A 144,179-nucleotide genomic window follows, 5' to 3' on the forward strand; every position below is an offset into this window, starting at 1 on the left:
TTGGTGTACAAGTGGCCGTCAACAAAGCACCTGGTGTCCATGTAACATCACCATTTGAAGATAATGAGACTTTGAAATGTTTATTGCTAATTGGTTGAAGAGAATCTGCTGGGTTACATAAAAACATTTCTGGTATCCATAATTTGCTCTGTGGAAACGTCAGTGATGTTGTATTCCCGAACGAGGTGGAATTCCACACCAAACTTTCATCATTCCAGGAAATATACAAGATGACAACCATCGATATCGTTCCTGCAACATCATCAAAGTCATTGATGGAGACAATATCGAGGTCGATGTTTACAGTTATGGGTTTTGACTGGTCTTCTACTGGTCGGATGTCTTTGGAATAATTTTGAAACAAATCTTGTAATAATAATTTACTCTTCTCTATTGTAGTCGCTTCGACAACTATGCTACTTAGAACTGTGATAAGCAAGGGGAATATATCCATTTTACCAAAACCACAGGAGTAGTCAAGAAATACAAAAAGTATATATTTTTCACAACTGGCACCTTGCGTGCTGGGTTGTAAATAGCGTCTTAATTCAACCATCATCAGAACCCATCCTTATATCACGTGTTTGGAGAGGGAGTATTGATCGGGTAATGAAATAATAATCTCCTTGGGTGAAAAATCCACCAATATTTACCGTAAAAGTTAGTTTATTGAACAAGTAATTAGATACCATGTAAAAGTGTCTGACCAATATTCTAATGACGTATGTACACTTAACGTCCCCAGAACAGTAATGATCGGCAATAATGGACAATATACATGATAAGTATATATCGGTATGAAATACATAGGGGACAACAATCAGACATCAAACACCATATGATAATAATAGAGAAACGTAATAGCCAATTACTGGTAAATCACCTAACGCTTTGCTATCACATTAAAGTGGCTATTTACATAGTGTCTTTTGTGTTTCTTTGGTAAATAATAACACATTAAAGCCTATGTCCAGCGTCCTTATTGTCTACTTTCATCATCTAATGACCATGTCAATTATCTCTAGTTTCTATGTACATTGTTCATTACAAATCCTTTGTATGCTAAGTACTTGGAAGTCAGTGCCAGAACATGTACTTAAACAAGGCAATATGAAAACGAAAGCAGTACTGTTTAGTTATTCTGTTGCCAAAATATGAAAGTTAACGAGATCATGTGGTAAACTAAAAGAGACGGTTTACAACTAAGCAGTATGATAAATGTGCTTACTTCAATTTCAAAAGAGGGTGTTGTTGATGAAGCAGAAGACCATTACCCAGTGCTTCTTATGTTGTCTCCATGCAAATATATTTCATGTTCATATTTTTTCATCGCTTTATTGAATTCGATGTAGAATTGCGGGTTTTTATTCATATTACTGGGCATAATATCGTCAGAAAAAAATTCAACGAAACGTCAATAGGAATGAAGATGGACATGAAATAAATAAAAGTAACCCGTATCACTACCAGATATCTCACATCACTACCAAATAACCCATATCACTACCAAATAACTCACATCACTACTAAATAACCCGTATCACTACCAAATAACTCACATCACTACCAAATAACTCGCATCACTAACAAATAAATCACATCACTACCAAATAACCCACATACCTATCAAATAACCCACATCCCTATCAACTAACCCACATCACTTACAAATAACCCACAGCACTACCAGAATTACGCACATCACTACCAAATAACCAACATCACTACCAAATAACTCACATCACTACCAAATAACCCATATCCCTATCAAATAACCCACATCCCTATCAAATAGCCAACATCAATACCAGAATTACGTACATCCCTACCATTTAACCCACATCACTACCAAATAAGTGGCTTCAGTGTCACAATTTCCGCGATAGATGTCGGCTGCTGGCAGACAAAAGTTTAGCATATGTTTCGTATTCTGCAGGATGAGAGATATGTGTTTTACTTAAAACTGTAGTATTGTTAAAACGATGATCAATACAGATCAGAACCTTTACCCTCTATTCATCCCATGTAAAATCATGCCTGGTATAAGACATTTTACCTTCTGACTGGGTTGGACGTGTCCCCTTGGTCTCTTTAGGAGCGATGTTATGCTTGATGCAGATTTCCCGGCCTTGTTGGCATGTCCTTGTAAGTAAGAAAGTCCAAATATATAGAGAATACATGGTTAATGTCTCAAGATATAAGCTTCATGTATTTTTGGCAAGAAGTAGAAAAGACAAAAGTGGTGAGCATTGGTGAGCCACTTTTTCCTTTCTATCCAGAGCCAAACGTTCACACTGAGTACACACTGAACCAGAAAGAGAACATTGGGTTTCCACATCTACTTATAAAAGATAATATGGTAAGGCGAAAACATGGTTCTTTTAACGATTATGACTTAGCAGTGTACCCTATAGCTTCAAATAGGTTATAACGTGATAATGCTTCAAGGGCAAATATATCTAACATGATCACATGACGAAATAACTAAGAGATATGAAGTATAATAGGAATTCCAACAGGTAGATATGATATCGAATATTTGTTTTCTATTTGGTTCTACTGTATCTAACTCTCAATCAAAATTCGATTAGAATATTTCTTGGTTGCATTGCATGAAAGAAAACACGAATTGAATGAAACTAAATGAATGCATGTGTGATATTTCTTTTCCAGAAATGTAGTAACAAGGAAATGGGCTTGAACATAGATTGTTAATCAGGCTACGGTAACGTACAATTGTTCGTTCGAATGTTTTTATTGTTTACATTCACAAATTACTAGAATTGGTATTGATGCCTGCAATTCTACTTGTTTCTGCATGCTTTTCGATAATTTCTAACTCTTTCATATTTGTGGAATGCCTGGAGAAATGTTGATTTATATCAATTGTACGAACAACCTGAAACAAAAGAAAATTGTACCATTCTTTCTAACATAATTTCAATAATTTTAACAGCTATCATTCCCTTTTCTTTAAATCATATTTCATCAACTACAAAGAAACTCAATTATGAGTCATTGAGGCGTTTAGGGTGGAAAACAAGAACGCTCGATGTCGTTATATAAGACTTAATGCATTATCATATAGCAAAAGTATAAAGTTAATGTCCAAATAGACCAAGGTTTTGAACCCCACTTTGTTTCTCCATTGTCATTATATCGACTATGAGTTCCAATTGTTGTCATCTGTGTACATTTCATACATTTATACTGAAACACTTATCATATATTGGGTAAATATTGGTGAAATTTCCACTTGTTTTATTTGCCAATAATTGATCTTATTACAAACATATGATAGAAAGGATAGATTCGGGTAGCAAGGATTATTCTTTTTATAACCACTCTTAAGGTGAAAGGGATATCCAACTACTTTAGTGTAGGAGTCGACCACACCTGTATTGGCAGAGGATGGATTTGTTCGTATTTATCGTGTTTACCATAGTTCTAATCAGTAACGTTGTAGAGGCGACTACAATGAAGAACAGTAAATTATTATTACAAGATTTGTTTCAAAATTATTCCAAAGACATCCGACCAGTAGAAGACCAGTCAAAACCCGTAACTGTAAACATCGACCTCGATATTGTCTCCATCAACGACTTTGACGAAGTAGCAGGATCGATATCGGTGGTTGCCATCTTGTATATTTCCTGGAATGATGAAAGTTTGGTTTGGAATTCCACCTCGTACGGGAAAACGAAGTCATTAACGTTGCCACAGAGCATAGTATGGGTCCCAGAAATGTTTTTGTGCAATCCAGCGGATGCTTTTCGGCCAATTACTGGCGAAAATTTCAATGTACTGTTAATGGCAAATGGTGATGTTACATGGACACCCGGTACTTTGTTGACGGCGACATGTACACCAGATGTATACAGATATCCATTCGATCAACAAACATGTACACTACAACTAAGCCCGTGGGGATACTCCAACCAGCAGGTGAAGCTCAAGATACCTTCTTCTACTATTCTGTTCACTTATTTTCATATGAATAGTGAATGGGATGTGAAAGCGTCACGAACATTTCTTTGGTCGAGATCATTTGACGTAGGGCAATATCATATTGTTATCAAGAGACGTCATATGAATTTTCTGGTGAGTGTTGTCATACCTGTCATCATGTTGGCTTTTGTGAACCTGTTCGTTTTTATCCTGCCATTTAACTCGGGAGAAAGGGCTTCGTATAGTATCACAGTGTTACTGGCCTTTACTGTGTATATGACGGTGGTGAGTGACAGGATGCCTGCTTCATCACAACCAATGTCTTACATTTCCTTTTATCTACTTTCATTGGTTGGCATTAGCGTCGTTATAGTAACGGTGAATATATTTCAAATAAGAACATACAGTAGACACGATGAGGATGAACCAGTTCCTGAATGGATAAAGAAAGTGTACTTCTACACTCAAAACGTGTTTAGACGCAAAAAAGTAAACAATAATGAACAACTACAAAGATTTGCTGGAACCGACAGTAGCAACTACGTAGACAACGTGGGAACGCAAGTAAAGGCTCTGGATTCTTCAAAAGGAGCAAATGAGTTATTTTACACTGGTAACTTACATGAGTCGCAAGTGAAAGAGGAACCTACTTCTATCACTTACAGCATACCAATGATCCCTCCCAGAGAACCTAGAAATAGTCACGTGGCACATGGCGGCGAAGATCGTTGATAAGTTTTACTTCTCTCTGTTTCTATTCCTCATCATCATTACCACCGTTTCATATTTTATCAATGTTAGTGTCAATTGAATCGGCCATCACGGTCAAAATGACTAATCTAACATTCAGGTGAGTTCGCGTTAGAGAGAACACGTATAGCCTCCTTGTGGATCATGAGTATCATCAGTTCATCCAGTAGAAAACGGACAGAAACTTTAGAATGCGAACACATTTACTAGAAATATTTGTAGCTAAACATTCTTTTTCACACCAAATGACTTGGTATTTCGTTTCCATCTTAGTATATGGTGACTTTTAAAGCGATAACCGATGTGACGGTGGTTATTCTGATTATTTGTGCATAATGTGTTGAATGTTTGTTCCAGTAGAATTCCATGAATATCAATGAAATTAATGAGTTTTACTTTTATATAATTTGATATACATTGTACTAATAAATGACGATTCCGTTAGAATCAGATACTCAAGTATTACATGTGTCTTTTATAACTGTTTTTGTCAAGGAAAAATGACATCTGAAAGTTATGATGTCGCAGAGGTTATTTTTTCACCAGTTAAAGGTACGACCGAAAGCATAGCTTCCTTAATATCAGGGTGTTGATGTATAATTATCATAAATTAATTAAAACAGTCTCCATATGACCCTGGCTGCTAATAGGACGTTAAATAAAATAAACCAAACCAAATCATGATATCAGTTAAGGAAACGTCATTGATTTAGACAAATGAGGAAAGTATCACGGAATTTTAAGGCTATACCGTATAGAGGGAAATTTTAGCGGTCATAAAATTTGGCGATTTGGTCATGAAAACTGAAAGTTAAATTTTGGCGAATTAAAATTTAGCGATTTCCCTTAAATCTAGGGTTTTAATTTGACGTTGAGCATATATATTACCTACTGATATATAGAGATACAATCTAATTATGTTATGTCCATACATTCAATTCATGTTGATTAAGTGTGTTGTGTATTATCGATCCTCTGTCTCGAAACCGGAAACTATTACCAAATAAATTCAGACGAAAACATACATATGAGTATATGTACAAGCAACAGACAAAGGGAATGTAATCAACCGTAAGATATTGCCATGGTCATCTATTGTATGATGTGTATATGTATACAGGTAAGTTAAACAATGAGACTACAGGTAAAGTGTTAACATCCGTTCATTGAATGGTATGGGTAGATGGCTTTGTTTTCACAAAAAAATTATTATGATGCGATATATGTCATACTTGTATTGCTATACATATATCGTGAGTAGTTGTTCACTAACTATTCGTATTACATGTACCTATCGGCATTTTGGCTGACAATTGCCAGGCAACAACCAACGTTACGCACAAGTCGTTACTCTCTTGAGTTATCAAAGGTAAATGGCGGTCGGAAAGGAAACTATTTGGGAAATTGAAATTTTCGCGTCTTTTTATTTGGCGGTGTTAAAATTTGACGGGTTAAATTTTGGCGATCTTTATACGGACCCGCCAAATTAAAGCCCCGCTAAAAGTTCCCGCTATACGGTATCACATCGTTCTGGGCAGGCAACACAGACTTGGTGAGTATTAACTGCATGGTACTTCCGGAAGTTCCGGGTGCCTCGTGTGACCTGCTTGTCAGACGCGTGATGGACATGTGAGAGCTGTCAGACAGGTCTGTATTAGATCCGGACAACATACGGCACTGCTGGCTACCTGCATGCCAGCTGCATGATACCTACGTCGAAGTTGCCAGCGGGTCGTACAATCCAAATCGTCTGCGTCTCTCCGGCTTCAACCACCCCGGGTATACCAAGACCTGGACCCCCTTCTCTCCGTCTTTTGATGCGATGCAGCTGCAAGCTCGCTTGTACCGGCATGATTTCAAATTGTGCATGCATGATGCCCAATTGATCCTTTATGTGTGCCCTGCTACCCACTCAGTATAGATGCCTTCTATATACTAGACCAAAATGACAATTGAAGGGATTCCTCTGATGGGGAGACTATTTATGTGAAAGAGCTCCTCGCAGAACGCCAGTAACTTGGTCGCATCCAGTCCTCAGATTACCAGCAGGAAGGAAGCTATTCGCCCTCGACATGTCCTCACTTTCCTTCGTATACCTCGCTCCATGCCCGCAAAGATATGCCACACTCAGTACCAACGCCGTTCCTCACCATCAAAACGCATGCTTCATACCACAGGCGCTTGCACAGAAAAAGTGATAATTTCAACTCCGTCACAAGCGAAACGGCACCCCTACTCCTTCCAATCGACTTAAAAACACACTATATACGACCGTCATCAAGAAACATTCATCTTAAACCCACCTTGTCGTTCAATACTAATTGTTACATCTAAAATACGATAATCCGTGAAAACATCGCCGAATTTGTCCTTCAGTACACCATGTTTCAAACTGCTCCCTCAGCCCACATACGTCTGCTTCTGATTAGTTTTGATAGAAAAAAATATTAGCCCCTACTCCTACTATATCAACAAGGTGTAACACTCGAGGATCTACGATACATCGACTGTGGAACGAAAGTAAACTTGATTGGTCGACAATTATAGTTAGTATTGTTTATAAAGCTTTCGACCAATCAGATTGCCTCCCTGCATACCGCATTAAAAAATACAGACTACTTCCATTCCACAGTCGATGCATCGTCGGCTTTCCCGATCGCTTTTGATCCATCTTCTCATCTTTAAATCATTGTCACAAGACACAAGAATAACGTGCATTGATATTAAGGATTCTAATCCAAGGTACATTACTGAAATTATGTGCATTTGATATTTTAGACGAATTGAAGCTCAACCTTTAATTGTTGATATAGTAGGAGTAGGGGCTATTTTATCTATTAATACTAACCAGAAGCAAAAACCTGTGTTCAGCCTCTGCAGATTCTTAATTTTACATTCAGGGTCGAAAGGTCATGCGGTTATTTGATCGGCTGCCGCCATGTGCACTTTTTGGGGTCATCTCGGCATACTTTATTCTAGGTGCTAGGACGTCATTTGTGAGATAACGAATCAATTAGAATGTTTTATGTCAGCAATAAGATCGTCCTTTCCTTTTCTTCAACTGCATAGTTTCGGTAGTTGTTAAAATTTCGTGTTGAAATCGACAGATTGCATGTAACGATGCAGGACCTGGACGTTATAGATAATTTCTTCGCCATGAACAAACAGTATCGGTTGCACTTTTTCAATTTAAAAACTTGAACGGGGTAATAACTGTGCATGGTTATGCCCGTCTTCAATAAAAAAAACATGTGCAACTGCTTGACTAGTTTAAAAGAATTTGAAGTTTATTTTTCGAAGGCTTCTTGAAAATAGCCTGAAGTTTGTTGGGGGGGGGGGGGGGGGGGGGGGGGGGGGGTGTTCTGGCGTTAGCTCTTAATGCTTCAAAATTCTTCAACAACCTGTATAATTATAATATACGATATACAGTAGCGTGGAATCACATAGATAATCAGTATAACGAAGAAATACTTTACAATGCGTTAAACGCCTTGCCATTGTTCACACAAAGATTTTACCAGTCGAAATCAAGTAAGCAAAGAATACCCTTTCAAACATTTGAATAAGAAATTGTTTACAATAAAATGATACTCATCCTCAATATTTCTATTATCACACAGTGACAAGTCTACATGCGAGTCCCGAGCCCTGTTTATACTCAAAAAATGTCTGGAAATATTAAATTTAACATTGTGGGACTCATTGTATTTAACAACACAGCTGAAAAGAATGAAAAGTTGATGGTTAAACATGAACAAAATGGAAATAATTTAAATGTCTGTCCTCCTCCGCTCTAATGACTGTTTAATAAATAAACAGGTCTGAAGTATGATCTTCCTATTTGACGACAACATTTGTAAAAATATGTTAAAATGAATAAACAGGTCTGAAGAAAGAAAGATATAGGTGGCATTATTCGTGATGAACTTTTCTTACTTGTTGACCTGATTGCAGCAACCTTATAAGAGTTTGTCATAAAAAGAAGCATTTTGTTCTACCTTAAAAAAGAGTATGCAAATTCATTTCCTTTTTTTCAAGCATGAAAGGCCTTTACCTACTAATGTATGTGATTGCAGACTGGACATTCTTGACATAGCTTGCATTTCTTGTGTGCTGTCATATTCGGTGCATGAGACTCTCGCGTTTAAACTAATATATGATTATTAGTTTTATATCACCGTTCAGTAAACGAAACTCTTCAAACATATCGTAAGTGAGACGAAGCTCTCCAAATAGCCTAAGCGCTTTCGGGATATTATGCGAATTGTCAACAGACGTGAAAATGCATGCGGAGATGACCCAAAAAACTGCACTTGGCGACAGTCGATTATATAAACGCACAACCTTTCAATTCCGTATGTAAATAAAGAATCTGGACAGGCTGAAGGGAGCTGTTTTCAAAATGGTGTCTTGAAGGACGAATTCGGCGATGTTATCAAGGATTATTGTGTTTTGGATGGTACAATTCGTATTGAGTGACAAGGTAGGTTAAAGATGAATGTTTCTTGATCACGGTCGTTTATAGTATGCGCATTGTCAGTTTGAATAGCAAATAGAAGGGATATGCAATCAAATAATGTTGAACAGTTGAAAAACAGCTTTAAATACAGAGGTGATAATGAATTTGAAATCTGAAATTAAGAAAACAACACCTACTAGAGAAGAAATGGTTTCTAAATTCAAAGAAATGAAAGAGAGAGGAAACTACATTCTTCTTTTTGGAGTTCCGGAACAAATCCATCATGATGGAAAGAAACGTATGGGAAAAGATACCAAATTAATTGAAAAGTTATTAGAAGTATGCGGTGTATGAAATGAAGAAGGACCAGGGGAAGCGATACGACCAGGAAAGAACAGAGTTCAGGGACACAGCCAATAGAAACAGGCCTATTCTTGTTCGCTTTGAAACGAAGACACCAACAAAGAAATATTTTAAAGTATTAGAAGAATTTGAAGTCATCGTTAATTTTCCTCAATACGAATCAGAAACGATTTAACAAGATGACAGAGGTAGAGAGAAGTCATTACAGGAGTAAGCGAGGCAGAAAAAACACGACGAAACGGAGGACTATATATATATCGCGTCAGTGGACCGCCTTGGAGTAGAAAAATTAAGTGTCTTCCGAAAACGAGAAACACAGTATAAAAAGAGAAGAAACGTTTTAATGTCATTTCTTACACTTAAATAGTTACATAGAAAGGTCCTCAGAGTAGAATCTAAACCGTGATATATTTAAAATATAATGCACATTATAATTTTAAACAATCTCCTGACAGTGTAATTCTAGGTATGGATACTAGTATAGAGGCATTGTGTTTCCCTGTATCCATCATTAACTAAAGTTGCGTCATATGCTTACGCGCATTAAAAACCCACAACTTCCCTTTTGCATTTTCACAAGTTCCTCGATCCAAGGTCTGATCTATCAGCACCGCTCCTTTACTCTGATTTGACCACGTGTATTCGCTGGAGCAACCGTAACGACATCGCAGAGTTCTTCAAGATCCATTTGTCGTGCGGCTAGCGTTCGCTGGTTGCAAGACAGTCGCAGGAGTACGGTTCCCACGGGCATAGTTCGTTGCATGTGAAATGTCGATTCCCAAAAAAACATCGCACGTACCCCCTGCAATTCGTACGTCAGATTTACGATACACCTGCAATCACTTCTCAACTATCCCCGAGTCTATGATCAGCCAAGGCACAGAATAAACGATCAGCCTCTACGACTGTCGTCTACAATGATATAAGGCGAAAAACGCAGAGACACGTGATTAAAGAACCGATCCTGTTGTGACGGAGATTGTCTCGCTTATTTAATCCTGTAATGTCCTTCTACAGAAAACTTTATGTTGATGACCATATCTGTTAGTGTGACATTGCACAATGTTTTCATTTTCAACAATGTTTAAAGATCATTAAGCGTTCATACAAGTTATAAATATGCCAACATCTTTTCTAGTCCACGTAGTATAAACGAAGTTGAAAAAAAGATCTACCGCTCGTATGCGATCGCTGTCTGTTCCGTCGCTCTTGCATTCAGACAAATAAGAACTCGTATTTTAACCCGTGTTATTCACTCATATATTGCCTTAAGATACACACAATGTACATGTTATTATAAATTTGAAAAAGGAAAACAGAATTTTGACGTGTTATTAAGCCGTCATTCCAACTCGATATAACGTAGGCAAAATATGATAGATTTAGACGAAGACCTTTGGAAATGGCAGAATGAATTATGCATTCCGGAAGGCATGCGTCTTCTGCCTCACCGATGACATTCACATTGTAAATATAGGTCAAATTCTGATGAATCTCAATATGAAAAGAGAATTGGTGATAAAGGAACCTTCAGGCATATAAAGTATCGAAAATGTCGCATTTCATTCATCGCACGGGGAAACATTTTTTTCCCAATAAATGATGTCTGTGCACTGAAAGTTTGTTTTCAGTCAGCAGTCGGCATACATCCTGAAAATCGTGTTTAAGAAAACCAGACCCATGATTTTCGAATCAAAGCAAACATTGTGTTTTGGGAAATCGGGAATTTACCATATATATATACGTAAAGTTACGTTTATTATACAGTTAGTTGTAGTTTAGTTGCCAGCAAAGATCGAGGAGTGTTGCTGCAGTGGAATATATATCTCATGTCTTCACGCATTTTCAAGTTTTAAGACAATTAAAATAAAACGTCAATAATTCGAAAATCATGTCAGTTACCTGATCAGATATATTCTTAGATGAATCAATTTACACTCCTCTGAAAACAAAAACCGAACTGGCAAACAAAGGGAGGGCAGAATTTGTCCCCACGGGTATGTCAATAGTCTGTTGAAAGATATCCACACCAAAGTCAACAGAGATATTGAACTTCAGTCGTTCAAACCATGTACAATGAAACCTGACTTTACCTATCACAGACTTTAACTTTGTCACTTCGGACCATATCCACCAGAACGGTTATATGTTCTACTATTATTGCCAACACACTCTCATTTCCGACACTTTGACTTGGTCCCATACAGTCTCGTAAAGTCAGGCTTTACAGTATCCCAATTCACCTTTCTTGAAAATCGAATATACAGTATGTATATCTTTTGTATTTATGTTCATGTGAAAAGAAACGAAAAATGAGCAAGTATCCAAAAACACCAAACCATTATAAGATCGGGTTCTGTCATTAACTGTCAAATTGGTCTATCGACATGGATTTCAGATATTCCAGTTTTTGCCTATCGTACCCATTAAATTGATTATCCTTCCAATTACGTGAAATTTTCATATCCAATATCATTACTAATAATACCTGAACACGATCTCTATTCTCTAAATATTTGCTAATAAGACAAAAAGGAGATAAATATTTGCTGAATCACCACTTAGAGGAACATTTGCTTTGATCGATCGTGTTTCTCGCAGTTTCGTATCAAGAGACGTAGCCCGTGACTAAGTCCATCAGATGTACAAGAGGGAGGCATTGCAGCAAACCGGGGTGGTAAGACAGGTGTGCGTTGGTTAACGATGTACCTTTCCCCGTTCTTACTTATAGTCCTTTGTGGCAATGCTGTCGACACGACTACAATGGGGAATACTACATTATTATTACAAGATTTGTTTCAAAATTATTCCATAGACCTCCGACCGGTAGAGGACCAATCAAAAGCCGTTACTGTGAACATCAACATGGATGTCATCTCCATTAACGATTTTGACGAAGTAGCAGGAACAATATCGATAAATGTCATCTTGTATATTTCCTGGAATGACGAAAGTTTGGTATGGAATTCTAGTTCGTATGGAAGTACAACGTCGGTAACGTTCCATCAGAACAAAATATGGCTACCGGAAATGTTTTTATGTAACCCGGCAGATTCATTTCTTCCAATTAGTAATAAACATTTCAAAGTCTTGGTAACTTCAAACGGTGATGTGACATGGATACCCGGTGCTCTGCTGATGGCAACGTGTTCGCCAGATGTTTACAAATACCCATTCGACCAACAAACGTGTTCATTCCAACTGAGCCCGTGGGGATACTCGAATCAACAGGTGAAGCTCAAGATACCTTCTTCTACTCTTCTGTTTACTTATTTTAATATGAATAGTGAATGGGATGTGAAAGCGTCACATACAGTACTTTGGTCGGGATCATTTGATATGGCGCATTTCTATATAACTCTCGAGAGGCGTCATATGAATTTCCTGGTGAGTGTTGTCATGCCTGTCATCATGTTGGCCCTTGTGAACCCATTCGTTTTTATTCTGCCATTTAACTCGGGAGAAAGGGCTTCGTATAGTATCACAGTGTTACTGGCCTTTACTGTGTATATGACGGTGGTGAGTGACAGGATGCCTGCTTCATCACAACCAATGTCTTACATTTCCTATTATCTACTCTCATTGGTTGGCATCAGTGTTACCATAGTAACGGTGAATATATTTCAAATAAGAATATACAGTAAAAACGATGACGATGAACCAGTTCCTGAATGGATAAAGAAAGTGTACTTCTACACTCAAAACGTGTTTAGAGGCAAAAAAGTAAACACAAGCGAACAACTAGACAGGCCTGCTGGAACCGACAGTAAACCATACAATTGGTTAGATAATAAGGGCACACAATTTTTGGATCAGGACTTTTCAAAGAGAATTAACATGCTACCTGTATCACAAGTGAAAGAAAACCCTACAATTGACAACGAGCCTATGATTCCCGACAAACCACAGGAATTCATCACTTGGCACATGGCGGCGAAAATCTTTGATAAAATGTACTTCGTCTTCTTTTTATTTGTCACTGTTGTTATCACTGGTTCATATTTCATCATTGCAAACTAAATGAGCGAAAATGTCAAAATGAGTTTTATCATTGAATGTTAGTCCGCAGATATGTAAAAAAATCACAGATAATTAGCCTTTGTGGTGTAAATAAGGATGTCTTATTATATGTTTTATGTTTGTAAATGTTATCATCCTGTTACATGTCACATCGCTAGATTTTCTTGTAGTTTTGATATATGACAAATAAATGTAATGTGAAATCATTTTACCGATATTAGTAGTTATCTATGATTAGGTGTGTCCTTTCCCATGTACCGTACATTTTCCTCGTCTCATCTAAGTCCACAGTAAGAGCAAATACTGAAGTATGACAATGATAATGATGTTTTATGTACCGCTATATCACAGCAACATAGCCGTCTCAAAGCGTTTCACAAATATAACAAGCCCGACATTCTATCTCCAAACCAATTAAAGTAAAAATCACCAAAATAAGATGAATAAGGACATCATTTGGAAATACAAAATTGAAAAGACAATTCAAAAGTTTGGTCGAGAAAATAGACATCTCAAATAGAAAGGCATAAATTGGTGTGCCAAATCTGTTGAAAAAAAAAAAGATCGTTACTTACAGCAATGGTATTGGTTACCTGGAATTCATTATTTTCATAATAATGCATAAAATACAGGCGTTAGCCTCGCTATTTTCAATGCGTGTTTGTATCACCGTTCACCTTTTCATGGAAATGGGAGCTGTTGTAACAAGAGGCCCATTGGCCCAAATATCTGTGGGCACGAGATTGAATTTGACTCCTTACAGATGTCGGCTCAATAAAAGTCGCAGAACTTAAGTTGAAATTTAGTTTTAAAAATGACAGCCCTGTTTTGTTTATGCATCTAGGAACGACTCATGTTAGTGTTCCTCCATACTTTTTATTATAAAATCCGTCGGGGTTCTCGTTACATAATCAAGGACACAAAGCGATAAGCCAAGGGAGATAACTGTTAAGACAATCAAATTATACAACAAACCCCACTTCTTAAAACATAACTGAAACGCTAACATGTAATCACATCGGAAACATATTGCAATATTTAATTTAGTTCGAACAACCCTTCAACATTTGATCAAACTCAGTTAGTTTCAAAACACTACAACGGAAGTATGATTACAGACCAGATTAGCAAAGTGAATTCATAATCAAATTCGCCATGGAGAGGATAGGCCAATCTTCCGATGTAGGATGTACAGGCAAATGTGAATCTGAACGGATCGCTGAAAATAAACGTCTATCGCACCAGCACTTAGCATTCGAGTTCTACGGCCATCTCCAGCACAAACTAGGCGTGGTAATAACCTTCACCAACAGTGCAAACGAAGTCATCAATGATCACGTAGACAAAGATAAGGAAACCCAACACCTTAGATCATTATTTGGCCAATGTGACTAATGCAACTCTAATTACTATCTTTCCGTAATAAAGTAGCGATAGAAAGATCAGGCACAAACAACGAGACGATCCACTGTGGGCATTCCTAACATCAGGGTCCGAGTAAGTCGGTTTTCATTTCAAACCTGGCAAGAGCTGATGTGAACTTTTGGTTTCCCCAAATGAGAAACCTAGGAAAGAGGACAAATATAAGATTCCATGTACCACCTGTTCCGTTTCCTACATGCATGTGACAGATCTCTGCTTACCTGGAACAAGGGAAAATGCAGGAGCACGCCCTACAGCCCGGTCACGAGACCGACTGACCTGGAGTCTCTGTTATAGACCAAGAACAGGATTTGATGCAGACGGGAAGCCATTTACAGCAGACTCCATCCCGAAAACATCAACAATGATGGCGGGAAGTAGCCTACAATCTGTCCCCGTCTACGGCAATCTCTCCCAGAGTGTATTGCGGTTCCGTGTTATGAAAGGATAGTCACTCCTTCAGTGACGTACCATGCCACCAAGCGTCAACCACCTCACCACTAGATCATGTCAAAACGAGATAAAATGTCGGCGATGTAGCATCTGTAACTGGTAGTATTCAGTCAAATGCATTAGGCGTATTAACAGTTTATTCAGTAAGCTTTCGCAAAATCGATTGTTCAAAACTTTTATGGAGATGGCTTCAAATAAGAGCACTCTTGTTGCCAGATCCCTGAACTTAAATTGTTGTATATATTGACCGATATGTTGTAAATATTTTGGTAATAAAATACTGTTTAAAGCCCCATTCCGGGAAGCAATGTTCATAAATAAACTTTTCTGTGTGCAATATAATGCTTATTTACATGTTGTTTCGTCGTATTTTTAGAGTTGAATACTAATTAATTAGTTAATTAATCGCGGGAAATTCCGAGCGTACAAATCTATTTATAAACTCCCAAAATAGTACGGTAATGAAGAGAAATCGAAAACGAGGCTGTATGATACCCAAAACAAACGTGTGCAGCATGGCGAGTTCTGACAGCAACGTCTCGGTAAGTAAAACGTACTTTTTTCTCACTGAATCATGCACTTCTTTTCTTGCAGACAATTAGATATTCGATGCTAGCTATTACATACAAATGTTTGACAACAATAAAGCGATCACTGCGGCTGAAATGGTCTTTTTTCCTTCTACGCTACCACTTTCACTTTCACTTACCAGTGATCGAGCACGATCGACGCCAATTTCTCGTCAGATTTCAGACTCGGTTCTTCCCTCAGAGCTCTCCAACGGGTATTCTCCTTTCCAAGTGTTATTTGCTTATGCTCCGTTGCATACCGCTGTTTCCTGCGTTATTTTTTCAGAGTCACTTAGGGTTTTTTTTTCGAACGAGCTTTGGCGTTTTTGTTTTGGACACCATATTGCTTCTCGATAATAGGTCTCCGATAGGTGGCGCTTTCTCTCATTAACATATGAAATTACCATATCTCATTCACCACTAGAAATTTTAGCGTTTCGATGGAATTCCGTTAATAACTCCATAAATACGACGAATTTCAATTTTTTATCATTTTTTTTCTTTGTTAGGAATGTTTTCTGTAGAAAATAATAAATATTAAATAAACTTTCCCGGAATGGGGCTTTAAACCAAAACTTTATATAAACTTCGAAATGTTTTAGTAGTCGAGTAAATTTGAAACCAATAATTTACAATTTGTAAAGGTCATGCCTTCTTGTTTAGGCACAATTTATCCTGTATATATTGCATTCATAACAGATTCAATATGGCATATATAAATGTCTGGTATCATGTTCTAAAATTCGATTTTGTAAAAGTCCGGGACTATGATCCTCTGGGGACGTGGCCTGTATCATACCTTCATCTAATGCATTATAAGGACACTTTGCTTTAATAAAATGTTGTTTGATTGTAAAAAAAAAAAAAAAAAAAAAAAAGATGGACAGAGTTGTGTTATGGTGGAATATTTTATTAGGCTTTCATCTTGATGGTTGTAATCAAAATAATGCCATTATTACATAACATGAATAATACACAATTCATTTACAACCAGTATGAGTGATTTAATTAAATGCACAGACACTTACCATGTTACTGACAACACAAGCAAGCATAGTAATGATACAAGATGGCTATTAGTTATACTGGCTTTGAAAAGACTCAACATCACTTGATCACATACTTATGGTTCAACTCTGAAAATGGTGTCCCTGTATAATCCTTATCTAAAATCCTTTTTTCCCCATTCACAGCAGTGTTTAATACTTTTTTATCAATGGATAATGAAGGCTTTGTTTTCCAAAAAAAGTCCCAGTTGTTTCTAGAATGATTACCAACCATACTCAGACGAAGAAAGTGTCATCATATTCACACTTATATATCAAAAAGCTTTACAAGCAATCTCTCTGGAAAACAATCATATGGAAAACATGATAAAAATCTTGGTAGTTTGGTCATTTGAAATATTTAACATGAATACACTAGTGAGAAAAATAAACCCTATTCCTTAAACCCTTAAAACACAGGGGTATCACAACGTTAACAAGCATATCGCCATCCTTAAATGGGTCACAAACAGCGAGGCACGAGCAAAAATGTATAAAATTGCATTTAACAATTGATAAGGCAAATAAATGGTATTTTACTGTAGAAACCGAATTTTTCATGTTAAGTTCAATAGTCATCTGTTAAAGTATAGGTTACATGGTAATGTAGATAAATACAGTAAGCTGACCATACGTTATTTTACCTAAGAAACCCTTCAATCAAATGTTACTGGTGAATGGGACACTTCCTTTAAAATCAAATTATACAATGATATCTATCTATGTGTACAATTTGGACTGTTACATGAAAAACTCTGAGTCTACAGTGTCAAAATCACTTAAGCTTTGGATTAAAAAAAATTCACAGTGGTAAGGGGAACACATCCAAGATCACACAAATACAACCTTTCTATACCAATATAGAGGACAGGGTTCACACTTAACGGACCCAATGAAACCTGCCAGTCACAAATTTTCACTTTAATATTGCCTAAGGACTATAAATGACTAACTACCATCACACCCTATTATGCCAACAATAATCAGGTCAGCTTGACATCAAAACATCACAACCATTTCAGCCCACCCATAACTATCTGAACACATAGAGAAATTGACCTTACCCAAGCCAGAAGTTACACAACGCTGTTAGTACTATTTACATCTTCACACTGCATGTAAATGAAGAAGTTTTAACTTATTTAAGTGTACTATCATCAAATGATCATCCATTTTTTTCAATCATAAATATCACTTTTTCTGAAATTTCTTAAATCAATTATTTATTTCATTCGTCAAATAATATTGGTATAGCAAACTTTGTTTTTTAAATAAATACTATAAATAGATTATTATTTTCGCCTCGGGAAATAGACCTGGTCTCCGTAATCCAGAAACTTTCTATATCCCTCAACCCCATACTTTAACTGTATATTGATGTACGCTGTTTAAATATGTTACAGATCTAGTTTAAAGTATAGTAAGATTCGAAATTCTAATATATAAAATATGGAACTTGGCAATGTAGTCACTTTAACAGCAAAACATTTTCATTTAAAACATGTACAACTACATTGTCGGTTTAAGTTTTTAACAAAGTTAGAATATTGCTATTAAGACATATTAGCACAGAATTTAACACACTAAATAAACTATCACATTTTATCTAAAACTGTACAAATCTATACACAAAACACATACAAATCTCTATTTTGTTACCATGTCTTCAAAAATGTTGAAAACATGCTTACAGTAATATTTCATTTGATGGAAATATTCTGCTTCTGTATTCTTTAAATTCGACCTAACCCAAGTTTCCTGAACGTTCTTCAACAAAGAATTTTCCATTTTTTCCCCCAATGCAAAAGTTGTGCTGGTGTGAAGGAAATATCTTTAAGAACACATCTAAAACTGGGGTCAGTTTTATATAATGCTAGAAATAATCCAACTATAAAATACTGATACAAGCATGCCTCCAGCTTTCATGTTCTGATTTAATCGTTTTTCTTTGCTTTTCTTATGCTGCCTTATCCAGGACTCAACATTTCTATGGACTCTTAAACTTAAATTGCACTAATCACATAAAAATGCATAAAATATAAAGAGCATTAACCAATGAAGCTTCGAAAAGAAATCGTATAAAATAAAAATTTGCATAATTTACAATCATCGTGATTAACTTTGCAACACTTACAAAAAGAACCTTACAAAACTACATTATGTTTCCAAATGGAAGCTGTCTATATCCCCAACCACATTATGACATAGACTATTAATATATATAGCATCAGTACTGCTTATATCACCATAGTAACTAAACAGAAAACATTTTAATGAAGTTAATAATTTAAGGTTGGTTAAATGAGTGTATGGAAGATGAAACATCTTGAATCTGACTGTATTCCATCCTTATTATACTGATAAATTCAATCAGATTCAGAAATCATTGACATGGATAATGCATTCCACACCATCCTACCTTAAAGCTGTTTTTTTTTTGTTCAAAAGATGAGCAATGTCCGTCACTGACGCAATTAGAATTCACACACGCTGTCATCATGAGTCTTAGATGAACTAAATGCCCACACTTCATAACAGAGCAATTATAAATGTCAAGACTAATTTTGGAATTACGTTGATGACACTGAAAGTCACAGGCTGTCCAGAAGTAAGGAAGTTTTGCCTGTCATCGAACAGGCCTGCTTCTATGTTAGCATGTCTTGTCTAAAGAATTTCACCTGATATCAGCATCATCACCAGAAATATCCATACTATCATCAGTGCTGCAAAATACTGTAAAAGCGCCTGCGTTCTTGGTCCCAGCTGCCCCGATACCACATTTCTGACTCCCTATAGGGGAGTATTACAAAGGGGGACATTTCTGGAATTAACTTGCAACAGCAGTGTCCACAATGGTATCGGCTTCTTGTGCGACTTTCTTGGCGATCACTGTTTCATCTACATCTTCGGTTATCTTCAGTTCCTTCAGTTTATCTGAAGTATCAATCTCCTGCAATAGTTTATACATCCATGTTAAGTTTTAACATATAAAATAAATATCAGCTACAGTTTGTATGACTGGGGGTGACCAGAGAAATGTCTGCAGTAGCATTCCCTTATGACACCCCTTCCATAAAACACCTAAGCTAGCACACTTGCACACAGCTCATTCAACACCAAGATGGTGAGCATCTTAGACAGAAAGACAATGAAAAAGTATGAAGAACAAATCATAAAACATTTGGAGGATATTCACTAACATGATGACTATTCTAAAGAACATTTGCATAAACATGAAAACTTTCTCAATCATACATAATTAACGTGAAAGAACAATTTTATGACTTTTATATATGTAAGGTGCTTTAATATATGAACACTTGATAATTATACTTTCTGAATATAAGAAAGTGTTTCAAACTATTGAAATTCATGCTTTTAGCAAGAAAGGCTTTTAACGATGAATTTCACTTTCTCAGAAAAAACTAGCGGCTAAAGGTTAAACACGTGTAATTTATAGCATTTGAATTAGTAACCTTATATATTTGTGTGGATAAGAAAAAATGTGTTACTTTAAGGACATTATGTGCTATTATACGGTAGAGGACATTGTAATATGAGAGGTGACACATATTCATGTATATATCGAATCACCTGGTACAATGAACTTGTGTATGTATTTATATATATATATATATTCACATATATACATATATACACAATATTCAGAGGTCATGCAATATATTGGTATATAAAATGTTATTTATAAATCTGTTAAAACACACAACTTTGTTTTAGATAAGCCTCATCTTCAAACCTACCTTCATCTATTAATTATATAACTTATTACATAATCTTTATCTTAACCATCCAGAAATGTTTATCTTAACCATCCAGAAATCTATCGCAAATATTTATGTAACTACTCATAATGCTGTAGATTTCAGAAGTTTTGTTTTGTTTTTGTTTTTAAATTAAGAAGCACCCTAGGTCAATTTCTTGGCCTTAAAACATTTAAGTACTATTTGTCTAGACATAAATCACAGCAAGTACAAGAGGAACAATATAGGTACCTGACCTCAAATTAATCAAAAGTTAATAAATGAAGCAAGACAAATTCTAATTAAATACAACAGAAACTCAAAATATGTAAGTGTAACGATGAAATTAGTCTACAACAAAAGACGACAGTGGGAGAGAACTAAAGACTGGATGGAATGTTAAAATGAAGAAGTGTTAATCACAGTATCACCACCACCACCACAAGAAATCGTTCGAGGCACCAAACAGCGCTGAGATTAGTGCTATGGTGGGATGTCATAAGAGAAAGTACAACGGACGCCTCTCACCTCCACAACAGGTTGTGTCGCCTTCGTGTCGTCATCTATGTTATTTACTGTAGGTGTAAAAACGTCACGACATGGAAATTTGTTTGGGCATGGAAATTTGTTTGGGGTACAAATTGCTTATCAATTAAATTTACAGGTTCTTTCATTTCCTGACATAAGTGATTTGATTACAAACATGTTTCACAATGTTTTACAGCTGATATTATTTTAAGTACAAATAGATCAGCAATGTGTTTTTTATCTACTTAAAAAATCATGAAATATATTTTTAACAAAACCATATATCTTAAATACATCATATCAATGAGTTAACACAGATCACATTTCAATTCTGAAGTGTAATAATTATGAAATATATAATTTTATTAATACATCTCTTAAGCTATTTTTCACCTTAATTAGCAACATGTTTACAGCAAGAAGTATTTTAATTCAAATACCTTGTGTGGTTGTTTCCTCTGTGGTTGAAGATGTAACTGAGGTGACTGTCTCCATGACGGAAGATGCCGTGTGTGATACCTCGGCCACTGTTGTGGTCGTCGTCTCGACAACAGTACTTGACTGAACTTCAGTGGTCACCTCAGTGGACAGTGTCTCCATACTGTAAATGAAGGTCAAGTTCAGGTTATGTATCAAATACCTAGAGAAACCTTAACATCCATTCGTAATATATATCATTCGCAATTTAATCTAAATTTCAAAATCTACCTTAAAAACGTTCTTCATGTACAGTATAAGAGATGCTAACAGAAACAAAGAAAAAATATTTTTTGGGGGGGTCGGAGAAACATGTGTAATTGACAATACATAGTTGCATATGATTTAAAGCTCAATTTACTGTTATCATTGCATGTAGTGCAGTCCTGGAATCTGGATGCATTTCTGAAATAGTCATATGATATAACAACGTATAATCTGATAGAAAGCATGCTAAAAATATGCATATTTTTACGTTTCAACATGAAGCATGAAGAATACTATCATGAGTGTAAGTGGATACAAGTGATTAAAATGTAACAGCAGCCATAGGTATCAGAGTATAAGTGGATACAAATTATTAAAATGTAACAGCAGCCATAGGTATCAGAGTATAAGTGGATACAAATTATTAAAATGTAACAGCAGCCATAGGTACAAAGACATTGTGCAATACCAGTAAGCAATAGAAAGCTTTACGAAAATGTCAGGTTATATAGGATACACCTAATGAGCTTTGTGGTAGAAGGTTGATATGCTAAAGGAAGAGTGTGTCAGGAAACTCAGCATTCCAGGGTTCTTTATCCATGTTTGTTCCATATAGTCCATCTATCTATTCTCTAAAGGGCAGATACGTGACAAAATACACAAAAAGCAGCCATAGGGTAAAAGTTTGTGTCAGTGGTATCAAATCTATCTTGATTATAGTGATGAATGCCACGAAAACCAAGTAGCTGAAAACTACACAAGAACTTTCATCAGGTTAACAGATTAATGCTTCAGTAACAAAGTAATTGGCAGACAAAAGCGACAGAGCCTATTCCTAGTGTTAGTTGTTAGTAGTAAGATACTAACACTTGTATACTGTCTTGAGTTATCTCCCCTTCTATTGTGGTATCTGCTCGCGAATCATTCATCAACTGTGAGTCGCTGAGAGCTTCAGCGATGTCCCCACTGTTGTACTGCTGCTGACTCGCTAGATTCTCGCCCTCCCTACAACACCACAAAACACAGGTCACCTCAACCCCTATTACTGTGTCTTATGGTGGCAAATCAGGCCAAACTCACAATTTTGTATCCAGACAACTTCAAACCTATTTTGTTTACAAGAATAATCCTTCCAGAAAAACTTTTTTTTTAAATAAATGTATAGATATTATGCTTGTTAAAAAATCAGTGATGTTGGCATCTTCCTGATATATATAATTCAAATGCAATGAATCCCATTGAATACAAAAAGCAATAGTGGATGTTTACGAGTATAATTTGCTGTCTTGGTTATCCATATATATACTTACCTTACATAATTTTGTCATAAAGTTGTCAAACTACTGTTTCATTAACTTTTTTATTCTGAATAATGAGAGTAACCTACCCTTGTTTTTCCTCTTCCTGTGCTGTCTGACCTTCCTCAGCACCCTCTGTTGTCCCTTCAGCCACCGGAGCTGCCTCTACGACTGGCTCAGGCTCTGGTTCAGGTCTCATGCCCTCCTTTAACTCAACTGCACAGTTGGAGTCAGCCACATACCGTGATGACAGTGTTACTCGGATATATTCTGATGGGGAGTTCAGGAAAAAGCCCTGGCCTTGTTTTGTAAAGGTAAATGATGAGATACCACTGCAAAAAAACAAATATTCATTCTATTTTACACAGGAATTTTATAGAACAGGTTTAATTCTCAACATCCATCCAAATTTCATGTTTCACAAAAAAGGGATCGAGGTATTCCAAATCTCTTTCTTGTCTTTATCCTGATATGTCCACTCTATGGTCTCGTACATAATAACTTTCAATGCTGAAGTTCTGCTTTATTCTCACCTCCACTCCATCTCAGACAGCAACACAAAAATCACACAAATGAGAAAAAGAAATACCAACACAGAACAGAAAATCTTCATTCTTACTTGATATCTTCTCTGCGTAGCGCTGAAGCCATTAATTGTTCTCGCAGTGTCATGATCGAGTATACACTAAGGTCACCCTGGTTACTAAGGCAGGCAATATCATTCTCGGTGTAATTTTCATCTGAAATGCAAACCACACAATTAAAACACATTATGTGATGTTTATGCACTTTGTTCCCAAAGATTGTAATGAATATGTGCAGCTTCAACATTAATGAATTAAATGGGAAAAATTGAGTTTTTTTCCCCAATTAATATGCATATAACTCACCACTTTTGCTTCTAAATGTGACGAAAGCGACTTTGCGGATTCGGGAACCATGAAGAGCTGTGAGTTTGAACTTCCACCTAGCCTTCAGCTGGGGTAGTGAGAAGATCTGTTGAGAGAACAAACATGTTAGCTAAGGTAACAGATTGTCAACAACAATGTCTATTTTATCTCATAGAAATATTTCAATGATTATGTTAAATGCATTAGAATCTCTTCGAATTCCTGAATTGTTGATGCTCATGATAAACACATTGGAAACTTTCAATCTAACGCAAGCTCTCTTCTGTATATCAATCAATATCTCAAAACATTGTCTACGCACCTTGAGCTGCTCTTCGGAGCAAATAACTACGGAATGCTGGCCTGACATTTCTGGAGCTTTGGCTCGCTCATGCTGGACCTCGAGTGGGTCAGGAAGAGTTCGTGCCCGGCTATCAACCACGCCGATAGAAATGACTGGTGCTTTGTGACGTAGCTTTATTTCCTTTGCTAGTAGAGATGTGACATCTGTCTCTGACCTTTTCTCTGTTGGTACACTTATGCTGTATATGTAGACGTGTCCGCCATTTGTGCCCACCCATAGTGACGGTGTGTTTCCAGAACCTAAATTACACAAAACATTCAGATCACAGTATCAAACAATATTTCAAAACAATCACCAAATCACTAAAAAAGTTATTTCAAACGTCCATAAAATTTTTTTTCCTAAAAATCTTCTCAATGATGATTAACTGTTAAAGGAAATGTTTAAGAAACAAAAGCAAGTATGTTCAAACATAAATGTCCAAACATATATACAAAGGAGTTATGCTACTATGGTGTAAACTTGAGCAAAATCATTTCATAGTTCTCAAGGTATGACACTGATTCAGAATAGGACATAGAACGAGTCAAATGTCACCTTTGGTGCTTTAAACTGATCAGAGATAAAATTAAACCCAACACACCTTGTGTGATAAAAGTATCTGCGAAGTACAGACATCTAACCATAGATGCCATGGAGTCTTCCGTGCTGCGAGCTTCTACTGCTCGCTCCACCGGTCGTGGCTCAGGTGATGCTGCAGGGGATGTCCGACTGGTGGCGCCCTCTGCAGGAGTTTCCTCTATACCTGTGGTCTTTTCCTCACTAAAATATAACATGACACACATTACAAATCATAAAATGATCAAGAGTCTATTTCAACAAAAGGGGATTACCTATTTTTGAAGTTACCTGACCATTGTACTTCATATAAATACAGATTAAATATAGATTAGCCAGTACTATTGTTGCTTAAAGAGCAAACTTTTAATCATAAAAAGATTAACAGTGCATCTTTTATGTACATCCCAAACAAAGATCAAGTCTAGCACATTTTAGAGATTCTATTCTACATGTACACAATTCTGGTTAATATTTGATGAGAAGTAAAGAAATTATTGTGTTTTGAATAGATACTAACGTTTTGTCATCTTTCTTGACTTTCTCACGCCTCTGGGAGCGACCCCGTCTCAGCTTACGGAATGATTCTCTCAAGGATTTCTTTAGGGACTTCCTTCTTGACATAGGTGTATCCGATGTTCCAGTCATGTCTGCAAAACATGTCATCAACCGTTAATTATTGGTCCTACTAGTCAGAATAAGTCTGATCAATCTATGGATCTGCCAATTGTTTCTCAACTTCAGGGATCATCCCATGTTCTTTGCCACCTCATATTTCATGTTAATAAAGTTTTAGCAAAACAATTCAAATACCATACATACTTAACCACACTTTTACCTTTGTACATAAACACTACATTCTGTAGAAATAACGTGATATAAAGAAACAGCATTTTAGTGCAAAAAAAACACCAAAATATAATAGAAAGTTAACTGTCAAATATTTATTACCTTTGTTGCACATTTTCAAAGACTTCTGTTAAAGGTAAAAAATGACAAAGGAGAAAATTTAAAATGTTGCAGTAGATTTCGATAAAATAGACAAACCTGTTGGGTTAAGAGTACAGCGAACTAACACTTCCTTCTTCTGGGCGTAATCAAATAGTCCAAAGCCATGGGCGGTACCAGCTGCCACTCTGTAATGTAAAAGATTGGAAGTGTAATACAACTCATCAGATCAAGAGCTACTGTTTAAATCAAAACAATGAGACGTGAGACAGGCATGTACTTTAATCTACACATTTTTTGTTTATAAAATGTGACGGGACCATTGAAACTCCACTTCATTTTGTCCACTTTGTTTTCAAATAATTAGAAAATGATAACTTTGCAGAAAGTGCCAAATCGGACGAGTTGAATACCGAGGGATTTCTGGGGAATTTTTTTACATAAGAATCAAACTCATAAAAAACTTACAACTGCCATTCTGAGTTAAAGGCAAGAGCAGTACAGGCAGCAGGAGGGTAAACCTGCATTATACTTGTGGGCTGGAATCCAGATGCAAATTTGATGTCACCTTCCCTTTGTGGTAGAGCCTCATGACCCTTCCATACAAAATTGTCACGGTCATTGACAATGTTGACCTTAACGGTCTCAACCTCCTGTTCCCGGTCTTCACGCTCCATTTGTAAGGTGATCACCTGTCCTGCAGTTCCTGCAATCACTAGCGTCTCGCTGAGTGGACAAAGCGAGATTTTTTGGATGCCGAGTCTGGGATCATCACTGAATGGATCATAGTTTCCAACCTACCATAGAAATAATTAAGAGTTGTTAACAATTAAACATATCAGCATAACAAAGTGAATTTAAAATTTCTTCAGTTACGAATTTACAAGACAACTGATGTTTTTTTTTTAATATTCAGTTTAACATTCATCAGCCACATAAGTAGCAAGACTGCATAAAATTGTTTGAGAACTGAATTGATCAATTAGTGTCAATAAAATCACACAGGTCGTATGTCCTAACAACATTAATGATTAAAGTCATTGTAGTCCTGGCCAATACCAGTCACAACATGTGTATCATTAGATTAATCTTGTGTAAATATCTCTATAAATTTATAAGTCATTCATACCTTCCTAAAGGGAGGCCACTCCTCCTCGACTTCGCCATTGCTGTCACCACCTGTATGGATGTCAACATTAAATATGCTGCAGGTTGACAATTTGTATAACAACTTCATGGAGGTTCCAGAGGCATCCCAGAACTTCACTGTACCATCTTCATGACTGAAAACCAAATCCAATACATTCATACTGTAGGGTTTGCCATATAAAATGTCAGAACACCATATAATAAAAGACATTTGTCCCAATATTTCACTGTCCTAACCTCACACCTTGTAAATCAAAACCATTCCAATGATATTTGCATGGTGGAATAAACTTCATGGAAAAGTTTTAACATTGTTACACAATATCCTTATGGACAGAGACACCAATTTACTGAGAAGTTCTGAAAATATTAGAAAATTGCAAATAACTTTTTTACATTGATCAAAATTTCAATTTGAAGTTAAATTAATTTCTAATCACTAATACTTCAAAAAGGCAAATAATATGTGACACAGGTAACAACACACTTTACAAACACAGATTTTGTAAGCGTAAATTTCTGTTACAATTTATCACACACTGCTGCACAGCTTACCCAGTTAACATCAAGTCTTTTGTCGACCCTTCTGCTCCTTCAAGTTTCCCTCCATTAATCGGCCAATCCTACAAAACAATTAAACAATTTTTGGAGATTAGAACAAAGCAAATCATATAAGATATGAATTAATGATAAATTTATGAAACCTTATACACAAATATCCCTATTGAATTATCAGCATTAATTAACAGAGGTCAGACAATAAATCTGTTCAAATTTTAAAAATTGCCTCGGTTGTAGTTCATAATTATTCACTTGTACATTAAATGCGTACTTTGATGACTTTGAATGCCTTTTTTAAATTGTTGTGGCATTATCATGATCTTGACTTACTCTCTTTGAGAGGCCATCCATCTGAGCCTCTCCAGCATCCACGATTTTCTGCCAGAGTTGGTTCGGGATGTTGCCAACATGCTGTGAACAGGTTATAGCCGAGCAGTGTAAGCTGTTCATATACGGCAGATGGAATGTTGGCCAGTTGTTGGAGTCCAGGTCGATGAGGACTATTTCCTCTTCAGCCAGGACAACTAATGTGTGAGGCTCGTCATTCTCTGTAACAAAATGTATAGCGAGTCGTTAGATATCATCGGAGGGAGCAGAAAATGGGGTACACAATATAAGAAATGTTATGAATTGTGATCCGCAGTAATGACTGAAATCCACAGCATCTATATAGGGAACCTCAGTGAAGGAAAAGTGATCAAGTTACAGAGAGGAAAAATAGATTGATCAGTAATATACACACACAAGAATCAAGACGCCTTCATACTTTAGTCGATTTAACAAAATATGTCTAAAGTAGAGTGGTCAAAGACATAAAACTGCTATATCTCCACATTGCTATGATGTACAAATGCAAATTTGTTCCATCTTTTGGTAATCTGATATGTAATAGGTTCAAACCAACTTGAACTTTATCAAAAAATCCAGATAAAAAAAGACATGAACACTAACACAAAACCCTATGATCAGAACAACAAGATTAACCTTTAACAGTATTCAATTGCTCCAGGAACAAATGACATTGAACACAGCACCAAGTTTTAGTTTCTGGTGTTTTGTTTCAAAACAAAGTATTAAGTAATATTTAGTTTTAGTTTTTGGTTTCAGCTAAGGATAAACTTTTTTTCTGTAGGTTTAACTTGAAAACTACAAACTGAGCTAAAAGGTGGCATTCAACACACAAATATGTTCATACTGAAGAACCAGAACAAAATCACAGTTGTAAATTTTGCCAATGTAACTATTAAACCTAATTCATCTTAATATTTGAGCCTGTAACAAATGATGTAACTAATTTAAAATTGAAATCAGATAAAATATTTGGCGTCTGGGTAAAATAACCTATTTTTGTGGATAAACAATACCATGAGTAAGATTTTACATGGCCATAATATGTGGTGGTGGGGAGGGGACTGAATACTTTCACCCATGCAATATAAACTCTAACAACACTGTAATTCTGTCCTGTATCACATCCATACTGCTGCATACCATCTCTATCCTCACTGGTGTCATTCTCATCAGCCCGTGTGATGGTCACAAAGTCAACCACCTTAGATGTGAAGTCAAACACAATGTGGTTGTTAGAATTCTCCTGCATCACGCTGATGGTGTGACGGTCTCCGTAGCTAGCCCTTGGCATGCCACCAGAGAATATGATGAATGGATCACTGAAAAGATAAAAGAGTCGATATTATCACAGCAGATCATTCGGCTATCAAGCATTGATGTAGAGAAATTGATTTTGAAAACCATACAGAAATATTTTGGATATCAGATCTATAAGAAATGTGAGAAACAATTTAACTTGTCACTAAAGCGATGTCATTGGAGTCTAAAACTGAGTGAGGTATAGATTATTCAAACCTACAGGATGAAAAGCTAGAAAAATTTCAAATTTCTCGAGGATGTTTTTTTTTTTTTTTTTTTTTTTGATAATTCATCTCAAGACTCAAGAATGAAAATGACTTTATCTCATTCTAAGGAACACCAATGCTTACCTCTTAGCAGTTTTCCAGCAGACCTTACTGATGGCTTTACATGGGAATGGACCTGTAAATATAGAATTTTTCAAAGGTGAAAATCAACAAGATCTATCATATTATTTTATTTTGCCATATATATCTTTATTTTAAAATCATTCCACTGGATGGCAAAGACATAAAACTTCTAACTGAAAGTAGGAGGTGGGCTTATAACAAGAGAATGGCATAATGTTTACTGACTTCGCAACAGATATGGGTTGGCTTTTTACAGCAACATTGTCACATAAATATTGTATATCATCACCTCTAAGGTGACATTAATTCATTAAATTCAATACAAGTTGATGTTTTCTACCGACAGTAAATAATGATCCTAAATAACAAGTGAGGTTTATATGTATATTATCATTGTTAAGCTATGGCTCCTGTAACTCGGATAAATATGTTTCTTCCTAACAGATCAAGAGGTGGTGTTTAAAACAGTGGAGAACGCAAAAACTTTGATCAATTATTTTTCTATTCAGTTTTCATGCAGAAGATTTCTAAATATCATGAACAGTTTGTTGTTTTTTTTAAACTCATGGGATGGGGCCTTTTTGTCCCATTTTTGGAAGAAATTGGTGAATTCGGTAGAAAAAAATTCAGGAGAAAACTGCATTTTTCATAAATTTGTCTTTAACATAGAGTAATTACAATTAGGAATGAGGACACTAATCTGTCCTTACCCTGACACATCATAGTTAGGTGGTGATAAATCTGTGTTTTATTGTAACAAAAATGACATGGAGTTTAACAGACATGCTGAAATATGTTGCCACACTTTACTTTTACATAAAATCAATACTTTTCTCACAGGAATAGACATTTTCTGACACGATTTTATCTCACTCCAGTGAAACATTATCTTACATGTGATGAACAGCCTGATACGGTATTGTCAGTGGGTGACACAGACAGGGATATATTGTGTAACAACTGTGCATGTTCTGTACAGTATGCTTGGTTGTTTGCTGGGTTTATCACCCTGTGAACAGTCTGCGTCATTTTGAGGTGGGGTCTACTTGTAGTAGTTGGTGTCTACCTCACTCTAACAACATACTGAAGGCCAATCAAGTGCCATCCAGAGCAATAAGGGTAAAGTGTCTTGCCCTAGGATACAACCACGACAGCACAGACTAGTCCGTATCTCAGCTTCCTGAGAAACACAAACTGACAGGGGTAGGGAGTCTCGAACCATGTACCTCAGATCTTCACCTGAGGTTACCTGGACAGTGCTCTAACCACCTGAGCTATCACGGCCCCATCTAAATGTAAATACACAACTGATTTATAAACAGGTAGGAGAATAAGATTCTATGGATTTTGATGGCCTTTTTGTGGTTCTGCAATACAAACATTTTTAATATATTTTTTTTACATTAAATTGCAACCGACATGATTTTGGATGTGTAAATAATCTGTCCGAGGTCACAAAATCAGATCTCAATGTATACATATCAAACTGAAACTGCATATGAATAATTTTTATCTACAAAAGCGAATTCCACTATGATTTCCCAAGCAAATTCTCAAAACTTGTACACATGGGTGAACACTTAACTTGTAGGTCCTACCTACATAATCAAGCCATGCTTCCATGCACTCGTGTTTTAATATTTTTCAGGTATATATCTACAGCATCACATATAATCAGAAATCGGCCACTACAGTCTTTAACGATCTTGCATGTCAGTTAGCAGTTAAGATATCTGATGACCCTGTCAACCTCAAGACAGACAGATCCTAACGTTACACATGTCTGCCTCTCTCAGACAACTTTATTTCACATTCCATTGGTTTTTATTTCATTTAAATGAATACTTTTTAACAAAAGAGAGGCATGGTTTGAGGGACTCGAGAAAAAAAAAAGATCTTTTGAAACATAACTGTTATTGTCACAACGTCAATTCAGCCATGTCTAATAACACACCACATTAGACACTGACTGGGTCCCTGTCAGCAACAAAACAGTGCACACCCAAGTCTATCTTATTGGTGTCAATAGCAACCAAATCTGTTTTCCACCCTGTATTATTTACATATCATACAAAACATATTTTCCACCAGCAAGACCTTGAGTAATCTAACACTCACATTTTGCACCCTTGTACAATTAGGGACTTAAGTACTTTCAGCTTCATGCTATTTATTAGCCTTGGTGGTAGTTTTGATATGCATTTCTTTTAATCCAATGCAAATTTTGTACTCTGACACTCTGGTCTCTGATAACACTTACCCTGCTGTACATGCACTGAGTCATACACATGGCAACCATGTTACTCAGCAGTTCTACAACACCTGTTTCTCAAAGTATTCCTTCTATTAATTCAATTATCTTAAAATAATTCCATTCAATCTAAACTGAAATTTATCCGAGTTCTTTATAAAAAAAATTTGCCATCCTTTGACTTTTAGCATTTTTTAAATTGTGTGCATATTCTTAACAAAATTCTTTTTCTTTCCCCTTTTCATTATAACACTTGAAGTTTTTTTTATTTGATACTGGCTTTTATACTGGGTAATATGGCAAAATACAAATCCAAATGTCAAAACACTTTTGATTTGAGCATTCTCAACAAACATTTTATTCTACCCTAATTATGAAATAGCATTATCTAAATTACTGAGTTGAAAACTGAAATGATTCGCAAACAATTCAATTCCATTGGAAAATTACATGTATGTTAAGTTTGGAATGCTGTACAAATTAAAAAGCAAACAGTTAGCTTCCAAGAAATTAAAGAAGATGGGTAAAGTATCAGCAAATATAATGACTTCATATTTTGTTCGCAATTACCTCTACGCTTTAATTACTTATTCAAAAAATATAATAAAGACACGGATAAAACTGTTGTATCAATTATCCCACAAGAGGAAGACAATACTGCTAGTTTGTAACTCCACATTCATTCAAAGCAGTTGATCCTCTGGATTCATATTATGAAGTTCTACCGTGCTAGCATGCTGAATGTCATTACAAGAACATTTCTCCCAGCTGATTAAAATCAATTACTATCAAAGACAAACTCCCTATTCAAGAAAGGCATGCCCACCCACTGGGCATAAAACCACAATAGACACGATATCATTTTTTTAAAAAGACCACCGCCTACAAAACAACACATGTTGAACATCTCCAGCTACAGGGTTTTAAACAGGACAGGATGTCGGTATTATCAGTCAAGCATGTCTGTAAGGCTAGGCCACACCATTACCTAGATGTTCAGGTAAGGAAGTGTCTCGTTACACACCTGTCATCAGCTTTACCGTGTATACCACTATCTGTTTACCTCATCAACTACCAGCCATAGAGGGAAGGTACACAAATCTGTGGATGGAAATACCTCTCTGACCTGTATTTTGACCCTAAATAATGCAGGGAAAAGGAAGAACTCCATTGCAACATCTTCAACCTCTAGCTTTAACAAGGAAGAAAAACAACCAATACAGGATATCACAAATTGTCAACATTACCTAACTATACAAGGAATGGATTCAGAGAACATAGAACTGTCCACTTCTTCAATTATGCCAATATATTTGCATTGACTGAGTGTTTTCTAAATATTTTGGGGGCAACAATACAAGAAATATAATTTCTTTTTTTGTGCTGCTTACTGGTGAGTAAACTGAATTTATTTTTAGCTATTCAAACATGATGCACTAATGCACATCATTCAAAATATCTGTAAAAAAAAAATGCTGTTTACGCACCAGTAAACAACAAAATTTCTTATACATGTGGATGTGGATTGAGGGGGATGGAGTGCTGGACTGGTATAAAACTCTAATAAAGGAGGTTAACAACATTGCCTGGATTTACAATCTCAGCAAAACAAGGAAGAATAAAATAATCTCCCAACTGAACGGGATACATACGTCACATCTATAAACATTATTTAATCAAGGATTTTGTACAAAGCATTTCATATGCAATGCTTCAGGTTTTTTCCCCATAATGTTGATACATTTATAAATCAAATTGTGTTCTTTGAATTTCATTACAGATAAAACAATGAGCTTAATCTGCTAACACAAGACTTCATAAAACTTTGTATCAACTAGAAGGATTCAGACCACAATTCTATCTATGCTATTTGTCTGTCCTTTTAATATAGGCCACTACAATGTACCATCTAATCTTGGGTATCATGTTTGTGACTTAATTGTCATTTTAGTATCATAATCACATACAACAAATCACATTGAATTACAATATGAATAACAATATCGTGTGTTTCATATTAGAATGAATATTTCATGCATTTAAAACAGAAGTAGAATATATTTTTCCTAACACACATAGAGAAGCCTATTCAAAAGCTGATATGGCAATTAGAAGTCAAGGTTGTAAGTGTCAAGTATCAAAATATTAAAGACCTGTGTTTCCTGTTTGTATCCCATAATTTCAAAGCACTAAAATATATATTTCTGAAGACTTTAATTTTTATATCTTTCATTAAAGGGATGAAAGGGTTGTATGGGTGTGTAACAAAGGTATTATATTTACAATAACTTTGACTGGTAAACCTATATTCTAGTTATTTTACCGAGTAACAAAATACAGTTAATTTACTTCGCATGTCATCCAGAGCAATTAGGGTAAAGTGTCTTGCCCTAGGACACAACCACGACAGCAGACTAGTCCGTATTTCAGCTTCCTGAGAAACACAAAATGCTATGTGTAGGGAGCGTCGAACCACACACCTCTCACATTCATCTCAGCTTATGTGGCCGGCACTCTAACCGACTGAGCTATTGTTGCCCCCATATGGGAAGAAGAGTCTTGCCCAAGTACATAACCATGTTAGCACAAAATAGTTTAATGAGGTGTTGAAACTTACCATAAGGAGTTAGAGCAGGTTCTTTTGGCTCTGAGGAGTCTGTGGACTTCCACTTGATGTAGCTACCATCTATGTGAGCACTGATAAACTCAGAACCATTTCTGTGCCAGGCAACAGACTCTAGTTGCTGGAAATATAGAAACATATGTTTACTTCAAAATGTTCAAAGGTTCATTAAAATAATTTTTATGAATGTAAGAATTAAATTTTCTTCTTAATTTGCAGATATCATGCATTTTAATATTTTTTTCTGGGAAACATACTTTTGACTTGCAATGATGTGTTTTTTTTATTAATTGAAGAGAATATGAAGTTAGATTGTTGCCTATGGAAAATTCATCAAATAATTTATAAAGCATATTCACATAGGCATCTAAAAATGCCAACCTTTCTGTTAAGTCATCTCAATATATTCAAGACAGACAGCCAGAGTGTATTGATTTGTCCAATGGCAATAGCTATGCATATTCACAATTGAGGATTGTATCACAAAATCATCTCTACTGGGACACAAGAATGAACATGGAGATTGTAAATTTACACGGAACAGGACTTATTGACTACTATGTGGAAGAGAAGCAGGACAGACCATGAAGCTGAAGACAATTAAAAAAAAATGTGAACTTTATTCATTTTACAACAATATGCGAAACAAGTTATATTAACTTATATTAATATTTTTTTGTTGGCCGGAGATGAAAGCGTGCGAGGGGTCTTACTGTGGGAGGAAACCGGAGTACCCGGGGAAAACCCACATTGTCGGGCAGGTGACCCAATACCTTTTCACGTCCGATCGGGGAATCGAACCCCAGCCGCCTAGGTGAAAGGCAAGTGTGTTACCACTGTGCCACCCAACCACCCAAGACAATTTAATCGGATAGCTAAGGATAGATAATATTGTGTGATGCTATCTCACCTGTGTAGCGTTGTAGGTCTGGTCAGCATTGCATTCTTTGTTGTCCCACAGGACGATCAACCCTCTGTTGTAGCCAATCAGGAACTGTTGACAGACCAAACAAATATCAGTGAAAAAGGCAGTTTATTTTGTGTATTAAATCATCTTGTGCAATATTCTGGTAACAGAATTAAGATAAAAGAAATGTATGAATGGTAGAAAGACAAATTAAAGAGACATTACATCAAGATTATTATCGTAAGACTTAATGATGACCACTGGAAACATGATTTTCTTGAATCATTTAAATACACAAATAATTCTTGAAAACATATATTTTCTATAAAAAAAGTTTACATTTTCTATATATATTTCCATCAGAGACCCCCTGTTGATTGCATTCACGGATAAAATTACAATATATATACAATATTTTTTTATCACTGTAATAGTTTATCCTTATAAAATGGTTAATTTTTTGGGATAATTTTCAACTTTCTAGTTATACACATTTCTCAGCTTTATTTATAATACTTGAATAGATATTATATGTAATTAAATTTAGCACAATATTTATTACAACTAATATAACATTCAAAGTTCCACTTCTATAACCACCTAATTCTCACTTCTTATTTTAATCTAGTTCCCAAGGTTACAAAAGCATAAATTGAATTGATATTTGTGATGGTGTGAGATTATTTTACAATTGGCAGGACATAATCAATAAATATGATAGGAATATTTCCAAACCAAACTATTGGGGATTAAATCCTACAGAAATTGCTACCAGACAATTGTTTATTTTTGGTCTAGCATTACGCGATGTGTCTGCCCTGGGGACTGTCTGTGAGGCAACAATGTGTCGACAATCAATATACTACCTGTTGATACCTGGATAATGAGGTGGACCACAAAGGGTACTACAGCATCCTGACCATGATCATGTACCTTACTACAATCATTTACTAGCCTCACAGTAAAATTTTACACTACTTTGAGAATGGTGGAATAATGAGTTCATGCCTTATAAAACTAGGAGAAATCAATGATATTTTATTTATAGACAGATTTAAATCCTGCTGAAATGTTTGATATTCACTGGAAAACATGGTCCTTGGAAATTCATCACAGAAGTTTACGACCCAGTGTACAATTTGTTAATGGACAAAAACTTAGTTTTGCTTTTAGAATGATTGTCTCACCTTGTCGGGGTTTGTGGGGTGGTTTGCAATAGTTTCCACTGCACCTGGGTTAACTTTGAAGTCATCTGGTACACTGCAAGAGAAAAATGTCACGATTTATATATTAACAATTCAGAAGCAGCACTACTAAAACCCTAAAACCCACAAGGTTTTGAAAAACATTTTAACTCCCCACCCCCCCCCCCCCTTATTGGGGGGGGGGGGGGGGGGGGGGGGGGGGGGGGGGGGGGGGGGGGGGGGGCATTTAAAACTGCTTGCTACCACATTTTACATTTCATAAATCTTGAATATGTTTTAATAGGGAAAGGATGATGAAATCAATATCATTCATAGACAAAACTTATTACCTTGTAACAACCTCATCAATAGTAGCGACTCAAACGGTAAATAACTACACAGGACCAGCCATTGTTCTTTAAAAATGTACAATATGTCAAGTAAACTGAAGAAAATTACCAATAGGAATTTGAAAGGGGTTATCTTGAACCTACTTTTGCATGACAACATCTTGGTAGACGATCTGCTCCATGAGCTTGAATGTCTGTAGGTCGAGCATGTAAATGTTGCCCTCTTCTGTTCCAATCAACAAACACTTGCCATCCTTTGTCACACAACATACTGATATGTTTTTGGGTTTGCTGTAAATTAACAACATAGATATTTAATTTCAACTTTGATGTAAAAGAAACATATCAAACAATTTATTTTTTTAAATACTTAAATAACATAATATCATAAGTTCAAGGTACTACTTATAGCTTGCGATAGGATAAATTCCTCTTCAGTCTAGAGAAAGGGTGTATACATGTTTGGTTTGGTTTGGTTTATTTTGTTTAACGTCCTATTAACATCTAAGGTCATTTAAGGACGGCCTCCCGTGCGTGCGACATGTATGAGTGTGGTGAGTGCGTATGTGTGTTTTGGGAGGCTGCGGTATGTTCGTGTTAAGTCTCCTTGTGATAGGCCGGAACTTTTGCCGATTTAAAGTGCTATCTCACTGAAGCATACTGCCGAAGACACCCAGCAGCACACCCCACCCGGTCACATTATACTATAAAGAGTAAGAGGTTGCTGGTTCAAATACAAGTGTAAAATAATATGCATCTACAATTAGTTAACATAGTGTAATTATTGTTTTTGTCTTCTCTCAAAAAACTTGAGGATATGCCGAAGTTAAGAACTGCAAAATATCTTTACAAATGCAAAAGTGCAAGTTTCAGGCTTTTAACAGGCCAGCACTCCAAAATAATTTCACCTAAAATAGCATGAGCTAGGTAAATGAAAGGCATTATTTAGCCTTGAGCAGTGACCTTGGGAGAGTGTCTTAAACCTTGTCACCATAGTTACCCTAAAATGTTGCCTTGAGCAGTAAGCAAGTTTGAAAGTTATAATGCCACAATCACAAAAACAATTACATAACAGTCAAGAGATGAAACTTTAAAGCAGACAAAGACCTACTGATGGGGCATTTGTCGTTTGAATACACTAGTCAGGTATTTTCAGGTTGAATATACTGGTAGGGCATCTTTAGGTTCGATATACTGGTAGGGCATCTTTAGGTTTAATATACTGGTGGGGGATTTTAAGGTTTAATATACTGGTGGGGCATCTTTAGGTTTAATGTACTGGTGGGGCATCTTTAGGTTTAATACACTGGTGGGGCATCTTAAGGTTCGATATACTGGTGGGACATCTTTAGGTTTAATATACTGGTAGGGCATCTTTAGGTTTAATGTACTGGTGGGACATCTTTAGGTTTAATATACTGGTGGGACATCTTTAGGTTTAATGTACTGGTGGGGCATCTTTAGGTTTAATGTACTGGTGGGACATCTTTAGGTTTAATATACTGGTGGGACATCTTTAGGTTTAATATACTGGTGGGACATCTTTAGGTTTAATATACTGGTGGGGCATCTTTAGGTTTAATATACTGGTAGGGCATCTTTAGGTTCGATATACTGGTGGGGCATCTTTAGGTTTAATATACTGGTGGGGCATCTTTAGGTTTAATATACTGGTGGGACATCTTTAGGTTTAATATACTGGTAGGGCATCTTTAGGTTTAATATACTGGTGGGACATCTTTAGGTTTAATATACTGGTGCATATTTAGGTTTAATATACTGGTGGGACATCTTTAGGTTTAATATACTGTTGGGACATCTTTAGGTTGACTATACTGGTAGGGCATCTTTAGGTTTGATATACTGGTGGGGCATCTTTAGGTTTAATATAGTAGCAGTATTTTAGCTGACAGAGCAAACGGTAAGTAATTTTATGTTGAATAACACTGTACCAATTCATCCATAAACATATCCATCCATTAAAGCTTCTGATCCTGAAGTATATACATATATAACAGCATCAAGATCTAAGATATTAAACACAGCCTAAGGATCTTTACACTCTGTGAAGGGCATTTCCTAATAATATACTATAAGATTACAAAGATGAACACTTTAGATAAGTTAAATATAGTAACTCTTGTAGCTCTCGTATTCAGTAACAAAACTTCAGATTTTTTTGATTTCTTTTTTAAATGCATATCAGACAATGTTTACAATTGAAGACATTGCCTAGCCTGATAAAACTGCCACTATGACAAAGCCACATTGAGTCATTTGTATACATTGTCATTCACAAATACTTCACTGGTAACCACTCAAGTCAAGTTAGGACAACTGATGTTGAATCATTGATGTAATTAGGCCTTAAAAGCCCTCTTCCTGTATAAAATACTCCAAGCTCCCATGTATGCTACTTGCAGTATAAAAATAGAATTTTTCTTCATTTACATCATCTCAGCATCAATAATTTCCATGGAAATACCACATAAAATTCATTAAATGTGCACCAAACCCTCAGAGATTTCATGTACTGTATTACATATTGAAGAATAGAGAATAATTTAACATACAACACTCTATTTCTAGGAAATTAACCTTTACTGAGCACAATACTTCAGAGACTAAATGTAATCAAAAAATATATTACAGTTCAGATAATCATGTACACTTTACCATAACCTAGAACTGAATGGAAAAGGATTTCAATACAGACAAAGTCAACACACATTTATACAGTTACCAGTCAGTCAAGCTGAAAGTATGCATTAATGAAGAAAAACAAGATTCATTGATTTTCACTGAATTAACTTTTTCTGCCGTCTACAATAAATAAAACTGTCCACTATTCATTTCCATGATCTGCCGCGATGTAATCAATTATTGAAATGTTGTGCGTTGATCCGACCACTGAGGACTGTTACTTTGTGTAGCATCAGAAGAGATTTGCTCCAAATGCATAGCTAGCCAACTCCAAGAAATGGATTGATTTTTTCTCTATATGTAAAGCTCTCAACTTATCGTCAAAGTACATGATACAAGATGTTGATATTCTTGTTTTCGAAATTACCTACACCAAAACAAAACAGTATAAAACCAGGAAATTAATCTGATCATACCTAGGGATCTAGGTCCTTACATGTTAATGGTGATGAGACTTTCAGACTGAATAATGCCAGTCTTGTAAAATCAATATTGACACATCTATAGATTATGGATCGCCTTCATTTTACTTTACAGAAATGAGATAAACTCTTTAATTCCATCACATTTTTCATTACCAAAACAAGACAAATTTTTAATTCCACCAAAAAATAATCAATTAACAATCTTGATATTTTATATCTACTCTTTGTATCAGTACAGTATTACACTCAATACAGTAGGAAACCCACAGGAATCATTAAAATACAAATTTCACCCAAGCTAAGGGCAAGTTGACATTAGGCCAATTATGCCAATAAAGAATGTATCTGTTTGCCACAATGGTTTCCATGTAATATGCCCTCATATGGAATTCAATATATGAGTTCAATAATTTGATATAAAACGAGCCTTTAGACGAGTGGCATACAAAATTCTTTATTAATTTTAATGAATTCCATATTAAATAGCCATGAGTTTATCACATAACTTGTAAATTTATGAGAATATCAGTTACAAGTGTGGTTAGAAGCTGGCAACCTATACAGCTAGCTCCTGAAGTGGGCTGAAATTTGAAAGACTTGTGACTTGTGACATCAGACAGCCAGACGGTAAACAGGAGAGTAATCTAAGCTGGTATTAAAGAAACTAGAAATCTGTGTATCATATTTCATAGCAGATAGTATAATTAATTAATTTTTTCCCCTTTCAGATAGACTAAATAACCATTTCAAATGGATTTGCAGACTTGAATTGTAACTAATGAGTTATGAATGCTTAACTTTGCTATTGATGGCTACCAAAGATAAAACACAGTAATTTTGTAAGTTCTGCACCAATTTTTATTTTCCTGTCTGTCAATTATACCTCTGCAAGACAGAATCAAGAAAAATATGCAACATCTCAAAGAGGTTCAAAAAATCTGGGGTCATTAAGTTATTACTTACAATGAATTCAGAAGGCCAAATAGATTGATGACTGCCAGATCAGTTGTAGCTGGAGGATTATACAACCTGCACCTTTAACGACCAGACAAAAGTAACATTGCACTTTTCTTACCCTTCTTCTACTCCAAAGACAAATTCTTTAACATTCTCTAGAACGGTTTTCTCTTTTTTAACGTTAATCTCCCATAAATAGATGGTGTTGTCGCTGCTCACCGCCACCAGTCTCCCCTACAGAAAAAGAAACAAAGCAATGAAAGGCTTTGAAGGAAGTTATGTGCAATGTGCATCAAATTTAATCTTGGGATTACCAGAGTTGATAAATTACACAATTTTTCATATCTTAATTACAGACAACTTTTTACAATTAGCCATGATTCACTCTAATGCTTTCCCACAGACCTGGATCATGGTACAGCTTATGATTATAGACATTTGTATCCTGCATTTATCTGACCATGAAATGATTGTATTAATTTGTAGATTTCATCTGAACGACACTCTGTAATATGACTTTGTTATTTAGAATACTTCCTGTTATTTTATCTAAGAAATCTACAAATTTGATTGTCCTGATGAGAATGTAAACACGTCCACATTGGATTTGATACTCTTTATTTCAGAAAAAAGTCATTTGTTGGGTCTTTTTACCGAAACATGGGGAAATGGTGGCCTTATTAATGGGAATTTTTGTCAGATAAATTTGGGTACTAGAGACACAAAATTATAGACTTCATTTATATAGGGATTCTTATCTGATGATCATCTCAAGTTAGATCTTGTAATTTCTTAAATTGATTCAGACAGTTGAATGGTAAGCAATACAACTCTGGGTCAATCTTTCAACATCAAGGTATTCCAAACTGACGACTTTAATACAAAATCAGGTACTTACTATCAATCTGAAATGTTTTCATATTATATATCACAAAACTATATAAACATAGATGTAGAAACAGCTGGGTGATTCTGTGATGTCATGTATACCAAAACAGGTGTTGCCAATCTCTGGCGTGGACAGATATATGAATAATTTGAGGTAACATATGGCTGACAACACCTAGTGTCTACAGGATCATATAGCCAGGCCATCAGAGGAATGTAGGTTACTGTATTCATCACAATTAATGCCCCTCCCCTATCTGGTGGAGAAATTGAATTGATATACAAATGAAACATCGACAGAATCACAGCTAATAAGAAATCTGAAATACCAACATTGGTTTTGTGGTTATATTGTAATATTAAAGGAAAACATTTTCTATGAGAAAATTATATACATCTTACCTCTTCATTGAGGAAAAATAATTGGTTGACTGTAGCATCGCTCATCAATTCACCTGTAAGCTCCACACCTGGCTGTCCATAACTAAGGCCAAAGGTTAAGGGTCAAATTTTTTATGATCATTTTTAATACCAGTATAATATCTAATCACTTCATCTCATTATTTTTCATGCCTACTGCATCAAAGTAAACCATCAGCTGGTAATATTAGTTGTTAGTTTGATACACAAAACATGCAACTTTGTGTCAGTGCTACAAAGTCAGACATCTTCAGCAAGTACATACCGTATTTACCATGACAATAAACCCACACCTGGTAAGACGTTCATATACAAAATGTATTAATATAACTGCAGACCAATTAAACCTTACACATATACATATGTATATATTCATTTCATTGACATGCAAACAATAAGTCCACCCTCTACCTATTTCATACACCAGGTAAATAAATTTTCATAATGCATAATAACATTTTAGATACATAACATTTTGTGGTGAAATGATACAGATAATGTCATGGTCTACAATATCTTGGTGTATCTCTGGTTTATTTTGACCGAAGGCTATTTATAAACAAGTGGATAGTTCAGACCAGGATCAACAACGAGATCTATAAATCACCTCAACTGACATATTAGTGAGGGAATCTATTTAGTATTTCTACTTGGCATTCACAATAGTGCTTGGAGGGATACAGACAGACATATCACCATAGTAACCTCTACAGAAAATACTGTCCTGCTGGAGTAACCAAATCATAAATTTAGATTTCATGAGTCAGCAAAAAAAAACTATATTACACAAACCACCTATCTCGACCAGCAGTCTTACAGCATTTCACCACTGCTTCATCTACAGCCCTGATACTGTGGAGTTGAGAGAGCATATGATAATAAGGTCACCTAGTTCTAGTATGACCATAACACTACAAAATCACCGACCATAAAACTACTTCCTTTTGTTGAAAACTATGTCAATCCCATCTGTCGATCCTCACCTGAACAGGCTAGCTCATCAAACAATAAATCTCGTAAAACTATTCCAGTTATGGGTCATAATTATCCTTTTATGATTCATAACCCTGATTTGCGATAGAAAAACAACACAGCATGGGTCATCTTTTTAACTACACCATATGGTATTAAATTCATAATGCTGGGAGAAAATACCTGTCAAGTTGTCAGTTTGCCCTCAATAGCCTGAGTATAAGTATCAAATTGGTAGCTCAGCCCATCTGCTTAATTAACTCTGCAGGGATCAATTTTTTGACTTACAAGGATCAGCTGTATGTGGTCTAATAGTTATTTGGATCCTAAAAACTTAAATAGGGCTGATAATTACAGGTAGACATGCCAGATGTATAAACTGTCTACATGTATACATAGCATGTGTGTGTATGTTACTATAAAGTCTATTAGACACCTCACACAACTACAGGCAGGGTTTCATCCCAGCATTCCACTCATTCTTCTTCATACAAAGTAGTAGGTCACAGCATACATTATATTACAGACCAACAACACAGTTTTATGAATGATTACCACCTCATTGGATAGCTGTACTGTCTTGTATAGACGAGAAATATTTACCTCAAGTACTTTTATACTGAGAAGGGTCATCGCGATCGGCCTCTAACAGTTAAATCTGCCCTCAAAGCGGAAATTGACCCCTCAAATTCTTCCATTACCTTTCAATTTCACATAGTATGGTCTCTCTACCCTTTTTTTATATCTGGCCTGAAAATTGCTTACAAGGGCATTGCTGTCAGATCATGCTCACAGGAATTCTCTGTCTGAAGATAAACAATTTGTAGATCATGAAGTGTAAATTTGTGAAGATCTACACTACATTATCCAATAACTGGTCCTCTGTCCCACTATATAGGATGTAGGTAGAATACACATACTTTGAAAATTTCTGCGATCTAAAGTTTCATTTTATGGTTAATTTGAATCTTAAATGAAACGTTACTATGGTGAACATAGACATCATGACCCATGATGAACACAACTGTTGAATCATTCCATTCAAATTCCATTGCAATTTATTTTTATTCCAAAACATCTCTTGTAAAAAAAAACGGATTGTGAGAAGTGGTCTCATTACATGTATGTTTGTAATAAAATATTCTACCTGATTAAGTCAGTTAATAAACACTACTTGATATTAAACACTGGTATTAATCAGAAAGGAAAACACTCCCTTTTTTGCTGTGAATGACTACAGGTCAAATGATCATGAGCTGAGGTAGGTACAGGCCAGTGTTTGACAAATGTTATTAAAACAGAGAGAAAGTGAATCTGTATAGATATGAACTTTGACTTTCCATATCTATACAAATATTCAAGAGGAGGGGCCAAGGCCCACTCTTTTCAACAGAGATCAGCTTGCCACAACTGTTTCTGGACAAATGTCAAAGTTTCCATTACACAGAAAATGAAAGTATCTGGACAAATGTCAAAGTTTCCATTACACAGAAAATGAAAGTAAAGATTGATCAGTGAGGGGTCAGGAATGATTATTAAAATAGTTTAATGACTGACACACCTAAGGAAACCAGCATGACCTCAGTTCTGAACCTAGTTGTTCAGAGTCTGTCCAGCTATGGATCTGCCTTGTTGAAATGACTCAGCCACTGGATCAGGTGAGATACTACAGCCGGTGGTTATATGTCCTGGTATAAGGTGTCTGATCAATGGGCCAGAGGGAATCACTGGTCATCAACAGAGACATTGTTGTCTACAAACACTTATGTGGAGCAAATAAATAGTTAAAAACACAGATGGGTATCAATTAAACTTAACAAGAGAACATCAAAATCCAGTAAACTAATTCCCAGATCACTATCCAATTGACGCATGAATCACAGTATGTTTCATTTAAACAAAGCTTTTTTTTTGTATTTTACAACAATTGTGAAACAAGTTCTACCAAGTATAGTAATCACTCTTGATGGCCCAGATGGAAGTGTGTGAGGCGTCTTTCTGTGGGATGAAACCAGAGAACCTGGAGAAAACTCATACAGTGACCCTATACCTTTTCAAGTTTGATCAGGGAATGTTTCATTTAGAACTTGTATAAGTGCAACTGATTTACCATCAAGGAGATTGAATAAGTGTCCTCATAGATATTGGATTACCCAACTGTGAAACCAAAATTACTAATTTTCTATGCAAATACACTGTGTCATTAAATGGAAAAATTGCTATCAAAATCAAGCATTGCTGAATTATTACAAAGTACAAACAAACAACCTCTCATCAGTTACTACCAATGAAATAGCTACATTAATGAATAGTTCAGAATCCATGAGACCTAAAATCCAAGGAATAAAATCCTTTGACAGAATTATTACTTCAGGTCATATTAGACTTCGAAGTCCAATATGACTGAAAGTAATATATAGTTAAAATGCTGATTTTTTGCAATAAACCTAACACATAATCTGGGACACGAAATGTAGGCTTACTAAAACAGAACCATCAATTATATATTTAGATTAGTTGAAATTCTAATAACATTGGTTTATATATATTCATAATTATCAATTGTCGAACTATGTCAAAAATAAATTTAAATCTGCCTAAGTCATCATATCTTGTTTATGATACAACTTTTTTTTTCACAAACATTTGAAAGCATATATAATTTGAGTAGTTAGATTGGTTCACTGAATATGCTACTCACGTATACCAAACTTTCTCACGCTACCCATCCTTACATATTTACAAAAGAAGAAACATTTCTCTATGTAATAGTATTGCTATATTTCAAAGATGATATACGCAAACATTTCAGCATGACTACATCAAGACATTTGTTTATTTAAGAGACTCTTACTAAAATAAAAAAAACTTTGATTTCTTTATCCTCTGAGGAAACTTGAAATGTGCATGTAAACGTACTGCAACCTGGGACCAAGGACAGGTATAAATATATAGTCGACAGAACGAGATATGACTCACTGTCCTAATATTGGTAGAATTATAATAGATCTATTGACATAGTACTGTAATTGGCCTCATCATACTGTAATATGCTTCTATTGTAGGTGTCAGCAAATTACAAACAACCAATGCTCCCATAGTAGGGACAATAATTCACTAACAACCATGTCTATTTAAAATGGAACAATATCTGCCTTATCATAACTGAAATAATGAAAACATTCCAGCATTTTTAACATGAGCCAATCATTTCACAAAGACCATCTCCATATACTATTGCTTGCCATTGTTTATAGATTACCATTGAATATTAGGGTTGGGAATGTTGGAACTCCTATAGAAGTTTGAGAGACCTACAGTAGCCGTGAGGAGATGATAGCATTACACCCAGTGTATAGAGGAGCTGCTCTTCCCTTATCACAAACTGACCAGGTTTTCATGGCAAGGGTCTGTGTACGAGATAGGAATGGCATGTTTTTATCTTTCTTTTTTATAAACCAGCCATGCCTGTGGTTTTTATTTTGTGAAGGAATTTTGGCCCTTTTTTCCTGCATTCATTGTGTCACATAAACTGTGTGAATAAGACCATTTATCCAACCAGAACACAAAGAATGTAATTGTGTCCTATTTCCTGCGAACAAATGATTATGATAGACATTTGGTTCTGTTTATTCACAGCCACTATTTTGAGAATCATTGACACTAATTTATCAATAGGCTAAATGGAACTCCCCTCATCTCAGTACTACTCAGCATTATGTTCCAACATCGTGTGAACCGGTTAACCCATATGGCCATCTGAAAATATTGAATATTCACATAAAATCACTATCCAGCTCTTAGCAGATCTTGAGGGAAGAAGACAATGACAATAACCCCTAACTGTGACAGATCTCTCCAGAGACTGTACTTGAAGGCTAAGCCAAGGTCATCATCACAGCATTCAGCAACAACATGGGGTTTCCTGTCCATTATAACCTCGACTTTACACTGGACAATAGAATCCAAACTGCTGGACAATCACAAAGCCACAACTACTTCATTACAACATAATTGGTATCAACAATCTGAATGGACTCAGCAAAAGAAATCAGGACGCCCCAAGCATTTTAACTATATGATATTCCAGCACCACAAACCACAATATGTGGACCTTTTAGGTAAACCACACTATCTCTGATCTGTAAAGTGTTGAGTAGCTGTCCAGTTCAACTGAACTTAAACCAATCAGCTCAACATGATTTCTGGATTGTGACCTTTTAGCAATCTTATTGAACAGAAAGTAATCATTTGATTCTATCTGAAACTGTCACAGTTGGTCTTGAATCTCTGGATGCGATCTTTAAACAGACCAAATACATTTGAGGTCAAAGTTGCTTCCTAACATCTGTGTGAACAGGTCATGTCTAGTTAAGTTTTCGCCAATCATGGGTCACACTAACACCTTTGAAGGTCATATATACCGGTACCACAAAATTACTGTTAATATACAAAAATAAAATATCTTGAAATTATTAAATATCAAACAAAATTATTTAATTTTCTATCGACAGATTCCAGAGATAGGGTAGGTAAGGTGTACTGATATTACCCAAGCCTAGTAATTATATAATATGCCCAGTCATGTATTTTGCATTTTTCTTATGGATGCTGTTTAATTGTCTTGTAATAATTATGGTTAAAGCCCATCTAACCCCCCTGCCTCATTATTACAGGATAAATATGGTTATAGCCCTCTAACCCCCCCCCCCCCCGTCTTATTATTACAGGATGAATATATGGTTATAGCCACTCACCACCCCTTCCTTATTACAGGATAAATTATATAGTTATATAGATTGAGTAGAATGAAGTCTTAAAACCAGGCACCAAAATCCATTTGTGGTATGGGTTACCACAGACTGTCATGGGTAAATTTTAGGCCTACCATATAGCTGAATGTACTGGTCCAACCAAGTGTAACACGATAACACACGTACACAGGATAAAATACATTCATATCAACCCCAACACATGTTACAAAATCCCTTCTACATGGACGCCTAATGGTTCAACTAGTTACTAGGATTATTGATTATAGCAAAATACATAAGATGGCATTACCTAACATCAGAATTTCAGCCAGTATTAACCCTATGGGACAATATATGCATGCACTTCATTGCAGTGTTATAATCATCGTGATAAGACATTTTTGTAAAACGTGACATCAGACGATGCATTTCCATCCAAGTCAATTCCCAGCTTGTGAAATATTGATACAGAGAACAGAACAGTATGTATCACAAGGGTGTCATCATTCTTTGTTAACTCTACCAAGCTAATAGACAATGCTTATACACTCAATGTTTCCTGACAAACCTATGTCAACTGTTACTGAACCATTTATACATGTACATGTACTATCAAGGTTTCATGAAGAATCTAAAATGTGTACTTCTGTCTTCAGCCTAATAAAGTACAAAAGTAGTACTTTAGCTAACCTTTCACACCTGAACTAGGTCCAAGTTTCAGAGCATCAGTACTTTAGTAGCACCAACCTCTAACTACCTATACAGTTAGTTGACACAAGGAAAACCACTACACAAAACCTCTGTTAAATTACTAAGGGTCTTTTTTTTTCTTACTGTATTTCTACTTTCTTTTTTAACAAAAATTCAAAGTTCTAAGTAAAACATGTATTCAAATCTCGTGACTGCTAGCTGGTAACCTAATAGATGTTTGTATTCTACAAGCCAAGACACCTGTTTCACAGCAACACTGTCACAAGGAAAACCATATTAGACCATATTACGTAACACACCAACAGAATTTCATGATTCACTTCACTTTTTTAAACATTTGTTTTAAATGTCTACAGATTGGGCTTGAATAATGCTGAATCAACAGCTTTCACTCAACCTTTAGGAATGCCTCAAAGATTACATTCAAGATAGTTTAAGCTCACTTGAGGCAATGCTATGAAGTTATGATAAGAGTTTAACAGTATTTTCTCTTCACAATGACTAGAAACTGATACCTACCCATAACAGTTTTAGCTTAAACTTAACACATGTACAGTCTAGAGGTGAATAACTTTCAAAATTTACAGGTTTATCTATACATTTATCTATGAAACAAAATAATAATCGAAGTAATTTCAAGTCAACTGAACTTTTCTTCCATCACTTTCTGTCAAAAATTTACTTCTTCATTAATTTACTCTTTCGAACTAGTTAGTTCCACATGAATGCCCACTTTGAAAATGAATCCATGAAGAAAAACAAAGTTTTTGTTGCCTTGTGAAAAATAATCAGTTGAAATTTGAGCATCTGGTGTTAAAAAAAGCTGAAATGAATCTTAAAATGGCTTGACAATGTAGGTATCTGTTGAATGGAACGTCACCACTCCCAGTGTACCAACACTCGACCTGTAAATACCTTACTACACAAAAATATTGTTACTATGAGAAAACTGTCACAATGTCATGGATGAGTACCTCTGGAAATTTCAATGAATTGACCCATGACCGAACACTTTCAAAAATATCTCACGAGAAAATGTAAAGACACTTACTGAGGAAACATGAAGATCCTCACACAGACCTACTGATCTACCAGATAAGGTGTGAAAGATGATGCGTCTTGTGGAAAGATTTAAAATAAATAATGAAAACGTCCAAAATTACAAATATTAGAATGAAAATAACATACATTTTGAGCATTCCTTTTTCATATCTAATCTAAATTGATCAATGAGGGTATCTTGCAATCACCGCTAGTTTTACAAGAATCCAAATAAAATTGTCATTGATTCAGTCCCTTTTAACAATACTTGTGATTGTATTCATGAACTGGGATGTCATATCAACATTTCATATAAAAACAGTATAGCATTAATTGCATACACGAAATAAATATAAGAAAATATGCTCTGGATAAAAAGCTACTCAAAACAATGAGTATATTCCTTATCAAAATTATTTTTACAGGATGTAGATCTTATAAATTATAACAACCTAAATTTTAACATTACTAAATATTACATAATTGCATGACAACGATTAAGTGAGTCTTTATACTTCAAACAGAACTTCATCTTTACTTGTATTGACATCTTATTTCATTTTTTTTGTACATCTGTTATAAAATATTTCAGACTTCAGCATACAATTGCAGTCCTAGACACAACGAAGAAGGTTATACATGTATATAAGTCAGCACAAGAAGTGATGTAAGCAAATTATCTATTGACAGTCATACCACACATGAAACCTCAATGACAATGTATACAAATATTTTATGATAATCACACTGAACGCATTGTATAAAGCTGCACATCATGATGATACATAAACATCTAAAAAGATTTAAATATATAGTAATGCTTGACAATTTGTGTACAATATTTAAAGACACCAGAGAATAACAGTAAATGATCAGTCACCAGAAACCAGTAAAATTACTAAGCATCAGATTGTTATTTTTGTGAAATATTACCCTTAAAATACACAAGTTACCATACTAGCCAAGAACTACTGACAATTAATTATACAATTGCTTTTATAGAGGGAAAAAATGTAGTTAAAATTTACTGAAAAACACAAACTATCCGACATTTGGATAAATCATTAGTGCCCTGTATAATGTGTGTGTCAACCGCACCCTGTTTTACTGCCGGTGCACATAACAGTCATCAGCTGAATCAGCCTCAATACAGGTAAATATAGATTTATTAGTCAACACAGCCACTGGACCTTAGAATTCAGGTGAGAAGGTCAAGATCTTGTCTGCCTACAGGTAAATATAGATTTATTAGTCATCTGCACAATTGGACCCTAATTAAAACTAATATAATATGAATGGTCATGATGGTGATGGTCAGTCTCCAACCAAACAGGCAAATGTGTTAGTCATTCCAAGCACTGGACCTGAGAACTTGGGTATAAAAACTAATAACTCCAGTATCAAAGGCAATTCATTACTAGTTGTAAATAGTCTCCCTAAAACTATTGATCCAGTCACTGAATAATTCAGCTAAAAAGGTTTAATCCCCTACAGAATCCCCTACAGGTAATTATTTTGTCATTTTTTTCAGTTATACCATAAGGAGACAGAATGATACAACAGACCACAATTACTTCAGGAACTGACAAGGAAATAGGACACTCCCTCCCCTCCTGACCCCGAGTGGGCCCAAAGTATATGCTTCCACATTCCAACATATATTGTGTAGGAAGTTGATAGGGGGGATAGCTTCAATGAGAACACAGTATTATCATTCATGTGATATCACAACTTTTAGCCAGGAAAACAGACATGGAAAATTTAGCAAAAATAAACTTAGCTGATGTGTTAAATCTAGCAAAAATATGCATGGCCGATGTCTTAAATTTAGCCAAAATAGGCTTGGTTGACATGGTTAATCTTGGTATATAGGTGTAATTTTCTCTTTTTTTTTTTTTTCGTTTGACTTTTAACAATTGTTTAAACCTTTGCAATATTTATGCATATTAAAGACATAGTGGTTTGTATCCAGCAAAACCAGGATGGTGATAACATCATACAATGCACAAATGGAAATTTCAGGGTATGGATTTGTGTATCAGTATTTGACAGCAGCTGTTATTCATTAGAAATAAAATGTCAACAATATATGGGCAACTAATTCAACAGGAAATAAGTAGTTTAGAGTGAGTACTGGCAATCTGTCATTATCCTAATTCAGCCTCCACTTACATTGACAACCAATAGTTTTAATTAACAATACATGTGCCTCATTTAACCAATTACTCTTGCCTTTTAATTGCATATATAACTTTAAATTAAAACTTAAGATAAGCACTTCATAAAAACTGGTAGATCACACTGCAGGTTAGCCAAATAACTTTTATCATTTAACACAACAGTTAGCATAATTTCCCAAATCATTGTAACTTCTATTACAGCATATAATTACCAAATTGAAGCACAAGAGTAATTTTTGCTTCTAAAGCACTAAAACTTGCAATGCAACTTTCAAAAATAATCTTTTCGTGTCTGTTTTTTTTTAAAAGTCAATCAACTTGCAACTGGTGTACTTGATGTACTTGATGACTCAATCACACTAAGAGATTGATAAATGTTTTATCAAATCTACCCAGATCCAAAACCCATAGTATATCATGTATACATGTGTTATCAGTGTAATATCCTCGACTATGTTATAAATGGCTCGGACAACAAAACACTTCTTTTGTGTAAACACCCTTACTGATAAACTGTTCCTAAAGTTCAATACATTAGAGAAATGAGTCAATTCTTGATAGGTAACAAGCTAACTGAATCATCTTTCATGTATTGTTTTGAAGATCAAATCTCAGGTGTTAGACTTGTCAACATATCATAAACTCTGAAAATACAAAACTATTCAAACTTGCTCACAATTCAAGCTAGATATAAGTCTAGACATTTACGTATTCGAATATGGTTAGGAATTGAATAACATGCACACATAAAATAAGAAAAATATTCTCATTCAAAATGGGAAAGGTACATAATGATATTTATCATTCACATTGACTGTAATAAACATACAATCATATACTGTCAATGCTGAACAGGTTTTTTTTCAACTGCAATCTTTAGTTAAAAATTTGCTGACAACTCAGTTCCCTACCAGGTTGAATATGACAAGCAAGATATTCATATCATATTATAGATATAGATAGTAAGGGAGGTTTGTTTACTACACAAGAATGCATACATAATATAACATTAGTTTCGTTTCAGTGATTTCACCATATTGACAATTCACACCCCAGTGAACACCAAGGAATGTGACTATTCAGCAGGCAAAAAGGATACACTTTGATGATACCCTGTTTCGTTCCAACTGCCAGCAGTCGCAGCTTGGAGTCATGGGCCATGCATGATGGCTTGCTGGGAAATCCATGGTCAAGACACTACAAGGAAATAGATTTTAAATCAATATACATCTAATGTCTACCTTAGATTATTATACATTCACAGCCTAATCTCAGTACATGTTAGATATTATGGAGATAAAATTAGGTTTTTGTAATGGCTTTGGATGCAATTTTAAAATTTGAACAGGTTTGATGTATTGGAACAATTTATTTAAGTTATCGTTTTGTTAGGAAAGTTAACATCAAACAGACAAACAGTGTCAACCTGCTTCCCCAGTAGTTCCATACCTGTGGAATGTCACATGATCTAATTCAAACATACAAGAAACATACAATTACATTTCAAAAAGTAGTTTGTCTCGGAGATTGAACATTAAAAAGTAAATTACAAATGATCATGATCAGGGCCTGATTGTTTAATATATTAACACAATATAACAAGGACAATTTAACACGATATATAATAATGAAAATTGAGACAAGAAAAATTATTTATTTACAACTGCTATTCAAATATTTATTTAGCAAAATGAAAATATAAGCGACATACAAACATATTGTATTTCTTTAATTATTCATGTGGGCAATCCCATGAATTTGAAATTTGTTTTTCTACCACCCACATCTAAGAATGTTAATATTGTCTGGAATGTTGAAAGGCTTGGCAAAATAACATTAGAAAAATATATACAGAAATGATTATGAAGGAGACTACTGAGGTATTAAAATGGAAACAGATGATTATTTAAAAAGAATTCAACAGATCGGGTTATCTCGATAGTTTACAGCTCGCCTGTCGCTAATGCAATAGATGCTACCTGCATCGTAATTAGCAATATTTAACAAAACAGAATCTAAACATACCAAGACCAAACCCCGTAACACAATTTCATGTAAGATCAATGTATTTCCAACATTTGGGACTTGGGTCAAACATTTTATAGATCGTTGACAGTATCGTAAGTGAAGCAGGGGGAGTCCGCGTATGACTCACTATTCTGTCATTCATTCGGAGGTTCAATCACACAATATGGCTGCCTCACAATGCAATCTACTCACCCGACGGTATCCGAACAATTCCTTCTTTAATTTTTCCCGTTCCTCACTATCCTTTGGCGGATGCCTTTTTAAGAATTTAAACATCGTCACACCTCAGATCCCGTCCTGGAACATAAACATTAGAATGAGCACTGCTGCTGCATTGTGGACAAAGGTTTAAAATCAATAACAAAATTAGCAAAGATGCTCCGAAGATGCAGCGTGCCTCAGTGCATCGATTTGTAAACATTTATACAGAGATATATACCTACACTTTGGTTCAGACAGATCACGTTCTTAAATCAATGGCGGATATTAATCCAAAACACACCCTCTCGTACTGTTTTTTTGTCGACACCTGAGTTCAAACCCGCGCCAGAAGCTGTAGTATACACGCCGGGATGTCCCCCGATCAAATATCACTCCGCGCTAATGACTACAAATTAATGGAATTTAGATTACTACTGTTCGTTAAAAATTTTCTCTAAATTATTACTTTTGAATATATTAAATCTCAAGGAGAATTAGATTAAGTTGTTCTGATAGTATTCAAGAAATCAATGCTTTGAAATATATGAACTATATTTTTGTACGCATGAATGGCGCACCTGCTGAGTAAACCGACAGACGGAAGTCGGCGGCTTGGGAAACCCCTTCGCGTTGTTTACTTAGTGTAATTTAGCGGGATTACGATAAAACTATTACCGGCATGATTGATATGTGTCAATTTTACACATATTGTATCCGAAAAGTACGTCCGTTTTGGAACAACGTGATGTCATATTTTTGTTGATCCTGATAAAATTCTGTGCACTTTTTAGAGAACAATTGACATTTTATAATACAAGTATTAGTTATTTCAGGTACGTCCCTGCAGAGACGTATATCTATCTATCTATCTATCACATATACCTCTCTGGTTACTTTGTATTTGAAAATATTTTGGACTTATCATTATGTCATATGGAAGCCTACAGGGAATACTGTTTTTCAGGATATATCTTGCATGATGAATGTGGCCGATCGATTTCTTTGTTTTTGCTCCATGATTTATTAGTGAATCGATTATAACAAATATATAAATTTATTCAATATTTCCTGAAAGCTTAATGTATTCTGAATGACTTAATGAAAGTTATTATCATTCTATCATTAACACTGGTTATCGTAACCAATTGTTGATGAGAATTTTTTTTATTAAAATTTGAACTACAGTTTTTTTTTTACTGATATGATTAATTTTTAGAGTTAATGGTGCTCAAGTTACCAAAGAAACTGTAAGACCTTACGAGGACACTAGGCGTATTTGTCAAATATTAGTCGAGGGAAATGATAATTACGGTCTAAATATATTTACATGGTTATCACTATTCAACTTGGTCGAGATAACCGACCACCCTTTCACGGTCGCGTGCAACACCTGTCTTAGAAGGTGTAATTGATTCAATTTGTAGCCTGTTCCCTCAAACAAAAAGAGATGGTCATGACTCGAAGTGACAACAGATTGTCTGTGATTCAATAACACCATTGCCCAGTTTCGGGTCAACATCACCTGTTCACGCATGAGTGACGATCGATGCTACCCATACTATAATCTCTGCACACGTTTTGAACTGATGCATTTCAGACCCAATACAAAATGGCGTGTTGATCAAGTCTCTAAAACGATCAATGTAGAGAATGATCATGAGTTCATTAATACGTTATTGAAATTTCTTGTGTTTAGAAAGAACTATTTTTACATCTTAAATAAAAAATAATATCGAGAAACAAGTGATCAACTCGGCAGCTAACTAACTACACAGGCTATGCCCATGGCCAGGTAAACAGTACAGGTATGATGGTGACAAAAGCCAACTAATGGTAGCTTCCCACGAAACCCGATCAGATAAAAGGTATGATTGCTGTGGGATGACTCACCCTACCATAGTACTCTATTACACCAGCTCCTGTTTAAAGAAGGCTCATTACAGATCACTTCTTTACGTGGAAAATGGGAATTTAAACGAAAGGGATTTTCTGGCAATAAGGACAACATCCCCTACCCAAACCACGGGCATAGGGTTTAAGCATAAACCGTACATTTCAATTTCAATTCCTTATCAGTCTTGAGAGTACATCTCATCCACATCATATATACAATAACATAGAATATAATTCAAGTCAGCTCTGGTAGAACAATGCAATACATACGACATGATAGTATAGATCAAACTACTAGTTACTAGAAGCCATCAGAGTAGAACGTAGTAAAGATGCGTGGTACAAAAACTTGCCCAGATTACTTAATTCTTTAACATTACCAGGTGCATACATAGATGTACATGTATGTACGTCTCTGACATTACCAGTTACAATAGTAAATTGATTAACTTTCAGACAGAGGGATTAACCAGGATAATGAGGCTTTAGGTTTTATTCTGAGACCGTTTAAAGGAGGGACATTTTAAAATGAAATCGTATTCATCTTCTACGTCATTTTTACAAAAAAAATATCCCAAAATCCTAAATTGTGAGGATCTTTTCTTTGTCGTCCAGTTTCTATTAACAGGTTATGTGAAAGACAAATGTCCATGGAGTTAGTAATGTGTGTACCTCAAACCACCTTAGACATGACTCAGGGATATAACAGGGATATATATCCATATATCCCTGTTTCCTTTTTTTTTTTACCGGCATTGGTTATTGTGACAACATAAAAAGAACAACACACAATAAGATGTGACTGTTTACCCTTCATATTGAAATACCCTTGTCCAGATTTTCCTATAGACATTGTTTATACCCTGTCATAATATATTTGATTTTCTTGCATAAATAAACACGGCCCATGCGCCAGAGCGTTTGCGGTCACTGCCTCTGACCACACTGTAAAGCAAACAATTACACTTATCGCGTGTGACGTAACTATTTCACAAAGGAAAGTGACGCGATCTTATCACGAGCTTTCACACCACAGTGACTCAAACCAGTTACGTCACGGCTGATCTGTAGATGTCAATCCAATATTACGACAAATACACTTATTCAATACTCAGTAGGTTAAATAATCATTAAGTCTGAGGAAATCGAAATATAAGTTACTGTTTGAAAACTTATTATTCCGAGTTGATTACTACAGTCTCATTTACACCACACCATGTGATTTTATATCGGTCACTGAATATATTGTTATCTATTGTTTATTTGTGTAATGAATATATATCAGCTTTTATGTCACCACTGTGGCCTTTTCTACACAGATTTTGTAACTCATGTTATTTTGCAGTGTTCTGTAACGGATAATATCCGTGATAATCTATGGTGTATTATAGCATCCATTTCAAGTATAGAACTAAGTACATATCTGCATTCACTACCTGATTATTCATTAATACATATTTTACTAGGTGGTCCAATGAACCATCAGGTGAATGAATCTGATCATGAAGAATTTAGATTAGAGTCCATATATGCCATTAAACGAATGTTTGATTTGTACACATAATTAATACATGTAGTATCATATATATATATATATATATATATATATGTATATATATATATATTTATGTACATGGAATATAAGACATATATATTACTCAACTTATATCTACGATAATTAACTACATGCATATGTATATAACATTATATTGTGAACTCGCATGCACTTTTTTGCTTGATATCACTATGTAAATAGTCACGTATCATCTACGTTACATTGATTGTATTTGTATTATCATGCTCTTCTTTGTGGAGGAAATAAAGATGATAATAATATCTGCGAACAGATTGTTTGGCGGTTTCGGTCTACCGGTGCCACCTGTGAAGGCAGGTGATGTAATTATATCGACACAAGGAGGCGTCGCTAATATACAACAACATTTCGGTTAGGTGTCAGAAATATTTCTCCGATAATTAGTACACACGAATGGTTAATTAAGACTGCGTCCGGGCGTGATATTGCATATGCAGGTGACACGGCGATGTATATAATACACACACATGCCGATGAGCAATGTCTTGTGAATTGTTTATATGAAATCGAAAGAAAACACGCGACGAAAGCAAATAATAACAAAAAAAATCTATGATAACAGTAATAGATAGCATTGTCACAATAACAATAGGATCGCCAGCCCCATTACATGTACAGATAGTCCTGCCGATTAAGTAAATGGATTGACGAGTATTACCTCAGGACCTGGCATGGCATTCTTGACATTTTTAGGGCCAATTGGAGTGGTCACTAACTAGTAGCCCCCAGGTGTCGGTTGACCGCCGGATGTCCAACATAAGTACATGTCTATAGTTAACCAGGTGTATTACTGAAAAGATAAAATAAAAAACAAATATTGATTGGCCTTTAGTGTGATGGTATTATACCGGCGGTAATGTACCCTGTAAAGCGGAAGTGGAAAAGGCTACCTACATTCTGAAGTACAATGGAGAAGGTTACCTGCATTTGTCTGGCGATTTTTATTGTTAGATAATCAGCATTATATGCATAATATGAATCTTAACTGTGGGTTATGAAAAGTCAAGTACGTAGTGTTACAGCACGGTGTTACGGAGACGGTTAGGCAACTATTGGACTGTTAATCGTTTTAATTCCACTTTACTTCCATTGGTAGAACAGCACATGTTTACTCAAACGCCTTACTGAAAAATAAATAAGATAACATTATATGTTTTATAAAGAGGTTTGGTTTATATTTATGAAATCATCAGAATTCTAAAACTTGTGATCACAATTTACGAGACGAAGAAGTGGCATGTTTTGTGACCACTATGTATTTGATACAAACGAGTATTTTAACCCCTCCCGCCGTACGTAAGATGGGAGTGGAATCAGGGGCTAGACTGGCCCCTCTCTAGAATTTTCTTAAAACAAACAAACTTAGGACTTAGGGACTGGTGGCCAGTCTAAATCGGGGCATGCAATGTATTCATCCAGTTCAAAATCCATGCCATCACTGTAGTGTGCAAAGGTCAGCAATGAAAATAGATCGAACGTATATGAACTTGGGTGAGCTAGTATTTCAGTGTTTGAAGGTGAAGGCTACTGTTGGTTTATAAATATATAGAAAATACATTAACCAATTCTTATACATCATAAACTGAATCATGTATGGATAAGGATTGTACATCATTACAACTTCAGAGTTAAATATATGGTACAGTTTAATTCATTTTTGCTCTGCCGTTTATACAACTGTTTCTTTCTTCTAGGACTCGTCAGTGATTGCTAAGGACATGTTCGCAACAGTACGATATACTGGTGCGAAGTCACTATACCGGAAATTACACATTATCTACATCTCCAAAGAAGAGGCTGTAGTCCAAAAGTCGCATTTCATATAAATGTTTAATTTCTCATCGTGCATCTTTGTATTGTCATATATTTTTATTGTTCACTAATTCAATAAGTCTTTCTGTTCTATTTCCCAGTGGTCTGAACACAAGATCTTCATCGGACGAATCCATATATCCTATCTTTATATGGAATAGTTCTCATCTATACAGCCCGCGGGAATATGGCATTAGGGAAACACAGACGGAATGAGGAATACCAGTGTCTATGGCTACATCTTTGAATAGACTCGCCATTTCGTATACATGTATAACAAGCAGGGGAGATTCAAACATTCAATGACAATATTGATTACGATATGTCCATTGGTACACACCTACTTACTGTTGAAATATTATGGAATTAACAAGGAAGACAAATGGCATTGCGTTTATCCGCGAACAGATTGGTCGGGGAAAACAAATAAGCTATAAATGATGATCATTAATATGCATTAACATGTCTGTCGACAGATTCTGACGTACAAACATTAGACACGGTGGCTGGATCTATATGTATGTAAGACTAATTGCTTTCTAATCAATATACAAAAAAACCTGAAATCGACATCATCACCAAGTTATAATGAATGCATATGAGTTAGTAACATACGTTAAATATTTCTACTAATCATACCGACTCATGTTATTAGTTAATCAGGTCGACTTATACAACTAGTCTACTTAATCGACCATTTGAAACAAACGTGAGAAAACGACAGGCTTTTAGTCAGATGTCGTCTGTCTATTTCATTGGTGCTAATAAGTTAGTTCAAGGTAAACCCGATATGTGGTCGTCTAGCTTTTAACCTAAGATCAAAGAGGCCGACACACAGGTACCGTATCTGATGGCACGCCACCCATCTGTACAGATGATCGGTTCGATAAAAGACCCCGAAGCCCCCGAAGGAGTAGTGCCTGCGATATCTCTTGTTCATGTCTATCACTTTAGAACACAGGCGATTGCTTTTTTTTTGGTTTGTGTTTATAAACAAGAGTTGTCCTTGGTTGATACGGCTCTGTCTTCCTCTATTCATATAACGGATTTAATAGGTTAAGCAACCTATGTTAACTGTATGCCTGGAATTCTGTTGTCGCAGGGACGTAGTTGTGTAGCCATTTTTCTATCTCGATAAAGACTTCCAACCAGTAAAAAATATTCTAATATTGACATTTCAACGCATTGGAAATTACTAATTAGGTATAAAATATTATAAGCGGGATACAGTATTACTATAAGTGAGATCCCCTGTATACAGTATATCAATAAAGGAATATACATTTGTAATCAGAATATCGAGATGACGCCACAAAAAAAAAAAAAAAAAATAAGTTGATTCAACAAAACTATACATGTACACGTCTCAAGACAACACCGACGCTGCTTCAACAGACCGTCGCCATGTGAACTACTTCTAAAGACAGTGTATTTGCTTCACCATGACCATTCTGACGTAACAATATCGCATATCTACTCACATATCCAAGTCCGCGGAGTGATGTACACACATGAACATTGGCGTTCCTTCATACGGACATTGGTACCGTGTTGTTTTTATGAGAACATTGGCGTTCCTTCATACGGACATTGGTACCGTGTTGTTTTTATGAGAACATTGGCGTTCCTTCATACGGACATTGGTACCGTGTTGTTTTTATGAGAACATTGGCGTTCCTTCATACGGACATTGGTACCGTGTTGTTTTTATGAGAACATTGGCGTTCCTTCATACGGACATTGGTACCGTGTTGTTTTTATGAGAACATTGGCGTTCCTTCATACGGACATTGGTACCGTGTTGTTTTTATGAGAACATTGGCGTTCCTTCATACGGACATTGGTACCGTGTTGTTTTTATGAGAACATTGGCGTTCATTCATACGGACATTGGTACCGTGTTGTTTTTATGAGAACATTAGCGTTCCTTCATACGGACATTGGTACCGTGTTGTTTTTATGAGAACATTAGCGTTCCTTCATACGGACATTGGTAATGTGTTGTTTTTATGAGAACATTGGCGTTCATTTATACGGACATTGGTACTGTGTTGTTTTTATGAGAACATTAGCGTTCCTTCATACGGACATTGGTACTGTGTTGTTTTTATGAGAACATTAGCGTTCCTTCATACCGGCATTGGTACTGTGTTGTTTTTATGAGAATATTGGCGTTCCTTCATACGGACATTGGTACTGTGTTGTTTTTATGAGAACATTAGCGTTCCTTCATTCCGACATTGGTACTGTGTTGTTTTTATGAGAACATTAGCGTTCCTTCATACGGACATTGGTACGGTGTTGTTTTTATGAGAACATTAGTGTTCCTTCATACGGACATTGGTACTGTGTTGTTTTTATGAGAACATTGGCGTTCCTTCATACGGACATTGGTACTGTGTTGTTTTTATGAGAACATTGGCGTTCCTTCATACGGACATTGGTACTGTGTTGTTTTTATGAGAACATTGGCGTTCCTTCATACGGACATTGGTACCGTGTTGTTTTTACGAGAACATTGGCGTTCCTTCATACGGACATTGGTACCGTGTTGTTTTTATGAGAACATTAGCGTTCCTTCATACGGACATTGGTACCGTGTTGTTTTTATGAGAACATTGGCGTTCCTTCATACGGACATTGGTACCGTGTTGTTTTACGAGAACATTGGCGTTCCTTCATACGGACATTGGTACTGTGTTGTTTTTATGAGAACATTGGCGTTCCTTCATACGGACATTGGTACCGTGTTGTTTTACGAGAACATTGGCGTTCCTTCATACGGACATTGGTACCGTGTTGTTTTTATGAGAACATTAGCGTTCCTTCATACCGACATTGGTACTGTGTTGTTTTTATGAGAACATTGGCGTTCCTTCATACGGACATTGGTACCGTGTTGTTTTTATGAGAACATTGGCGTTCCTCCATACCGACATTGGTACCGTGTTGTTTTTATGAGAACATTGGCGTTCCTTCATACCGACATTGGTACTGTGTTGTTTTTATGAGAACATTGGCGTTCCTTCATACGGACATTGGTACAGTGTTGTTTTACGAGAACATTGGTGTTCCTTCATAAGGACATTGGTACTGTGTTGTTTTACGAGAACATTGAACAGCATTACTTGATACTGATACGAATCACCGCATCGACAAATCACATTACTATACTAAAATACATCAATACATAGAAAAAGTTCCATCGGAAACTCCACTATATTGATTGTACAACTATATCGGTTCAAAACGTTATCAAATTTTCAGAACATTGATGTGGTACGCGGTTGATTACGAAGAAATTAATTATGACACACCGTGAAACTAATATAATTTTGAAGTACACATTTAGTGTTTATACATTTTCGAGTGGCTGACGCACGCAATATCAATAGTAACCGAAGGGTGTCAAGGATATCGAGAAAAAGCTGTTTTGTGTGTACCAATCATAAGGAAGCAGATAAAGGACAATGACATCACTAGTCTGTCGTGCAACTGCACGTCCGCGTAGTTTGTAAGTCAATTTATCACCGTTCCTATGTCAAAGGAACGCGATAACGTTCACAGTTAAAACACGTAGACAAGAGATTTTCCAAACAGACGTGTATGACATATTCAACGACATAGTGTGAGGACGACCTTCACCTTTGTGTAGTCTACCTGTACCGCGATGAATCATGCACGAAGCTGGTGTACATAACATACTTTAACCCGAACCTCCATAAACATACAATATATAGTATACACTATAAAAATATTCTAATCGATGTATTAGGTTTGAAATTTAAATCAGATGTAAAATATTATTAGTTGATACAGTTCATCAAATATATATCGACAATGCCCTACCACGCAGCTTTCCGCCACAGTCGTCAGTGTTTTTAACAGCCGTTTTATGGAGTTTCTATGGTGAGGTGCTGCATTCCCCTTCCTCTGATCGGTCGTAAAACCCAGGAGCTGTCCATAGACCTAATTAGACCGGTTCTGGGGAGGGTATAAAACGCCCATTTAGGTGTGAGTGTTGACTTTCCCTAAGTGGGCACGCTAAGTAGTTACAATTAATTCGATCTTATCAAGGGTGACGACTAAGAGCTTGTACACCAATATAACGGGGACCTGTTAAAACGGATTTCATCGGTTAGTTGGAGTTGGCGATGGATTCAAGGACAATGTCTGGTCACAGGGACTTGGTACACATTTTAAAACTGTTTATATATGTGTGTATTATACGTACATTGCCTCTGTTCTTGAGAAATCTTACAATGTTCCTGTGTGCTTGACGAATACACTGTTCATGTAATTTTAATATTTGAATACATGAACCAAGAATTTTCACCCTCGATTCAGATTGAATCTAGACATTTTTATCGATATCCTGTATATGTAGTGGTAGGACTAGAACAGTTTTTATCAAGATAATGTACATTTATGGTGCACGGTTTTAGTATTAAACCGGTTTGATAATTAACGAATAGACAAATACAAAAAGCAGTTCACAGAAAATAACCCACTGGCGATGACCTAATTACAGACGAGATAAACTACAATGCATAGCAAGGCGTTACGTTGTACTCAAGATTACTTGTGCATGGTTGTTATGAGTTTACTTGCTTTAAGCATGCAGTTGTGACATTTGTAACTGTGTAAATGAAGCACCGACAAATACCTGTTAGGCAACATTGCCATTTATATTTAATTACATTTTGTTTCTACCAGATACAGGACATAGAAGTCATAGACATCGGTAAAATTGGGCAACAAGGCACCTACGACGATGGCTTTGGATACCAGAGATTTTCTTTTGCAGCACAACAGAACAACGAAATTTCAGCTGCCATTTTCTTCCATTGTAGATGAGGTCAAGACACGGTCGGCGAGATTCAACATGATCCTCAAAGACTCAGAGACGAGAAAGTCAGCAGGGGTCGAAGTGATGACGGCGAGGAAGTTGTCAGCATCCAGGGCAGAGAAAGAGTCACGTCCGAGACACAATGATAATGCCGACGCTGCGAGTCAGAGCAGACAAGGACTATGACAACAGGGCAGAACCTGACGGATGGGCGATATCACCAGTGGTGTAACAAATTAGATGGGAAAGCAGTCACGTCAGAACAGAGATGGACAACCAAGGGTCATGGCCATCATGGGAAACAAGTAAAAGGAGACTTACATTGGACAACAAATGGGAGTACACACCGTGACAGCTCCAATTCATCTTGAAGGGAGTATACGACGTTATTCCAACGCCAGCAAATCTACCGAACTGGAGTCCGACAGTGGGAAAGCTGGACCAAATACTGCCGTTCTGCAACAAAGCAGATATCGCTGGAGACACGACCAGGGACAGCAGACAGATTCGTCAGCTTCGTCAGAGAAGGAGAGCAGCCGAAGAACAAACCAGGTAGGACAGGAACAACTGGTATTTTTGGAGGAGCCAACCATTGGACGTTAACGGTAAATGGAAAAGAAGCTTGCCTTGGCTAGAATAGTATAGCGAACCCTCCACCCCATCCTGAAACCAGACATGCATCTTCAGTCCAGCTCTACACAGAAACCTGTCTTAGTGGATCTGACAGTACAAGGGAGACCAGAAAACGAGGCCCACGAAAGGAAGCATACTGGAAGATAATAGGGGTGATCGGTGTTCAGGGAAAAGCACGTACAAAGGCCATCAACAACATGGCACAAGCAGCAGAGAGGGGCATCCTGTTGACTAAGGAGAGATCAAAGACCCTGAAATCCAGGCCATGGAGGATAGGAGACTGAGCACTTCTTGCTGACACCATCTTGAGGATATTCTGAGTTAAGGGTTGAAACATCCAGCAATTGATGACTTGACTCAATGACCAGCAGCATAAAATCATAACTGTTTGCAGGTACTGTGACGAGAAAGAGAAATGTAATAAAATACTTGTATGCATTGGTCTTTCTGTAGCCTATAGTCTGTGTATCCGTCGACTCCATCTTCCTACTGATGGAAACTTTGGTGGTTTGATAGCGGACCCAGCCATTAAATATCAAAGGAAGCTGACCATCTGCAGCTATAATATTCTTTTACTGTCAACAAAACAAGACAATTACCACAAAGTATTTGTTGTTTTTTATTTGCATTTTCTTTGCTGTTTTTCTAACGACAGACCTACTGGTGATAACATATTTGAATGTTAGAGGTGATTCTCTGTAACCACGGCAACAACACCTCGAAACTAACAGGGCTGGTTTGTTCAACATACTGTCTTTGAATAATGTCTTAAAGGCACTCATTAGACAATAACAAACCATTCAATGGTCAAACACAAACCATGACCAATCTCATATTTCATTTACCTGTTTTAAGTTTTTTAACTGATATATATATGCAACAATCTGGGCTGGAAATCTGATGAAAATTTCAACAAAAATATGAACAAATTATTTTCTATTAAAATGCATTGAATAATTAGCAAAGTAACAAGAATATGAACTAATTTATGTAACCGAGAACAGTACGTGACGAATTGTTTGACTGAATACTTTAATGAAATAACAAGAATTCAATGGAATGACATTCTGCTAAAATGCGTATCTCTCTTGATTAATTAAAAACACCAGAAGAAAAAATCCTTTCTGATTGAGAAGCATTTTAATATGTTGATTTTGAATATTGAATGTTTATACACACCAGTGCTGAAAGAGTTATTACCAATGCCTAAAATCCAACCAAATATCATGTTCTTTACCGAAAATTGAACCGTAGTATTCCAGATCATGAATTGCACATTTGATAATCCACACATCAAATTTGGTCAAGGAAACCAAGCTAAATACAAAAAAAAACAAACACCCAAATCTAAATTCCGATACTCACAGGAAGACAAAGTATCGGCCATGAGCGGATACATTATTGACTTCAATGTCACACATGTGATACACATTTTAGGTCATATAAAAGGTGACACATATAAAAGGTGACATTTTATCAATCTTCCTTTGGTGCATCTTATTATTTTTCCATACAACACTTGCATTTTTTCACTTAATTTATTTGCAACATTTCGAAAAACAGAGAAAAAAACTGTGTACTTATACGAAAACAGTTACATTCATATTATATTTGTGACAACATTATGACACACAACAGTACTCATAACCCAGGAGTTACAAAATATTTCGGTTTTACACAGGAACTTGGCACAGATCCTCCACCCCATGACCTTGATAATGTATCATAATTCATATCAAGGGATTGTGAGTTTAGGAATTGTTGCCAAGTCCCTGAGAGTTTTCACACACTATGTCCTATCTTCATTAACATTTCAAAGGTTTCAATAGTCATCTTTATAGTCACAATATACTTTTCTTTATTTCATAAGTCTATCAAAACAATTGATTAAAATTGTAAAAATACTAATTTAAATAATTCTGCAATTTTTCTGAGGATATGGAAAATTGACCATGCTCAACATGGAAACAATCACAGTATAATCAGTACTCTTTAAGTTAGGTTCCGGCTTGCAGAACGGAATGTGTCTGTAATAAATATGGTAGCCTATAATATAAGTTTGGATAGATTTGAATAAATAATAAATTGTTACAATTTCAAATATATAACATAGGCACTGCCCATTTATGTAAATTTACTAATGTAAATTAAAAAAAAAATCATGATTTACATTACCTGGTTAATCAATTAACACATTGAATTTATCTATTAGCTAAATACATGATTTGTTTAAATGGAAATCAAATTTGTTGGAAATAAAAACACAGTTATATTTATTTATTAAGTTATTGTTGGAAAATAAATAAACAAATAATGGGCTATTTCACATCATCACAATCATACAAAAACATGCAACCACCAGTCATATTCATCATGACAGGTGACTTTTAAAATCTGTAGAAGACTGTTTTTAGAAATTGTCTGAAATATGTTATATGTACTGTAGGACATGGCACAAAACACAGACTTAAAATATTAATCTAAGTCTCTACACCAACCAATCAGACTAGAACTACCACGAAATGAGGGTGATAATGGGGTTTTCTTTATTTTTAAGTTAATTTTAAATGTCTATATTGACTATAAGATGAGAATTTCAGCATTTAAAAAAAGAAAAATAGATAAGGAGAAAAAAATGAAGAAACTCGTTCCTATAAACACGTTTTACTACACGACAGTGGTACAGCTATCTCCATAACATTTTCACTGTTAAAATGACGCATCAGACAAGTATTTTTTTTCATCAAATATTTCAATTCTGACTACTACCATTTTTATTTGAGACAATTGTTCCAGTAGTTCATCACAGAACATTAAAAATAGAAAACATAAAAAACACACACAAACAAACCAGGTAATTACTTGGAATACATCAAATGTAGATTACTCTTGCAAATGGCTATGGTAGTTGTGATAAAATTATTGGATTCTCTGAAACAATCATATATAAGTTTATACTAGTTATCTCCCTTGGAGATATGTCGCTAAATATATGCGAGTTACCTCCCTTACATCGCACCTCCCATTTACACTTCTCTCAACATGTACAAATCTACCACCATACATTACCGTATCAAAATATGAAAAAAAAACTAAGATTTTTTCAAAGATATAAAACCTGACACACAGACAAATTAAATAACAATTTATGCAATCACATGTGTGAATCAATGATTTTTAAAACCATTATTTTATCAAATATTTCTCTCTATGAAAAATAGGTATTCTGCACTTAAATGTGTTCATAGGATGGAATGGTTTGTATATCACTGGTTTGTTGTATAAAAATACAGAGTTGAGCATATATTAAGGCAAGCACAGCAATGTGTCTCCCTTTTTATACTGTATCAGTACAGTGTATGTAAGTAAAATGCCAGATTTAAGTGGTCCACTGTAGTATGATCCAGATTGTACAGTGGACATATTATGGCCTACAAGTAGGAGTCACTGGTCATTTATACAATGACCAATGGAAACAACAAACTTTATAATATTTATTTACATTTTCATACAAGTAGATACTGTCGATGCCATAAAGGTGTTTTCTGAGTTGGTAAAATGAGAACTATCAAACTAATGTAATGTAATAACGATTTTGTAAAAAAAAAAAATAATCATACAAATACATTTTTGTATCTATAACGTTTTCTGCAATTGTTTCTGGTTTGTATTGAGGTGTGTCCTACTCTGCATTTTTTTCTGATTTGTATTAGGTTCTGTCCTACCTGTAGTGGAAACAAATCAAATGCTTGCTCTTTGTTCTAATTGATGTTAAGTATAATATACAATTCCTGCTAGGAATGTCTAAAGTCATGCTTGTTTAAAATGAAGTTAAACCACATTTCGACATTTTTACCACCGATATATATTAGGCTTCCAATGTATTTATGGATTTATTTGATATGGTATGTCTCTCTTTTCTTAGGATATCAACTTTAAATCCTAATATTGCACATTCTGAAAAGCAACTTGACAAACCTAGGATATAATTTCCATGTATATCTGTTTAGTGTTGTCGGTCCACACTTCAGTAGTGTAGAGGAAACCCAGACAATTCTCCAGCCCGTGGCTATAGCAGATCTAGTACAGTGGACAAATATCACATTTATAAAATGTGACCCTGTCCCAGGACCTGCTATACATTCGGGTGTATTCTAGCTAGTCCTTGGCAGTGTGGTCAGGAAAATCCAGCATTGTATATAAAACAGGAGATGCTCTCAACTTCTTCCAAATGATATTTACGAGAAATTTCTAATGTTGGACGACATGCATGATATTTAAACAATGCCACTTCAGAATCTCCAACGTAGAACAATTTCAATATTGGAGTATTGATATCACAGAAATTTGTCAACAATAAATAAAAACAACTTTCAATGTTAGTACAAGCACTGTTTAAACTCTCACACTTCCAACAGGGTGGGGTTCATCTCCATTATTCGTAGGAGTATCCGGTCGACGTAAGCCTCCAGACGAATATTGATATCTGTTTGTTTTCTCAACTTGTCCATCAACTGAAGTAAACATAAAAAATTATAAACATTATCAAAATGTAAAAAAAAAAAAAAAAATTCAGGAAGTTATCATAAATATGTCAGCCAATCAAAATCTAGTATAATTTATGAAAGATTTCCAAATTAAATGTAAAATAGTTTTCTACAACGATATTACTATAAGTTAATTAGAATAATTCATTGAACTTTAACAGTAATTAAGTTCAATCTCTACACAACTAAAAGGGAGCTAACTCTTGAAACCCAAGTTACCTCCTCTTTGGTGAGATGGTCGAGTTCTGCAGCCAAAGAGTTTTCCTTATTCTGGACTAGAGAGCGTCCCTCCTCCAAACAATTGGTGAGAAGCTGGGCACTCAGGTCCTCATTTGTGTCATGGAGAGCTTTGTTCTCCTACAAAGTTAATAAATATTGGTCAATAAATTCAAACATGTGTATAATGAGTTCTAATATCCAGGAAATATCTAATTCAATATAATTTTCCTTACTTTTTTATTTGTAGTACATTGTATTGTGATAATTACAGATTAAGTCTTCATTTACAGCTATACACTTGTACAAGGTTATTTATTGCTTTTTTATGCCCTTGTATACAGGTTCATGAATGATTTAGGCCAAAAAATATAGCAAGTGTTTCCTGTTTGCATATTCTAGGGTTGGTAGGTGGTTATTGTTGCCTTTATTATTTAACAGATTATATAGGAGAGCGATAGACTTTGGCAGGACTTCCTTGAAAATTGTAAGAAAAATTGTGTTAGCACAAAACTTCCAAAAGTTCCCACATTAACTCCACTTAAGCATAAATATAATCCCTGGAATTCAAGCTTATGAAGAAACAGAACAATTTTGGGGAATTTTTCATAATGCAGCTCCTTGGATAGATAACACTATACATGTAGATATAACAAACTTCCTCAAGACAGGTATCATATAGGCAGCCATCTATGTATAATAAATTGTACTCAAATAATTCTAAAATTTGAATGAGGAAACATTGCTTTGGCTTCCCTAATACATATTTTTGGTTCAACAATCTGTCTTGAGTAGTTTTTTCTTTTATCAATTAAATGTAGTTAACTTTTTTAATATTTTCAACAGATCATGACAACTGTGACACTGATTTGTCGGCTTTAATCTAGCATCTACATAAACTTATCATTGTTTAATCTTGACTTCAATGAGCAAAGATTGAACAGAAACCCTTCCTGAAAGCAAGCAGACAAAATCTGGCCTCCAACAAGCTATCCTGGCCACAGACATAAAACAATTTCATTTTAAATGTAGATTCAGACATTTGAATAAAACCTGTCCTAAATACCTGGTAATATATTCAGATCACAGTATGATGCAAAAATAGTGACTGATGAAAATTGAGTTACTAACTGAAGCAATTAAACTTGTTTTTCACAAAGCATGTGTATTTCAGTTATGTCCCATGCACAATATCAAGGTAAGTGAAATACAATGTTTATATCATGCATTTTTTTCACCCAGTTAATTGATATGCCACACATGCTTGCAAGCTAAGTATATTTATGGGAAATGCATCATACAGTTACTGTATGGACAAACATGTCTGTTCCAGTTAAGATTTATCTGACATAGCTATTGGAGACATATAACTGTTAATGTCTGAATCTTTTGTACACATATAATCAAATATAGAAAACCTGTTCCCAAAACACAAGTTTACAAAAGCTACTTCTACCAGTAAACCACATCAAGAATATCAAGGTTAAGAAAGGGTATGGAAATTTTACTCAGATGAGAAGATTAAGTATGTGTGTGGAAATTTTGGAGTGTTAATCCAGTTCCAATGGTAGGGGGGATAACTCTAAAGGTAAGAACTAAGAAGTCTCAATGTTAAAACTTTATGATAGAATGACACTGATAGCACTGTTGATCTTGTTCATCAAACTGTTTTAATAATTTGGTACTGATGGTTTCAGTCAGGGTCATTTTGAGACAGGGTTGCCATGTTAGTAGTCAGTAGTGGTGGTGGCTATCTCACAAGATATCTAAAACAATTACAGTGATGTATCTTGACAAGCACAACAGCAAAGAATGGTTGATAGCCTCAGCTACCTGAGAAATACAAACTAGACCGGATAGTGATAAACCTAAGATGTTTACCTGAGGTTGTGCTAACCATGCTATATACTATCACGTGACTTGGTACATGTATCTGTATGTCTAGGCCCTATATCAGTGGTTTTACAGGAAATTATTTAAGAGTACATCAACTTTTCTTTTTGGAAAATCTTATTGTGTTATGTTGCAGTGTACAACAACCCAAGCTATCTGACGAGCATGGAACAAATCCTCTGAGATTTCAACAACTTAAAAACAACTATGATCCCTGACGATATAAAGACAAGTTCTGGTTAGTATGAAATTCTCTGTTCATTTCTTTTGCACGAGTACAAGTAGCAAATTTCATCCTGTGCAATGCAAGTGTTTAAATTCATAAATACAGAAATAAATCTTAAAAATTGAAAACTGAAACAGAAAAATACAACAGGCAAACAAAACAACAAAGAGCTAGTTCACACAGTGCGTGAGTGCTTGTTCAGTGTTTCACGGTCATGGAATTTACATCTATAACCATAGTACAACTGTCACCAGAAGCAGCCAAGATGCAGTTTTAGAGAAATGGGGAGATAATCCTATATAGATAAGATATACAGCCACTATGTTAAGTTTTAGAAATACAAACCTTGCTTAAAGTCCTCCATTCAACGGTTAAGGCCTTGTGTAATGAAAATGGTATTGATATAAAAACCAAGACCCAATTGTACACATACATATATAGATATTACAAGTAGATGTAAGAGAAATCTACTGACAAATTGTTATATAAATAGATAATACAGAGATGCTTGTGAAAACAATATTACAAAAATATCATAAAGGTTGTTTTTTCCTATGGCTCAAACTTTTGCAGTTTTGCCAATCTATTAAGTAAAAGGGTGCATTTTTTGCATAAATTTTGATACTGACACCAACCTCCTCTTAGATGTTACTTTCAAAGAATCTACTTTTTGTGATTTTATGTAATCGTCAAAAGTAGCAAAAAGTGGAGCCCCTTGAAAATAACAACATTTATGAAGGCTTTCAGCATTTTATTAGAATCTGAATATCAGATTGTTGTTTCTCTAACAAAAACAAAACTAGTTAGTAGCCTGAAGCCAATCACTACCCCAAACTAATAACAGTCTGTCACCATATGTATGATTTTTAACTCGAAGTAATGCGTTTTGACCTCAAAACACTGTTAGCACCACACGTATAATATATAACCTTTCAAAGGCAACCAAATCAGTGGTATGAAACAATGGTGAAAGCTGGAGAGACAGTTACATGTGCTGTGTTATCTCACCTCTTTTAACCTTGTCACTTCCGTCTGAAGGGCATGATAACGTCCCGGTAACTCGCCCTGGCTCTCCCCTCTAGGCCGATGTAGGTCCATATCTATTTTATACTGTCGCAGTTCTCCCAGCTCCTTCCCTAACTCATCTAATAACTGGAAACAAAAATGCATTATGTTATATTCAAATCTCTCCCTATCATTGACTTCACAGAATATAAAGCAAAATAAATGATAGCCTTAATCTGGTTTCAAATTCATATATATCCTTAACCTTTTTGGGATGCATCTTGTCAGATGATTTATCATTTTAAAAAAGAAAATTGAAGTTTTGAAACCTATATATAGTACATTTGAAAATTATTAATGACCGACTACAACTTAGTTCTGAAAGCTAGTTTCTAAAGACTTATTACAATACTGTCTTCCAATAATAATTTTTCCTTGACTGTAATTGGTTGTTAAGGTTACAATCTTGGAGAGAATCAGTTGTCCTTTCCATGCAGAGTGGTCAATATAGGAAGGCTTGATGTCAGGAGTCCCTCTCCACCCCGAGCCTGGCCTGTTGTTTTACGCATTCATTTTTTGATGATCATTGTTGACCTTTGATTAGAGGCCCTACATTAAACCTGAGGTTGAGGACAACCTACCTGGCCTGTTGTTTTGCTCTCACTTTTTGATGATCATTGTTGACCTTTGATCAGAGGCCCTACATTAAACCTGAGATTGAGGACAACCTACCTGGCCTGTTGTTTTGCACTCACTTTTTGATTATCGTTCTTGACCTGTGGTTAGAGGCCCCTACATTAAACCTAAGATTGAGGACAACCTACCTGGCCTGTTGTTTCTCGCTCCCTTTCTGATCGTCGTTTAAAATCTTCATGTTCACCTAACAATGTATTATAGTCAATCTGTGTTTCGGACAACTTTTCTTGGAGTTCTGTTTTTTCCTACAAAATAAAATCCATTCATGTATATTTTTTCATCTTCTGCAATATTTTGTAAAACTCCTTTATGCTGCCAATATTTCAGTGAAGAAATGGTCATATAGCGGTTACGTTGTACCAATACAAGCACTGCAGAGAATGTCTATCTGTATTGAATACATAGCACATGTTATATAAAGATAAATATAGAATGCGTATCTATGATGAATTCCTACGTTAGATTAACTTAGGTTATAGTAATGTCGAGAAAATGTAGCCAAGTAAATTACAATCGATGACGGTTAAAACTTGTTATAACTACAAAGGAAGAATAACATTGTAAAATTGTGTCCTGTTCTGATACATCATTCTGTTATTTTAAGTACTATTCCCAATCCAACATACTTTTCGGTACAGTATTATTGAACAGCCGCCAGTATGTAATGTGTGAGATATCACATTGCCAATACATGGCTGTGTTATTACTTACATTTCGTAATCTCTCTATATCCAGTCGTAATTTAGGATTTTCTTGTTTAAGTTGATCACATTCGCTTTCTAAAGTTTGGAGCCTAAAAAGAACAAGATAATTTTTAAAATTATTATGGGTTGAAATTTTGTGTAAATTGAATATTAAACCTGAAGTAAAACTCAACTGGAGTTACCATTAAGAATTACAACAATGCTAATGAGAAATCAGTGACACAAAACTATCACGACCCACTTTACACTTTAAATGTAGATCCGTCTGAATTTAGGGTTACAGCTGCTGTCATGAACAATGCTTCTATGACGGCAACTATCAGATTCAATATCAGGGTGGTTGCCCTAGACACCACAGCCATCACGAGATACAGCACGACTAATAAGTGCCAGACTACCTCCAGGACCATAGTCCTCAAACCAAGGCGGCCATTACAACTTCTCACACATGTTGTGCAGTATTAACGAGTGTTACCTGTTTTCCTTACCTGAACAAGTTACCTGTGTGATATTGGACACAGTAGAGAGTCATTGTACAGCCGTAACACGCCAATATATACTAAAGATACATTCCAATATTCTTATATATACAACCACGTGGGGAGGATTAGTGACAGCTGGTCAGATCTTCTTACAAGATGTAGGAATTTTTATCCACAATTTCCTTGTCCATTTTGAATTTTTATTGTATTATATTCGCATTTGTGTTGATGCTGTACTGGGGTGGGGCAGGGGCGGGGGCAGAGGCGGGGTTGGTTTTTAGGGAAAGGGTACTAGTATCCTGGTGGTATGTCAGTCTTAGTGATTTCGCGGTGTTAGGGAGGCAGTAGGGTAATGGATTTTCAGTTGAAGTGATATTGGTTTAGTAGGGATGAAGATATGTCAGCTTTAAGGATACAGGGAGATTGGGTGGCAGCTGATTGTGTTTCAGTTTTAGTGATGAGAAGGTAAGGGGTAGTGGGTAGGCACTAGACAGGGGTGATAGGGTGTCAGAATTTTAGTGATGTGGTGACATGGTGGTAGGGGCTAGAGGGTAGTGGGGATTCAGTTGTGTCTGAGTTATAGTGGTGTGGGGTGGGAGTAAGGACTAGAGGGTAGTGGGGAGTCAGTTGGGGTGTCTGAGTTATAGTGATGTGGGGTGGGAGTAAGGACTAGAGGGTAGTGGGGAGTGAGTTGGTGTGTCTGAGTTATAGTGATGTGGGGTGGGAGTAAGGACTAGAGGGTAGTGGGGAGTGAGTTGGGTGTCTGAGTTATAGTGATGTGGGGTGGGAGTAAGGACTAGAGGGTAGTGGGGAGACAGTCGGGTGTCTGAGTTATAGTGATGTGGGGTGGGAGTAAGGGCTAGAGGGTAGTGGGGAGTCAGTTGGGGTGTCTGAGTTATAGTGGTGTGGGGTGGGAGTAAGGACTAGAGGGTAGTGGGGAGTGAGTTGGGTGTCTGAGTTATAGTGATGTGGGGTGGGAGTAAGGGCTAGAGGGTAGTGGGGAGTCAGTTGGGGTGTCTGAGTTATAGTGGTGTGGGGTGGGAGTAAGGACTAGAGGGTAGTGGGGAGTCAGTTGGGGTGTCTGAGTTATAGTGGTGTGGGGTGGGAGTAAGGACTAGAGGGTAGTGGGGAGTCAGTTGGGGTGTCTGAGTTATAGTGGTGTGGGGTGGGAGTAAGGACTAGAGGGTAGTGGGGAGTGAGTTGGGTGTCTGAGTTATAGTGGTGTGGGGTGGGAGTAAGGGCTAGAGAGTAGTGGGGAGTCAGTTGGTGTGTCTGAGTTATAGTGGTGTGGGGTGGGAGTAAGGACTAGAGGGTAGTGGGGAGTGAGTTGTGTCTGAGTTATAGTGATGTGGGGTGGGAGTAAGGACTAGAGGGTAGTGGGGAGTGAGTTGGGTGTCTGAGTTATAGTGGTGTGGGGTGGGAGTAAGGGCTAGAGGGTAGTGGGGAGACAGTTAGTTGTGTCCGAGTTATAGTGATGTGGGGTGGGAGTAAGGACTAGAGGGTAGTGGGGAGTCAGTTGGGGTGTCTGAGTTATAGTGATGTGGGGTGGGAGTAAGGACTAGAGGGTAGTGGGGAGTCAGTTGGGGAGTCTGAGTTATAGTGGTGTGGGGTGGGAGTAAAGGCTAGAGGGTAGTGGGGAGTCAGTTGGGGAGTCTGAGTTATAGTGGTGTGGGGTGGGAGTAAGGACTAGAGGGTAGTGGGGAGACAGTCGGGTGTCTGAGTTATAGTGATGTGGGGTGGGAGTAAAGGCTAGAGGGTAGTGGGGAGTCAGTTGGGGAATCTGAGTTATAGTGGTGTGGGGTGGGAGTAAAGGCTAGAGGGTAGTGGGGAGACAGTTGGGGAGTCTGAGTTATAGTGGTGTGGGGTGGGAGTAAGGACTAGAGGGTAGTGGGGAGTCAGTTGGGGAGTCTGAGTTATAGTAGTGTGGGGTGGGAGTAAGGACTAGAGGGTAGTGGGGAGTCAGTTGGGGAGTCTGAGTTATAGTGGTGTGGGGTGGGAGTAAGGGCTAGAGGGTAGTGGGGAGACAGTTGGGGAGTCTGAGTTATAGTGGTGTGGGGTGGGAGTAAGGGCTAGAGGGTAGTGGGGAGTGCGTTGGGGCCTCTTTGTTATAGTGATGTGGGGTGGGAGTAAGGACTAGAGGGTAGTGGGGAGACAGTTGGGGTGTCTGAGTTATAGTGGTGTGGGGTGGGAGTAAGGACTAGAGGGTAGTGGGGAGACAGTTGGGGTGTCTGCGTTATAGTGGTGTGGGGTGGGAGTAAGGACTAGAGGGTAGTGGGGAGACAGTTGGGGTGTCTGAGTTATAGTGGTGTGGGGTGGGAGTAAGGGCTAGAGGGTAGTGGGGAGTGAGTTGTGTCTGAGTTATAGTGATGTGGGGTGGGAGTAAGGACTAGAGGGTAGTGGGGAGTCAGTTGTGTCTGAGTTATAGTGATGTGGGGTGGGAGTAAGGACTAGAGGGTAGTGGGGAGTCAGTTGGGGTGTCTGAGTTATAGTGGTGTGGGGTGGGAGTAAGGGCTAGAGGGTAGTGGGGAGTTAGTTGTGTCTGAGTTATAGTGATGTGGGGTGGGAGTAAGGACTAGAGGGTAGTGGGGAGTCAGTTGGGGTGTCTGAGTTATAGTGATGTGGGGTGGGAGTAAGGACTAGAGGGTAGTGGGGAGTCAGTTGGGGTGTCTGAGCTATAGTGATGTGGGGTGGGAGTAAGGACTAGAGGGTAGTGGGGAGTCAGTTGTGTCTGAGTTATAGTGATGTGGGGTGGGAGTAAGGACTAGAGGGTAGTGGGGAGTGAGTTGGGGTGTCTGAGTTATAGTGGTGTGGGGTGGGAGTAAGGGCTAGAGGGTAGTGGGGAGACAGTTGGGAGTCTGAGTTATAGTGGTGTGGGGTGGGAGTAAGGACTAGAGGGTAGTGGGGAGTGAGTTGGGGTGTCTGAGTTATAGTGATATGGGGTGGGAGTAAGGGCTAGAGGGTAGTGGGGAGTCAGTTGTGTCTGAGTTATAGTGGTGTGGGGTGGGAGTAAGGGCTAGAGGGTAGTGGGGAGACAGTTGGGGTGTCTGAGTTATAGTGATGTGGGGTGGGAGTAAGGTCTAGAGGGTAGTGGGGAGACAGTTGTCTCTGAGTTATAGTGGTGTGGGGTGGGAGTAAGGGCTAGAGGGTAGTGGGGAGTGAGTTGTGTCTGAGTTATAGTCATGTGGGGTGGGAGTAAGGGCTAGAGGGTAGTGGGGAGTGAGTTGTGTCTGAGTTATAGTCATGTGGGGTGGGAGTAAGGGCTAGAGGGTAGTGGGGAGTGAGTTGTGTCTGAGTTATAGTCATGTGGGGTGGGAGTAAGGGCTAGAGGGTAGTGGGGAGACAGTTGTGTCTGAGTTATAGTGATGTGGGGGTGGGAGTAAGGGCTAGAGGGTAGTGGGGAGACAGTTGTGTCTGAGTTATAGGGATGTGGGGGTGGGAGTAAGGACTAGAGGGTAGTGGGGAGACAGTTGGGGTGTCTGAGTTATAGTGGTGTGGGGTGGGAGTAAGGTCTAGAGGGTAGTGGGGAGTCAGTTGGGGTGTCTGAGTTATAGTGATGTGGGGTGGGAGTAAGGACTAGAGGGTAGTGGGGAGACAGTTGTGTCTGAGTTATAGTGATGTGGGGTGGGAGTAAGGACTAGAGGGTAGTGGGGAGTTAGTTGGGGTGTCTGAGTTATAGTGGTGTGGGGTGGGAGTAAGGACTAGAGGGTAGTGGGGAGTCAGTTGGGGTGTCTGAGTTATAGTGTTGTGTTGTGGGAGTAAGGGCTAGAGGGTAGTGGGGAGTCAGTTGTGTCTGAGTTATAGTGGTGTGGGGTGGGAGTAAGGACTAGAGGGTAGTGGGGAGTGAGTTGGGGTGTCTGAGTTATAGTGATGTGGGATGGGAGTAAGGACTAGAGGGTAGTGGGGAGTGAGTTGGGGTGTCTGAGTTATAGTGGTGTGGGGTGGGAGTAAGGACTAGAGGGTAGTGGGGAGTGAGTTGTGTCTGAGTTATAGTGATGTGGGGTGGGAGTAAGGACTAGAGGGTAGTGGGGAGTGAGTTGGGGTGTCTGAGTTATAGTGATGTGGGGTGGGAGTAAGGACTAGAGGGTAGTGGGGAGTCAGTTAAGGCTAGCGGGTAGTGGGGAGACAGTTGGGAGGTTTGAGTTATAATGGTGTGGGGTGGGGGCAGTGTGAGTTTGGTGTATCAGTTTTAATGATTGTTGGCAGAGTAAAAGTCAGTGGAGTTAATGGTAGAGGTCAGTTTTAGGGAATAGAGCAGGTGCTGGCCAAGTTGATACACTATTGCTTTGGATTCATGAATCATGCTGATGTTTGGCCTACGATTTAATGTTGTGAATTACAGAGAGAATAGTGATGAGCTGGTTAAACAGGGCCAATTACATCTTAGGTGAGGAGGTGTTCAGGAATAATGTGGGGAAGGTACTAGAATATTCCTGGACTGGACCTATTACGTTGTTTTTTATAATACTGTAAACTGTGAAGGTTCTAATTGCCATCACAAAGCTCTCTATGTGGTTGGATTGGTCGATTTTATTCTATAGTCATACAGAGGACATGCATGATACAGGTGATGATACAGGTGACCAAGGAAATTGAAGGTGAAAACCTATACACCATGAGTAATTTCCTCTGCAAATATTAATGGTATTACATATACATAAAATACCTATCATTTACCTCGTTACCATAGCTACCTGTAACGGTTATAAGAGACATGGAATGGAAGCTTGAAGGAGACTCTTGTTTGGAATATCTACCTTAATCTCTGTAGTATGGTACTTATACCATATCTATCCTGTTAGAAACCCAGGGGACAACAAATAAAGTTTGTGTTCAAGGTGGTGGGCTTATTCCTGGTCAATACAATAACATTTGCTCACATTCACATGTGTGCTTATTGCCAGGGGTGGGCTTATTGCTGGATAAATCTGATGATATGACTGGAATGTCACAGTGATCTACAAGTCAAAGAGCATTCCTTACTCTGTCATCCACCCGCATTGATTCACATCACCATGGTTATATCATAATATTCCTTACCTCCTTGTTACATACTCCATCTCATCCGATTTCTCTCGTTCCTGCCGAGACTGAAACAAACATAACACAATATATACACATTTCACATGAAGGTTCTAACATTTTGTTACAAGTGACATTTCTTATCAATCTGAAAAATTCTAACAAAGATAAGTTTGACAAAGACAAAGTCTAGGTGTAATATTAAGTGCATCTTACATATACATTTGCCTTCTATGTTTTCTTTAATAATGACAAAATCACAACTGAACAGACAATAACCACCAGCACCATACATTTGTACATCACGGCCTGGTACAGTAATGAGGTACCTGTGATGTTATATGACTGTGATGCCTGTCACTGAGCTACAGGTATGCTGACTAGACTTACCTACCATCAGTGACTTACACAGGTATATACACTTACCTGTCCATTGTATACTTTATATTACCTACCATAATTATGGAGAGCCAACTGGTAAGGTTTACAAGGAGACACAGGAGTAAGTACAACAAATCAAACAATCCCATGTGGCCTATATAAAATACTAGCCCTCTCACTAACGAGAAAATAGTACATGCTTTACACTGATCCAATTTGCATGCAGGAGATGTAGACAAAGCTAATTCTCTACTGCTGATGGGAATTAATCAATAACTTTATGTGATATTACAAGAGACAATGCCTTAAAACTATAAGGTTATTAGTGACTAGCAATATCAGTTCCCAGTATGTATGTAAACGACATTATTCCGGTAAAACAAGGAATATAATCCAGACCATTTTATAAAGAAAGAACAACTATCTGCACTTGTTAACACATCATTTAACCCCAAAATACAACTTACACCACAAAAAAAAAAAAAAAATAAAAAATAAAGTTTATGTAATCTTTAGAGTATGTTGAAATGTCATACTTATACTGCAACTATGATTATATTCCAGGTTTTTAGGAAAAAACAAATTCTTTTTGGGAAACCTTTTTGAGCTTAACTCAAAACCGAGTCCTGATTCCTGGCCTTCCTAATATAATTTCCAGTCACTGGACCATAAATTCTGGATGTTATTCTGTAAATTAATGGAGTGTTGAGATGTCCACTGTGTGATCTAACTATGTACCAAGTTTGGTTAAAGTTAGATTGAGTAATGGATCTAAATGCGAAACTTTTGAAAATGAAATGTTTGTTGATGACTCCGGAAAAGTAACACTGATAGGTCACACTTTTGTGACTTATTTAAAATTTATACCTGCAATTGTAGATAAAAGAAATGAATGAATAACTTATGATATACATACAAAGACCTCATTAATGTGAGACTCAACCAAAAAAACAAGTACAAGAGTTATCTCCCTTTATTCTTTGCCCGCTCTTTATTCTTATTCATACCAGTGTAAGTAAGGTTTACATAATGTAGATAAATTTTACACATCACCTTCCAGCCATCATACTGACACAGGGACACGGTACCCCTCTTAGGAGCTGACTTTTGTGGTACACTTTGACAAACATTTTGGTTGATATCACGATAGGAATCGCTCCTCGTTGCTCTGTAATCTTTGGTGAAAAACATCCATGACAATTGCAGACCCATGACACAGTCCCTGTTATATGGCCCTATTCTCATACCTATACACCCAACATGTCCCTACCTTCCCCCTACCAGGGTACATCAAGTGAGTACCCATCACTGTGTCCAACACAAAGGTGTTGACATTCATGGCTCAGTGACTCCAGGTATTGTTATAAATACTAAACATTTTGGAGGGTCAGGAAGTAGGGTGCAAAATCAATGCTTTGTACAGACAATATCTCCCTGAGGCCTTTTACCCCTTATACTGACAACAATGGTGAATGCATCTCCCACTCACAAATCAATAGGAAATCCCTTAAAGACACTCACCATGATTTCTTTGTATTTTCTCTGCTCGTCGAAAACTCTCTCATCAGATTTTATTTCTACATCCTTGAGCTGTTCTTCCAAAGAATGCACTCTGTACAATGAAGGTAATCTTGATAAACTACAAACTTATAGTTTTGATAACATGTTTCTCAGGGACAACAGAAGAGAAGACAGAATGAACATACCAGTGTTAAGGAAGACAAATGTCTGGTAATTCAAAATTACAGAAGTATGTGCATTCAAATTTAGTTTTGAGGAAGGCATAACAAAGAAATTATTCCGAAGACTTATTATGAAGATAAGAAGATATAATGTTTTCTGATCAGCAATTACATTTTCTAAGTTATTTAAGAAATCAAGAGACATCAGGATGCTTTACTCATCATCATTGATGCAGATTTTTACATCATGCTTCAACAGAGTATTCAGACAATGGCAATAACAAATTAATGCATCATCTTCATTAACAAACAAAAAAAAAAAAAATAATAATAAAAAAACAACAAAAAAACAATAACACAACAGGTAACAGAGTGAGGACGGTTACTGATAATATTAAACTTCATTAGAAACATATACTTTGTTAGAACAAGTAGAGCAGGAAACAAAGAACAAAAGTACAGAACCCATTGTTTGTTTATTGTTTACATGTTGTTATTTACACATGTATATCATAATGTATCTAGCTATTACTCATATCTGGACATTAGATACTACAGTATATATGTATACATATACAATGAAGTCCATCTGATCATGAACCCCAATTGTTCTGATATCCTGTCTAATTCCACCCCGGAGATTTTAGCATATTTTATTTATAGAGCGCGGTGACCACCATGGGACACACAGGTCATTCTTGTAGTGAAACAGAATTGAAGTCTTGAATTATTACAATAATTCGGAAGTCATTGGAGATACCAATGTATTAAGTGAATGCCATCTTGTCTACTTTGACACTTTGACCTCACATCTAGTGTTTAATTAGACTGTTTAAGTGTATATCTGAGTAGGTGTGTCATTATACTTAATTCTGATGGTACAGTTCTGTAATTAGATCTTTTTGTTTCTATACAGTTATATAAAGCTATAAACCTATAATCTATCAAACACAAATAATATTGACCTCAGTACTATACAGATTGAGTATACACTGGTCAGTGGGAGATCCAGGGGGAGTTTGGTGGGTCTGACTAAACCCCATTTTAATTCAACTCACTTAAGAGTCAAGTATTACTCTGTATTACTCTATCAATTCATGGACATAGGTTTTTAAAGTAGAATTGCTAAATCAAAGTTGAACAAAACTTTGCCAAATCTGATGATACCATATAGTGACCACTGTATACAGCTTGTGGATACCATATAGTGACCACTGTATACAACATGTGGATACCATATAGTGACCACTGTATACAGCATGTGGATACCATATAGTGACCACTGTATACAACATGTGGATACCATATAGTGACAACTGTGTACATGTGGATACCATATAGTGACCACTGTATACAACATGTGGATACCATATAGTGACCACTGTATACAACATGTGGATACCATATAGTGACCACTGTATACAACATGTGGATACCATATAGTGACCACTGTATACAACATGTGGATACCATATAGTGACCACTGTGTACAGCATGTGGATACCATATAGTGACTACTGTATACAACATGTGGATACCATATACATGTATCGTGACCACTGTATACAACATGTGGATACCATATAGTGACCACTGTATACAGCATGTGGATACCATATAGTGACTACTGTATACAACATGTGGATACCATATAGTGACAACTGTATACAACATGTGGATACCATATACATGTATCGTGACCACTGTATACAACATGTGGATACCATATAGTGACCACTGTGTACAGCATGTGGATACCATATAGTGACCACTGTGTACAGCATGTGGATACCATATAGTGACCACTGTATACAACATGTGGATACCATATAGTGACCACTGTATACAACATGTGGATACCATATAGTGACAACTGTGTACAGCATGTGGATACCATATAGTGACAACTGTGTACAGCTTGTGGATACCATATAGTGACCACTGTATACAACATGTGGATACCATATAGTGACCACTGTGTACAGCATGTGGATACCATATAGTGACCACTGTGTACAGCATGTGGATACCATATAGTGACCACTGTATACAACATGTGGATACCATATAGTGACCACTGTATACAACATGTGGATACCATATAGTGACAACTGTGTACAGCATGTGGATACCATATAGTGACAACTGTGTACAGCTTGTGGATACCATATAGTGACCACTGTGTACAGCTTGTGGATACCATATAGTGACCACTGTATACAACATGTGGATACCATATAGTGACCACTGTGTACAGCATGTGGATACCATATAGTGACCACTGTATACAACATGTGGATACCATATAGTGACCACTGTATACAACATGTGGATACCATATAGTGACCACTGTATACAGTATGTGGATACCATATAGTGACCACTGTGTACAGCATGTGGATACCATATAGTGACCACTGTATACAACATGTGGATACCATATAGTGACCACTGTATACAACATGTGGATACCATATAGTGACCACTGTATACAACATGTGGATACCATATAGTGACAACTGTATACAACATGTGGATACCATATAGTGACCACTGTATACAACATGTGGATACCATATAGTGACCACTGTATACAACATGTGGATACCATATAGTGACCACTGTATACAACATGTGGATACCATATAGTGACTACTGTATACAACATGTGGATACCATATATAGTGACCACTGTATACAACATGTGGATACCATAGTGACCACTGTGTACAGCATGTGGATACCATATAGTGACCACTGTGTACAGCATGTGGATACCATATAGTGACCACTGTATACAACATGTGGATACCATATAGTGACCACTGTATACAATATGTGGATACCATATAGTGACCACAGTATACAGCATGTGGATACCATATAGTGACAACTGTGTACAACATGTGGATACCATATAGTGACCACTGTATACAACATGTGGATACCATATAGTGACCACTGTATACAACATGTGGATACCATATAGTGACCACTGTGTACAGCATGTGGATACCATATAGTGACAACTGTGTACAGCTTGTGGATACCATATAGTGACCACTGTATACAACATGTGGATACCATATAGTGACCACTGTATACAACATGTGGATACCATATAGTGACCACTGTATACAGTATGTGGATACCCTATAGTGACCAGTACAGCAAGTGGATAGTGACCACTGTATACAGCATTTACAGCATGTATCACTAACACAAGCACATTTACATTTTTGATCATGCCATCACAGCCCAATATGATATATAGGTAAAGCGTATAAAAAATCCCACCATTGACATAACCAATATCAAATTGTTCAGCAAGCAGCACACATTCCAATAACAGCTCAGGTTACTAAACCAGTCAATGTTTACATGCATTGTCAACTATTGCTTAATTCAAAAGGATCTGATTATATTAAACTAGTTAAGAAAAAAAAGAAATATTTCAACAAATTTTATTGTACGAATGAAACAAAACGATTAGACAACAGGCAAGCCTATATAAGTCTTTTCGAATTGTTTTTCTTTCACAAATCTATCTCTTGTTAAGGAATTACTATTCAAATGTTTTAAGTTTATTATCAACCCTTATCCTAATTCAATTGTCACATTATGTAAAATATTAACAATGTACATCATCTATATATCTTTATTACTACACTGTTCTTGTTTTGCATGATTACCAATTTTTGTCTGATCATTGTTTACTAATTTTTCTCTATTAAGATTTTCTGTTTATGTAACTAAACTTTCTCCATTAAGATATTCTGTTTATGTAACTAAACTTTCTCCATTAAGATATTCTGTTTATGTAACTAAACTTTCTCCATTAAGATATTCTGTTTATGTAACTAAACTTTCTCCATTAAGATAATCTGTTTATGTAACTAAACTTTCTCCATTAAGATAATCTGTTTATGTAACTAAACTTTCTCAATTAAGATATTCTGTTTATGTAACTAAACTTTCTCCATTAAGATATTCTGTTTATGTAACTAAACTTTCTCCATTAAGATATTCTGTTTATGTAACTAAACTTTCTCCATTAAGATATTCTGTTTATGTAACTAAACTTTCTCCATTAAGATAAGTTTATGTAACTAAACTTTTCCGTATGTAACATAACAATATACCCTACACAAATCTAGTTTGTTGTTATTTGTTCTGCTCTAATACAACATTGCATGATGCAGCCACTTGTAAAAAGCCTATGTATCAGACAGACTTGTTTAACACCTGTATAAATCTCATTAACATGCAATGTTTTTATATCACAAAATATAATCCCTTAAATAATAGTACTGCTGTATTTATTCCGTAGTAAACCCAAAGGACAAACATACAAACTTTGACTCAAATTGGGGTGGGGGGAGGGGGCTTATTTCAGGATGATAGAATAACAATCGTTAGCATCCTTTACTAAACTACTAAACTGCAATAGACAAACATGGGCTGTTACTAGGTATGTGTCTACTGTTTTATATACGACCCTGTGTTATCTATATATATATATATATATATATGTATATATGTCAAATTGTCAATTAAAACAGATGTCAATAATAAAGTTCACATCTAATCACCCTTGTCATGTTCAGAAATTAAACAGCACCAACAGAATATGATTACGTTGTGTGTAATTTCAGTATACATCTTAGAACTGAATATATACAATGTATGTACTACACTGTATAATGTAGGAATTGTATACATTATGCTATTTACATATTTGACAAGTTTGACATATTGTACAAGGGAAGTAACTCCGCTAATCTTGTTTTTACCTGAGCCTAGAAGGCTTTCACCTAAACTATTATGAAACCCATTGCTGTAATCCTTTGTCATGTAGGTCTCATGTGTGAAATTTGTGCAGATAAAACCTTTGAACAATACATATAAGTATCTCTTTAAAAAGCATTTTCTTTGATCATTACATAACAGGATTAGTTTTAATTCCTAGCTAACTTGATTATGAAAATAACACCTACACTGAAGTTCGAGAGTGGAACACATAGAGTAACTTTTAGGAAATCCAGAGTAACATGCTGCCCTTATGTGATTTAATTGGATTTCAAAGCTCATTTAACTTTTAAACATTTACTTTTTTGAATAAATGAATCAAACAAAAAAGATATTTTCAAAGCTAGGCAATTATGTTCATCATTCAGATGAAAAAATATATAATTTCAAGCAAAGCAATGAAATTCATTATCAGAAGAATGTCTGCATTGAATGCTAAGGATATATTTATGCAAACATTCATAAGTAATTGTACATGTAGAAAAATGCATAGAAAACTGCTTTAATTATACACAAAAGCAATAGGAACAGAATATTAGTCAACAAACAAGAAAGAATCTAATTCTACTGCAATACAGTAACAAACGCCTGTACCAAGTGTTAAAGTCACACAGTCGAGAATTGTAACAAACACCTTTACCAAAGTCACACAGCCAGAACAAGGCATATGTTTTGTCAAAATACACACTATCATAACTTTTCAAATAGTAATACTTGTGTAAAAGTTGAACACTATACATAATATTCAACACAAATTTTCACATTAGAAATGTTTAACTTAAGAATATAATTTTGATGTAAATTTTTGATAATTAATTATAAAGAAAGAAATGTAAAAACATGAAGGGGAAAATATCTTTATTGGTTTTCAGCAGATGAGAGCAGATATCAAGGAATATTTATGGAAATGACAAAATATTTACCTTGCCGAGCAACTAACCCCAAACATTACTACCGTAAACACAGCATTATGACAGCACTATAAGAACCCAGTACACATTACAAACAGGTGCTTTCTACACGAGTCTTACCTGTCCACAATACTAAAGAAAACAAAAACACAGGTGTGATGTACTCTTATCGAGTCAAATTTTCATTTCTTATCAACTCCAAGGAAGTAAAAATCATTTTACATAGAACTGTCTATGATATGTGGAGCAGATGTTCATGTTTTATTTAGTGATAGAGTGTACATGTAACATTTATAGTGATAAAGTGTATATGTAACATTTACTTGTATATTATTTAGTGATATATTGTACATGTAACATTTACCTGTATATTATTTAGTGATAGAGTGTACATGTAACATTTACCTGTATATTATTTAGTGATAGAGTGTACATGTAACATTTACCTGTATATTATTTAGTGATAGAGTGTACATGTAACATTTATAGTGATAGAGTGTACATGTAACATTTATAGTGATAGAGTGTACATGTAACATTTATAGTGATAAAGTGTACATGTAACATTTATAGTGATAGAGTGTACATGTAACATTTATAGTGATAGAGTGTACATGTAACATTTATAGTGATAAAGTGTACATGTAACATTTACCTATATATTTAGTGATAAAGTGTATATGTAATGTTTACCTGAATATTATTTAGTGATAGAGTGTACATGTAACATTTACCTGTATATTATTTAGTGATAGAGTGTACATGTAACATTTATAGTGATAGAGTGTACATGTAACATTTATAGTGATAAAGTGTACATGTAACATTTACCTGTATATTATTTAGTGATAGAGTGTACATGTAACATTTACCTGTATATTATTTAGTGATAGAGTGTACATGTAACATTTAACTGTATATTATTTAATTTCAAATATGATTTTATAACTAATCTACAATGAAAATATATTGTTGAAATACTATAGCAGTACAAACCTAGTACTTCAGTACATTTCTGACATATGATCATTTTATTTAAGCATTTTCAAAATATTATCATGATCTGACCTCAGATTTCTGAAGTGAAATCCTGTTATTTTATCATAAGATTGTATGTATGTTTTTTTTTTGTTTTTTTCTTTCTATAAATTTTTTAATATAATTTCATTATGAAGAACCTAACTCACCTTTCAATGAGAATACTGTTATCGTCTTTCAACTTAGAATGTACTGAAAACGACTTCTTTTTTTTCTTCGTTTAACTGTAAAATCTGATTCTCCAGTAATTGTACCTGTTTAAATAAACAAATATATATAATTATACTATATGCATATTCCTATTTTTAACATCAGTGTAATGAACATTTTTTTTTTGAGTTTTTTTTTTGGTATTTGACAAGGGAGACAACTCTGTCATAACAGTGCAAATTCTCAACCTTTAAAATTTGAAGTTGTCTAATATTAATAATCTACAATATGAGAGAAATCACTGACCTTATCGTTGAGTTGGTTAAAACTGCCGTCAATATCAGCCAGTACCTCGTCGTCTGGTGCAGGACTTCGACTTTTGGGTGGAAAGTGATTACTAAAATAATTGAAATACATAAATAAATTTATTGAGATTGATCATCTGTGCTCAGTGGCAAAAATGTCTTAAAATAATGCATTACCAAGAATGAATTACATATGTACTGTATTTGCCTGTTATAAGGATTTTGCTGAACTACAATAGACATGGGTGGGTTTACTTCCTGGCATAGATTTGGATAAATATGGTATTTACTTCACTGATAAGACATCATTTCCCTAACAGATCTAGTGTATTGTCTGGGTTGGCGGATGGCTGTTACTTACTTGTTGTGTAAGGCTGCCGCCACTGAACGTCGACTGGCACTGTGAAATAGAAACATAACCCAGAATCATTCCCTGTGGTATTGTACCACTCAACATCCTGTCTTCAACGCTATGTTAACTTTACATGTAAATAATGACAAGAAATTTGTATCTATTCATCATAGTATAGATAAAATTGGAATTATTCTGAATTTTTTTTAATTCTTTTAAAACACCTACATTCAATAAAAGTTATTCCAGAGTTTCAACAAAACACCTCTGACTGATAAATACTAGTTTATGTCGAGCTGATAAGGTTAAACCATTGTACCAAGTTTCCCCATCAAACAATGAAAAAGGAAGGATTTGGAGTTAGGAGAATTCCCTTTATTCCTACAAACTGTAATGTTATATAGTTTTGTATAATAAATATGTCCCAGTGAGTCATCATCATCCTGGTAGATCAAAAAGCCTAAAACATTCCTGTTACCTTACCAACCCTACTATTCTGCACCTACAAAATGGAGCCTGATTGCTTCACAGCAATTTAAGAAAATACAGTCATAATCACCTTCCTACATCAACTTAACATTCTACCATTCACAAAACATAGCAGGAAATATCTTAATAAATATACACACAGCCTGAAGATATTGTTTGTACACGATATTTACCTATGTGTGTATATTACAGAATTTATTAGCCATACTCTATAAACCTACCTCATATCTATCAGGTATAAAAACATTATTTGCATAATATATAAGTAGAAATTACCTATATTAAAAACCAGGTGAAGAAGTCAAAAAGTTAAGTTGAGACTAATGAAGGATTAAATTATATGAATACAGTACAGGTATCAAACATATGGCTTGGAGATTAAACAGGTAGCAGATAATCTGTGAAAGGCTAGGGATTATCTCCTTTAATATCCTGTAATCTCAAGTTACATTGCAATTGGACAGCTATAAACACATAGGTCCCCTTAAATGCTTATATATTCATACAAAACCACAGTAAGCTCTAAGTTTTACTACAGTTAAAATCAAGCTAATAGTAGTTTACATCCATCTTACCAATTAACTTAAAAAACTGGCCAAAACTTGCTTTCTATTGAAGTGTTAATCTGCATCATTTTCTAAAATCCTGTGGTCTAATAACAATACAATGATTCTAAGCCATCTTTTGTCATATTGAAACATTATTCCCAAAATGTTAGTGTGGTTAAAGGGGTATGCTACATTACCCTAATAATGCCCCTCCATTTGAAAAGAGTTCAGCTGACATAATGATTGAGTGTTTCTATGATGCAAATGCACTTAAAATAGATATTTTATTGATCAAAATAGATATATTTATTGATCAAGGAATTAAAGTTAATTTCATATTCAAATTCACAAAATGCAAGATTCACAAAATGCAAGTAAAAACTGAAGTTGTCAATCTCAAAGTTATATCTTCTCTACCAAGGTAATAAAATATACAAAGTAGCACATCAATTAACTAAGTCATCCCAGCTCTAATCCTTAACATCTGGAACAAAAGGACAGTTCACATAATAACATGCACAAGTACAGAATTCATGCTTCAGGTGGAACTTTGATGGAAAGAAACATCACAGGAGAACGATGCCACATTTTCACACTTAATCTACTGGAACACATTCTCTATATTGCATATCATCATGCGCTAACTTTACCATTGAATATAGTATTTGTCAAGTTAATTAATTTTAAGTTATTTTGAATAATAGACTGTAGACGGACTTCCAAAATTGTCCTAGCTTAAGCACCATTTCCTTTGTAAATATCAAAATATCATTGACACAAAATCCCAGAGACATTTTAATCCAGACAAGTACAGTGAAAGTTAATCCCACTTGAGGAAGAAATTAATTAGTTTTATTCTGAGTAACTTGTTACGATCACATTAAGTTAATTCACCTGCATGCATCACCTACAACAGAGAATACCTTCATGCTAACCTCTTATTCAAAATTGATAAAACCAGGCCACAATATGAATAAACAAGAGGCCCAAAGGGCCTTAACGGTCACCTGAGATTTGAAATATTTCGGCCAACTAAATTGACCCTTTTTGGCCCCACCCATCAGTCCTAATGGGGTCAGTCTATGAAGAGTATTTGATTCTAACATATAGTTGATAAGACGATTTTGGAAATTTCAGTCAATTTGACCCTTTTTGGCCCCGCCCACCAGCCCCTGGGGGTCAACCAGGGCCAACATGTACATACCATCAAACTGTCATCCCATGCTGATAATTTGAACCAAGTTAGAATGAATTCCAATAGAAATCAAACAAATAATAGTCAAAAATGTGATTTCCCTATATAAACTATAGTAAAGTTTACCCCCTCCCCAGGGGCAAACGTGAGACCCCAGGGTCATGAAATTCACAATTTTAGTAAAGCACCTTAAGACTCTTCCATCTATGAAGAGTATTTGATTCTACCATATCTGAGAGAAGAGAAGAAGATTTTTGAAATTTCAGTCAATTTGACCCTTTTTGGCCCCGCCCACCAGCCCCTGGGGGTCAACCAGGGCCAACATGTACATACCATCAAACTGTCATCCCATGCTGATAATTTGAACCAAGTTAGAATGAATTCCAATAGAAATCCAACAAATAATAGTCAAAAATGTGATTTCCCTATATAAACTATAGTAAAGTTTACCCCCTCCCCAGGGGCAAACGTGAGACCCCAGGGTCATGAAATTCACAATTTTGGTAAAGCACCTTAAGACTCTTCCATCTATGAAGAGTATTTGATTCTACCATATCTGAGAGTAGAGAAGAAGATTTTTGAAATTTCAGTCAATTTGACCCTTTTTGGCCCCGCCCACCAGCCCCTGGGGGTCAACCAGGGCCAACATGTACATACCATCAAACTGTCATCCCATGCTGATAATTTGAACCAAGTTAGAATGAATTCCAATAGAAATCCAACAAATAATAGTCAAAAATGTGATTTCCCTATATAAACTATAGTAAAGTTTACCCCCTCCCCAGGGGCAAACGTGAGACCCCAGGGTCATGAAATTCACAATTTTGGTAAAGCACCTTAAGACCCTTCCATCTAGGAAGAGTATTTGATTCTACCACATCTGAGAGTAGAGAAGAAGATTTTTGAAATTTTAGTCAATTTGACCCTTTTTGGCCCCGCCCACCAGCCCCTGGGGGTCAATTAGGGCCAACATGTACATACCATCAAAGTGTCATCCCATGCCGATAATTTGATACAAGTTAGAATGAATTCCAATAGAAATCCAACAAATAATAGTCAAAAATGTGATTTCCCTATATAAACTATAGTAAAGTTTACCCCCTCCCCAGGGGCAAACGTGAGACCCCTGGGTCATGAAATTTACAATTTTGGTAAAGCACCTTAAGACCCTTCCATCTATGAAGAGTGTTTGATTCCACCATTTCTGAGAGTAGAAAAGAAGATTTTTGAAGTTTTAGTCAATTTGACCCGTTTTAGCCCCGCCCCTCAGGCCCCTGGGGGATGGGGACCATATAATTTACAATTTTGGTTGACCTTTAGCCATAGAAGCTTCCTGCCAAATTACATGGAATTTGGTTTAGGGGTTTTGGAGAAGAAGTCGAAAATGTAAATTGTTTACGGACGCACGACGCACGACGACGGAAAAAAGGGGATTAGAATAGGTCACTTGAGACTTTGTCTCAGGTGACCTAAAAACTGACATTCTAACCTCTTATTCAAAATAGATAAAACTAGGTCACAATATGAATAAAAAGTCTAAATTTGTATGGAGACCCTTGAGAAAGTACAAAGATATTTCTCTCATTTTCTCATGTTTCTAATGAATACACCCATACTGTATTGTTACAATGAATACTCCCATACTGTATTGTTACTAATGAATACTCCCATCTGTATTGTTACTAATGAATACACCCATACTGTATTGTTACAATGAATACTCCCATACTGTATTGTTACAATGAATACACCCATACTGTATTGTTACTAATGAATACTCCCATACTGTATTGTTACTGATGAATACGCTCATATTGTATTGTTACTAATGAATACACCCATAGTGTATTGTTACTAATGAATACTCTCATACTGTATTGTTACTAATGAATACTCCCATACTGTATTGTTACTAATGAATACACCCATACTGTATTGTTACAATGAATACTCCCATACTGTATTGTTACTAATGAATACTCCCATCTGTATTGTTACTAATGAATACACCCATACTGTATTGTTACAATGAATACTCCCATACTGTATTGTTACAATGAATACACCCATACTGTATTGTTACTAATGAATACTCCCATACTGTATTGTTACTGATGAATACGCTCATATTGTATTGTTACTAATGAATACACCCATAGTGTATTGTTACTAATGAATACTCTCATACTGTATTGTTACTAATGAATACTCCCATACTGTATTGTTACTAATGAATACACCCATACTGTATTGTTACAATGAATACTCCCATACTGTATTGTTACTAATGAATACTCCCATACTGTATTGTTACTAATGAATACACCCATACTGTATTGTTACAATGAATACTCCCATACTGTATTGTTACTAATGAATACTCTCATACTGTATTGTTACAATGAATACTCCCATACTGTATTGTTACTAATGAATACTCTCATACTGTATTGTTACAATGAATACACCCATACTGTATTGTTACTAATGAATACTCCCAAACTGTATTGTTACTAATGAATACTCCCATACTGTATTGTTACAATGAATACTCCCATACTGTATTGTTACTAATGAATACTCTCATACTGTATTGTTACAATGAATACACCCATACTGTATTGTTACTAATGAATACACCCATACTGTATTGTTACTGATGAATACGCTCATATTGTATTGTTACTAATGAATACACCCATAGTGTATTGTTACTTATAAATACACCCATACTGTATTGTTACTAATGAATACTCCCATACTGTATTGTTACTGATGAATACGTCCATAGTGTATTGTTACTAATGAATACACCCATAATGTATTGTTACTGATGAATACTCCCATACTGTATTGTTACTAATGAATACACCCATAGTGTATAGTTACTAATGAATACACCCATACTGTATTGTTACTAATGAATACACCCATAGTGTATTGATACTAATGAATACACCCATACTGTATTGTTACTAATGAATACACCCATACTGTATTGTTACTTATGAATACACCCATACTGTATTGTTACTAATGAATACACCCATACTGTATTGTTACTGGTGAATACACTCATAGTGTATAGTTACTGGTGAATACACTCATAGTGTATTGTTACTGATGAATACACCCATACTGTATTGTTACTGATGAATACGCCCATAGTGTATTGAAAATAATCAGAAAAAATGTGTGGATTGTAAATAATCAGGATAAAATGTGTGGATTGTAAATAATCAGGATAAAAGGATCCACATTAACTGTACTACCACACCAGCCTGGTTTTATATGACCCTGTATGTCCCTCCTGATTAAACCATTGTTTATATAAGCCACAGGTTAGTGATGGAGCTCTATGTGGATATCCAAACACACCACAACAGACTGATGAGGACATTATAGGAGTTGACATAATCTCCATAGCAACTATAACAGCCACCATGGTAAATGGAAGCTGCGGAGGTGTCCTTGATACTGTAAAACTGATTGATTATTTAAGTCACATTTATGGATTCCTCTAAACTCTTACACAGACACATATCCTTGTTTTTATACCTTAATTATCACACAAACAAGCACCACATTTCCTTCGTGCCTCAAACATTGCCTTTAACTCCGATTCTAAATGTCAATACATATTAAAATTCTCGAGATAAAGAAAAGGACATGCATACATTTCTGTATAAGATATTAAACTCATGCTTTGGTCATCAATAAAACTTCTTATTCTAATCTACAGAATCTTTGAGAAGGAAACATTCTAATTATAATTCTGTTATTATTTTGAGGGGTCATAAAATCTCTCTCTGGAATTTTTTGAACATGTCTGTCAGGCTTCATACACTCAAGAGACATCTGCCCAGGTATTCTGAGGAAAACTATAAACAAAATTTGATGATTTGATTTCATCCTATTTCATTTAGAATGTTTACCATATAAATAGAGTTATAAGCATTTTCCTTTTGCGTTTCTGTAGCCTACAGTGCAATTATTAGGATGAATATGGTACTAAGTTTAAATATTTATTGAAATAAACAGCCACTGAATTGATCACCTACAAGCCTGATTATAAGATTTCACCTGCTAACAAAATTTCTCACATATTGATAAATTACGAACAAGTGGCAACATGAACCTGAAATATGAAAATATACCGTATCTATCCTGTAATGAGCCCTGATGATTATAACACAGACCTGATAGGTTTGATATAATACAAGGGTAGGACAATGAAAATATACCGTATCTATCCTGTAATGAGCCCTGATGATTATAACACAGACCTGATAGGTTTGATATAATACAAGGTTAAGGACAATGAAATAGCCTTTGTTAGTATTTTTACTGAGACAATAGACATGAGTGGGCTTATTAGCAAACATGAGTGGGCTTATTAGCAGACATGAGTGGGCTTATTAGCAGACATATTTACAGTATTTACCAGATATATACAGTATGTGTGTGAGTCAAATATAGTGAAGAAAAGTGATTAAGAGATAAAAACAAATGTTAAATCACTTCTACACGACTCACTGTAGTGTAGTGAAAAAAAGAGTGCTTAAATTCAGTAGTAACTAGCAAAAACAGAAAAAGAGATACATGTTAATATGTTTATATTAATACTTGAAGCTTACGATTGATGACTGAAGGAACGGTACTCTCTAGGAGTCGAAAATGTGAAATGGCTAGAAAGGTAGAGATGACAGAAAATGAATTTTTCTTTTTTGAAAGAACAAACTACACCACACTACTAAACAAATACTTCCAATCAATAGATATTGTTATTTAATCAGGTGTGATAAAAATGTCACATTTTATGATCAATGAATTTCCCCTACAAAGCTAAAAGTGACAAACAGTGAGCAAAAATTAATAGTTTTTCTTCTGCAATCAATAAACCTCTGGTCAATTTAATTAAAGTATTAGATAATTTCAATTAGACCAATTTCTGTAAACAACAGACTTTTATACAAACAACTATTTGACTTGTGATCAAATTTGTATATATAATATTATATATGTGTATGATGACATTAAAATACATCTATCAACACATAACTTTTAAACATCATTTTATATCTATCATGCATGCCTTATACATATATATCAGTGCATTTATTACAGTAGATAATTTTCAAATAAACAATACAACAAAAATAAACAAATATCAGGATGCATTCATGATCAATAACTAACCCATGACAGTAGAATATTGTTTAAACCAAGCAATTTAACGATGTTCAGGTCAGCACCTGTGTGGATTAGTGACCTACTTGCGATCTAATACCCAGTCTTATTATCCTCTACCTCGTGATCCAATACCTGGTCCCATATCCTCTGCCCTCTAGTCCATCTTACGCTAAAAACACCGACAAATGTTTTGTTGCAGATTGGAAAGTAAATCTTAATACCCCAAAACAAGGCAAAAAGAAAAGAATATACAATATTTCCTTACAAGATTTGACATGAGATTTCATTAAACATTGAAGACAATTGGCTTACAATGCTTTTGATGTTGTTTTTATAAACAATTCAGGATCCATAAAGGCTCTATCAGAAGATGTATCAGTATTGATCACCCATCCCTAGGACAATATATAAGCCTCTTTTTATACAGATAAAAAAATCAATCTTCCCCCCTGCTAGGTTTTAATTTTAATGAGGTCAAATTCGGTATGACTCGCTCCAGCTAAAAAGATCTGGATAGCTACAACTGGCATTGGATCAAATAATAGAATGAATTCAAGGATTTCTAGGAAGGTATTTAGATTTCAGAATCATTACTAATTTTCTTTATACTGTAAAAGTTGTGTTTTTTAATTGTTCACAGATTTTTCGCTATTTTACCAAGAAGCAGAAAGGATGAATTCATTGAAATTATTAAATGAATTATGATATCTTTGTTATTTAAAAGAACAGAACGACATGAAATGGACAACCTTTACTATTTCAATATCAATTTCTGATCCATATGCAACAAAACTCATGCTGACAAGAAACAAAGCCAAAACAGTGCTATTGAAAGACTAAAGAAAGACAAACAAAAACAAACTACTTTGTTAGACAACAATCGAGCTGAATTTTGGTTAGTAGCATATATAATCACTCAGACAAAACAAAACAAGAAGGCACACCGCCACCCAGAGTATATAGAGATGACTGTAAGAAAAACGACAAGCACTACAAAAACAGACTTGTACCCTGAGGAACTGCGACGGTGATGCTTCTCCCGATAGTTAACTCCCCTTTTACTCCGGATTTTGTGACAGTTCTCGCAGCTCCTGTAGGGATGTGATATTGTATGGTAAAGAGATGAACATTAAATGTAACTGGGATAAGAAGATCTGGGTTAATTACTCAGTAACAAGTTTAAATGTGGCTCCTAAAATTAGATATACTGGTGATTCTGTTAAGAATAGGTGTCAACTGCAGCATGCTCAGGATCAATCAAATTTTCTTTATTAGGACAGTCTAGCTACCTGTTTCTCCTGATCAGTCGGCATCTTCAGGATGATAAAATTATAAAATTTGTCCCCTGAAGAACTAGAATTCGGGGCACATTTACATTGTTGATTGAAATAAGAACAAATAACATGACATGATTATACCTTTTTTTGACTGTTCTACAATGTTCTATTGTGGTTATCATGAATGAATACATAGATCAATCTACTTCTGTATCAATATTTCTGTTCAGGATTCTAAAACTATTAATTAAGTCTTCCAACTTTGGGTATTTGTAGATCTATTCATCAATCAAGTACAGTCCAATACAAAGAAACATTGTCCTAATATAACAGGTGGTCCCTTAACAAGGGTAATCTCCATACGGAAGTGGTCTCCTAATGGGGTCGGTCTCTTAACAGAGGTGTCAGTCCCTTACCAAGGGTAATCTCCTTACGGAAGTGGTCTCCTAATGGGGTTGGTCTCTTAACAGAGGTGTCAGTCCCTTACCAAGGGTAATCTCCTTACGGAAGTGGTCTTCTAATGGGGTCGGTCTCTTAACACTTTCGTCACTGAATAAATTGCATGATGGGTATTCAGGCCCTGAGAAAATATGCACGCGACCTTTCCTGGCCTGAATTAATTTACGATTATTGACGGTACAATTTGACATTATTTTTAAAAGCACGTTTTTGACAGAAATGCATTGCAGAATTGAGGATACAGACGCATATCAGTAAATATGATTATCGAGGATATATTACCGATCTAAAATGTGAACAAAATGCGGTCATGAAAGAAAAATATATCTGTGACTTGCCTGTCTTGCGTATAATTCAAGCGGAGAACACGAGACCAAATCTGGGAATGTGTACTTTCGTTTTGAAGCGCGATCAAAAGATGCATTCGTCATAGAAACAAGTAATCCATTATACTTAAAGAGATTGACACATTTAGCGATTGAAATGTGTATTTGGAAACCGCACTGAACTGCTTGAACAGTAGGCGGTAGCCATGCATTACTAACGGCAAATTCTCGATTTTGGTTGTTAGCCGCCATTTTGACGCGCGCAGTTCCAACTTCAAGAAGGATAACTCTCACCGCAAAGAGAATTTAGGAAGCAAAACACTGTTTGAAACAACCATGACAATATTCAAAATAAACGGGGAGAAAAGGAAAGAAAATAACACAATGAACAACACAGTGACTTTAGTGCTAAACGCTTGCACCATGGGAGGGTAGTCACATGCAAGCATGAAAGGCCAGCCTTTTTTTTTTTTTTTTTTCCATTTTTTTTCCAAGTGCAACATTTTTTTTTTTTTTTTTTTTAAATATTTTGATACTATGTTGCAGAAACTTTTTTTTTTTTTCATAATGAGGTTAATTTTTATATTCCTTGTTGGCAACTCAGCAGCTCAAGGAAAATGTGCTGTCAGAAATATAAAATGTTCCACAAAATGATTTTCATAATTACATTTGTGATATTCTTTTGGCAACTAAGTGACCCACGCGACTTAGCACCGCCAGAAATATCAAATGTTCCACAAGACAGTTTTCAGGGCTATCATTCCTAAAAATATTTCGCTTGTGAATGGTACACAGAGAAGCATGTGGGGAGGCAAAGATGTTTTCTGCAGTCTGTGCAACCAAATTTTGTTTGACTAGCCTTATCCTGCTGTCCACTCTTGCAACGCATATAACAAACATGACACCATGACCGAGATGGTAGTGTCCCAGGTAGATGGCGCTGTGTAAGGCGATCAGCCAAGGGCAGCAGAGATGGTCTTCCTTTCCTGGCACCAGAGGTGAATCCACCCACCAGTCCCTTTATGATGCTTTGGGTGAACTGCAGGAATGAGAGCTGCTGCTTTCCTTGTCCGGGAAGGTGGTGAGGACTTTGAAGAAACAGCTGATAAGCATTCAGCTTCATTATCTCCAGCAGACGAAAGAACACCTTCACTGTCCATTTCCTTGTTTTGTGGTTAAATGAATAATACTGAAGGTATTGATCCGCCTTGTCTACACCACCCATATGAGAAGTGTAGTCTGCAATCAGTTTTGGGCAAGGTACATTTTCCCTGGCAAAGGTACCATCTTCTTGCTTGATAATCCGTTGCACCTCTGTGGCAGTTTCGTCATGAATGGTGGAGAGTGCAGTGACACATTTTTTGTCTTTCCACACAACAGCTACAAGTGGGCCGTTTTGCCTGAAGGCCATATCACCCCTTTGTACAATACCATCTGGCCTTTTCTGCATGATATCCCTTGGTAAACCACGGCGGTTGGACCTTACCGTACCACAGGCATAGGTTTTCTCATTGAAAAGAGATGAGAGCAAGTCAGGGGATGTATAAAAGTTATCCATGTATACATGGTAGCCTTGACCCTGAATACCAGCCCCTTGTAAGCATTTCTTTACAACTCTGCTGGCTAGAGCTCCTTCTGCATGATGGTATCTTCCTACAATCAAATTTGTTATTAACACAACAGAAAATGTCATTATGTAATACTAATAGGGATTTTTTAAATTATTTGTTAGGAGTGGCTAACTTGTGAATGTTAATAAATTTGGTCTTCCCACTAGAGCTGTGATAGAGACAGCATTACAATTCAACCTTTATGGATATTTTATGAAGTTTTTCAGATATTCACATTTAGTACAACAACTCTGTATGAATATAATACAAGTAGGGGCAAAACTACCAGAATATTGTAATGCAAGTAGTCATTTCATGATCATATATATTTACCTGGATAAATATCAATATAGCTGACATAGCTACAGTCTGACTCGGCCAACACCCACACTTTCACACCCCATTTTTGGGGTTTGAGCCTCATGTACTGTTTGAAGTGTACTTTTCCTTTAAACGGAACCATACACTCGTCAACTGTCACACGCCTGCGTAGAACATATTCCTGTACAAAGTTCTCGTTCAGGTGAGAAACCAGTGTCCTGATCTTAAACAGGGGATCATAGGTTGGGCTATTCCGCTCCTGTTCTAAGTCATTGTCAGCAAAGTGTAAGTACCTGAGAATCTGGCTAAACCTATCCCTCGTCATGGTCCTAGCAAAGAGGGGTGTTTCTGAGTATGAATCAGTTGACCAATAAAGCTTTACTGAAGGTTTCCTTGTCACACCCATTGCCATACAAAGACCCAGGAAAGCTTTCATTTCAGCAGCACTAACATCCTTCCAGGGTTGTTTGTTCTGTTCCGGATTTGTGTCAATCTGCTGTTGGGCATACCGTCCGGTCTCCTCTAACAGTAGATCAATCAAAACCTGATCTAAAAACAATGCCAGGAAATCTATTGGCTCCTTGTCTGGTGGCATGGACCTTGTGGGTCCTGTGTTTCTCCTTGGTGTAAAAATGTGTGGCAGTCCTCTCTCAAAATAGTCAAAGCCGGCGTGCCATTCGTCTTGATCGTCTGCCGCTCCGCCGGGACCAAGCTCTACTTCTGCATCATCCACATCTGTTTCCACCTCGCTAACATCGCTAACAGCATCATCCCCAATGCCTTGGTGTCTCAACATCGCCAAGAAGTTATTTTCCGCGTCTTGAGCTTCTTCGGGATCAAATCCGTCGAAGTTCTCGCCATCTGAACTTTCAGTTTCCGAAGACATTTTTCAGATTTTGATAGAACGCATAATAACTACCATGACAACAAGGATCGCTACTTTATTGGTTAATATAATCATCTGACAAGTAACGAGAATGTAAAATTGATGTAAATTACACGTTCAAAATCTCTAAAAAATCGCAAAATTAAACAAAAACACGAATTTGTTTCAATCGACTTTACTCACACGTCTTACACAGCCATCTTGGATATAATTTGGTCATGTGATCATGATCTGTGTTACTAAAATTAGATTACTCAGTCAGTCTGTTGTGGTTGTTACAATCCGAATTATTAGCTTGTTTTTATATAAATTATCAACAGAAACACAATGAAATACGCATATAAAACCACACATGTAGTTTTGGAACGATGTTTTTGAAAAACGGTAGAGATCCAATCATAACAGCTAGCGAGGTGGCAGACACTGTTTATTTTCCGCGCCGGTGACGTGATGCACTATTGATTCATACATATTACCATACGTATCTTAGTTTCAGTGTTTTAAATTCATCAAAATGTTGACCAAGTGTATAAAAAGTCAATTATTAATACATATGGCAAATCATCATTAATAGGCTCAGCTTTATTACACGGGATAAAACAGTGGTTTAGTAATATTTTTCCGGGAATCGGTCGTTTACTTGCTCCCGTCAGACCGGAAGTTCTTGTGAGCAGAAGTTTAAAACAAGTACGTTATACGTAAGATTTAGGCATTTTAAGTCGTATTGCGTATTGTCAGTTTCATTATTTATTGTTAAACATAATCTTATTCACGTAAGGATGAGTTATGATTATTTACGTCGCTGTATCATCACTTCAAAAAATGCAGAAAAAAATCTACTTCCGTGATGCATTAATGCATCATTCGGCCCCGGCACGGTGATGCATTAATGCATCATTCGGCCCCGGCCCGGTGATGCATTAATGCATCATCAGGGCTTAAAGGGTTAACAGAGGTGTCAGTCCCTTACCAAGGGTAATCTCCTTACGGAAGTGGTCTCCTAATGGGGTCGGTCTCTTAACAGAGGAGTCAGTCCCTTACCAAGGGTAATCTCCTTACAGAAGTGGTCTCCTAATGGGGTTGGTCTCTTAACAGAGGTGTCAGTCCCTTACCAAGGGTAATCTCCTTACGGAAGTGGTCTCCTAATGGGGTTGGTCTCTTACAGGGGTAATCTCAGGAGTGGTCTCCTAACAGGACTGGTCTCAAAGTAAAGCATTGGTTTCTTGGAAAAATTGCTTTAATGGTGGTGGTGGTGGGATAGGGGTTGGGGGTTCGTTGTAAGACGGGTCTCTTGAACAGGTCCATCCATACTTACTTGTTATGACTGAGGTGGTCAGATGTGTCAGATTCAAGATCATCTGCTTCTCCAAAATCTTCAAAATTCTCTTCGTCTGTACAATCCAGCTGACTGTAAATTTATAAATTAAAATTGAAGCTATCCAGTGCTCAAATTTTAAATTCTGTTAATTGTCTCTATAGAGCAAAGGATGTTTAATAAAATATAGAAATAAAACTTAATTATAAGTTCTCAAAAAGTTGACGAACAGCACAATAACTGGTGCTATGTGATAACACAACAACAGGAAGTGAGAAATGTTGTGCATCTGACGAAATTCTGTAACGATCGACTGGATTTTCCAATTAAAATCCACATTAAAGTTCAAAACAGTTTCAGGTTGTCTGATACTTTTAGTTATATTTTATGCACAATATTTTATTATTTTGTGAATACTTGCCAAAACAAACAAATTGTCAGATGTATATTTAGTTTAAATACTTACCATATCTATGCAGCAAAAGGCCCTTTCCCTGGTAGTAAGCCCACCCATATCTACAGCTATTGAGTAAATTTACCAAAGAATGTTCAATACATTTGTATATCATTGCCTTGTAGTTAGCCCACCCCCTTACTTGAGTGAAATGTTAATTTGGTTACATCCAGGGTTTTTTATGTAGGAAAACTTGATAGAGGTAAGTAAATGAAATACTAACCTGTTATAAGACAGCTGTTGGAGGTCCTTCCGTACTGGTTCAGGAGTAGAAAAGTCGATCAGAAGACCAACCCCATCCTCGTCTGTGTTGGTATCGTACTCGTTAAAGGTGTATGCACTTGCCTCTGATACTTCCTTACACTGAAACACAGGTAAAACAAAGCATACATTACTATATATCTAAAGTAGACAAACACAGGTAAAACAAAGCATACATTACTATATATCTAAAGTAGACAGTCTTTGTAGTGTGACAGTCTTAATTAGGAAGTCACATGTGCACCTTTACCTGAGGGTGACCGGTGAACATAATACTGACCGATGTCCACCGCCATGGAAATTTCTCAGTAGGGTCAACATAATGTCAGTGGACCTGTTTTCACAAAGTTAGCATATGGGCACATTTTATTGTACCTTTGTCAAAGTCTTGTTAATGAAGACAGAAGACTACTAGTAATAAAGCTCATCGGAGTTCAAATACCTGCTAAAATGATGAAAAAGTTATCTTGACCATTAGCTAGGTTTCCAGCTGTTGTTGTTATTCATTGAAATCATCACTATACAGTTAAAACTGTTAAAACCTTTAATGTCTGCTGTATGGCCATAGGCTATGTCACATATCGTTTATTTTACCAGAAGTCTCTGTATTACATTATGGCCCCCAGTGTTAATGTGTCTGACAGGATGACTAATACCCAGGTTCACATCTAACTGACATCACCTGATGCACTAGGATCTTCTCTAGTTATAAATTTACTACAGTAGAAATTAGCTGTTTAAGTGTTAAATTGAAGCAAATAAAATATAAGTCATTCTTCGCTAAAATATGTTCATTATCTATATCAAGATGTAAAATTTATCCTGTTAAATTGACAAATTCTGCTTTGAATGACAAAAATGTTGAATCATTCACATCTATTGTGTAGTAATCACGAGGCAGTCAGTCATTCGTGTCTGGGAAAGTTCGCTAGTCATTCACCTATGGCGGGTATCCCCCTGTACCCTGTGTAAATTCTGGAAACCTGTGGTGCACCACCCCAGACCATTATTAAAATATCAAAGCTGAGGGCGTGCCTCACTTCGATGCTGACATCAATGAAGATGATTTTACCATCAGATAAAGAATTACTTACAATCAACTCTGAGGTTGTTGGCAAATAGGAAAATGTACAGAATTGACTTGAACGACATAAGAATACCAATTTGATACCCCTGTGAATCTGAATTTACAAAAGAAGCGTGATAAATAATGTAATAAAATCAAATTTTGATTAGAACTTGAGAAAAAAACCCATTACATCCTTACAAAAAAATACCTGTTTCCAAACTCTATCCTGCATGGTCATGATATCAGTGTAAGCTTATATGGCTATTTTTGTTTCTGTACAAAGAGCAGGACAACTCTGGATAGGATTGGAATGAAATGTCCCTCATTACAATGCACTTTGTTAAACTCCAAAAAACATTAAAAGTCCATGTTTCCTTCTCAAAGATCCTGTCAAACTTATTCTATTAACACCAATGTTGAAGTGGTGGCTCCACAGGTTTCACAGTGTTGAGACCAACAGCTTATATATACCCTCACTAAATGGAAGGAGACATTTTATGTCTATTTTGCAGAGTTTTTTTTTCTCACTTTTTACATTATTGTATAAAAACAATCAACATACAGTATTGATGCTGGAGATCTATAATCATGTAATAAGTATTTAAGTACAAAAATTCCAATTTTCATTAACAGTTTCATTCCCATAAAAAATAAAATGAAAGATGGAAAAGCATGAAATAAATGTCAAGATTTGAAAATTTAATCTTTTCTTAATCCACAAGGCTGTTAGAGGCTGAACAGGTCTATTAAGTCAATTAAGATATAAGCTTAAAGTATATTAGAGACATCTCCTGAGCGCCACTCACATTAATTTTTTCTATCAGTTTCGAACAAAAAGCTTATATGCACAGATAAAATGTTTCAATTTCACAATTTTATCAGATTTGTTAATAATTTGTTTATATTACTTCCTCTTTCTATCATACCTTTTGGTATCATAAATCAATATCTTTTTGTTATATATATACGTGGTACATTTCGTAATCTAGACAGTCACAGAAAGTGTTAAACCTTATAATTTGTCACAGAGGAAAATAACTTAGACCAGTACTTCATCTGACATCTGATACAGTTGTACTGCCTTGTATCCCTAATATCTCCTAAACTAGTTCATTTGTTTAATTTCACCTCAAAATGCAGCACCATGCCCGATATTGATACTCCCATACACTCACTAACTGGAGGTCACTAAGTATCACTGTGGCAGGGTTAATCAACACATGGCCTTATTAACTTCATATCTACAGAGGATTCAGTTATATAACAACTATTAACACTGACAGCCAATACCTTGATAAGGTCAAGTGGTATCCAGTGGTGCATAAATAACTACAGTAGTATACTTCCACAAGCACCTGTAACTACAACATTCACTCCTTTTTGTCCTCTATTAAAAATTAACAAGTGCTTAGCTTTAATGCTATTGTCATGATCGTTTGTAACACAATGTAGATAAATTCTGTACAACATGTTAGAAAATGGCTCAATGTGTTTCTTGAGAGGGCAACGGAAACATTTCTGCTTACAAAATTTGGTAAAACCCCAACACAAAAAAAAATATATAATACCTTTAAACAATTTTTCCTTCAAATTTAAATATATTTTCGGTCGTATACATTATACATTATAATTATACAGTTGTATTCTATTTTTGACAATATCTAATGGTTTTGTGCAGAGGAGCAGATGGAATTTCCCCCAAAATCAGTCAGTATCAAAGCACCACCCTCGATTTGATAGCATAAGTATGGCTTCATTTGCACTCAATTTGAGACACAGCCTACATGACTCTGCTGATAGCTGGGTTTTGTCTCATGGATGGTAATTTCGCTTTGTTTTCCTTATATAAACAAACTGTATACATGTTATCAACTTTATTTAGTACGGATGTGACACTTCACCATCAGACCTACTATTATTACCTAACAGCCTTTTGCTGTATACAACGCCAAGCTTCAATACCAGTCTCAGTCCAACGACATGTCCCTTCATTAACTTATGAATTCAAGTCTGGCAGTGATTTTATGTCAAAAACATCAACGAACTGTTCAGTAAAATATCAGCAACTTACCGCCAATGATGTTGTGGGTTTGTCCTCAGCCATCTTGTATATTGTGACTGATTTAATCTGAGAACCCTGTCAACAACAGGGCTGGGGAATTTGTTTTTTTCTGGCCCTCAGGGTAAACAGTGTTTACTATGTGAACAGGTAGAGAGGACACAGGAAATCACCTGAAAGTCTGATTACTTTCCTGTTTACGTACATCTGCTAATGTCACAAGGAGGCATGTAACTGTACAGGTATTGGCAAAAAATCCAATATGTGCCAAATTTTAACAGCTCTGTTAGCTTTCTCAACACTGAATAAAATTAAAATTCACTTTTGTTTTTGCCAGGAAAATATGAGGAGGGGTCACATAGAACATCATCCCCCCCCCCCCCCCCTCCCGCCGGTAGCTACTTATATAATGCGTGATTGGTACTACATATGTACCCGTATACTATCGCCAGACTTACACTATATACATAATACAGAGGTAGTTATGTTTATTTAATGGCAGTAAGAAGTTAGAACAAATTACATACAAGTGCTTTCAATTTCTTAATAGTATTATTTCTGACCTTGCAAGTGTTTTTAATTTTCTAATTTAATTGTGTGATTTTCTATTACTTCACGTCCTCAGATTTACATTCTAACTCAACCTCAAGGTAAAGTATGTCGCTGTAGAAAACATACACAGGTATAGAAAATCACACAGATCAAAAACATTTATGTCTGGAATGTTGCATGTAAAATATCTTTAAAGTCAATCAAACTGCGTCTATAGAACAAAATCACTGCCGTTACAACCTTCTCTCCTCTGCGAGTGCCCTTGTATACAAAGTTTGATAGGAAATTGATTGGCAGTATTAAACGAATAACACTGGATGGATTATTGATTCCATTGGGACAGTTTTTCTCCCTTCAAACATTTTATGGCCGATAATCTCTGTCATTGAATGGATCAACAAACACCAAACCTTGTTAAAAATTTTGTTGTTTAGAAAAAGCCTGATTTTTTTCTGTTGATACTTCCGTTCTTTCTGCTAGTTAAAATGAAGGTTAAATACCTCACACACCTGGTCCATTAATAAAAATGTTGTAGACTAATCTGTTTAAATACACGAAATAGGAATCTGTATTAGCCACTCGTGTATCAATATACAAATACAAATGTATGGCAAGGTGACACAGTAAAATCAAATTTTACCCCGAGATGACATTTTTTTTTTTTAATTCTATATGAACTTACATTAAATGTTTGTCCATATATAGAACATGCAAGGCATTTTATATAGCTAAAGGATTTCCTCTGCCATTTCTAATACACAAGGGGACATCAGAGCTCAGTCTGTATATAGAGCATCAACTTAAAATGAAATCTCTGGTAAAGATTTAAAGTGTGTTCTTCAAACCCCTACCAGGGACAGATTAAATATCTCGGGAAGCTGTGTAGTTTTATTTCAGTAATAATCACCATAGCTTCAGTATGCAAATACCCAAAAACAGGATTAATTTTTTTTTTTAAAAACCCTGCCCTCCCTACCATCGCAGGTTTGTTCTTCAGAGTCTCTACATCAATTCATCAGGATAGCATGTAACAGTCCTTCCCTATGATATTTAGTGAGGTAGCCACCAACTACTACAAAAAGACTCTACTTTAATGAACTCTGGCTGTTGACAGATTGATAAACCCAGCAAGCAAACATCTATAGAGATAACCCTGATCTATAGACATGATAACAGGCCTACGTACACAGTTGTTTTTTCCCCCATTAATCCTTGGTCCCAAATAAATTACAAGGTCATAAGATAACATTTACAGTTTTTACATCCATATATAGACCTGTATATACATGCATACATACAACTGTGGCAGTAGGCTATCATGACTGTAGATTATCATGGGCAAGGTTTATTTACTACACTGTAGGTATACCAGTGTGTCACCAGAACCTGCACCAGTGCACTATAGCTATAGCCTATAGCTGTTTGGTGTGTCGCCTACTGGAATCATATAACTGATGAAATCCATGCATTGTTTAAACTAAAATTTTCAACAAAAATGTACTTTTGACTTTTCAAATTCATATTATTACTGTCAGTCATATAAAATGGATTGTGACAATAACAGAAACATTATGATTATTTCTGCAAATCATAAACCTTTATTATATTTACATATAAGTGATATACTAATACTTATAAAAATTCTGTTAAGACATAGATTTGTTCTTTCTGCCTAACTTCTCTCTTGTTTTATATAGGAAAGCTTATGAGGTAGTCTTAGAGCCATTAGTGTCTATACTCTTTAAATGGTTAACATTGTCTGTGTCAATCATAACAAGTATATTGTATTTGTTGTGAACGGTATTTTATACAGTACAATATAACTAAATTGCCTGGTAGTATTATCAATACAGTATTTGCCCCAGTTTTGGTAACAGTATCAATGTCTCATCATTCCTACAGACATTTGATTGGCACATTCAGCAATTTTTTATCATTCCATCACATAACCGGATTATCATTAATAAGTACAATCGTGAACAATACTGTATACACAGCCAAGGTAGAGATGTTTGTATATTAATGATGATAGGAAGTACACAGTACCACTATATCAGTACATCAACCGAGTACATAACTCTATGATGGATATAGATGATAACCACAGCCGAGTCGACAGGTACAATTTGTATACCTTACCAACAAAGACTTACCGCTAACTACCGTATACCTAAACCAGGTGTATACTATACCTACCGTATACCTAAACCAGGTGTATACTTTACCTACCATATATAGTAGCTCTACATGCATATATGTATATAAATATAATGTAGGTACTTCTGACACTTCATATTACTTATATAAACATATTTTGGATAGAGATTTCACATTTACCTTTTGCTATATTAGCATTGTATGTATATTCGACTCCTTGTGCTTTAATAATGTCCTTCAGCAACACTTGTGTGATATACAAGCGTTCATTTATAAATCATATTTAAGCTGTGATGATAATTATATATTTATTACATTGTTATATTATATCGTTATTTTAAATTATGCCATGCTTGTGTAAATATATTTGATGCAGGGCCATGTTGTAAACTAGACATTGTCTAAATATGTTACCCTGGTTAAATAAAAAAAAAAAAATAAAATAAAAGATATTATTATTATCATTTATGCCCATTATAATTTCGCTATGGATTCCCTTCTAGATTTCTTAGATATAGGAATTATAAACAGATACCAGATGGACTTTATATTAATTATTCAGCATATTGACAGTTTATATTAAAGCATCAAATCAATATTATATTAAGCATAATTACTCTGGATATACTGTATATACCTCGCTTGTTGTGAGGGGCAGTTTTTTTTTTTTGCAAAAATCACAAAAATGTTCCATTTGCAATTTTTGCAACATTATCACATCAACAATTAAATTTATTTGTTTCAAATAACTTTTTATATTTGAAAGTCACGGTGATATTAACAGCATTATTCAGAATCTGTAAGCTTTGAGTCACAATTCACAAGCTCTGCGATTCATGCTCAAATCAATTATGGTGTAATTATGATTTCTTCATGGTTTAATAGTTTTACGCCTATACTGATCTAGCTCCAACCAGTTTCAAAGTTGTCTGTTTTAAAATTCTCTACATCTTCATCTTTGATGAGATGCTCTGTATCTTGGCAGCATATATACCAACAGAGGCTTTTATTTTATCACCTAAAAGGAGATGACCTTGAAATATATGAACAAGAGAAGTAACTCATACAGACAACATGGCAATGGCAAGTTTTACGATCTTTAATTTTTACCATTTTAATAGAGTTGTTAAAATTCGCAAAAATTAGATTTGGCAAAACACAATGAATTTAATGTATTACTTATGTCAAATTCTTCATCTACACCTGAAAATGTATACATGTCACGATTCTAGTGTATTTGTCCTATGGACACATATCTTATATCTATAGAGAGTTAAATACACAAAGCTTGTCATTGAATTGAAAATTAAACATTAAAATTTATGAGTTTAACCTTTCACAGAGAGGCTGAATGACACATAATTTAGTATGTATAACCTTACACAGAGTTGCTGCTCGGGAACAAGCCACTTAACAACATCCTGTGAAGTTGTCCATACATGATGTGGAGTAGCTTGGTGGAGAGTATTCAAGTGATTTGATCAATGATTGGTGGCTTTCAGTTTTATATCTAACTAAGCTTATAACTTTTATCACATTAGCTTCATTATTGATTTTTATGACCTGTGTATATATTCTGTCACTGTACCTACAAAGCCTCAGTCAATAGCACTAAGTAACAAGTGGCACATTTAAAACATACAGTGGAACTTCGTTAACTCGAACTCGAACTCGGATAACTCAAATACCCCGCTTAATAACTTGAAGTACCTCGTCGGTCCCGGCCGAATTCTCTCTTTATCTTAGTAAAGAAAACTCGGAAAACTCGAACTCGGAAAACTCGAAGAACTCGGATAATATGAAATAAAAATCCTATTTGAAATGATCGAATAACTCGAAGTATAATTTTCGTCGATCGGTGGTAAACGCCGACATTTTTGAAGAGCTAAATTCCGTTTGTAATACTGAACATATCGGCACTACTAACCTACAAGCTATTATAAGTGTTTGATAAATTCATAAAAGAAATTGTCGGTTGAATCTTATAACAACATGTCTTGGTGATAAAAAGTACTGCTTTACTTACATCAAGTAATTTCCGAAGGTGGTCGCCGATATTAGTACACACGATAGTCAACAACTCATCTACCCGTTCGCTCAAGCGGAACTAATCTCTGACACACTGGTAGATCTACCCGGCTGATGTTTTTACAGGTGTAGAAATGAAACAGTCACCGGCGCCTATTAAATCTTTAAACTGCTGAAACTATAGTGTAATTACTGCCAAGGTGTTCAGAGTACAACTGTAACGGTTAGTGCTGTCTATTAAATTGGATAAAACGCCAGCTCAGTTACAGTAACATTTTATACGCACATGCGCAGCCTAACTTCCGGTGCTAATACACATGGAAATGACGTGGTTATCAATAAAAAGTAAGTAGGGCCGATCAAACAGTATTTTATATGTTCAATAAAAGGTAATGGTTCTGTTACGTTTTGCATGCAATCTGTGTTAAACTCAAACGGTTACCGGTATTTGATTTGACATGAATAACTTGTTATTTTGTCGAATTCCGTTTTATCGTTTACCTTTTGCAAACATGACTTGGACATCAGATCGTTCTTGAAGTGACTAAGTGAAAGAAACTTTATCGTGACTGTATATCGGCAAAACTATACCAAATACAAGTAACATAACGAAACATTACATATATATTTACATGTATTGACCAGTCTTCACACTAAACTGATGAGCGACAGAGCGAAGTTATAATGATTATATAATGTTGACAAATATTGACCAAACTTTTCACCAAAAATGATAACTCGCTTAATTCGAACACTCGGATAACTCGAAGTTTTTTCGTGGTCCCGTCGACTTCGAGTTAACGAAGTTCCACTGTAATTATAATTTAAAACCAGAAGTTACAATAATTTTGGGGTAATTAATCCTTGGGTGTCAATCAGGTCAACCTGATCATATAATAACAATAATATTTTGACCTGATCAAATCGTGAAAAATTCAAGGATCATCTGATATTTCATTACTTTTGATCAGAATTTTAAAGAAAAGATCAATATCAATATTTATGGAGCTTAAATTATTAAATTTTCAAACACACAAAAGAACATCATCTAAACACATACAAATGTGATAACAATCACAATGACATTGGTTATCAGGAATTTTTGCTAAGTGAGCCTTTTAAACACAATACATTATATTCCTCCTCATTTTGAAGGCTATGATGAGATATCTGACCTCTACAGGTTAGCGGTACTGAATACAGCCATTTGTCTGACCTCTACAGGTTAGCGGTACTGAATACAGCCATTTGTCTGACCTCTACAGGTTAGCGGTACTGAATACAGCCATTTGTCTGACCTCTACAGGTTAGCGGTACTGAATACAGCCATTTGTCTGACCTCTACAGGTTAGCGGTACTGAATACAGCCATTTATCCCTATCACGTCTACGGTAAACAAAATGGTGATTATGAGCTGGGTAGATGTAGTTATAAGATCTCACCTAGCATGATGCTCTCAATAATCCCGAAATATAGTGTTAGCATGCGTGAGGTATGAAATACCTGTCAATTATATATTCATACCTGCCTAGTTAACGCAAACTGAACACCAGGGTCTACGTAGGTGGATCAATATCACTTTATCTAGATCACTATGCATAGATAGCTCGTGTGTGTCAGATGCTGCTGTATCCAATGTCAGAACTACCCCATCTGGCTATTCATACCGTCACCAGTTAGCTCCCTATATCATATTGTAGTGTTTTATAGTGCACTTTTTTCCCGTTCACTGTACATGTATATGACTTCATACATTGTATCAGCTGTCCTCAATGATTTTCCTGGTTCAATAACATCCCAGAGTTGTGAGACTGCCTCAAATCGATACAGACAGGGCATTCTGTGTATATTGATTAAACATTCCTATGTATTACGTATCAAGTATAATGTCATTGATAAATGATATCATAACTTAAATACAATCATAGGAGAAAGTGAAGAATGGTAAATCTTGTTTGTTTGTATACATAATTTATCAGGGTGATACAATTTCAAGATACATGTGATATTCCAGACATCTAGCATGAGCTTGGCTTACAGGTACTGGTCATAATTATCATATGAGTTACATAGCTGCAAATAGACATATAATTGGGTTTATAGCCAACCCACACACGAAAATAAATTGTGATTGATACCCGTGATCTAGATCAGGTTATGTACATTTCTGTTACAGGAGGCGTGTGTCTTATAGTCTTAAGAATATCACTCAAACTTTGTGTTTGTGTGTATGTGGGGGGAGGGGGCTATGAATGTAATTTTCAACTGGAATCAAGAACCTGCTTTAAATTAATGGAAAATGTCAAGCAGCTTTCATCAAAACCAACATTCCATTTATTAAAAGGTTATTATCACTAGTTTACAGGGTATATAATAGTTCCAATACTTTGTCTACTAGGAGCACTTGTAGTTACATCAACATTAAACAAACTAATCTTACCTCGGTGGGTGAAATGTCTCCCAACAGTTCCCCGAGTCCGTTGCTGGCGAAGCTTGAGGAAAAGTCAAACGGGCTTTTGGAGAGGTCCGTAACTACAACAAGGACCAATAATATAAAATAAACAAAGGGTGTAACATAACTGTATCACAAACTTCACAGAAACCTAATCCAACACACAGTATCATTACTCACACATACAATACAACACAAGTATCTCAGTCTTCAACTTTTCCCAAATGGGGAACAATGCCGTCTGTACTGAATGGAGAATGTTTCTTTATTAGCTGATCTTCGGTTCCTTGTCTGCCAGCTATATTTTCCCCCTCTCTCCCTTTCTTGCTTGCTATATTTTCTCCCTCTCTTGCCAGCTATATTCCCCACCCTCCCTCTCTTGCCAGCTATACCCCACTCTCTCTTTCTTGCTTGCTATATTTTCTCCCTCTCTTGCCAGCTATATTCCCCACTCTCCCTCTCTTGCCAGCTATATTCCCCCCTCTCTCCCTTTCTTGCTTGCTATATTTTCTCCCTCTCTCCCTTTCTTGCCCACTATATATTCCCCACTCTCTCTTTCTTGCCAGCTATATTCCCCCCTTTCTCCCTTTCTTGCTTGCTATATTTTCTCCCTCTCTCCCTTTCTTGCCCGCTATATATTCTCCCTTTTTTGCTTGCTATATTTTCTCCCTCTCTCCCTTTCTTGCCCACTATATATTCCCCACTCTCTCTTTCTTGCCAGCTATATTCCCCCCTTTCTCCCTTTCTTGCTTGCTATATTTTCTCCCTCTCTCCCTTTCTTGCCCGCTATATATTCTCCCTTTTTTGCTTGCTATATTTTCTCCCTCTCTCCCTTTCTTGCCCGCTATATATTCCCCACTCTGTCTTTCTTGCCTGCTATATTTTCTCCCTCTGTCTGCTTTTCATGCCTGTCATATTTTCTCCCTTTCTATTTCCTAGGGGAATTTCACTCACTCATTAGTTTTGTTGGATCTATATATAGATATTATTGAGAATAAATCTCTCTATCCCCCATTTAAAAAGAATATATATAGGACATGAATAATTAAGACTTTTCATAACAGCAATATTATATTTGTACAATTCATTTGTCCTACTGTGATCCATATCTTATATCCACTAAGTACATTTTAGTAAAATGTAAAGTACATAAGCAGACAAGACCAATAGCCCCAAGCAAGATAATAATAAAAAAAAAACTATTAATATTAATTGATTGATGAAAGCTGTTAATCAATATTTCAGCATAAAAGTCAGTTACCTGTCATTCAATCAAGAGAATTACAAAACAATACACTCGTCAAAAGACAATGAGATACCAATTTTTCAGTTACTGTCTACATCTGTTTTAACGTGATGAGCTGATAATGACACTTTCTGAATGTAGATTACAACATCAACTATAAGCTTTAGTCTTACCAGGTGTCTGGGGCTGAAGCTCAAGGATCTGGTTGACACCTTGACAGAAATCGTCAAAGTTTATTTTTCCTTTTCCTTCTGGATCGAGAATCTGTACAATCCCTACTACGTTCTGGAAATATAAATAATAGACTTAAGACATTTTATTTGATTAGGTACATATATGGAATTCTGTTTACCAGATCTGTAACAGATAATAACTGAACAACTTTATTGAATAGAACCTAATTTTACATGAAATTGGTTCTTGGGTAGAATTTCAAATATACACTTCAAATTCTGACATTCTTACTTAAAAATCTAATCAAAGATGCTGTAATTAACATACCAAATTTTAATTGATTTATCATCATTTTAACTAAGTTTGCAGTTAAATGTGTAAATAAAGTAACATTTTGAATCCATCTAACTTGATTTATATAAATTAATAAAGACAGCAGTACCCGATTATCAGTACAATAACACTCTGTATAATAATTCATCAATAATAAATAAAGGTCCCTGTATGACTGATGCCCTATAATTATTAACAAGATATCTACAGGAATGGGTGCGCGACCAACAATACAATGAAGTAAACATGTACATAAAAGAGATATTTTTTTAACAAATAAATCAGTAATATAATCATATAACTAAACACTATTGCAGTATATCTATTTTAATGACTTGGTTAGAAAATGGGTCATCATAGATTGTTGAAAAGTACATACACAAAAAATTTTTGTTAGAATATGCAGTCATCATTAGACCTAGTAAAATTCTCCAGAACGTTGATCTGTTTTGATGTGTAGGTAACACAATGACATATGCAATGATGTATGTATATGTAATATGGTATTAGCATACATCTGTACATGATATTTAGGACTGGTGTAACATCTTATAGAGATCAGTTCTGTATTACTGACACAGTTCTGTATTATTGTCCAGTATTATATACAGCCTGGTATACAAGATGAGTGGATGACAATGATACCTACAGATAAACAATTAATATAGGTGGTAGGTGTACTGTACACTTCACAACAATGGTCATCTACATAGATTTGGTCATAAAATGGCAGTGGTTATCTATCAATACACCAGCCATATGTGTAAATATAATACTAGGGACATGCTGTTTACACCATAACAAGGCCTCATACTTACATTGTACCTATGTTTCTGTATCAAAACACCCAAGTTTGGGTGTTAATTGTAAGATTTAAATTAAGTCCCAATTATGAATTAAAGCCCGAGACTCGGAGTTCTAAATCACCAACGGAATTCACTACACTTATTCATTTCATATGTGAAAATTCTTGATTACAATATACTGAATATATGGTAATGAGTACAACAATTAAAATATAAAGCTTTGTAAGCCAATAGCCATTTAGGTACCTTTCTACAACAGACATTTCACCAATTCATCTGGATACCAATGCTTGAATAAATTTGAAAAGGACTGACTGTCCCAACTTGCCATGGTTTCATCAACATTCATTAATGAACTTTAGGAAATTCCATAGACAAGCATTACAGCATTTAAGTAAAGAATCTTAATTAATTTTGTGATGTACATGTTTTCCTATGGAAAATTTTACAACATTTTATTTAGTACATATATATGTGCATGTCTACAATGATTATTTGTCAATTTATTTAATTTACATACTATATTTAGAACAACAACACATAATCTCACAGCAAATTTTCTTGTTTAAACCAAATTCAGCATCTGTAACATACAACTACAGCTGGAGGTGTATTGGTGTTGCAAGTAATTAATTCAGACATGTGGTATATATATATGTATACCGGTATAGTTAACCTGGTTATGTACAACACAGATTACATAATTCTGTATAACCAGGTATCGGGACTAAACCAATTCTGACACTTAATTGTATTGCAGCATAAATGTAGGTCAAATCCAGCATTGGCAGCTATTCAAGCAACTGAACAAAACAATTATTTTTGAGCTGCAAAAATGAACACAGACTCCAGTTTGACATATTCTTTGCCAACTTTGTGGAACAGGGCATAGCAACAGACACATTTACATTTATACCGTGCACTAGTCTTATATCATCAAAGTAAACAAAATGTTTTTATTGTGCAAAATCAAAATGCTTTTACTCCGGTTATAGATAAGATCATATATACCAACTTAAACCTAAGGAATTACCTCAAATTAGCCATAAATGTAATGTTATTTAGGCAATCTTAACTACAGAGAAAGAACAAAATCTTCAGGTCGATGCACAGTCTATTTAAGAAAATGATACATTCCCCCAAATCCCCCCCCCCCCCCCCCCCCTCGGTATTTGGATTTATATCATGGGGTCACTAATTATAAGTGACAAATTATGCACATGTATTTAGTGTTCCAAAGTTTAAAATAGTGTAAAATATTTGATCAAGAGAAAGATGATCAAATCTCAATTGTTTAGATTTGAACTCAAATGACATTAAAACATCAATCCTATACACTTCAGAGGACTACAAAAAAACTTTGATATTACAATATAGATGACTACCCAGCTGTGAACACGATAATCTTGAATATGTACCAAGGGTGATGAATGTTTATACCCAGTAGATAAAATTATCTTGAATAGACCACTATACCCACAATCCAAACACGGACTATATAAACTTTTATATAATACCTAACTACAAACATTACAGTGTACCAATATTAGTATACTATCTGTCGATATCTGACTGAAAGTACTGATACATAATTATAAGTAGGTAGTACTTGTACAGTATTGGGGGCTATCATTGGTGTTGACTAGAAGGATTTTCCACTAGAGTGCTCAATGATAAGGATATAAAGCTTTGTCCGGGGTATTACTTCATAGCATCAGCAAACCACCAAGCCAGCCTATTAGTGGCTACTGTTCTCCTTGTCCCACGTGGGTCAGCCAGACAAATTCAATTATTTCTTACATATAAAGCAAACATTTCCTTGGTTGCTATCAGACTAAATGTATGTTAGACCTATAAAGACAGACCATTTAATTCTGTGGAGGTTTCTTTTCGTCAGACTTTAAGAAAGGTCCCCATGTCTCATCAAATCACAATTATAAATACTGTAGTAGTGACATTTCTCAAACTAATTTTTACAATTCAAATATTTACGATTCCATAAAACTAAGACTTGTATTAAGTTGCGATATGCCATGCCATTCCTCTATGATGGTGTTTATCATACAGCATTATATTTTAGTACCAGAATTTTAAACGCAAACTTTTATCAGCGTAGATTGCATACAGATCTATCTTTATGATTTTGTACCACCTGGTCATTAAAATATGTAAAGCAACATAATTATGCATACTCTTCTACATAAATTTATATGTATAATATCTGGTAAATATTTCGAAAAATCATTTACTGGAGGCATATATGTAAAACATTTACTACTTCCATATATATAGTTAAAAACTTTGGACTATATGCAAATATCACATACACACAAACACTGGTGAATGTACATTACCATGGCATATTGTTACACCTAGACAGCCTTTATAGTGAATGATGTGTGACACAGTATCAAGGTAAATGGCTTAATGTAAAGTTAATTCTTGATGTATTAATTCTAGAAGTATTTTCAGGGGATTTAACCATTTTTTGAGAGTTAAACATCAAAAAGATATTATTATCACTTCAAAATTCAGTTTGGTGATCATGAGAAGTCAAAACCATATATACTGAAATATATGGTAACAGTGAGTGAAAGCCTTGACTGAAGTGTCCTTGACCTATACACTCAGTCAGAGATATGATTGCATGATAATTATAAATAATGACACATCAGAGGGCCATTTCAGACACCTCCAGCTATGTTAGCAAAGGTCGAAGGGTTAGAGTCACACCATACAAAGCAAGGTATTATACCCTTATACAGGTTCCATACTGATTAAATCTGGATTCTATAAATAGATCGGTACAGGTATAAAATCTACCTGTCACAGCTGATGCCTTGGGACATAATGTCAACATAATTTGACAAAAGTCAGTTCCTCAAAATGAAAGAGTCTTGGAACACATCTACATATACATGGACAAGACTAAGAGTTTGAAATAGTATTGAGGTCAGGTATAATTATATACTTAAAATACCACAAAATAAAACTAACTATAAAAACAGGTTTCTCTACCTCTCCTTTGAAATTTTGTGATAACAAATTTTGTTGTATCATGAGCAAAGATGAATTCATTTGTTAATTATATAAGAGCCAGAAGATTTATGTTAATTCAATGAAAGAACACTATTGTTGATGTACATGCATACATCACATTGTACATAATTAATCATGTGTTACATATACAGCGTCATTAAGAATACAACTGGAAAACACTGGAGTAAATCTTGAAGAATATTAAGGTGGATAGCTATATGCAACCAGCCATGTAAATGTATTGTAGATTACTGTGCTTTCAACATTGCATTGTGTTCTTGTGTAGACTAACAAATTTAACAGTAGTATATTTCATTATTTACCATCATTTAAACAAGAATTAAAACATGTGACATCATGTGTTTTTTAACGCATAATCTTGTGTCTATTATGTAATTAGTATCATATATAGCACTTTCTCAAGATAATATTATCTTCAGCTAGACTAAATCATGCAAGATATGAATATCATATGGTCAGTAACACAGAAACTTTCCTGTAACGAAATATAATGTATTTGTCATGGAAACAACACAATGACAATAAACACTAGCAAATGAGTACAACAGTTCAGTCGTCCACGCCGGTCACCGATCTCCGTTTGTTTACAATTTGACACTGGTGATATGAAGATGATATCGGATGACGATAAGCTTTCTGCCGCTGATCATGAACTGTCAAATGAATAAGTCGCTGCCATGAAAAAACTTACAATCGATTTAAAGCATTTTTTTCAAAATATATCAAATGACTTCTTATTCTATAATTAGAATTCACGTGTGAATCATCGGTAATATGCATTGCAATGAAATAGCTGTAACGCCCCTACTTTCGCCATTCTTACCTCATCACTGTCAGCTCCGAAATGTTCTTTCGCCAAATTCTTGAAGTGATCAACAGTTATATAGCCTTCCTTCTGAACATCACACACATCAAACACAGATTGGAGTTTTCCCCTTAAATCTCCGTCCATTGCCTTCTTGTTAACACCCCCTCCGCCTTTCACCTTTGGTGAACTATCCAACAATTTGTCCATACAGGTAAATTTGACTCAACTGGTACCGAAGAACTATGAAAATAGGAAGTGCGTACATCAATAAAATATAGTCCACACCAATAAACTAACACAACTTATAGTAGAATAAAAGTTCAAACTTATAAAACAATCAAATAGATTGATTAATCATTAAGTTTTAAGTTGGCATGATAAATATTTAATTTGAAATAATCTACAATTAATAACTTTATTGTTGGAAACCACGCGGATTGATATTGTCTATGTCACTTCCTGCTGGTTCGGTCGACAGGTGCGATGTTGTGCAAACAAAGCAAGGTTTTGACAGGTAGACGGTCGACGAACTAATTGTCGATATAGATTGATTCATTTTGTTTATTTCTTCCAATTCAGATAAATTGTATTGCAATTTCTGCTAATAAACATGCTTAATTATAGAACATATTGGAATGTTTTCTAGTTTCAGTTTCAATTTATTGCACACATCAAGGGAGACAACTCGTATTGGACTTGTTTTAAAGAATTTATTAGGGATAGCAGAGACCTTTTAACACGCTATAGATAGTTTAATAATGAGGTTAATTTTCTGATGTCAGAAATGACACGCTAAAACAGTATTTTATGTGACAGGTTTTCTCGTTTAGGTCAGAATTACCTTACAAGTTACATAGCATCCCATGCTAAAACAGCATAGTTGTTCTCTCTAAGGACAAGAATTGCCTAACATAGTAGCACACCGTCCGATATTCACTGAACATTTTTACTCCATTGCTGATCTGAATAAACACGATCAATGCCCTCTCAAATACCGTAAACTGAGAAAATGTTGTTCGTCGTAAATGTTTTTTTTGTGATACTAAACTTGTGCTTGAATGAACAACCGATGATACCATGCTTGATTTTTAAGTGCAATGACTACGAGAATTGGGGTGGTGGACTTTGCTAGCGTACATCAATTGTGAGTACACGTACAGTGAATCCCATTTTGGGTAAAATGCTCTAGAATCTACAGTGTTCCATCTTGTAAGTACGTCAATCTAATTAAAATCCCTAGATGGCCATTCTCACTACAGTACGTTACATGGCCATCTAACGACATCGCATAAGGGGGTCGTCAGGATCACAGGTGCTTGCATGGAAAACGTGAATTTTATTTTATATTTCATAAGTACAGTACACATTACCACTGCCATATGAAAAAAAAATAAAATAAAAAATAACATTTTTCATGCAGGCGCATGTGGTCAGGATGACGTTTTGGATTAACCAATCAAATTACTACTTACATAATCTTGGAAGTGAATTTCGTATGATTTGTCAATCGTCAGATGTTTATGCAACGTAGTGAGAATGAGCATCTATATTTTGATTAGCTTGTAAGTATGTGGGTTGGAAAGCTGTTCTGCCCGTCTTCACAGCTATACTTGACTTGTCCTTGTATGAGAAGATATTTCTGTGAATTTTTTCCACATTGAAGGAGTAGATCAGTGAGATCTAGCAACCAAACCTTCATGTCGTCCTACCTGGCTATATATATATCACTTATAGTCGTGGTCTACTGTAATAGAACACGTATTACACATATAATCGCACGTTCTTTGTATATTGTATTCAGTCGTTGTATCGGTGCTGGACTTAGCTGACGTAAGTTTCAAAACGTAATCCACATTGTACTTTGGCCAATGTATGCCTCTTCTAAAACATCACATCAAGGGTGTCATTTCATACTCATAACATGTTACAAATATACTGTGATACCACGTAGCATCCACTTTTTAAAAGTTAATTTTCCATTTTCAATTTATTGTATTTTAAAATAATACTATCTAACAGTACCTATTATGGACTATTTATTTCCCATGCAATGTTAAGAATGTTAAGAAAAGTTAAAAAGTTACTTTCAAGATAAAATGGAAAATGTTACAATATCGTTTCTCGCGAAAAAAATGTGTTTGATATTTTTTTCTTGAGAAGTGAATTATTGTATGGAAATGGACACTAACAATCTTTATTTTGAATTATGTTCAAGTAAAAACGTTACATTCAATGTATTAAAAATAAATGACTAATCATTAGATAACAACGAAATTCACAAACGAAATGTGGTTAGCATGCTTATCCATGCATATATCAAAGTATTTGTTAAATGACTGTCTTTTAACTTTAACAAAATAAACACCTGACTATCACGTTGTCCCTTCGGTAGGATTATCATGAACTGTACTTAATTTACCCGAAAACAATCTGAATTGCTGACTAAGTTTGAAGTACCTAATGTTTTAGATGATTTATGTCAAATCCATTTATATGTTCACCAACTTAGACATTCTGTAGGTATCTTCCAAACAAAGGTCCGTTAGTAAGCTCTCATTCTTGTTGCTCATTCCAATTTCAATTCGATCCAAGGACAGTGGATGTGTATACCAACATTTATTATAATACTTGATATTACATCTGCTCAGCTACTACTACATACAAACCGTCGACTGAGTAAGTCTGTGCTATAATTAGTCTGGGTAAGTCTGTGCTATAATTAGTCTGGGTAAGTCTGTGATATAATTAGTCTGGGTAAGTCTGTGATATAATCAGTCTGGGTAAGTCTGTGCTATAATTAGTCTGGGTAAGTCTGTGATATAATTAGTCTGGGTAAGTCTGTGATATAATTAGTCTGGGTAAGTCTGTGATATAATTAGACTGGGTAAGTCTGATATAATTAGTCTGGGTAAGTCTGTGATATAATTAGTCTGGGTAAGTCTGTGATATAATTAGTCTGGGTAAGTCTGTGATATAATTAGTCTGGGTAAGTCTGTGATATAATTAGTCTGGGTAAGTCTGTGATATAATTAGTCTGGGTAAGTCTGTGATATAATTAGTCTGGGTAAGTCTGTGATATAATTAGTCTGGGTAAGTCTGATATAATTAGTCTGGGTAAGTCTGTGATATAATTAGTCTGGGTAAGTCTGATATAATTAGTCTGGGTAAGTCTGTGATATAATTAGTCTGGGTAAGTCTGATATAATTAGACTGGGTAAGTCTGTGATATAATTAGTCTGGGTAAGTCTGTGATATCTTTAGTCTGGGTAAGTCTGTGATATAATTAGACTGGGTAAGTCTGTGATATCTTTAGACTGGGTAAGTCTGTGCTATAATTAGTCTGGGTAAGTCTGTGATATAATTAGACTGGGTAAGTCTGTGATATAATTAGTCCGGGTAAGTCTGTGATATAATTAGACTGGGTAAGTCTGTGCTATAATTAGTCTCTGGGTAAGTCTGTGATATAATTAGACTGAGTAAGTCTGCGCTATAATTAGTCTGGGTAAGTCTGTGGTATAATTAGTCTGGGTAAGTCTGTGATATAATTAGTCTGGGTAAGTCTATGATATATTTAGACTGGGTAAGTCTGTGATATAATTAGTCTCGGTAAGTCTGATATAATTAGTCTGGGTAAGTCTGTGATATAATTAGTCTGGGTAAGTCTGTGATATAATTAGTCTGGGTAAGTCTGTGGTATAATTAGTCTGGGTAAGTCTGTGATATAATTAGTCTGAATAATACTGATGTTAAATTGAATTTTATATCGATCTGGTGTCGATTAATCGGCGCCAGACCGACATCTAATGTCGATAAAACGCCAGAATATGAAACCTATGACATACTATAATCTTTTGTTAGATATTTGCTAGCATCGGGATGCTGACCAGATCTAGAAGCACTCTAATTCTCCGCGTCACAAACACGGAAGTCTATTCCCTTTCTTAGTTAATAGGAGACTTTACTGTAATAAATTCATTATATCTTCACTTTCCAGAAGAGAACCGGTCCTAGATTTCGACAAGGGATCTCAGTTCACCTTTGATTTCACATTTGTACTATATGTTGCAATTAACGCCGAAATTGATACTCAAAAGTAATCCGTACCCTCTCACCTCAGAATTCTTTGATCTATTGCCATGAGGCTGAAGTAACTTCGTTGGACATACTCAATACCTAAAGAGGAACCGAGATGCAAATTCACTAACAGTCGAAGGCACACCGCCCTGAATTGTGATCTTGCTGAAATTCAGAATTCAGACATAATAAAAAATAAATGCACCTAAAAGTATTATATCCTGTTTATAATTATAATAAACTTGTTATGAGACAACACTATGATGCTAAAAAGAAGACGAAGAAAAGAAAATATTTTATTTTTGGAATTTTAGGTAATTGGTACATGTATCTAAGTCTGAAAAATATAAATCTTCCTGAAATTTTCAATAAATGGCACATTAAAGATTAGTTTATTCTTCTCTACTGAACAATTATTTATCATTACCCCCTACGACCAACATTATTTTGGATAAGCAAAGCAGTGGGAGTTACCTCCCATCACATACTTGTTCGCTTCTAGCAACTCTCCGACAGGGTATGAAACGGGTCCCATTGTACCGATAGTGCTGCATGCCCGATCGATGTCGGGCGGTATTATGTCTATATATCATAATATAATACGTTGTAGTACCCGTTTCCGGTTTTGATACAACGGTAGAGAGAGAAAGAGTTTGGAGGGTTATTGGTGTGTGATGGGACACACGCTACTTCATTCAGATGGTTCCAGTCTATAACTGTACATATAAAGAATGAAATTGTATTGGTCACAGCTATATGTTGGTATTTTACGTGGTTTGGATTTTTTTTTTTTTTTTGACATTTTTTCTAATTATGTTCGAAGTGATGTAGCTTTCAAAATACATAACTGTGATACTTCTTTTTGGCCGTTGCCTTGTTAGGTATTCATCTTGTCCGGACAACTCCTACTAAAGTACTGTTCCAATTTCAACAAAACTTGGCATGCATAACCAATACAACATGTAGTTGTGCATCCCGACATTTTTTTACGGTAATGTATTTTTCGAAATGGCCACCGACTTCTGATTGGTTAATTGAGGCTTGTCTGGACAACTCCCACTAAAGTACTGTTCCAATCTCAACAAAACTTGGGATGTATAATCAGTACAACATGTAGTTGTGCAGCCCACCTTTTTTCAACGATAATACATTCACTCTTTGTTGATGATCCACGCCTAGTCTGAAGAGTTGGCAGTTTTAGGTCCTTTAGCATCCGTGTGACGCATCCTTCCTCCCTGGTCCTATAATTGTTGGTGATAATTATACCCCCCGTAACGAAGTTAGGGGCAGTATACTGGAATTGGCCTGTCCGTCCGTCCGTCGTCCCATAATCTTTTCCGGACTTTCTGATTGGTTGAGGCTTGTTCGGACAACCCCTACTAAAGTACTGTTCCGGTTTCAACAAAAATTGGCATTGGTATTATTTATCCCTTGGGACACAACTCTAGTTCTGACTACCAGTCGATGAACTCTTTTAAGTTCGTCAATTTCTGTTTTTGGTGTATAGGTCCAAAACTATGGTACGTTCCGTCGTCGAGTGTGGCGCCATAGTATTGGACCTATACTTTTATTGTACACATGCTGGAACAAGTGAAAAACCCAAACCTCAGACTGTATCGGACGATTTGAAAGGGAACACCAACATTTTAAATATTACAAAAAAGCTAGTTCACCACTTGGCTTCCTAAAAAGAAAAGCTGCCCATCCTTGTGAGAAAAAAACCCAGCATGTGTACAATAAAAGTATAGAATTGATGGGTCTTCTCCTTGAAGTTCGTGATGTAGCATTTTTTGGTGTTGAATTTCATACCCAAATTTTTTGCCCATTGTTCCGGATTATGCAGGTCTTTTTGTAGTAGCTGGTGGTCAGTGTATTTATTTTATTTTTCTGTAGAAAAGGCAATCCTCCACATAGAGGCATACTTTTGAGCAACGAGGTCGACTTGTTTATCTTTATTGCAAGGTTTCAAAAGATGGTCAATTGTGACTGCTAGTTGTGTTTCACAGGAGAATTCTGATCGAATTGAAATCCGTGGCTTTAAGTTGATAATATCTTAAGTTTTTCTAGATGGTTCAACATGTGCCTACAAATGATGTGTTCTAACAGTTTGCATGGTAACACAATGTTAGTGATACTGGCCTGTAGTTCTCTGCTGCGTGGCGGTCCCCTTTTTAAGATGCAGGAGATGTTTGCACTGAGCCGGTCCCATGGTAAGGATCCCGCGTGTTTATAGAGCATTGGAATATTGCTGCTAGGCCAGGAGAGATTGGCTCATCGAAGTCCTTTAAAATTCTGTTTGGGATACTATCGGGTCCTGATGCTTTGGATGGGTTTACTTTGCGAAGTAAGGCCATATGTTGTGATGGTTATATATCCGATATCAGATTTTGCTTTTTTGGTTGTTGGGGTGTATTTTGTTCAGTTTCTTCTCTGGTACACACTTATTTGAATTGGTTTATCGGAATCTCCGCTTTGCCTTTACTCTCTGTTTTTAATGAACCTTTATACTTATGTAACAGGAGAGGAGAAAATGTAACGGCCAGACCGGGGTTCGATCCCGTGACCTCCGAACACTAGCCGGATGCTCTACCAAACGAGCTACCTGGTCACCAATGATCGACCCAGTCCATTCCCGCTATACTTAAGTAGGGAAACTCCTATGTGGTCTTGTTGCTTTGATTCTATGTACTTCCAGAATGACTTGTTGTTTGGTTTCTAAGCCTTCTATGTTAGTTTGGCTGATGTAATTCCATTCTGTCCCAAATTGTCATTAACAGTTGTACATGATATCTATAATTTCCCACTTTTAGGGTTCCCCCCTTGGTATACAGGCATTGTTTCTTCGTTAGCCATTTTTGGTGGTGTGGTTGATCCACGGGAGAGTGTTTTTCCCGCTAATGGTTTTAGATGGTATACATTTATCCATGTTTTTGGCTAAACTGGTTTTAAACATGTCCCATAGATCTTATGTATGGGTCCCTTTATTAAAATTGATTATAAGATTTTCGCGATAGGTCTTCCAATGTGTAGATTGGTCCAGTCTGCTTTCCCATACAGGTGTCTTTTGGGTGGTTTTTGTTGTTGATAGTGGGGTCTTGTGTCCGTGTCTGTAACAATCATGGCATGGTCCGATATCCCTGGGATATTTAATGCTGACTTTATTAATGTTGGATTAGTTGTTAAGACTGGATCTAGTAGGTTGTTTTTTCTAGTGGGCTCTTCGTGTACTTGTGTTAAATGTGCAGCTGTAGATACATCGATGAGGCTTGTTTATATCTTGTGCCGTTTGATTTACAGATAGTAAACTTGTCCAAATTTATGTTTGTTATTTAAACTAACACATTAAAGTTCTCTCTAGCGTTGTGTCACAGCGAAACACGAGCAGATGTCTGTAACATGCAAGAGGTAAAACATGAGTATGTCGTTGCAGGATATGGCGAATAGATAGGCTAAGAGTCGTGTAAATGCGCAGTTTATGCAAGCGGTTGTTTACAGGTCTTGGATTGATTCTCGGTAGTCCGGGTATGATTCTCTCAACCAAACCTGCAGTATGGAAGCGTTTAGCAACATCATGTGAGGGCAACACCTGCCCTGCAGGTAGGGCGTAAGAATTGCACCTGCTGCCCCCATTACATGATCGTAAGAGGCGACTAAATTTGGGATCTTATTTTTTCTCTTCTTTCTGAACAACTTTCTTCTTCCTAATGTCTCCCTTGACAATGCCTCACTTTTGGCCTTTAGTTGAGCGTTCGCCGCTGTGAGGAAGGCTTTGGGTTTTATCCCCTGGCCGAGACATACCAGAGTCTTTAAAAGTGGTAGTTGCTACTCCTGCTTAGCGCTCAGCATATTTGGAGTGGGACGACTGGTTCGCCCGTTGTCAGTATAATGTGACCGGGTGGGGTGTGCTGCTGGGTGTCTTCGGCAGTATGCATCAGTGAGGTAGCACTATAAATCGGCAAAAGTTCCGGCCTATCACAAGGAGACTTAACACGAACATACCGCAGCCTCCCAAAACACACATACGCACTCGACACACGCATGCATGTCGCACACACGGGAGGCCGTCCTTAAATGACCTTAGCTGTTAATAGGACGTTAAACAAAATAAACCAAACCAAACCAAACATGAGGGCAACACGTGGTTGAATGATCTTAGTCTAAAAGTACTTTCCAATGGTTTTCGTGTGTATGCATCTGTCGTCCATATTGTTATTTTCTCGGTATCTACGTTTTGATTTACGTGTTGATGTTTATTGTTGTTCACAATTCTGGAGTAGAACTCAATATAATGCATCAACATATCAATATTAATATATCAATTTATTTCAATGAAATTTCAAATTCTTTACGATATGTCACACAAATAATGGATTTATTTCGATAGAACCAATTTTATGATGGTGTAGTAATTTATACACAAACAGAAATGTATAAGCAAATGACATGCACACAGGTCCACCCTTCCGGTCACATAGTACCTGTAAAGTTACACAGTCTATGATGGAAACACAGTCCTAAATATTACAACTCTGAACTGACAGCAGGCGAGATCGTCAAGATCCAGGCGTAGAAAGTCATTATATCTCCTCCTCGCTCGGAGTGTTCCAAAACAAGGGGAACAACTCCTGTGGTAATTACCACATTGTATGCAAAAATATCATACTAAATTCAAACTAATAAAATCATATCACAGTTCATTTTCATGTACGGTACTTTTGCATTAGGCTTTGACCTAATATATGGGTCGTGAAAAGCGAAGTTTCGAATTATGTCGGCTAGACCAAGCCGTTTGTTTCTTTCAATACTTTGATCTTAAGCATATTAGGACTCACAATGTCAAATTGGCATTTTTGACGATAAATAAGTATGACAATGACTTTATTTTTATCCAAACAGTTATCACTGCGCATGTAGATTTATAGTGGACTCGATTACTGTGTTATTCCGTTGTCTTGTCTCTCCAAATCATGGTACCTAATATCCCAGCTTGACGCCAATCATCTGAGGGATTCTAGTGTTAATATAATGGACCAGGAAAGTGTCATGCTAATGTGTTTGAGATATGATATTTTATGATACTATGTGAAATGCTATGTGGTAAAGCGGCCCTTAATTTTACACATTGAAGAAGGCATCGTCCTTGGATGACCTTGTGTCGATGTGTACGTCAAATAACAACCTATCGACCAACGCAATGCCAAGTATATGAGAAGATCTTTTGAGCATATTCACGAACTTTTTATGTGGCACATTACATTATTTTTAAAAGGAAGATCAAAGTATGTTGTGGCCATCTAAAACCAGCTAATGCCCGCGGGAGTGTAACGAATAACTATAATGGTAATCTTAAATTTTATTCTGCTATCAATGAAAATATCAACCAGTATGTCTACAGAACTCTCAAATGTCTGCAGGTGTTTAACAAATCATTCTTCTTATCAGAGACCCCTGTTCTTATAGGTAACGTGGCTCTTGTTTCTGTTATCTTAAGCCATCTTGGACCAGCTTTGTTCCACGTTTCAGAACATTGCAACTGAGTAGGGAATGGAGATTATACTGTTGAAATTAAAAATTGCACAATGTGTTTCGTTCAAATACAAAAATTACTGAAGAATTTCAAGTATTTGTTCCACTTACATGATTTAACTTTGCTACAGTGGTCCTGAGATAACCTTTTTACATGCCATCTTTAAATATATATATGCGTAAAAGAAGAGAGACGAGGTTGGTGTCACTTCTTTTGATTATAAATGAAACATTTAACTTTAATACCCTTTCACATTGGACATAGGGTTTTCTTTTTCAACGTACCCTTTTTAAATTTTAAGCCACAATAATGATGAACCACTCATTCAAACGATATCAATTAAATGTGTTATATGTTATACTAAACAATAAGAAAGTGGTATGTTTCCATTGTCACCCGATTCCAGAGTAAATTTAGATCTCTCAAAAATGCTATCGTGACACTAGAGTACCGTTGTTGTATGTGCTGGCATAACACATATCAGAGGATTGTTGTTTTGATTGGTATTCATCATTGTTTCAAGAATGTTACAATGTTTGCAACATTGATGTGTCCGGTTTTTCTACCTAATTTCAGCCCCCTACGGATGCCAAAGTTGACACAATGAAGTCATGTGACCCTTACGATTTTTGTATTATCTGTGTGCCCTCCCTGCAGCGTGGTGTATTTTTTAAGGATTTTCATTTCGGATTGAAATTGTTTTTGTTTTTGTTTCCATTTGTGTATCCCATGTACTGAGGAATCATTAGTGCATCCTAAATAAACACTAAACAGATAAAAGAATATATATATGCTTGCCAATCGTGAGCCTTCGATACTTTCCGTAAATTAGGAGTCGTTCTCGTGTACGAAAATTGATATTTGTTGCTAGACGCCACTCCTACCCTACTTGCACTCATATATACATTCATGTATATTAATTCACAGAAGAAAATCAATGATAGTTTGAGCAAGAAACTATTTGTTGCTTATTGATTACATGGCGATAATTCGCCTTTGGCCTTATGTATAGCGTTCTCTAAACGTACGGCTTCTCTGAGACAAACAAGTTTTTAACATGCCACTTGCAACCCCGACTTTGAGGTTGTTAGTGAGTGAGGTATCATGATGCAATGTTTAGGATATGTTTAGATGCAGTACTGAAGTGTCCTCACAATCTTTATATAATGACATTAGCTGTTTCAAATGTGAACAATTTCGAAACTAATTTAAAAAAATGAACAACGGTGTGTTATAGTAGTTTCGGATTTTATTTGCATTTTAAATATAGATATCAATTTATCAAAATATGCAAGCCATGCAGCCTTTATCAAAACGTATTTTGCGTTGTAATGTAGATGACTGTATGTGAAGACACTCTTTATGTTACCCAGACAAAGACATTCACTGTATAAATTCTATATGCATAATTTTCACATTCAACAAAATGCTTACATGTAATTTGATGAGGTGGGAAAACTTCCGAGGTGGTATTATTAACATTATATTTATTCTAGATGTATCAGAATAATAAAGGTATATTTTGGGAATGATTTACTTTGTTGACCCCTCGCTGTACACTGTTTGTCATCATTCTTCTGAGAAGTGTATTCTTACACATACCTCTCAAATCTTCAGTTTCCATCGTTTCTGCCAAAATTATAGCTTTCTTTCCAGAGAGTGGCATTGGTAATGGACGGAACCCTATGACGAAGATACAGACGGTGTTTGTTCAAGCAAGCTTGATGTTAAATGATAAATAACCGAACACAAACTGAATCACGGCATCTCATTAAGTACATCCATATCATGTTATAGTTGTTTATACCGTCCAATAAACACAGCACCGCTGGACAAAAACTTGACTTTACAGAAAAAGTGCTTAAATATTTAAATGTATATTAATCAAATGTATGTATGTTAACTGCTGGTTTTGCCTTGCGAGGCTGTCGATGAATACCTTCAGGGTAGTTTTGGGTAGTTTTAGTCTCATTATCAGGCGGGCCACGCTCTCAAGAGTCAGTACTAGAAATCTCGTGCTTTCTCACAAAACACATTTGGTATAACACACGACATCCGTCGGGGTCCTTGTTTGTTTACTTAAGAGTGCAGGACCGGAGCTGGGTTTCCTGATAATCTTTGGAAGCGTGTTCTTCACCTCCCGGGCGGTGCTACTAAGCTTTAGACACGCTAAACAAAATAAACTAACAGTTATTTTTTCTTGGGCAATAAATTCCTATTTGTTCTTATCTTTATGTACATGTGTAAATCCAATCTGTCTCAAATTTTATACATCATTTATCTCTCGTCTAAGTAAAGATGAACTCAAAGAGAAATGGTAGGAATGGGAACACCATTTTACTGCTTAACACAGCGCGTGACGTCATTACCACTTTGGTGCGTTTTCATAACGTTATAATTATGCTCTTTCTAATAGTGTCTATAAAAATAGTGTGCCACTTTGGCTATATTTGGGCACGTCGGAATTCAGCGGATCAATATAATTACTGTTGAGACTTATTGAGATTCTCTAGAAGTTCTCATTTCATCTAACCCTAGACTGGCCTCTGTCGCCAGTTTCTATATGTTGACAGAACACATACGTAAAGAATAACAAATGTGAAGGTAAGAAAATAATTCATCTTATATGAAACGAGAACAATACAGCCCCTTGAACACCAACAAATTATGTGATAACTTTTAATGTAAACGACAAGTTTCACTTTTGCCAGCATTCTCCATTATTTTATTCTATATAACGTCGGTGAATAACTAATTTTGTGTGAAAACGTTTCTATGGTTGTTTTCTGAATAACCCGTTTTCACCTGATGGTGTTGGTAATTGTATTTGACAATTGACTAACCATGGGCAGGTGATATCTCAACCCCGACAACAAATGTAAGAGTTTGGCTAGTCAGCACGATTGGGGGGTTGATATATCCCTGTCTATGTTACAGGCCCATTTTTGATTATTTTTAGTTGCAAAGTGTTGTGAAACCTTTTCATCGTACTATCATTAATGTCCTTGATGACGTTATCGATTTGCGACCTAGTTACGCTACATAAAATGATGACGTTACGATATTGTGAGTAACGTCACGCGCGTGTGAAAGACCTTTCCCTACCTTTCACCTGTAAAGTATGGGAGAAATCAACATCCTAGACTGGCCACCAGACCCTATGTTTTTTTGTTAAGAATTGCCAAGCTAAATTCTAGTACTAGGTTATCTGCCCCTAGTTTGAAACTTATGAATCCCCTATATCAATTTTTCAATGGCTTCTTCACATTATCGCGATATCATGACATATGTCGACTACCGACGGAAAATTAATAACACAGTGTTTCGGGAGATGCAGGTTGATGAAGACCAAGGGAAAGTTTAACGGTCGACTTCATGGTCTCATTTGGGAAATATGATAGTATGTTATATATGTTTGCTGATATGCCAAGTTGTTCCGTTGCCACCATTCTAACTCTCATTTGAGATTGTGACTTACCCAGATTTGACCTAGATTTGTATGGCGCGTGTTGTCGATAAAGCAGAAGACGCTTACTCTTTCGGAACACATGGTCTTGTCCTCCTCGTACTTTTTCAGGAATCTCCATGCAAATCTAGATTTCTATATAAATTTTTGTTTTTATTTTGCCCTCGTATAATAGATATTGAGTTTGAATTATTGTTTTGTTATTATGTCGGTATTCTTTGTTGTTTTTCTCTTTGTGTGTTCTTCAAGACTCCCGTCTTCATGATTTATCCCAAGGACACATCAGTTATGGTTGCACACACAATCACACGGCAGTATCACACATCAGTTATGGTTGCACACACAATCACACGGCAGTATCACACATCAGTTATGGTTGCACACACAATCATACGGCAGTATCACACATCAGTTATGGTTGCACACACAATCATACGGCAATAAATAGGTAATTAATCAAATAAATAAATAGATAAATAAATAAAATGTGTTCAACACAAGTCACATGGCGGCGATGAACCTGCCTTGCATGCCAATGCTTGATTCATTGGAGTCGATTATTTTGGATGTTGTATTTTCTGATATTTATAAGGAACTTTCTTCTTCCTAATATCTCCACTTGTCGTATGACACATGTTTGACCTTTGGTTGAGCGTTCGCCCCTGAGAGGAATGTTTGAGTCTGTCTCCTAGACATTGGGACAACTGGTTTGCCCGTTGTAAGTCAATGCTATGACGGGTGTGATGTCTTATGGGAGACCTTCGGATGTATACTTCGGTGAAGTAGCACTATATGGTCGACATCCGTTTCTCACTACAACAGGAGGACAAACAGGAATATATCGGCCTACCAAATCATACATACACCTTACACATTCAGCTCGCACACAAGAGGGGATGTCCTTAAATGACCATAGCTGTAGAAAAGACGTTAAACAATAAAAATCCATCCCAAACCGGCGATAAAATGTACAAGAATAATGAGTGATGAAAGAATATTCATGCATATTTAAAAGAAACAGCAACAAAGTGAGATTACAATAAATGAACCTTATCACAGGGTTTATCTACGATACAGAAACAAAAAAAAATATCGATACTTATTATTTATATGGTTCTGCTCTCTGGTGACAAAGGTTTCATAAGTAGATATTTCGGCCGATTGTAACTTTTCCCAAAATTCGGCCTAATTTCTGAGTAAAAACGGACATTCCAATGATACACACATAACATGATATTATGAACAACCCATACAGTAACGTATATCTGGAGACTTTCCTTTAGCCTGTTTTCGTACTCAAAATCCGTGATAATGCTTTTTTAAACAAAAGAAGAAACCAACTCCTGCAAAAGGGTTAACTTTCAGTTAGTATTAAACAACGATATGTTTCAATGATAGATACACAACGACGTGACGGATATGCGGTATATTAGATCTGATGATTTAGTGAATTAGATTGAGACAGAAATGCGTTTAATATATAATTCTGTATAATTATATCATCTATTGTTCTCGACATCTCGTTACGAAAGTTATGTCCCCAGTATATAGATGACCTGCTGGATATCTGAAGTGGAATATCTTAAACTTTAACACAAAACGTTGTTGTTTTTCATTTTATTCCATGCTACCCTTTTCTTCATGAATATTTTGTCTAATTTGTATCCGAGTCAGTGGTTCGTTTTTCTGTCTTAACATTTCGTTTTGGTGTCTTGTTTCCTTTAGGATGTGATTTCGTGTCGAATTCTAAGGGATTTTGTGATGTTGTTTGTCAACGCATTTCTCCCACTGGGAAAAGGCATGATCATTACAAAGACTATCATCAAGCTTTTAGACATACAAAGGAAATTCAACTTCAAATTACGAAATGTAGTACATTGTTCCGAAAATAAAATTTAGAAATACAGTTAGAGCGAAACTGTGAAACTTTCGACAGTTTTAGGACTCCGAACATGTTTTCAAACAAAATTCACAGCCGAAATCAACAACGGATGTTGATTGATAACTTGCCTGTCGGGATCATCGTACTACAATACTGATCTGTCCTGCTTTTTTGAATCATCGAAGGTAAAACCATACATGTTGCGTTAATATTTATCAGTGGAAGGTCCGAGTAATTATAACATAGAGTGGAAGGTCCAAGTAATTATAACATTGAATGGAAGGTCCGAGTAATTATAACATTGAGTGTGAGGTCCGAGGAATTATAACATTGAGTGTGGAAGGTCCGAGGAATTATAACATTGAGTGGAAGGTCCGAGTAATTATAACATTGAGTGGAAGGTCCGAGTAATTATAACATTGAGTGGAAGGTCCGAGTAATTATAACATTGAGTGGAAGGTCCGAGTAATTATAACATTGAGTGTGAGGTCCGAGTAATTATAACATTGAGTGGAAGGTCCGAGGAATTATAACATTGAGTGGAAGGTCCGAGTAATTATAACATTGAGTGGAAGGTCCGAGGATTTATAACATAGAGTGGAAGGTCCGAGTAATTATAACATTGAGTGGAAGGTCCGAGTAATTATAACATTGAGTGGAAGGTCCGAGTAATTATAACATTGAGTGGAAGGTCCGAGTAATTATAACATTGAGTGGAAGGTCCGAGGAATTATAACATTGAGTGGAAGGTCTGAGGAAATATAACATTGAGTGGAAGGTCCGAGTAATTATAACATTGAGTGGAAGGTCCGAGGAATTATAACATTGAGTGGAAGGTCTGAGGAATTATAACATTGAGTGGAAGGTCCGAGTAATTATAACATTGAGGGGAAGGTCCGAGGAATTATAACATTGAGTGGAAGGTCTGAGGAATTATAACATTGAGTGGAAGGTCCGAGTAATTATAACATTGAGTGGAAGGTCCGAGTAATTATAACATTGAGTGGAAGGTCCGAGGAATTATAACATTGAGTGGAAGGTCTGAGGAATTATAACATTGAGGGGAAGGTCCGAGTAATTATAACATTGAGTGGAAGGTCTGAGTAATTATAACATTGAGGGGAAGGTCCGAGTAATTATAACATTGAGTGGAAGAGTAGGTCCGAAAAATTATAACATTGAGTGGAAAGTCCGAGTAATTATAACATTGAGTGTGAGGTCCGAGTAATTATAACATTGAGTGTGAGGTCAGAGTAATTATAACATTGAGTATGAGGTCCGAGGAATTGGCATTGAGTGGAAGGTCCGAGTAATTATAACATTGAGTGTGAGGTCCGAGTAATTATAACATTGAATGGAAGGGCCGAGAAATTATAACACTGAGTGGAAGGTCCGAGTAATTATAACATTGAGTGGAAGGTCCGAGTAATTATAACATTGAGTGTGAGGTCCGAGTAATTATAACATTGAGTGTGAGGTCCGAGTAATTATAACATTGAGTGTGAGGTCCGAGTAATTATAACATTGAGTGGAAGGTCCGAGGAATTATAACATTGAGTGTGAGGTCCGAGTAATTATAACATTGAGTGGAAGGTCCGAGTAATTATAGCATTGAGTGTGAGGTCCGGGGAATTATAACATCGAGTGGAAGGTCCGAGGAATTATAACATTGAATGGAAGGTCCGAGAAATTTGCATTGAGTGGAGGTATGAGGAATTATAACATTGAGTGGAAGGTCCGAGTAATTATAACATTGAGTGTGAGGTCCGAGTTATGATAGCATTGAGTGTGAGGTCTGTTAAATTTGCATTGAGTGGAGGTATGAGGAATTGGCATTGGGTAGAAGGTCCGAGGAATAATAACATTGAGTGGAAGGTCCGAGTAATTATAACATTGAGTGTGAGGTCCGAGTAATTATAACATTGAGTGGAAGGTCCAAGTAATTATAACATTGAATGGAAGGTCCGAGGAATTATAACATTGAGCGTGAGGTCCGAGTAATTGGCATTGAGTGGAAGGTCTGAGGAATTGGCATTGAGCGGAAGGTCTGATGAATTGGCATTGAGTGGAAGGTCCGAGAAATTGGCATTGACAAATAGGTAGGATAATACTATGAATATGAAGGGAGAAAATAAATGTTATAGTTCGAGCAATGCAGGGTATTCGATGACTAGCGGTTCGAGTTATCTGAGGTTAATTTACAAAGAATATATAAGGTCGCGGCCGGGACAAGGAGAAAAATTCGACGAATAGGTAATATTCGAATAATGCGGGTTCGGGTAAGTGGGGTTTACTGTACTTGCAAAATATAACCCTTCATCCGTTTTGTTGGAGGGTAAAGTGAAAAGGCGCCAATTCTCCCAGTAGCGGAAGAGGTAATTAATGCAAATGTTAAACTTACACCTCTACCGTTAGTGGATGACCGGAGTTGATAAACGGGGCAATTGTTGTAGATTTTTATTGATTTAAGTATAACAAATGAATTAGAGAAGCACTACGTGCATACATCACATTCCTTCACCTGTAGCGCTCTGTTCATCCATAATGAAATGTTTCCTGACGCTTTTATCAACACTTGGGACGTCCCGATTTGACCTGCTAAGATTAAGGTGTGGCCTTCTGTAGCACGTCTGTCATCCCTCCACGGATCACGTGTTTTCGGTCGTTTTAGTTTATTTATATAGCAGTCTAATTTATCTTTGCTCCGACACTAAGATATTGTTATGTGCAAATAAACTACACGTGGAACAGTTATGGTGTACAAAAAGCGACTTCCTCCCAAATAGTAGCGCAGTATATATGTCAGTCATAAACAAGATTACGATAACACTATCTGTTAGATAGATAGCAACAGATGTCAACCAAGCATCAAGAAAGATTTCTTAAAAAATGAGAAAGAGATGAATATAAAAGGTGAAAAAGTTGTGTTCGTGGACACATCGCAATCAATCAGAGGTAGTGTACAGGAGACACGTCGGCTCCAACATGCCTTTAGATCACCAGGCTGGCTGCGGCACGTGTTAACACCATACAGGAGGCGTGAAGCACTCTACTGCCGACCCTCTCAACACCGCGCGTACGCCATTTCTCCGATTTAAATTACATTCTTTCATCTTCAGGCATTGGTTAAGATGAAGCATCAGATGCTGGCCAGATTTCAGACGGTAAACGTGATGAAGGAATGACAAAAAACAACTGCGGTAGGGTCAACAGTGGAAGGTCGTTATGGGTAAAAAATGTTACTTGGTGTTTATCTATTCCACCGACCGCAAGCTCTGTCCTTTTGTTTTGTTTTAATGCTACACATCGTATTAACGGCAGAGAAAAAGTTTGCACTCAGTGACACGGTCGTACTATACTCAAGTTCACCTCCGGTTCGTTTCACAACCTTTTGCCACCTGTCAGTCCTCTGAAAGGAATGGGACCCGTAAGTTCGCCCTGGTACGTTACTGAATGGAGCTATTTGGTGTAATTTGCTTTGGGATGCAAGGCCGCAATCTTGATCACCTCCTCTGTAAAGTCTGGAATGTATCGGCCATACGTAAGAAAAATAACCAGAGACATCGCTACCGACACTTATAACAGATACTTCAGATTAAATACGGGTGGTGAATGACTTTCTACTTGACCACATACGGAGGCCATTACTGTCAGACTCGTGTTAGAAGTTTTAAAAAATCGAGGGAATATCATTTGAACCCATCGACACGTGGTTAAATCGTTAATGACATTATTCATTATACCAAAACGCAATGCCATATGAAGAAATTAAAACCAATGTGCTTCCTTTATCCATTGCCAACAGTTATTTTCTGGCATTTTACATGTTTATAATCAAACTACGTGTAAGATGGAACTTTATTGTATTTTTGCCAGTGAAATATAGAAATTTATCAAACTAATAAAACTTATATTTTCACTGCAGCGATGAGCAGTGAAAATATAAGATTTTGCAGTGAAAATATAAGTTTTGCTGTGAAAATATAAGTTTTCCGTTTTTGACAAATCAGAGCGGACCTTTGTATTCACCTCGTTGAAACTTGCCGATTTTTTCAATCAAAGCGGAGATAGATAAATTGGTTATTTTGCTGTATTTCTAAAATATTCTGACTAGTTATTGACAAAATACTCACTTGGCGTTGGCTATTCATGCACAGATTCTCCTTTAACAGCAGAAAACGCTTAAATTGCGTTGATCAGTCCTTTCAAAATGGCGCCGTCAAGTTGACGTGGGGTAACGTCACCAAGAGATGACGTCATTACTGATTCCCGCACTTTTTGACTATTTATTTTTGATGTTTTTAATTTTGTTTTTAAGTTAATGAAATGCAATAAAAAGAAAATTGAATGATTTCCCGTTAAACATAACATATATACGTATGACAGAATATTTCAAAATTTTTCACTCGTGCTTCGCACTCGTGAAAATATCGATATTCTGGCATACTCGTGAAATATATGTTATATCAAACGGGAAACCATTCAATATCCTCTATATTTTTTACATTACAGGTGAAACTTTATTTCACACGGATCACTCCTACAATCAATTTATTCTTTAAGTATCTAAGATGAACATATATTTTAAAGCATGAATTTACATACGAATAAGCAATCATTTTACCAATATATAATTTAATTTTGTTTGTAACAAGCATTTTCATTGGCTTAGAAAATGTTAGTCAATAACGTAAAAAATGACGTCGCCGTTTGTAACGTCGCTTATGACTGGCGGATGGAGCAGCGTAATGATTTGTAAGAGAAAAGGGTCCATCAATAAAGTGGATTTTTGCAGGGTATAGATTAAATTATCAATATTAACTCGAATACAGTTTTATGTTATGATGATATATCACAAAAACCCGGAGTATTCTCTCATCATAAACCGCTTCGGGGTTTATTTAGAGTACGCTTCGTTTTTTGTGTTATGCCTCCATAACAAAAACTATATTCAACTTAATCCTTAAATAGACTGAGATAACTTCATTTATTTTAAGACCTAAACTAAAAAGCATTACACAAATTGCATCCGACATCATGTTGAGCCAACGTCTATAAGAACGTCCGGGTTAAAATGCCCAAACAAACATTCTTGGTCTGACATTAGATTTGAGCTGGAACCTGGTATTTGGTTAGATACGAGATCAGTAGGAAATGCGCTATATATTACTGTGATTTTTACAGAAAGCTATTTGCATTGCTTACAAAACGAAACAATTTAGGGTACATGTCGCCTTCTGATACCAATATACATCTGTACAAGTAACTGGTACCCATAGACGGGACTATTAAATCACACACAGGTCCTATAAACCTCACAGAAAATCGTATCTTAACCAATGGAACAGTCGTGTCAACTGATCTACAACTTAATCTAGGTGTCAACTGGTCTACAACATAATCTAGGTGTCAACTGGTCTACAGCAGTATAGAGATGTCAACTGGTCTACAGCAGTATGGAGGTGTCAACTGATCTACAACACTATGGAGATGTCAACTGATCTACAATAGTATAGAGATGTCAACTGATCTACAAATTAATCTAGGTGTAAACTGATCTACAACTTAATCTAGGTGTAAACTGATCTACAACTTAATCTAGGTGTAAACTGATCTACAACTTAATCTAGGTGTAAACTGATCTACAACTTAATCTAGGTGTAAACTGATCTACAGCAGTATCGATGTGTCAACTGATCTACAGTAGTATAGAGGTGTCAACTGATCTACAGTAGTATAGAGATGTCAACTGATCTACAGTAGTATAGAGATGTCAACTGGTCTACAGTAGTATAGAGATGTCAACTGGTCTACAGTAGTTAGAGATGTCAACTGATCTACAGTAGTATAGAGTTGTCAACTTAATCTAGGTGTCAACTGATTTATAACTTAATCTAGGTGTCAACTGATCTTCAACTTAATCGAGGTGTCAACTGGTCTACAGCAGTATCGAGGTGTCAACTGATCTACAGTAGTATAGAGGTGTCAACTGATCTACAGTAGTATAGAGATGTCAACTAATCTACAGTAGTATAGAGATGTCAACTGATCTACAGTAGTATAGAGATGTCAACTGATCTACAGTGGTATAGAGATGTCAACTGATCTACAACAGTATAGAGATGTCAACTGATCTACAGTAGTATAGAGGTGTCAACTGATCTACAGTAGTATAGAGATGTCAACTGATCTACAGTAGTTAGAGATGTCAACTGATCTTCAGTAATAAAGAGGTGTCAACTGATCTACAGTAGTATAGAGATGTCAACTGATCTACAGTAGTTAGAGATGTCAACTGATCTTCAGTAATAAAGAGGTGTCAACTGATCTACAGTAGTATAGAGGTGTCTACTGATCTACAGTAGTATAGAGATGTCAACTGATCTACAGTAGTTAGAGATGTCAACTGATCTACAACAGTATAGAGATGTCAACTGATCTACAGTAGTATCGAGGTGTCAACTTATCTACAGTAGTATAGAGGTGTCAACTGGTCTACAGTAGTATAGAGGTGTCAACTGATCTACAGTAACATAGAGATGTCAACTGATCTACAACAGTATAGAGATGTCAACTGATCTACAGTAGTATAAAGATGTCAACTGATCTACAGTGGTATAGAGATGTCAACTTATCTACAGTAGTATAGAGATGTCAACTGATCTTCAGTAATATAGAGGTGTCAACTGATCTACAGTAGTATAGAAGTGTCAACTGATCTACAGTAGTATAGAGATGTCTACTGATCTACATTAGTATAGAGGTGTCTACTGATCTACAGTAGTATAGAGGTGTCAACTGATCTACAGCAGTATAGAGGTGTCAACTAATCTACAGTAGTATAGAGGTGTCAACTGATCTACAGTAGTATAGAGGTGTCAACTGATCTACAGTAGTATAGAGGTGTCAACTAATCTACAGTAGTATAGAGATGTCAACTGATCTACAGTAGTATAGAGGTGTCAACTGATGTACAGAAGTTAGAGATGTCAACTGATCTACAGTAGTATAGAGGTGTCAACTGATCTACAGTAGTATAGAGGTGTCAACTAATCTACAGTAGTATAGAGGTGTCTACTGATGTACAGTAGTTAGAGATGTCAACTAATCTACAGTAGTATCGAGGTGTCAACTGATCTACAAATTAATCTAGGTGTAAACTGATCTACAGCAGTATCGATGTGTCAACTGATCTACAATAGTATAGAGATGTCAACTGATCTACAAATTAATCTAGGTGTAAACTGATCTACAGCAGTATCGATGTGTCAACTGATCTACAGTAGTATAGAGGTGTCAGCTGATCTACAGCAGTATCGAGGTGTCAACTGATCTACAGTAGCATAGAGGTGTCAACTGATCTACAGTAGTATCGAGGTGTCAACTGATCTACAGCAGTATCGAGGTGTCAACTGATCTACAGTAGTATCGAGGTGTCAACTGATCTACAGCAGTATCGAGGTGTAAACTGGTCTACAGCAGTATGGAGGTGTCAACTGGTCTACAGCAGTATCGAGGTGTCAACTGATCTACAGTAGTATAGAGGTGTCAACTGATCTACAACTTAATCTAGGTGTCAACTGATCTACAACAGTATGAAGGTGGCAACTGGTCTACAGCAGTATCGAGGTGTCAACTGATGTACAGTAGTATAGAGGTGTCAACTGATCTACAGTAGTATAGAGATGTCAACTGATCTACAACTTAATCTAGGTGTCAACTGGTCTACAGCAGTATCGAGGTGTCAACTGATCTACAGTAGTATAGAGGTGTCAACTGGTCTACAGTAGTATAGAGATGTCAACTGATCTACAGTGGTATAGAGGTGTCAACTGATCTACAGTAGTATAGAGATGTCAACTAATCTACAACAGTATAGAGATGTCAACTAATCTACAGTAGTATAGAGGTGTCAACTGATCTACAGTAGTATAGAGATATCAACTAATCTACAGTAGTATCGAGGTGTCAACTGATCTACAGTGGTATAGAGGTGTCAACTGATCTACAGTAGTATAGAGATGTCTACTGATCTACAGTAGTATAGAGATGTCAACTGATCTACAGTAGTATAGAGATGTCAACTGATCTACAGTAGTATAGAGATGTCAACTGATCTACAGTAGTATTAAGATGTCAACTGATCTACAGTAGTATAGAGATGTCAACTGATCTACAGTAGTATAGAGATGTCAACTGATCTACAGTAGTATCGAGGTGTCAAGAGAAACTTTTAAACTTATATAAAATTGTATAAAAGTTAATAATACCATATATATGCTGAAAGAATTAGTTATTTTTTCCACTGTAGTAAGCCATTTATCATACTATATTGCCGACCTATGATACACTATTATTCAAGCATACCTTATATAGCGATATTGTATAATTATACATGTATGCCAATGAGCGATCGTAATGAGTTATCTACCCTTGTCTTGGTGGTAAAAAACCCGTCTTCCGTTTACCGTTGCCTTTATAAACATCTTTCTTAAGACGTTTCAAATAATTAATAAATTCAATATGACATGATCATCCGTGTATATCAGATTTCGTGTCAATCAGTAGAGATGTGACGAGCCAGTCCAC

At 36.0% G+C, this 144,179-nt stretch overlaps 4 protein-coding genes across 4 annotated transcripts in view; 2 read left to right on the forward strand and 2 right to left on the reverse strand.

Annotated features, from left to right (window-relative positions):
• The window catches only part of LOC117330707 (neuronal acetylcholine receptor subunit alpha-6-like), a 2,381-nt gene extending 1,855 nt beyond the window's left edge, over nucleotides 1–526 (reverse strand). The window contains exon 1 of the mRNA XM_033889163.1: nucleotides 1–526. This exon is cut by the window's left edge and continues 1,855 nt beyond it. Coding sequence (XP_033745054.1) covers nucleotides 1–454 — 454 coding nt within the window. The 5' untranslated portion in view covers nucleotides 455–526.
• A 2,905-nt stretch (nucleotides 527–3,431) lies between these two features.
• On the forward strand, nucleotides 3,432–5,108 carry LOC117330718 (acetylcholine receptor subunit alpha-like). Its single transcript, XM_033889173.1, has one exon. The coding sequence runs from the start codon at nucleotides 3,478–3,480 to the stop codon at nucleotides 4,678–4,680; it is 1,203 nt and encodes a 400-aa protein (XP_033745064.1). The 5' UTR covers nucleotides 3,432–3,477; the 3' UTR covers nucleotides 4,681–5,108.
• Nucleotides 5,109–12,170: 7,062 nt separating this feature from the next.
• Nucleotides 12,171–13,746, forward strand: LOC117330729 (acetylcholine receptor subunit alpha-like). Its single transcript, XM_033889184.1, has one exon. The coding sequence runs from the start codon at nucleotides 12,224–12,226 to the stop codon at nucleotides 13,538–13,540; it is 1,317 nt and encodes a 438-aa protein (XP_033745075.1). The 5' UTR covers nucleotides 12,171–12,223; the 3' UTR covers nucleotides 13,541–13,746.
• Nucleotides 13,747–16,873: 3,127 nt separating this feature from the next.
• On the reverse strand, nucleotides 16,874–120,873 carry LOC117330735 (LLGL scribble cell polarity complex component 2-like). The gene is given in 43 exon segments (XM_033889195.1): nucleotides 16,874–19,980; nucleotides 21,320–21,366; nucleotides 21,760–21,920; nucleotides 22,871–23,008; nucleotides 23,391–23,633; nucleotides 23,921–24,041; nucleotides 24,192–24,297; nucleotides 24,514–24,794; nucleotides 25,139–25,317; nucleotides 25,634–25,763; nucleotides 26,161–26,249; nucleotides 26,530–26,858; nucleotides 27,191–27,344; nucleotides 27,766–27,833; nucleotides 28,102–28,319; nucleotides 29,263–29,441; nucleotides 29,772–29,823; nucleotides 34,640–34,766; nucleotides 35,556–35,639; nucleotides 36,740–36,812; nucleotides 37,231–37,377; nucleotides 41,290–41,405; nucleotides 42,462–42,543; nucleotides 53,237–53,334; nucleotides 59,973–60,005; nucleotides 69,557–69,661; nucleotides 69,914–70,051; nucleotides 73,038–73,181; nucleotides 73,859–73,975; nucleotides 74,442–74,523; nucleotides 79,954–80,003; nucleotides 81,838–81,928; nucleotides 88,906–88,946; nucleotides 88,948–89,010; nucleotides 89,213–89,303; nucleotides 89,573–89,611; nucleotides 96,433–96,483; nucleotides 97,999–98,079; nucleotides 103,183–103,275; nucleotides 103,860–103,999; nucleotides 114,203–114,294; nucleotides 115,634–115,745; nucleotides 120,657–120,873. Coding segments are annotated over 43 exon segments (5,100 nt in total). The 5' UTR covers nucleotides 120,849–120,873; the 3' UTR covers nucleotides 16,874–19,857.
• Between the last annotated feature and the right edge of the window lie 23,306 nt (nucleotides 120,874–144,179).

This window comes from Pecten maximus, chromosome 1 (genome assembly GCF_902652985.1).
Source record: "Pecten maximus chromosome 1, xPecMax1.1, whole genome shotgun sequence".
Classification (NCBI taxonomy): domain Eukaryota; kingdom Metazoa; phylum Mollusca; class Bivalvia; order Pectinida; family Pectinidae; genus Pecten; species Pecten maximus.

Coding starts and splice junctions, on each gene's coding strand:
- LOC117330729 (XM_033889184.1), top strand. CDS start 12,224: ATGTACCTTTCCCCGTTCTTACTTATAGTCCTTTGTGGCAATGCTGTC.
- LOC117330718 (XM_033889173.1), top strand. CDS start 3,478: ATGAAGAACAGTAAATTATTATTACAAGATTTGTTTCAAAATTATTCC.